This window comes from Canis lupus, chromosome 21, assembly GCF_003254725.2.
Source record: "Canis lupus dingo isolate Sandy chromosome 21, ASM325472v2, whole genome shotgun sequence".
Taxonomy (NCBI): domain Eukaryota; kingdom Metazoa; phylum Chordata; class Mammalia; order Carnivora; family Canidae; genus Canis; species Canis lupus.
In genome coordinates this window covers 48686731-48830909 of record NC_064263.1, presented here as the reverse complement: position 1 = coordinate 48830909, position 144179 = coordinate 48686731, and the positions used below count along the sequence as shown (strand labels likewise).

Here is a 144179-nt window from a genome sequence, read left to right as displayed (position 1 = left end):
GGGTGCACCTGGTGCTCCTCCCGCCGGGGTGACAGCCCTCCCGGGAGAAGCAGACGTCACAGGGAGTAACGGTGCCCTCACCTGCGGTCCCGGTTACCTTTCTTTTCATCCATGTAGCTTCTCAACCCCACGTCTCATAAATGACTCCTCTGTCCTCCTCCCCACTCCCCATATTGAACCTCGAGCCATTTCAATCGCTTCTGCCCCCAGCATAGAACCCGAAGCTGTAGGCTTCTCGTCATTTCCTTGGCTCCCATGTGACGTTCAGCCTCCACCGGCTCGGGCCTGGACTCTTAAACTAGCCCCTAACTGCTTCCCAAACTATTCTCCACGTAGCAGCTAAAGGGACCTTTTCAAGACGTAAAGCACTAAAGGCGCCTGCCTGCGAGGGCTCCTGGTGCTTGGAACAACCAGCTCGGCTGGCTTCCCCAGCGTGCGCTACGCCGCCTCCCTTCCCGGCCAGGCTGAAGCCACGGGGCCCCTTCTGCCCCAGGAGCCCTAAGCCCACCTCATAGTAGCCCCCCCCCCCCAGGTCCTTGGAGAGCTCAGGCCCTCAGGTCACTCAGACTGCGAGCGCCATGCCTTTTCCCTGGCCCTCCAGGCCAAGGGGGTCCCCACTGCGCCCTCCACACGCCCCGCCGCCTTGTGATCCTAAGACACACCTGGACGTGGTGCCTGCGGCCTCCGAAACAAGGTACGGACACAGCCGCGCTTCGCTGGCATTGCAGGCGTGGCTTCGGACCACGCAACAAAGCGAATATTGTAATAAAATGAGTCAAATGAATTTTTTTGGTTTCCCGGTGCTTATAAAAGTCCTGCTTATACTATACTGTCGTCCAGTAAGTGTGCGACAATATGATGTCTAAGGCCACGTACACATCTTAATTTAAAAAGATCCCCCATCGCTCAAACGGGCTAACCGTCACCGGAGCTTTCTGAGGGTCGTGACCTTTATGCGGGTGGAGGGTCTCACCCAGGGGCGACGGCTGCTGGCTGGTCGGGGTGCTGGTGGCTGAGGGTGGCGGGTGCGGAAAATAAGACAAGGGGAAGTTTGCCGCATCGATGGAGTCTCTCACCTGAAGACATAGGAACCGCTGAGGGTCAGGCATTGGCCTAATCCCGGCGTCGCCGTATCTCGGGGAGCAGGGGGCCTGAGGAGAGGGCGCAGTCGGGCCCCGGGCCACATTCATCAGCCCAGCAACGTGGGTGGCGACGAAGGGCACCGCTCACAGATCGCCGCCACAAACACTGTGATCAGCAGAAGTGGGAAATAATGTGACACTCACCACATGTGACACAGAACCCTGAGGTGAGCAAATGCCGTTGGAAACACAGCAACAGAGCCCTTGCCCCGGGCCGTGGCCCAGACCTTCAACTGCGGAGGAAACACGGTATCTGCGATGCGCACAGGCAAAGTGCAGGGAAACCAGGTCCTCCCGGGCCTTCAAATGATAGTTCAAGGCCCTCTGTCATCTAGGCCCACCTGACCTCCTAGTCTTTCTCTCCGAGGACTAATTTCCGTTCCCACCAACACACACACACACACTCACACACACACGATTATTCATCCTTCCTAAATTCCTTCTAGCCTTTGCTCACGTCGTCGTCTCAGGATGAGCGTCCCTGACCCACTGAAATACTGCTCGTTTCTCAGTCTCATTCTCAGATATCGCCAGTTCCGGGAACACTCTTGTCATTTCCTTCAGCCAAAATAAATAGCTTCCCTGTAACATAGAGACGACGGGGAGACTCCAGACGGATTGGTGGCCTGTCCCCGAGGGGCACCTGAGAAGAATTTTGAAGTTGCGTTCAGGCTGCCAGAGAAGGAGGTGGATCACAGGCCTTGTCTGTCGGGGCCGCGGGGCCAGGAGTGGGAGGTGGACAGATAAGCTCTTGCGCTGTCCAGTAGAACGCTCCACGTCGGGCGGGTTGCTTTCATGCTTTATGTAACAGTTACCAACTCAGGCTCTCCCCTTGCCTTTGAATTACCTCGGAAACTGGCTTAGCCGGGTAGGGCCTGGCGTGGCACTTGCCACGCGATACACGCTCGCTCTGTTCTTCTGGAGTGTAGCGGCCTCCATGCAGACCAGAGGAGACGAGGCCGCCGGAGAGCAAGGGATGAAGGGAGGTGGGAGCTGACTGAAGGCTGAACCTGCCCCTGATCCGGGGCCGACCGTGCAGCGCTGGCCTGCAGCTGGGGGTTTCTAGGAAGAGCAGAGGCTCTAGGATCCGATGACCCTCCGTCCAAATGTGAGGTTTGCCCCTCGCTAGCAGCCGAGACTTGGCCATCTCCTCAATCTCTCCGAACCCTAGTTGCCTCACCTGTAAAGTGGGGGCCGCACCCCCATCTCACAGTATGTAGGATGTGAGAGTGAATATGTGCATCAACGAGCCCGGCGTGTGGTGCCCACTGGCTCCCAAGATCTCTCAGGCTTCCTCCTGTTCTCAGGGCCCAGATGGGCACTTGACGGCTCTCTGACCGAGCATGGAGACACCTGGGACACCTCAGATGGCAGAGGAAGGAAATGAGACCCCCGACAGGAAGGTGCCAACCAAACCCAGACGGCAAGCGAGAGCCTAGACTTTGAGAATCTGGGTTGGACGGGAGAGCATCTCGGTCTCCGGAGGGCACCTGCCACCCCGTCAGCCCATCCACCCCCACAAGGCGGCTCCTCACCGGCCCCTGAGCCGGGCTCCCCTGGGACCCTGGCCAGCGAGGGAGAGGGGACGGGGGAGGAGCGCGTGTACCCGCCCCCTTCCTGCAGCGCACCTGGGCACCGAGAGCACCGTGCGGTAGCCAGAGGCCCGGGCCGCTCGGCCTTCTGATCACAGGCATAAAGCCGTTTCCCATCCCTCTCCGGACCTCTAATGAATACACTTGCAGGCACGCGCACGCATTTTTTTGCCCCAAAACGTTCGTTCTTGAATCGAGTGTTCATCTGTGTCCCTTGCCCCAAACGTAGGCTTGCCCTAGGCCTGCGCATCCGGCTCGCGCACGGGGAGCCAGGGGGGTCCAGGGCTCCCTCGTCCTCCCACCTCATCTTCTGCTGAAAACCGACGCTTAGCATGTCGTCCCCGAAGGGCTTGGGTTTGGTGAGCCCTCGAGTTCCAGACGGGAAAACCGAGCCCTGAGAGGAGAAAGGCTTCCTCCAAGGTGAGACGGCAGGTCCGCGACGCCCCAGCCCCCCGCGTTGCCCGTGCTCTTCTGCTCCAGCATCCGCCGAACCACGTGGCCTGAAGAGCTTCCCCCTTCCACGTGGCGCTACCTGGGGAAGAGCAAACGATCCTTCAATGACACGTGCCCGGGGGCTGACGTTGCCTGAGCACCTGCTGCCTTCCGGCCGACTGCGCCCAGCATCGTGTGAGGCCCTCGCAGCACCCAGCTGCCTCAGCTGCTACCTTCACCTCGGCATGAGGCACGGTAGATCGGGAAGGGCAGGAAAGGCGCCCGCTGTCCCGCGGCTGCAGGAGCAACGTGGGATTCGACGCAGGAAGTTGGACTTCGGAAGTGTCCTCCCAAACCGCCTGGTCCTGTGTCCTCCATCACTGGCGGTGTGGCCCTCGGGACCATCAGACATCCAGCAGCCACCAAAATGGTAGAGCGGAGAACACGTGGTGCTGCAGGCCCAGCCAGTGGCCAAGCAAGGCCGAGGCACCGCCGGGGATTCGAGGAGCTGAGGGGCCCGTCGAGGCTCGGGGCTGCTAGCCCCGGAAGCTGCCGGAAGGCCAGGCCTGTAGGACCAGGCACCTGGCCCATCATCCGATCCACAAAAGCAGACCGCTGACAGCCAGCAGCAGGGCCCATGGGTTCCAGGGCTTTCCCGGTCATCAAGGGTGGCCGCTACGGCTGTGCCGGGGCTGCGAAAACTGCGTTGCTCCAGATGCTGAAGCATCCACTTTCTTTAATTCTGTATATTCTCTCTGAGGAGAGAAACATTTATGGCTCCCACCCTCTCTCCACCCGCCAAGAGACATCATCTTTGCTTCAAGTCCATTTCCCTGCTCTCAGAAAAGAAAGGGATGCTTCTGGATAAAGGCAGAGAGCGGTCGGGGTTGGTCTTGAGAATATGGACCAGTTTTGCTGGTTTTGCTGGTCGGCTCACTGGTGGGAGCCTGTAATCCGACTTCAGTCCTGCCGTGTCCTCCCCTGTCCATCCCTTTATCTCCCCGGCTCTCACCTTTCCCGGGGGTTGAAGGTAAGCGGTAACTCCGGTGACGCTGCACCTCGCGTGAACATGGCCAGCTGTCATGCCTACATCGCTCATGCCCTGGGTTCCGATGGCAGGTGGGGGCAGGCACCCAGGCAGCACGCTGGTGGCGAGGAAGGGAGCTGTGGAGGAAGGGCGCAGACCGCGGGCAGGGCAGCCCTCGGGAAGGACGCGGAACCCGAGAGGGGCTGCAGGGGCCGTGAAGAGTGCAGAGGGCAGCCTCTGGGGCCTCCGCCCTAAGAGATCCGCTCTTTGCTGTGCTTTGGGGAAGGTACGGCCGGGCCTCGAGGGCCTGGGGTTTGTGCTCCATCTATTCCCTGGCATCTTACCTTCCAGTTTCTTCTCTGTGACCCACTGTTCTCAACCATCAGGAGGAACACTTCCACATTGACAGTGCTGAGAAGGATAAGCAGCGAGTTTCAAAGCCTGCCTAGCTAGAAATAAGTAGTTTTGACTTTTGAAACACACACACACACACGTTTGTCATTTTTAATGGTGCCTCAGTAGGAGTAATATCTAATAGCTCCATAGTCTAAAGGGGCCTCTAGGAAACTCCCTAGAGAAATTAGAATCACAGTTCTTCCTGTGGGGGTAGGGAAGCAGATTTGATCACCAAATTACACCTCAAAACTGCCTAAGCAAGCCCAAACCCATAGCAAGAAGGAAAGGTAGAGATAAACATTAGGTCCAGCATTTGGGTCCAAACATTCAATTTCTCCCTACCCAGCACTCTTGCATCCGGTACTAGGAAACAGGATCCGCGGTGTACACTAGCCAGCAGGACCACCCATCAGCTTGGGCTGGGCTAACAGGAGAAGAAGGTTTGTATTCGTGAATTAGTCTGGCTCCAAAGTGTTCAGGGGTGGAATCCTCATCTGCTCCAGAGCAGAGCAGACACGACTTAGGCAGAGCTAAATCCAAAGCCAGCTTCAGCGTACTTACTACCTTGGAGAACTTGGGCAAGGTACATGTCAGCCACTGTTCTTGATCTGTCCCCACATATGCTTCCCTTGACTGGTTGTCATAAGTAATAAAGATAATGTCTGGTTAGACTTCTCAGATTAGGCTGGCAAATTCCTAGGAGTATTTGGCAGTGCACTTGGGAGTATGGGAAGCCATGGCATAAATACAAGGCATGTTCCCAATGTTTCTATTTTACTCAATGGCAACTCACTTACAACCTATTTTTTTTTATGATAAGCCAAACAGGGATCTATTATTGAGTAGGAAGAAAAATCTGCTGCCATCTTAAAGCTCAAAGTGGTAAAGAGCTTTCAAGTACAGACAGCCACTGCGTGGTCCATGGCCCTGGTTCCCTAGGATACACATTCCCTTTCTCTGTCTTCAGGGTACCGCAGCAAAACGTTTGAGAAGCTTTGGTGTACCCAAAATACCTAGCATGGTGTCCCACACATAGTAGGTGGTCAATCATTAATAACGGCCCTGATCCGGAATTTCTGGAAAGGGATAATCCCCTTGGCCCTTGCATTAGCCCCATCACATGTGAGTAGTATGAGGTCCAGTGAGGAGCATCCCTTTTTAAAAGGGACACATCAATCCAGGATGTGTCTAGATCAAAGAGCGAGGGTCAGTCTGGAAACACCTTGATATGAGAGACTGTTGGGACTCCTGGGGGGCTCAGCGGTTGAGCATCTGCCTTGGGCTCAGGGCATGATCCTGGGGTCTAAGGATCGAGTCCCACGTCGGGCTCCCTGTGTGGAGCCTGCTTCTCCCTCTGCCCGTGTCTCTGCCTCTTTCTCTCCCTCTGTCTCTTGTGAATAAATAAATAAAAATCTCTGAAAAAAAATATGAGAGACTGTTTGGGGAACTTGAGTGGCTCAGTCTGTTCCATGTCCAACTCTTGGTTTTGGCTCAGGCCATGATCTCAGGGTCCTGGGATAGAGCCCCCATCTGGTTCCACACTCAGCGCTCAGCAAATACTCTGCTTGAGGATTTTCTCCCTCTCCCTGTGTCCCCCCCACCACTCTAAATAAATAAATAAATAAATAAATAAATAAATAAATAAATAATTTTTTTAAATTATGAGAAAGTTTTTTTTTTTTTTTAATTATGAGAAGTGGGACTCTTCAGGTTAGAGAGGAAAAGAGAGGACAAGAGAGATTCTTAGGCTGTCTGAGGGGCTGGCAGAAGGGTGACAGGAAACATTCTGAGTAAGCAGACTATGGCCAACCAAGGTGGAATAAACAAAGGGCTGATTAAACCTCTATAAAAAGAAACACGCTTTAACATTTGAGTTCTCCAGCAGCGGGAAGCAGAATATAGTGGTTAAGAGCTCAAATTCTGGAATCCAACTCATGGGTTTAAATCATGGCTTTGACCTATAATAGCTTTGGGTAAGTTGGTTGACTGTGTCTGGCTTCCCTTCCTCACTGTGCAATGGGGATAGTAAGACATTCCACATAGGAGTGTGGTGAAGATTAACAGACACATATAAATACCCAGAACAGTGCCTGACGCACAGTAAATACTCAGTACATTATTTCATGCAGAAGTTGCCTGGAAACTACACACAGGAGTGTTCTAGATTTGTGTACCCTCCAGAATTCATATGTTTAAATTCTATCCCTCCTTGTGATGGTAGGAGGGAGTGGGAGATAATTGGGACTAGATGAGGTCCCGAGACTGGAGCCCTCATGAATGAGATTAGTGCTCAAGAGTCATGAACAAGTTTGCTTCCCGTCTCTTCTGTGAAGACACAGGGAGCAGGTAGCCATCTATGAACCAGAAAGCAGGCCTTCAGCAGACACTGAATCTGCAGATGCTTTGATCTTGGACTTCCCAGCCTCTAGAACTGTGAGAATTAAATGCCCATTGTTTAAGCCACGCAGACCACAATATTTCTGTTCTAGCAGCCCAAATCTACTAAGACAGAGAGATACCAGGGCCCAGGGCTTACGTGAAGCCATGGATGTTATAAGATTGTCCTACCAGAGAATATCCAGGGAGGGAGAAAAGAGAATCAAAGCAAACTGAAGCCCTAAAATACTAGGATTTCAGTATTAGGATTGCCGTATTCAGCTGCAAATAGACAAAACTCCAACTAATAGTGGCTTAACTTACTAATAAAGCCATTTAATAACCTTGCAATAACAATAAGAACCACAGAGGGAAGTGGGTCTCAGGTGGGTCCAGAGTTCAGTGATGTCACGAAGGATCCAGGCTTTTTCCATTTTCTGTTATGCCAATTTTTGCATGTTGACTTTCCGTGTTCAGTTTTGTTGCCTCATGGTCTTTTAGATGGTCGCCAAATCCTAAATTCCATGACCTCACTCAACCATGTTCAAGGCAAGAACATGAAGTAGGGACAAAAGGTTTTCATTTTTTAAGATTCTGTCCTCCATATGGAAAAATAATTCTTCTCAGAAGTCCTCCAGCAGATTTGTCCTTATGTTTCATTGTCTATACCTGGCTCGTGATGGAAAATGAGATTGATATTTCATGATGTATACCCCAGCTCCGAGGTAAGAGCCTACTTTCCCTAAACTCAATAGATGTCTGCCTAACAGCTAAATAAAATGTAGGGGCATGACTTCCACTGTCACATTTGGGCAATACCAATATTTAAAGAGTTAGGAGGGGCACTTAGGTAGTTCAGTGGGATAGGAGAAGGAAAGAAGACAGCAAAAGGCATTGAGAAGGAAATACCATAGACGTTGAAGGAAAATGAGGACACATCAAGGAGATGGGGGGGGGAAGTTTTGAGAAAGAGAGAGAGATTATCATGGTCAAATGCTGTAGTATTTAGGTCAATAGAAACTGAGAGGTCCGGTGACTTGGCAACATATAAATTGAGCAAGAGCAATTTCAATGAGGAAAGAGGGGGAAGGAGCTGGGGGGGAAAGGTTACGAGAAGCTGAATAAAGTGAAGGAGTACAACAGGGAATGGAGATCACTCTTCCCAGTTGTCTAACTATAAAGGGAATGACAGATGGATAATTGCTACAGGAGAGCACAGGGTCAGGTGAAGGTTCTTTAAGAGAGGAGACTTCACAGCGCATTTATTCAGGGGAGATAGAGCCAAAATGAAGGACTATATTAAAACATTAGGAAAGGAAGCAAGAAAGAAGATGAAGATAGAACATGCCGGAGAGGATGGCGTTAAGGCCTTGTGTAGAAGTCAAGGATGGAGTTAAGGCCATGTGTGGAGGTCAACCCTGCATACGAAAGGCATTGTTTCCTCTGAGACATCATGGTGGGAAGGGGTTGGGAAATTGGGAGAAGAAGAAGAAGAAGGAAGCAAGGACAGGTACGGATACAGACAAAACTGGTGCTTCAGGCTCAGAAGGTTCTCAGAAGGGCCTGCCGCACCAGCTGCACGGGAAAGGAAGCGGGGAGGGGGTATAGCTGATAAGAGTTTTCCATGAATAGCCTCAGAAAATCTAGTTTTCTGGACGTGGAGAGAGGAAGACAAAAGGCCATCTTTACCTACCTTTCTCAGGAGAGTTTACTATGAGTCCCTCAGGTTCTCAATGAAAATGGGCACCGTAGGGCCAGACAGACACATTGCCAAATCATTTGTCCAGAAAAGGCCTCCATGCCCCAAAAGCATTTCTTCCCATCCAGCGTCAAGGGCAGGACCCATCCTGCTGTGCCCTTCAAGCCCTTGGCATTTCAGCTCGGGGGAGCTTTTGTAGCCCTCATATTAGCAAACGTCCTAAGTGATGGCTTTATTGTTTCTGGTTGGTCAAGCCTCCTGAGTCTTCAATTAAAAGATAGTTTTTCTCTCCACACCAGTCACATTGTAGGGAAAATGCCCAATCCATTGGACCCAGTACTTGCTCATCTTCCTTGGGAGAGATGCCTTCAGCCCAGCGTTCCTATAACACAGCCGTAACTCAGAATAAATACTCCATCAGGGCCCTCAGAACAAACCATTGACAGACTGGAATCAAAATGGCATTGAAAACCAATTTTGTTCAAAATTATCCTTTCTTTTTTTTCACATTTTAGCCTGGTTATCATTTAGAATTGGTGGGAGGTATCAGTCTATAATTTTTATTCCTTTGAAATACAACTTTTAAAGTGAATGAAAATGCATGGGATTGTCTGAGGGATAAAGTCACAGTGATGGCAATAACTTTAAAATACATTTTATGGCGTCTAGAACATTTTGTCATATATTTCATCCTCCCAACAACCCTAAGAGACAGGTGGTCACTGCCTCCCTTTCAAAGACAAGCAGACAAAAATGTAGAGAGGTTAAAAAAAAAATTCTCCCAAAATCTAAGTATCAGAATGAGGATTTGAACCCAGGTGTTCTTACTTATTTCTATGAGCCTGGGTCTCCAAGTCTTAAAAAACGGGAGTGATGGTGATAGCTGCCTCACAAATGTAGATTTAATAAGACGAAGGCTTTAAAAGCAGCCGATTTGGTGGGTTGTTGTTAGAGAAAAGGTTGGAAGAGGTCAACCAGAATACCACTGAGGAACTCGAGCGGGGCGGCAGTAGGCTGCCGTGTAGGGAGGCACATGGGTCAAGATTCTTGACCGCGAAGCATATAAACTGACTGAAGCAGCAAAGAGATTTGTTGGCCAGGCGCAGAGCGGCTCCCAGCATCAGCAGGGAGGCTGAGGAGCCTGGGCTTGGCAAGGGCCAGGAGATAAAGGAAGATGCATGGCCACACTCACAGCCATGGGGCCACCTCAGACACAGCCTCTGCCCCACCGCCTCTGCCACCCCTGGGCCCTGGACGCCCTACTTCAGTCCCTTGAGCAAATCTTAAAGAAGTCCATTCATTACCTAATCAATCTGGTTGGAGTATCCGGTTGCCTACCATGTCGATGCACCAGTCTCCAGAGGTGAGAAGAGCAAGTATCAATCTGGCCTCTTCACTCCACAGACTTGGTGACGGCAACCCCCCCCCCACCTCCAAACACACACACACACACACACACACACACACGCACACACAGTACGGAACGGAGCTTCGGATTGCACACAGTAAACAAAATGCCAAATGCTCACTGCAGGTGGTCCAACTACATTGTGTTCCTCTTGACCTGACTCCCGTTTTCCTATGGAGTTCATCTCCTCGCACTCGCTCATCTGTAACTTGTGGGCTTCTCAGAATGAGGTATTTGCACGTCCTGACGGAGCCTGCCCATTCCCATGTCCATGCTCCCATTGATTCTTCTTTCTCTTTCTGAAAAGGCCTCAGATTCGATCTGTGGTCCCTCCATTCTCCACGCCTGCTTCTTGACTTTGGCCTGGCGTGTTTGCTGAGCACTGACAAATGTGGTTCTATTATCTTTCAAGAACCTTCCCTGATGAAAATCATCCTCGCTGATACCCCAGATCCCCCCGTGTCCCCCTCCCTCAAAAATATATCCTGTATAGTTCACAGAATTCAGTGACTTGACCGCATATATTACCAGGTCATCAACCAACTGATAGGCGTGGTAATTCGGAGAGAGGGCCAGGAATCAGGGTCTGGTCTACCACCAGCTTGGTGTCCTTCCGTGCACGAGTCGCTTCTATTCTAAGCTGCTGCTCTGTAAATGAATGACATAGATGAAATCTGTGGTTTCCAGCTCGCGTCTTCATTAGAATCACCCGGGGGAACCTCAAATCTGAATTTCTAGGATCCAATACAAATCTTCTAAATATAGATCTTCCCTAGTGAGTCCGGAGTAGGGGTTTTTTTGTTTGGTTCCATTTTCTTCACTTTTTGTTTGTTTGTTTGTTTTGCTTTGAGCTCACCAAGCCATTCTGCTAATAAGCCAGGTGTGGGACACTGGCCTAATAGATTTCTTGTCCCTTTAACCCTTAGGGAGGGGTGAGGTAGTAGTGGGTAGTAGTTAAAGATCCCACCTCTGGTATCAGACAGAGCCAGGTTCTGACTCCGGGTCTGTAACTCTCCAGTTCTGAAACTTTGTCAAGTTACTCGGTGTCTCTAAGCATCATTTCCTCATTTGAGGCTGCTGATCGTACCCACCCCAGGGGATTTTTGCGAGGATTAGGCGAGGTAAGGCATCTGACTCTCGGAACCGGCGCCTGGCCCGTGAACAACACTCAGCAATGCTAGCTGGATTATTATGATGGCAAAGGGAGGCGAGCTGAGGCATCCGGCTGTGTTGGGGGAGGCTCGAGGAAAGCTGGTGGAAACATGACTTTCTTTTTTCTGTTTTTGTGCTTGATTTAACTATGTAAAAATATAACTGATGAACTTAAAATGTTCAGGATGTTGGCGTTTTTCCTCCTTTTTTCTGGCTGCAGCTTCTCAGAAGACGCGTTCCCAAAGAGGAACATCTCCGCGGCACCAACCAGTATCTGACTCGCTGCTGTCTTGGCACAGGGCTGAATGTGGTCCATAGTAAGCGGCTTTGCCTTAGTGACTCAGCATAGTAGGCCCTTTTTCATTTCTCTCTCATTCCCCAGCCAAGAAACTCTCCCACCTCTCTCTGCCGTATGCTACTGAGATTGCATTTTGTATCATCTGCTGGGAGAGAACACAGTTAAACTGATGCTCGGAACCTTATAAGGGTATAAACACTTCTCTGCAGGATGGACGTCATAATAGCAAATCGAGGGCGAGTGCCAATAATAGATTTCTTGGGTTTCTTTTTTCCTTTGCACATTCTTCAGGGCTCTCCGAGGGGGGACAGAAATGACATGGGAGCCCCGAAATAGTCCAAGGAATCCGACTGAGGAAGGAGCCTCTTGAGCAGGCAGGCAAACCAAATACAGCCCACACCTTCCCAGCACCAGGGCTGCGTCCCCGCAGAAGCCAAGGTGCCCCTTGGGTGGCAGTTGGTTGGAGCCGTGGGAAGATGACGGCTTTGCCGGTGAACAGGTCTGAGGCTTGGCGTCCTCTGCCTCATACCAGCTGCGTGACTTTGGGCGAGGTGTCTGCTTGCCGAGCCTCCTGTTCCCCGACTCTGTAACGAGCAAGGGTATGCTGATTAAATGAGCTAGCTCCGTGAACCCGCCTGCCGGAGTGGGGCTCAAGCGTGTTTGCTTGTCTCGCATTCTTTCTTTCCTGCAACAGCCCTGCAGAATCAGTCCACTAAAGGTGCAGCTTCCACAACAGGGCGATTCTAGATGGTTCCAACAGGAAAGGATTCACCTCCCCCGTAAAGCCTGCAACGAACTGCCTGGATGGAGTAGTAAAACACACCCAGCTCAGAGTCAGACCCGGACTCGAGTCCTGGTTCATGACTTGCCATCTTTGTGTGACGCCACTAAGTGCGTCTGCATTTGCTGGGGGCTCCCTCGGTGCCAAGGGCTGCACCGACTGCGTACAATGCCGCCTTCTACTCCACCTCGTAGTGACTCCTATGCTATACAGGTAGGAATCAGTAGCCTCCTGTTGTAGAAAAGGGTCTTAAAGGGCGGAGGAATTCAAGAACTTGCCCAAAGTCCCATCGGCCTCAAGGGTGAAGGTTGAATTTGAACCCAGTTCGGTCCTACCCAAGCGTCCTTGTTCCTGACCGCCCTGGGATCTGGCTCCTGCTTACTGTTTCTGCCCCTGTTTTCCCCACACGCAAAACGAAGAGATAATAATCCGTGCCTACCCTCCAGGAATTTCTAGAGAGGAACATATAAGATCATAGACTGAGGAGGCTGTTTATACTAAGAGGACAATGCAATGTACAGAATCATAGTTATTATGACAAAGAGCGCAATGGTCTCCTCGGTCTCAGAAGACAGTCCCTGTTCCCAGAGAAAACCAAAGCCAGAGGGCTGACCGCTCCTGCCTACGCCCAGCAATGTGAGCCTGAGGACAAGGTGGCTTTTGCAGCTACACGATTGTATATTGAGTAGGGTAGAGTACACACTAAATCTGTATTTATACTCGGGAAACCACGCTGTGCTTAAATTAGCACTTGAAGAATAAAAGCTTCTCTAAAGCTGCCCTTCTTAAGTAACACAGACTAACATTTCTATAACTACAGACAACAGTATTTTGAAAGCAGTAGCAAGATGCCTTGAATTCACCCGAAATCCTTAGTCACCCCTCTCCAATCACACCTCCCAACCTCACGGCCCCCGACAACCAGCATCCATCTTAAATCAGAGCGCTTTTCCAGCACTTGAGACCCACGTAAGGTTTGGATAATAAAGACCATTGGAGATTTTTCTGGGATCTCTTGCTTTCTCTGATGGTGTGCTACTCAGGAGTCGCAGCATTCATCACAAAGGGGCCCAGAAGCGTTTAATTAATCAGAGATGCCCAAAGCATCATCATAATAGTATAGGAATCAAATTTCCACATTCATGAAAAACACAAAATAGCATCCAGTCCTTTCCCCTAGCTTTGTGCCAACTCACGAGGGTCACTTCATCTACTGCCCAGTGGCCCCCAAACTCCACCCAGCCTCCTCCTGGGGCTTTTCACACATCAGCATTTGCTCCGTGGAGTTCACTCATGTGCCGGCGTTTTCACCCAGACACACACGCGGATATACTCCCCCCCCCCACACACACACACACGTATGTGTGCATGGAAGCGCGTACACGCACGCACACACACACACACACACACACACACCATGCGCATCACCAATTCCCATGGAAACCAAACAAGGGGGGATGATCCAAAGGCGATACAGAAACTACACAAGAGCTTCCTCCCCAGACCGACCGCTCTGAGGCCGCTCTAAGATTTCTGTGGGAGGGCGAGCGTTCTTTCACCGTTGAATTTACAGATGAAGAGTGATTTCCTTAAGCTAAGAACCAGTAACCGAATAATTGAGCATCACAATGAATAACCAGGAGAGATGCTAATTTTAAAGCAATCATGCAGCCACTGGAACAGACGGAAGCCACTTAGGACTTTTGATCCAAAGTCACCCTTTGCCTAATAAAATATAGGTGTGGGAGGCAAGAAAGAGAGAGAACGGGGAAAGATAGGAGTATTAAATATTTTCCTCACTCCCTGAATAGCTTAAATAGGGACTGAATAAATAACCCCCGGCCATACAAGGGAAACGTGTAGCCTATAAAGAATGAGAGAGAGTTCTAAGTACTGACAGGGAAAGATGTCTAAGTTACAGCGTTATGTAAAAAGAATCGCAGAGCTACATTATTGTATTAACCCACTTAGGTAAAAATGATTACATGTAGAAAAAGTATGTCTTTACTTATATTAGAATACAGCACACGTAGAAAAAATTCCAGAAAAATATAAACTGAAGGAATTCCAGTGGTTGTATCCATGGAGTAAAACTATGAGGAATTCTAATTCCCTAACTCATTCATTCCTGTACAGCTTTTTTTTTTTTAAAGAGTAGGAATCTACTAAACTTATGATAATAATAAAAAAAAGCGATAAAGCCAAGCAAAATTCTTCCTCTGCTCTATAGGGACTGATAACCTTGAGATTTGGGGGACCCCTATCATGACATCTGCACTAGCATGCCCTGGGGCCTTCATTTCCCTGTATAAGCAGCTGTATCTGGAAACCCAGGCATGCCACACTCTAGCCAAATCCCTTTTCTTCTATTTTTGAAAAAACCAAAAAAACCACAGTGACTTATGTTCATCATTTCTGGTCCAGCAGTGGCCAAGTGAGTGGGTGGCTGAGTTCCAGGTCCTGATGGATGACAAGACTTCAGTGGCCAAAATGTTAAAGACCTTTCCTTCTTCTTCTCCTTTTGAGGGTTTTTTTCCCCTTTTATGTTGGCAAAACACATTTACAGAGTTGTTGTAATGACAGGTCATCCATCATTAGTCTGTAACATTGCCAAGGACCAGTCCTCCTGTCCGATGTAGAGTCCAGTCCCTTCTCAAAAGAGAATGACATCTGGAACACATGAAATATTTTGATGGAGAAGAAACATGAGTGGGGCTATTTGGTTTGGGGTTTCCCTCAACCTAATTTCTTGGCAAGACTTCTCATTAGAGATTGGGAGACCCTTCTATCCTTGGACAGCCGAGAAGAGATCATAGGTCTTCAATGTGACTAAAAGTAGCCAAACTTAAGTGTTAAATACTTTTGTTGGGAACGTGTCGTGGCTCTGCAGAACCACATGGGCCCCCTTTCTCCGGAGACCACTGTAAATCTGAGCAGCCGAGTCTGGTCTGTATGACCTTCCCAGAGCCTCCCAATTCCAGTTCCATCCTGGATGAGCACCTGAGTCATAGGGGCCGATGAGATTTCCCTGGGGATTTGTGACTGGAAACCAGATTCATCAATTTTGTTTCTGAGGCTAGAAGGGATAAGTACAAAACCCAGAAGCTGTGGTACATTGTGATCATATACACCAGCAAAGGAAGTCATTCTTCAGAAAAAAATAAGAGCAGAGAAGATGCCCAGAGAGAAGCAGCAATGAGATACCATGGAGCAGCAGACACACACACAGAAGCCGCCTGACTATACCCTTGCACTTAGGTTCACTAGGACCCCTCTGTATACCTAAAATGAGTTCCCCACTTTGTTCATGCCAGTTTGAATGGGTTTCTATTGCTGGACACCAGAAGAATCCTCAATAAGGCAACGTGTCAAAACTGTGACAATAGCCAAACTGTGGAAGGAGCCTCGGTGTCCATCGAAAGATGATAGATAAAGAAGATGTGGTTTATGTATACAATGGAATATTCCTCAGCCATTAGAAACGACAAATACCCACCATTTGCTTCGATGTGGATGGACCTGGAGGGTATGATGCTGAGTGAAGTAAGTCAATCGGAGAAGGACAAACATTGTATGTTCTCATTCACTTGGGGAATATAAATAAGAGTGAAAGGGAATAGAAGGGAAGGGAGAAGAAATGTGTGGGAAATATCAGAAAGGGAGAAAGAACATAAAGACTCCTAACTCTGGGAAACGAACTAGAGGGGGTAGAAGGGGAGGAGGGCGGGGGGTGGGGGTGACTGGGTGGCGGGCACTGAGGGGGGCACTTGACGGGATGAGCACTGGTGTTATTCTGTATGTTGGCAAATTGAACACCAATAAAAAATAAATTTATTATTAAAACAAAACAAAATAAAATTGTGATCTTCAAATGAATTCTGTACACCAAGGTAGATGCCTTCAGGGTTGAGTAACTAAGCAGTTGCTCAAAATTACCGTTGATTAAACCAGTTGGAAACTTCCTTCTGAGAAAGGCTTTCAAAATGAGCCCCTCCATGACTCCTTAATGTTGTCACATGACTTAATCACTGTGTTCATTGGGTGTTTACTGTCAGGCCCTGCAGTGAGAGCTTTATCGACACTATCCCATTCATTCAAACAACTGCCTTTGAAGTAGGTTCTATTATTGTTCCCATTGTACAGAAGACAAAACTGGAGCTCAGTGCTGTAACAACTTGCCAAAGGCCACACAGTGAGTAGGCAATGACAACAGCATTCAGAAATGAGGTCTTTTAGCTGAAAGCATGAACTCTGAATCACTCTGCTGATCCTGCCTGAAACCTGTCGTCATGAGCTTGATTGATTTAATAGACAAGGACTGACCTGATGTCTGGCTGACGTCGAAAATCACATCCATCCTCCAAGGTCTGAGATTTGCTACCCCTGGTACAAAAGATTGTGCCAGTGATGCAGCCACTGTGGAAGATAGTCTTGTGGTTCCTCAAAAAATTGAACATAAAATTATTATACGATCCTGCAATTCTACTTCTGGGTATAGACCCAAAAGAATTGAAATAGGGATTTGAACAGCTGTTTGGACACCACTGTCGATAGCAACATTATTCACAATAGCCAAAAGGTGAGACAACCCAAATGTCCACCAACAGATGAACGGATAAGCAGAATGTGATATAGACACGTACAATGGAATATTAGCCTCAAAAAGAAATGCAATTCTGACACATCTTACAGCATGGATGAACTTTGAAGTCAAACAAACCAGACACAAAAGAACAGATATTGGGACGCCTGGATGGCTCAGCTCGTTAAGCATCTGCCTTCAGCTCAGGTCATGCCCCGGAGTCCTGGGATGGAGCCCCATGTCAGGTTCCCTGCCCAGTGGGGAGGCTGCTTCTCCCTCTGCCTCTGCTCCTCCCCCTGCTCGTGCTCTGGCTCTCTTGCTCTCTTTCTCTATCTTTCTCTCACTCTGTCTCTCAAATAAATAAATAAAATCTTAAAAAAAAAAAAAAAAAGAACAGATACTGCATGATTCCACTTGAATGATGCATCTACGGTACGGTAAACTCATATAGGCAGGAAATAGAGCGTTGATTGTCAGAAAATGGAAGGGAGTAGGGAGGAAGGGGAACTACTATTTAGCGGATACGAAGTGTCAATTTAGGAAGATAAAAAAGTTCTGGAGGTGGTTGGTGGCAATGGCTGCAAGATAACGTAGACGTACTTAATGGCCCTAGACCATACACTGAAAAATGGTGAGGATGGTAAATTCATGTAGTGTATATTTTATCACCATATTAAAAAAAAAAAAAAAAAGAAAAAAGGTGCCTCAACCTCTGGCCAGTATTGGAGTTCTAGACCTGTGGGGTCAGGGAGGCAGCTTTGAACAAAATGCATTCAATTGCCCAGATATTTTCTGAGCGTCTGTTGCATGTCAGGCCTTGTTAGGGGGTTATTTGGAGGATTTAGGGATTGATGAGACTTAGTCCAAGCCTCAAGAAGCTCACATTGTAGAGAGATCTCAGAAAGTCCACAAATACAAGGCGAGGTATGATAAAACTGTAAATGAGGAGCAAATATACCTTGGAAGACTGAGAATTCAGGGAAGAATTAATTGTGTGTTTGACTTACGATGGGCCGTGGGGTATTGACAGCTGTTTTAGACTGAATATTTGTGTCTCCCAACAAATTCATGTATTGCGGTCTAATCTCCACAGTGATGGCATTTCGAGGTGGGGAGTTTCTGAGGTGATTAAGTCGTTAGGGTGGAGCCCTCAGGAATGGAATCAGTGTCCTCGTCAAAGACCGGGAGAGCCCCCCACTCCCTTTTGCCATGTGAGGACGCAGCAAGAGTATGGCTGCCTGTGAACCAGGAAATGGGCTGTCATCTGACCCCAGATCTCCTGGCACCTTAATGTCAGACTTCCCCTCCTCAGGATCTGGGAGAAATAAATATCCGTTGTTTATGAGCTTCCCAGTCCCTGGTATCCTATTCCAGCAGCCGGAGCAGAGGGTGACAGTGGCATTACAACAGGAAGGGGCATCCCAAACAGAGAGAAAACAGACAGAGACCGGCAGCCAATCTGAGGAAGAGCAAGTAGAGGGTGGGATAAAAATAGAGGTGGGAATCATTAATTTGAGATTTACTATCAGCCAGGAGCCATTAACAGTATTTCTCACAAAAAAAAAATTGAGTGGGCAATATCAGAAAGGGAGACAGACCATGAGAGACTCTTAACTCTGGGAAACGAACTAGGGGTGGTGGAAGGGGAGGAGGGCGGGGGGTGGGGGTGACTGGGTGACGGGCACTGAGGGGGGCACTTGATGGGTTGAGTTCTGGGTGTTATGCTATATGTTGGCAAATTGAATACCAATAAAAAATAAATTTATAAAAAATAATAAATAAATAAATAAATAAATAAATAAATAAATAAATAAACAGTATTTCTCACATATCTCATCTAATCTTCACAACTGTCTGGGGTAATATTAGGTAATTCTGTAAAGGGCACTTCTGGTCACCTATCCAGTAGCATCCACCCACCCCCCCCTTCCTTGCCACAGAACTCTGATTCAGTTTTGCAGTTTCCTTCTGGACAGACTTGGGTTGCTGGAAGGTCCTCTCCCCCAGCTCCAGGGGGTGACCGTTCATCAGTGGGAGCCAGCGACAGGGATTCCATTCCTGTAGGTGCAGCCTGTGGAGCCAAGGGCAAGGGGCAGTTGGACTCACGGGGAATAGAGGGACAGACACCTGTCAGGGGACTGGTGGACAGGCTTTGTGCTCGGAGAGGTCGGGGGGTGGGGGGGGGAAGGACTCTCTTCCTCCTGCGGGGCCTGGATCTCAGGCTGCGGAGCCCGGGGCAGTGGTGGCCTTCTTGGGACTGGGATCACCCGACTCCACCAGAAGGCCGACAGATGACAGTAGATGAAGATGGAGGGAAGCTGCGGGCCTTAAACCCTTGGGTCAAACTAACCCTGCACCCACTTCCCTCCCTGTCTCTTATTTAAGATAAAACTCTTTTTTTTTTTTTTTTAAACTTAAGCCACTCTAGGCTGGGTGTTCTATTGACTGCGAATGAAACGTGCCGCGTGGGTCCCTGAGTGGGCAGGAGGTGAAGTCGGCTGTAGGCTGAAGATCAAGGTCATGGGCTAGGGGAACCCTGGGGTGGGGGTGGGGGGTGGGGGCAGCTCCGAGCAGGGGTTTGGAACCTCAGAAGCCTTGGAAAGAAAGCGGAGGGAGAGGGGTGGCCCTCCCCCGATGAGCCCCAGAGCACCGCGGCCCTGTTTTAGACTCACCCCTCACTGTCGAGGCCCTGGGGGAGGGAACGTGGCGGAGTTTCCGTGGTGACTCAGCCCTTCCCCTCAAAAACTCAAGGAACCGTCAAGTGTGTCCTTGCAGGCGACCTTCCCGTGTCACGCCTGGGTTTATATAGGGCCGAGCTCTTCCTCACGCTTGGCTGGCCCCGCGGTTCCCACCTCCCCGCCTCCCCGTGGGCCCGCGTCATGCCAACCCCTCCCGCCCCCCCTCGGCTCGGGGCCCTGCAGCCTCTGAAGCACAACGACCTCCCTCCCCAGGTTCTCACGACCCCTCGAGAGGCAGTGAGAGCTGCTGGATATAAAAATACAAGTCACTGCGCTGGGAGCGGCGGGGCAGGCCCGGCCTGCCTGGCAGAGGCAGGGGACCCAAGTGTGATCCCTGGCCGGGGTCACACACCCTGGACGTGCGCTCCAGCTTGGCCGCCGGGCGCCGCAGGGCCCTGGGTAGGTCCCACAACCCCCGCCACTGGCTGCATCGCCTGAAGAATGGCCAGGCTGCTGTCTGCCTGCCTACCTGTCTGGGGCTCCCGACAGGGCCCAGGAGGACAAACAGACACAGCCACTGAGCCAACCAAAGTGCCAGACCCGGGGCCAGGCCTCAAACAGAAATTTTCATCTAGGACCGAGGGAAAAAGTTCAGAAAGAGGAATTTTGTAGATCTGACTGTTGGGCGGATCCCCTAAAGGAATCTGGGAAACTGGAAAAGTGTATGTTCCCTGGGGGAGAAGGGGAAGGACCCAGGTGCACCCAGGAGGCCCTGGGGGGTTGCACACGCTGCCTCATTCAACCTGCCCGACAGCTTTGTCACGTGGGCATCTCCAGCTTTGTTTTATAAATGCAAAAAAGTCACACTGAGACATAGAAGGTACCAGTTAAAGGTAGACCCTGGCCTCCTCACAGCTCAAGTTATGAAAATCAGGTTTTTTGTTTTTGTTTTTGTTTTTTTTTCCCAGAAGGCTTAAAAACTCTTCCTAAATCCTGTTGGCTCCTTAAGAGGAATGAGAGGAGGCAAACCCTCAAGCAACAATCTAGCAGCATCCTGGGAATTTTCGGGCGCTGTGGTTGCAGCCCTCTCCTGAGCAGGGGCCGCCGCCGTCAGTGGGAACCGCTCTAGAAGGGACTGAAATGCAGTGGTTGCTCCATGACTGAACTGAATAATGAATATAAAAAACCCTCTGCTATAGTCTAACCGACTTTCTGACTATACAGCTTTGGAAAAACAATGGAATCAGGTCTCATTGTTAAGTAGAAAATAAGAGTTAAGGGGCGCCTGGGGGACTCAGTCAGTTAAGCATCTGACTCTTGATTTCAGCCCGGGTCACGAGCTCAGCCCCATGGTGTCTGCTTGAGATTCTCCTTCCTCTGAGCCTCCCCACCCATGTGCTCGCTCTTCCTCTCTCTCTCTCTCAAATAAATAAATAAATAAATAAATAAATAAATAAATAAATTCCTTAAAAAAAAGAAGAAGAAAATGAGAGTTAGGTCCCCCTATGTCTATACAAGGAGTCTCAATTATAACCATAGGATGAGAACGATCGACTTTGATAAGTAAGGGGAAGGGGCAGAGGGGGACGGTGGAGCGAGCACTGACTTGGGGGCAAGAGATCTTGAATCCTCAAGTCTTCTCATTTCTAAAATGGAAGATTACACTAGATCCTCGGTTCTCAGCTTTTTTTTATTTCCTTTTAAAATCGTTGAAAGCTTTTGCTGCCTGAAATCTGACATGGAGCCCCAAACAATTAGGTTACGTGTGCTGAGCAGATTGGGACAGCACAGAGATGCAGGGCCGTTCCCTCATCACCCACCCTTCCTTCCCTGCTGCCAATATGCTGGACGCCACAGTGTCAGTGAGGCCTCCCTAACTTGATTTCTGTGCTAAGTAAAGATCGACCCCCTGGGTGCCTTTACTGAATATTCCAAATGCTTTCTAGACCATAACTCCTTCCTCTCACAACAATCCTATAGAATAGGTATTATTAATCCCATTTTACACGTGAAAAAAAACAGAGGCACAAAGAGCCTGATCAGAGTGTCCACGAATTAAGACTCCTAACAGAGAATGCCTCCTTCCGTCACGGGAAGAGGTTTCATCTCCCCACAGACATCTGGTCTCCTGCCCAAAGGAAACTAAAGCCAAGCTTAGATAGAACCCTGGTTTTAAAAGAAACACCGGTCACAGATGAAATATTATTTTCCAGATAAGCTTTTCCATAACAGTCCCTTTCGAGAGCTGAGCCGAGCTGGCTACACGGGCTTCGTATCTGGGTCGTGGAGGGAGAAGTCTAGAAAAATTCATGATGTCATAGACTTCGAAAGCACCAAATGTGTCAGACCTCCACCATGTGGGCTGACACAGTAGATCTATGTGCGTAAACAGAGACACTCTTTAGGCATTTTGGAGGGAGATGACTTCTCTGGCTCTAATGAGTGTGGACGTGTCAGAAGCTTGGACTGCGCCCCTGCCTTACTGCGTGAGCTTGCACAAATGAGTGCCTGTGCCTCCGAGAAGTGCTGAGAAGAGAAACAAAGCCATTGTCGCACAAATGAACCATCCAAGTTTCTGGTAATGCTATGAAATACACAGAGATTTACTTAAAAAGAGGGGGAAAAAAGGCACATTCGAAGCATAAGGATCCTGGTCTCGGGAGTTGGCCCGCTATCTTTCCATTACACTTTGCATATGCCGTTGGTACGGCTGGGAAAATGAGCGCTCATCCATTCTGGTGCCATTCCCTTGACTGCCTACTATGTGCCAAGCATTTGCTCAAAACTTTTCCAAACAGGCACGGAGATTCTTGGTAGCACTTTCCTATTCAAGAAGTGTGCACTGAATGCCTGTTGTAGGAGAGATACAGTGAGCGTCTTTCCTTCTTTTACCCAGTCAAAGAATATATTTTGAGTTCCTAGGGTGTATACGCCACCTAAATACTCATTCCACACAGACTTATTACATGTCTACTATGGGCAAGATGTTGAGTGAGGGACTGGGGATGCACATGATTCAGATAATGTCCCATTTTTCTGATAACCCCCAACACAGTACCTCTGCTTTCTGTAAATCCCCTCATCCCACGCAATTTCACTCTCAGACCCTAGGCCAATAGCAGCCTACATGCAAAATTTTAACAGCGATATCTTGGATCCTTAGAAAATCTTTCATGCATAAAGACACATCTGTAAAGGTATCACCTTTAAGTGGAAATTAATACAGCACTGGTCCTATGTGCATTAGAAATTTAAAAGCATATCCATCCCAGGAATCCTTGCCCCCAAATTACTTAAAAAAACAACAACAACAACTAAAAATTGGAGAATGGATTGATGTTGCTATGAAAAGCCAAAACAGAGGAAGGAATGAGGAGGAAATGGAAAGGCCACTTGACGTAATTTCTCCATCAATATTCATGGTTAAATTGACCAGATTGCTGTAGCATAATTTTAGGAATTTGCCGTTTGGGGTTTCGTCTGTATGTGTTCAGGGTGTGCAGTTCCAAGAACAACTGTGACTTGACTTCAGAAGTATATATATTTATATATTTCCATCATCATCTTCCCTATCACCATCAAATGTCAGTTCTCTTCCACGAAGGCAGTGGGGCCCACGTGATTTGCTGAGCCCACAGTTATTCATACTTGCTGGTGCCCAAGCCAAGCTTTTGCCAGCCCACATCCAAAGTACCATGCAGCCCGTTTCTAAGGTGGAAGAAGATAGGGTTCGCCAAGGTCAGCTTGGGCCAGGGTCTCTGAGTTGGAGCCACCAAGCAGAAAGGGCATCTACTTCCCTTTCTGAGGGTTCCCCTGATGTCAGGACCTACCATTCATCATTTCCAGTTATGGAAACTTGGCATTTGTTTTAGAAAATGCCACATGTGTTTTCCTTGCTTATCTGGGGCCACATGAGTGGTCTGTCCTTAGATCTCTTTTAGAAAAGGAAAGATGCAAAGAAGCAAGCAGATCTTTCTGCCTCTTGCCTGCTGGGTGATCTTGGATGACTTAACTGTCTGAACATCAGTAAAGTCAACAATGGAAGCATTATACCCACTGAAAAGAATTATTGTGAAGATTAAATACAGCACCTGATGCATAATACGTAACAGTATTATTATGAATACTATTATTCATGTTATTTATTGAGTGCTTACAATGTGACATTTGGTAATAATTGTTATTTTTTTCCTTAAGTTGTCTGAACTGTGTTACTTCTTTAAAATTTACCTTATCCGTACAACAACCCTAATAATATTTTACACATTTGCTTTAAGACAGTGGTTCTCAAACTTGAGTATGCATCAGAATCCCTTGGTAAGCTTCTTAAAACATTGATTGCTGGGCTCCACTGCCACTGTTTCTGATTTAGTGGGCCCAGGTTAGAAACTAGCGATTTGCAATTCTAATAATTTCCCAATTAATACTGATGCTAATGGTCCAGGGCCACTACTTAAAGAATCTAAAGATTAAGTTTATTGAGCATCTATTCAACAGATATTTACTGAGCACCTATTGTGTGCCAGGAACTGTTCTAGGTATAGAAGGAAAAGCAGGAAAGGAGACAAAGTCCCAGTCTTCATGAAGCTCACATTCCAGCATGGGAAATACACAAATAAACCTAGAAATAAAAGTAACATACTCGGACGCCTGGGTGGCTCAGCAGTTGAGCATCTGTCTTCAGCTTAAGGTGTGACCCTGGGGTCCTGGGATCAAGTCCCACATAGGGCTCCCCGCAGGGAGCCTACTTCAACCTCTGCCTGTGTCTCTGCCTCTGTTTCTCATAAATAAATAAATAAATAAATAAATAAATAAATAAATAAATATTTTAAAAATGTAACAACATAAGATACTTTGAAAAAAAGTGAAGTAGGTTAAGGGGATAATGGGTTTCATTGGGAAAGTTTTTTCAGATACAGTAGTCAGGGAAGATATCTCTGAAGAGGTGATATTTGATTTAAAATAATAAGAAGGGAAGAAGATATATTTGATCTAGGAGAACATTCTAATATGAGAGAGCAGCAAGTGCAAAGATCCAAGATCCCAAAGAAGAAATAGATTTGAAGACTTTCGGGGAGAGCCAAATGACCAGAGCACAGTGAGCCAAGAAGGGAGAATGGGAATACAATATCAAAGACACAGACAGTGGTGCAACATCGTGTAGAGCATTCCAGACTGTCTTCAACAGGTTGCATCTTATTTGAAGTGTGATGGAAAGTGCCTGGAGGGTTTTCAGCAGGTGATCTGACTTATAGTTCTCAAAGAGCTCTCTGGCTGCTGAGCAGGACAGGAGTGGAAGCAGGTGCAGTTAGGCAGCTGCTGAGATCCTCCAGAAAAGGGATGGGGTGGAGAGGGGAGGGATTGGTCTAAGGTGGTAGCAGAGGAGGTGCCGAGCAGTAATCAGGGTCACATTATACTTTGGAAGTCAAGCTGACAGGACTTGCTATTGAGTTGGGGGTAGGGCGAGAGAAAGAGGGGAATCATGAATGACTCCTGAGAGTTTTGACCTGGTTTGGTTTAAAAGAAAAAAAAATCTATGAGAAAGTATAGGGCACAAAATAAGGGTTCAAAAGCCATCTATGTATTTGGAGTTGGGATATTTTCAGTTTGGAAATTCTAAAGCTACCGAAAATGACCATGCAGCCTGGACACTGCACGACTAACAACGATAGTGATGCAAATGGAGTTGTGTGAAGTAGTTGCTCTGGGAAAGCTCTGACATTCAGCCCTCCTGCTCTTTGTCAATGCTGTTCCTTCAATTGTTCCATCTTTCTGAAACCAAGTATAACCCCAATAAACTGAATTGAACATCCAGTGTGAAAGCCACTGTACCAGGGGCTGAGCACGTGTCACCTATTCAGGAATATTCTAGAACTCAGGGCTTACCTTTGGAGTATAAACCAGTACCAAGAAAAAGAGTCATCATGTCATTAGTAATCAATATTAATGCTGGAGCCTTCTTTCCTGGCATTTCCCTAAGGTCCCTTGCTCAAGTCCTTTGAGCCACTTGCCTCCCCCCCTTGATTATGGGGGCACCTTAAAGTGCTTGTAATACGTAACCTAGTCAAGGACAGCCAGCCTGGATGCCCACCCCCTCCCTGAGCAGGGCTGGCAAGCGTGCTGCAACACCAGCAGAGACAGAAACGAATGTATTCTGTGGGAGCTATCACGTCTGGACTCTAGATCTCTCCAAATATCATCAAGAAAGAAATATGACTCATTGAAATTCAGTTGTATTTTTTAAGAAGTTTGTTCTCATTGTTTATAGCTTAGGAGATTCAGCTTGTGTTGTTCATGCACCAAGATTGTGAAGAAGGCAACGTTTACCACCATCAGCTTCTGTAGCCTACCTTCTGTACTTGCTTTTGGCATTTACCCCTGGATGCCCAAGATCCTCATAGAGAGCTACATCTGTTTCCCATTCCTCTCCTCCCTGGACTTACTCAGCTGCCCATGGTTCAGACTTGAATTTACCGATACCCGTCAACAGTTATTCATTCGGAAAGCATTCATAGATCATGCTATATGTGGTTTACGAAGCACCCACACTGGGTACGGTTCCTGTTAATAATAGCCAGTATTTGTTGAGTGCTTATCATTTGTCAGGCGCTATGCCAAGTGCTTTCACCAGATCATCCCATTTAATTCTCACGGCAATCCTATGATTTTAGGATCATGATTTTGTTATTCCCGTATACAAATGAGAAACCTGTGAAGAGGTGAAATAAAACCCAGGATCAACCAGGAAGCTTACAGCAGGGTGGGTTGCAAACCCAGTCTTTTTGATTCACAACCCATGCTCTTAACCGTCGCCGTACTGTCTTCCAAGGCAGAAGAGAACTAGTATTTATGGAGCACCTACAGTGTGACATGCCCCTTGCAAATGCCACTTGGCTGGATCCTCACAGCAATTCTTCGGGACAGTATTATTGTCAGCTAGAAGCAAGCAAGAGCCTCAGAAAGGTTAAGAATGTTTTGTAAGACTCACAGTGACTTTAAAAGCGACTGAGCCAGGACTTAAAACCAGATTTCCCGGACACCAATGTACCATGTGCTTTCTGTAGCACCCAACAACCCAATTTAATAATTTCATTGAGGAACTATGGTGTCTGTGGGGTTCTTTCAAGGTGGAACAGGATTTCAGCAGATGGAGATGAGGAAGAGCCTTTGGATGTAAAGAATGGCAGGAGCAAACAAAGCAACCCCAACAGCTAGGAGTACACAGAGGAGCCCTCAATGGCCTGGTTTCCCTAGAGCGCTAAGTCAAGGAACGAACATCTTCGCTTTCTACAATGCTATACGTCTTGTCTCCCCTGTCCCTTTGTTCAAAATCCTGCAATGGCTTTCTGTTGAGCAGTGGCTTACATGATCTGGCTCCTGCCTGCTCTCTCCCGGAGTTCACTCACTCTACGCTAGCCTCACACTCGCCTCTTTCCTAATCTACAAATTTTATCAGCTCTTTTGCACTTTAGAGATTCATGCAGTTGCTCTGGGCTCTAACAGTAACTTTCTTGTACATCATCTTCCCACAACAAAGACCAGTTCAAATGTTACCTCCTCAGAGAAGCCTTCTCTGTCCCCACAGTCATTCCCATTATGACATTTTGCTTAAATAGTTCTTCAATAAATGAGTCCATGCATCCTTAAATGTTTGCAATTCAAGAAAAAAAAAATACAGTGTTTGTTACAGGTCTTTTTCCAAAACTGGCTTGTCTGCAGATATATCAGCCCTACCCAAGAACCAAAATCCGTACCCAGTTGAGTCTCCAGACACTCTCAAAGCAGCTTCTTGGTTTATGAAGTTTGAAACTGCAAGCAGTTTTGATAAAAACTAAAACCCATGTAACTTGCCCCATTAAAAGAAGGCAATTGTGAGAGTTTAGGCTCTTCAAAAACTTGGCTTGATGGATTAGAGAGATAAAATAACTATCTGCTCTTTAACCTAAACTATATTTATCCTGCTGACCTGAAATCATACCCAATAATACCAATGGTTTGGAATACACATCAGTGTTTCCATAAGGACAGACTTCATAGATTATAAAAAAAAATCATTTTAATTCCCAGCATTAATTTCAAATATGGCAAATATTATAGATATGACCTATACAAACAAAAGCTCTTTAAAGGTCATCAGCAATTTTTAAATGTAAGACGATTCTGGAGTCAAAATATTTGTGAACCACTGAGTTAAGCAAACCAATAAATTCGATTTTTTGCAGAGTCTATTTTTTGTTGGGTCTCTGTCACATTCAAATGAAAGAGTCTTGGTAGTGTGTTTCATTTCATAGGAAGATAATATTGCTTTGAGAAGTTGAATATTGCAGTGATTAGCCAATAGTAAGCTTTTTTTGTTTCAAACCAAAAAAAAAAAAAAAAAATCTCTTCTCCCTTCTCCTATAATCCAAATATGAGGAGAAAGTTTATAGTAAATGAAAACCCAAGGAATGTTAGTGTGCTGCAATGGAAACTACATAGAGGAAAGAGGCCCTTCTGTCTCCTAGCAAATAGACCTGTGAAGCATGTACACATATATACAGCAACTGTACTTGCCAAACCAGAGAGACCCAGTTGTACACAGTTATATAACTTTACAAAAGAGTTTTTGAAAAGTTAGTGTGTTTATACCTTTGGAAGTTTTAAAAATGAATTCCTACTTCAGGAAATACATAACACAATACCAATATCGAAAGATATAAAATTACATGAAATGCCAACTCTACTGGAAGATTTGAGATCTATCTAGAGCAGACACATCGATATACTAGCTTCCTCCCAATTAAACCCAGGAAATGTGATTGACTGGGATCTCATGCTTATGAAAGAATTCTCTCCCCCTTATTCAATTCAGCCAGGGGTAGCACTCTTTGATTAACAACGAGAGTGGCTGTCTCTAGAAATTAAACTCAGAAGTAGTAAAGAAAGAATGTCTTGAAAATTTTTAACTAAATCCACATTGGAAATATCACACCTCGGTACTTTAGTCTGCAGTGATTTGCAAAGAGCATGTTTAATTTTAGTTATAATATGAAACTAATATAAAAGGGCAAGATATTTTTTTGGTGTTTTAACCTGGTAGTTTAAGCAGTTTTAGATGGCCAGGAAGTAACCAAGGATGGCTGAAATAGAAGGTCCTCAAAAAAGGGTAGCCCAGAAAATAGAGAAATAAGATTCCAAGCAGTGGGCTGATTGGTTAAGTACTAAGCCTTTATTCTAAAAGCAATGGCAAGTCACTGAGCTATTTTTAAAAACGTGATATGAGTTATGATCATGCAAACCAAGGGTACTATGAAAGCTCATGCCTGTATTTCTAAACTAGGTCAGGAAATCCAAGAAGATCTCACAGAGGAAGTGATGTTGAAGTTGAGAACCAAAGGAGAAGAAGAGCTAACCAGGGAAGAAGAGGATGGGGAGTGTTCTAGGCAAAGAAGATGTAAGAGCCACACATTTAAGGAACTGGACAACATCCAGAAATGGCTGAAGCATGACTGTGGAGGTGTGGGAGGGTGATGTATCTAGAGAAGTAGGCCGTGAGTAGAGCATGAAAGGCTTTGGAAGCAGCTTTCAGAGGTTAGACTTAAGCATAGGAGCTTTGGAAACTCATTGAATGGGACTGCCATGATCAGATTTATGTTTAAAAAAGATTATTCTGGCTGCACCTGGGGGGAAGGGATGACAGCCTCTGGTTGTAGTCCTTATGGCGACAAATATATATCCCTGTGGGCTATTTTATCCCTGCATAAACTTATATCACTGCAAAAGAAATCTTCCTTTGTCCCCCCCTTTTGGTTCCTTGGTTGAAAAAAATGGAACATCGGATTAAAATAACAGGGGTCCCTCAAAACTGCCCAAGAAGGAAACAAGATTGCGTATACTTGGAAGATTTCCTTGTATGACCAGTGCTCGTTAGATCAGAGCAGAGAGAAACAAAATTATCCAAAATTAAAAGGACTCCAGTCAGAGCAAGCATTTGTCTAAATGCAAAAACCGATCTAAAAAAAGAATTGATCATCCTTGTAACCTCAGACAAAGGCAAATAATGAAGGCAAATCTTGGTGTTGTGATTCCAACCACCATCTGAGACAGAGAGACAGAGACAGAGAGAGTCTTGCCCAACGGACGTGGGTAACACGCCACTGCAAAACCATCCTTATTGTGGAGTCAATTATGTGTTGGATCAATGGTCTCAACCCCGACTGACCAAGAGAATCACATGTAGAGTTGTTAAGAAAAAAAATGCAAATGTCTGGCCCTAATTAGGTCTGAGATGGATCCCAAGCTTCTGAAAATTTTGTAAATTCCACTGGTGCCAGAGACATAGCCAGGGTAGAGAATCCCCATTGTGTCGGGTAATGTTAAACCTGACATTGGAATTAGCTTAATCTGCTTTATGGCGATTCCGTGCTCACCCTACAATCTTCTAGCTATAATATGGTTTCCTTGATAGGATTTTGCACAGAGAAAGAATGTACTGATTCTTGCCACACAAGTATTCCAACTCATATGATTATGACATTTTTTTTGTGAATTGATAAACTGACACAGGCAATTTATACGACAATCTTAGGATACCTAGTTAACACAAGATTGTCTTTGAGGGGATGATACCTGGTTCTAGGTAATGACAAATCAGGTTTTAGAGGCTATTAAGTCCTGAAGACCATCTAACTTCACCAAGATAGCGTCATCATTTGAGGCTTTGTAGGGATCAGCTCGCAGGTGTACATGATTTTTTATTAACTTTATGCAAATGGTTTATTCCCCACTCCCCCCAAATTATCAAGTAACAATATTTTAAACTCAAGCGTACATGTTAGTGGTTTAGACGTGAGAATCCAGGTACCAGGACATTGAACAGATTCCTTAATGAGTCCCCTGGTTATACTTAAATTAAAAGCCCCACTTACCTTAAAAAATATTGTTTTCATCATCAAGGGAAAGTGTTCCCTGCAGTGTATTAAGCTGCTCCGGGTGAGAGGGAAAATATTAGAATTTAAACGTGGAAAGGAATATAAAGGATGCATCATAAACTTCACAGACCCAGCAGCAGGTACTAAAAGAGATCTTTATTTTATTAAAATATTAACCGACTATTCAGTTGAGTAAGTGGGACTGAAGCTGAGCCGTAGCACTTATTGTTCTGGCTTTCCAACAGAGTCGCTACCCTTTTTCAAATGTAAATGGAGGGTATCTTTTGTCATCAACAAAAGTTACAAGGAACAATGAAGAATGGAAGAAATGTCATAAAAGCAAATGGAAGAAAGCACAGAGGTGGATAATTCAGCTGCAACATCCTTGAAAACAGGCCAAAAATCCTTATCTACTGAGAGAGCTGCAGTGGGGAATGAGAAATTGCTTCTCCCAGAAAGGAGGGCTCCTTGTTTTCCCGTGGAGGTGGCACTGGGCCAGGGTGGCCATCCAGAGAAAGTGGAAGAATAGGGTTTACTAGAGGGAGGCCCAGGTGAAAGCCACGATTGTGAGTGAAAGGGAAGAAAACAATTACTGGCTGTCTTCCACAGCCTCCTAAGGAAGGACAGCACGAGAGGCCAGCTGAGCCCCTGAGGGTCCCTGGGGCTTTTGAAGGAGACACCCCCAGTAGATAAAGGAAACGCTGACGCCTCTGCCCTGGCTCAGACAGTAACAGGGAGCTGGGCCTCTTGATACTCCAGAGATCCATGCATCCCTACCCCAACCACACAGTCTAGGTCTGAGCAACGAGGGATGTTCATGCTACAGCAATTTTTACGCACCCTCAGTTTAACCTGGTGTTAGCCATATAGCAATGAGGGGCGCCCGGGTGGCTCAGCTGGTTAAGCCTCAAACGGGATTTCAGCTCAGGCCATGATCTCAGGGTTATGAGGTCAAGCCCCATGATGGCTCTGTCCAGCGCAGAGTCTGCTTAAGATTCTCTCTCCCGGGGGCGCCTGTGGGGCTCAGTGGTTGAGCATCTGCCTTCAGGTTGGGCCGTGTCTCCAGGGTCCCAGGATCAAGTCCCCCATCGGGCTCCCCGCATGGAGCCTGCTTCTCCCTCTGCCTGTGTCTCTGCCTCTCTCTGTGTGTCTCTCATGAATAAATAAATAAAATATTTTTAAAAAAGATTTTTTTCCCACTCCTCTGCACCCCCCCAACTCTCTCTAAAATTAATAAATACATAAAAAATAAATAATAATAAATAAATCTTTAAAAATAAAAAAAGAATGAAATGCAGAAATGAGTAAAGGAGAGGACACAGCATTAGGTGCTCAAATTGCATCTCTCTGGGCTGGTGATGGGCGTAGTGAATGAGTGGTGAGGCAAACGGATTTGGGAAGTAGAGAGCCCTGATTCTGTACGCCAGGTCTACCGCTGACTGGTCGCATGATCCTGCACACATCACTTAACCTCTCTGGGTTTCCTTCGCCTCGCCTGGTGAGATAGGCAGTGATACCTCTTCCATGGGTTGCTCTGAAAGCTAAATAGGATGTCTGATTAAACAGGATTAGGGCCAGAGAAAGCTCTGACCTGCTATCGACTGTCTTCCCCACTCCGCTTCCACCTTCTCCTCATTTCATTTCTTCACGCGACCTCTGTGACCCTTCAGCCCTCGCAGCTACCCGGGAGTTAACTTTTGCCTCCAAGAACAGAGTCCGCATAGAACCCAGGAAGAAAAGTGTCAAAGTATTGGTTCTTGAACTTCAAGAACTCTGATACAGATGGAAGCCGGGAAAGATGTATAAGTATAAATGGTCAAGTTTTATTTTTCTCTCTCTAGACCAAGTAAAGATGTCAGGCCTGAGAAGAGAGAGGGACTATTGAACATATGAGGTTAGAACAGAATAGGAAGAAATGGCTGAACCTGGCCGAGTACCGTCGATCCTCAGCCCAAAGGAGCCGCCAGCCACAAACTGGGTTAGTACACACATATGGTTCGCTCCCCACTCCTGTGACCCATGTGCCATCCCTGACCTGAGCAGCTATCGCGGCGGCTTCTCATCTGATGAGGATCACCCAGTGATAGCAGCCAGCGCGTCATCCGATGATCATGCAATGACTGAAAGCGATCCCCATTTTACTCCTTAGGCCTTTGCTCATTCCCATCGAACCCATTTTGCGATGCCCCTTCAAGGACGGGGATAATCCTCAGCCCAGCCGACTTAAAGGGTGATGGTGATTCAATAAGAAAAGTCCTCCATATGTAGCAAAGACATTCCTTGGTAGAACCGGGGGGAAATCTCCCACTGAGCCCGGACGGTGTGCCCTACCTGTGCTTCCCGTGTGACAATAGCTATTGTTGTTTAGTTTCTGCCCGTAAAATCCCCAAACAGATTCTGACCACCCTTCATGCTTAATTTAATCTCAAAAAGCAAAGTAAATCTCAGCGTTCTGTGATTTTAGGGAACTTCTGCTAGCTTAGAAAAATTGTGGTTCTATCTTCTGACCCCTTGAATCACACAACTGGGTAGAAAAAGGCTGATTCAAAGCAGCAAAGTAACCAATGACTGTTCTTAGCTATGCCTAAAATGAGCCTTAAAGGAGCCCTATAGGTTATGTCTACGCCTCTACTTGGCAACTCCAGCAACGGCCTCTTCACACCTAGAAGTGGCTGGAGAACCATCTATAGAGTAAGAAAGGAGAACTGTTGCCTCTAAATAATTTCACTTTTAAATATTGGGAGACGGGCAAGAATTGACCCAAGAATTTTCTATGGGGACATGGAGGATAATTTTCAAAATGCCCAGCTTGCCTGAGAATTCAGGCAGCACGTGACACCTTAGGTTTGCTATACGTGAAACACCGGGTATGTGAACAGACCAGAAAGAGCAGGTGTAAATTTTCCATGCAGAATGAGCCCTAAGAATAATGTTGGGTAAAAAGAGCACTTGTGAGTAGTGCCTGTGTGATAAGCAGCTATCACAGTAGTTTGCCTTTCTTCTATCTGCCCTCCCCTAATGGGGCATTTTAAAGAGAGTCCACGGGGCCAATTTCAGAACAATTTCTGAAGCCTTCCTCCCCAACTCCAGTATTGATGACACTAATGGAGCACAGGGAATGTTAAAACCCTTGTAACACATTATACATTAAAATCTCTATCTTTCCCTTTCCTTAGCCATCCTCTTATCATACCCCTGGATCTTCCCCCACTTTTTCTTCACTCTCCACTTTCAACTGACCATAAAAGAAATGTGAGCTACATTTTAGAGAAAAGGAGAATGCCAATAACCAGTATAAAGTGTGAGTCATGAAAGCAGGACCACGTCTGTCTTGTTCACTGCTAAACCCACTGTGCTAAGCCCAGGGTCTGACTCACGGTAGATCCCTAGGCATGCATTCCGTCAGTCAGTCATTTCACAAGTACTTAGTGAGCACCCACTACGTGTAAGATGCTATTCCAAAAGCTTGTTACACAACAGGGAACAGAATAGAGGAAGTCCCTGCCTTCATTAAGCTTCTATTCTGATGGAGTGATTCAAACAATAACTAAATAAAGATATAAAATGTCAAACGTTGATAAATACGTTAGAGGAAAATAAAGTAGAATAATGTGACTGCAAGTGTCAGGTGGATGGAGGCAGCGAGGATTCGGTATATGCTGTTTGATGGCGGCAAAGACCTCTGTGATAAAATGACGTTTAACCAAAGCACTGAAAGAGTCAGGGAGTGAGCCATGTGGTTGTGCAGAGCCAGAGTGTCCAGGCAAAACACAGCAAGTGCAGAGGCACTGAGGAGAGACTACGCTTGTCTGACTTGACTACTATCAGGAGGCCAATGTAGTGAGGGGGAGAGTGGAAAGAGATACAGTCAGAAAAGTACTAGGAACCTTGAGGAGGAGGAAGAGGATAATGTAGAGTCTCAGAGGCCCTTTAAAGACCAAGTCATACAATTTCTTTAAGAATATGGGCTTTTGTGCCAAATGAGGTTGGAAGCCCCTAGAGAGTTTTGAGCAGAGGGGCAACTTGACCTCACTTCTAGTCTAAAATGACCTAAGTGCTATGCTGAGGGATACTAGAAAACACAACACACCCCTGAAATTGGCCAGGGTGGGAGTAGGTAGGTCAATTAAGAGGTAGATAAAATAACCCAAATGAGAGGTAATAATAGCACGGACCAGGGGAATATGGGAGAGCGGCAGGAAGTTGTTGGATTCTGGTTACATTTCAAAGATAAAGGGCTGATAGGATTTGCTGAAATGGAATGTGAGAGAAGGAAAGGAGTTAGAGATGACATCAAGATTTTTATCCCAAACAACTAGAAAAATAAAGTTGCCATTTACAATGTGGGAAGACCATGGGAAAAGCATATGTTGGCGGCAGGGGCATGAACCTGTAGTTTGGATTGGGGCATGTTAGATTTGAGTCACTTATTAAATGTCAGCATCTATCAAGTAGATAATACAAGTCTAGTGTTAAATGGAATGGTCTGAGATGAAGTATAAATTTAATTTATTTTTTTAAGATTTTATTTATTTCTTTATTCATGAAAGACACAGAGAGAGAGAGAGAGAGAGGCAGAGACATAAGCAGAGGGAGAAGCAGGCTCCATGCAGGGAACCTGATGTGGGACTTGATCCCAGGACTCCGGATCACGCCCTGAGCCGAAGACAGATGCTCAACCTCTAAGCCACCCAAGCATCCCTGGAAGTATAAATTTTAGAGTCAGATTCTACAAAGGGTACTTGAAGTCATGAAGCTTAATAAATTACCTGAAAACTGATCGTAAATAGAGAAATATACCAAGAACTAAAACCAGGGACTGAAACCCCCATGATTTAGAAGTCTGGGGGTTGAGAAACAATCAGCAAAATGAGATCAAGAAGGAGTGGCCAGTGAGATAAAAAAAAAAAGCAATAGAGAGGACTCCAATAATTTGTTTTATTGAAAATGAATGAATGAATGAATGAATGAATGAATGAATGAAATCATGAATTCTGAGGCAAATACCAAGTCTTGGTCATTCTTGCATTCCTACTTACATGTGGTCTTAAAAGGGCAAATACAGTTTTGAAAATAAAATAATCCTAATATTAATATTTCGAAGTGGAACTTCCAGGAAACCCAGAGTACCAGTTGTGGGCTTCAACTTCCCATCTGAGGCTATAAAGCATTTCACCTAAGAATGCAGACGCTGGGGCTGGACTGTGAGAGTTCTCATCCCAGCCTGATTACTTATTAGCTACAGGACTTTGACCAAGTTACTTAGCCTTTCTTTACCTCGGTTTCATCATCTGTAAAATGAGGATCACAACAGTGTCTATCTCATAGGACTGTTGATACAATTAAATGTCAAGACCTATAAACTCTCTGAACAGTTCCTGGCACTTAGGATGTACTGAGGCAGCTATTATTACTACCTGACACATGATAATCAAGGGCTGATCCAAATTAGTTTTAAACCAAGAATTCCCTCAAAAGAGAAACAAACTAGAAAATAAAGACAGTACAATGGGCACCCAAGTTTCCTGCTTAATGACATGCATGTCTTTTTTTTTTTTTTAAACAAGCCATACCGAGGGCCCCTTTGCTAATGCAATCTTTCTCTTTGCGTTGTGTACATACGGTCCCCTTTCTAAAAGTCTCTTATGGGGATGCTAAGGAAAGTCCTTGTGACTTAGTTCATTTGAGCTGCTATAAAGGATAGCATACTGGGTGGCTTATAAACACAGAAATTCATTTGTCATGGTTCTAGAGGCTGAGAAGTCCAAGATCAAGGCTCTGCTATACTTGGTGTCCGGTGTCTTGCTGTATCCTCACAAGAAGGAAAGTTGAGGGAGCTCTCTGGACCCTCTATAACCAGGGTACTAACCCCATTCTGGAGAGCTCCACCCTCATGACCTAATGATTTCCCAAAGGCCTCACCTCCAACTACCAGCTCGTTGCAGATTAGGTATGGATAAAGGGATTTGGGAGGACACAGCATTTAGCCTATAGTAACTTGTTAAAATTGAAATGCCTCACCTCAAAAAAAAATCCTGTGTTTTGTTAATGTATTTTTTTAAGATTTTATTTACTTATTCATGAGAGACACACACACAGAGACAGAGAGAGAGAGAGGCAGAGACACAGGCAGAGGGAGAAGCAGGCTCCATGCAGGAAGCCAGATGTGGGACTCGATCCCGGGTCTCCAGGATCAGGCCCTGGGCTGAAGGTGGTGCTAAACCGCTGAGCCACCCAGCTTGCCCTAAAGAGTGGACTTTCCTAAGAAATTAATCTAATGGGAAGTAGATTTTTTTCCAATCAAGGAAGAAAGGAAAATAAATATGTTTTTCTCTATCAAGTGGAGGGGGAAAGGAATTCATGTAGTAACGTTAGTTTCCATATTTTTTCCTTTCACTCCCACTGAGTGCTTTAATTTTGTTTCTTTACTCTGAATTGTTTTTCTTTAAAAAAAACACTCCTTTCTCCTTGTTTGGCTTCATCTCAGACTCCAGCGCAGGCAATTGAAATTGAGCCCTATATTTTTCTTCTAGGTGTGTGGTACACAAAGAAAATTCAATGCGTAGTTGATCTCATCAAACAGATCAATCAGAGAATGATGATTTGCTTCCAAAGTGATTCTTTGCTTTTCAAAAGAAGGTCCCAATAGGATTTCCTAAAATAGTTTTCATTTGCAGGGCATTGCTACTACAATCCATTGTTGAGAACTTGATTCAGCATATAGTAAATACTTAAGGAATATCTATTTTTGTTGATCCACCTGAAACCATACATATCTGTGTATATATCTGTCCCTCCCCGCGTCAGGATGGCAAATGGATTTTATTGCTTGTTCCAACTCAGATTGATTGGAAAGAGCTGCCTCGAGCACTGCGTTTAAAAGGATTTTGAGATTGAATCCAGGTTCAGAAAGAAAGAGCCCCATGATCGATTGGAAATGTCTGACGTGGGAACAAGAAGGAATACTGGCTGCATGTGTGCTTACCAGCCTGCATGAGCAACGAATATCTTCAGGGAAGGATAGTGCGCACCTTTGAATCACTCAGAGAGCATAGCACAGGTCATAGCCTGTGTGGATGCAATGTGTATTTGTTGAATTCAATTAAATGCAAGGATAGGGCAAAAGTGCTCCTCAAGACTATTTCTAGTAAACCAGGTAACCTCCTTATACATGTCTGGTACTTTGGTCTCCCAAACAACATATTTAATAAGCATCTGTCGGTTGGAAGAAGAAGTCCCTCTATAAATGGGTTGTCCAATCTCTGCTTGGGGAGATCCAAGTGTTCACGCACGCATACACACACACCTTAATCATAAACCCTTGGTAACAGAGTTTTGGGGTTTGCTTTGTTTGCCTGTAGGACCTATGTGTGTCTAGGACTCTGCCTACAGTTACCTCCCCTAGGTTCGTAATCACCCGTGAGCATTGTTGCCTGCTAAAACCATGACAGTGGGCAAATAAAACACAAGTGAACGGGTGGATCTGACCTAGAAGCTGCATAAATACTATGTCACAGCTCTGCCTCCAGTGTTCCAAATAAGAGGGTAAACGTTGGCAATCCTTTCATTAAACCGGATCATAATCGCTGAAAAAGCACATACTCTAAAGTCTTTCTGACATCAATAAAAAAGGTCACAAGATTGGGAGAATTTTGACAAACTATAATAATGACAATAAATGTAAGTGTATAAAGCCACTCTGGCCTTTCAGCAGGAAGCTTCCTGTCCTGGGTGCCATGACTGAGCACTGCATGAAACTCTGCGGCAAGGTCAGTAATCGTGTGGGAAACCTCACGAGTAGCACGTGGCATGCTTCGTATAGCAACTTAAATGTTTTCTCAGTTTTACCTACATAGGCTGTTACAGAGCTGGGTTGCATGGAGGGGTTTCTGTAAGTCTGTAACTACTCTAAAATCCCAAGCAAACTTTGGAAAGGGGGTACATTTTTTCTAAGAGATTCCAAAAAAAAGTACAAAGCTAGTTGAGAAGACCTCCTACAAGGCCTTTACTTTGTAATTCATGACCACTCCCCTTTCCTCTTTTCCATGGCCCATCTCCATTCATCTTGATTCCAGGTATATTTTGTAAAATTGTTAGTTTTTTCCAAGATATATACTATCCACGTCAAGGGAGAAAAGGGTGACAAGGTCATATCGGGCGTAGCAATCTTTTCATCACCCATACAAAGCCAAAGGAAGTACTCAGTAAACATTTAGTGATGGAAGGAATGAACCATCTATTTATAACAGCAGAATCATTGAGCTGTTAAGTAAGATCATTATGGGCCTCTAGTTAGGGTTTGATTTGATGTCATTGTGTTCACAACTTGACTTTTTTAAGAGCTTGAGATAAAGGAAGGAACTCATTTTAATTCTGAATTTAAATATTACAATAGACGGCAATTAGCACAGACATCAAAGGAGTGGAGAAAATTTCATCATTAAGAGGATAAGGATGTTATTATAACCAAAGAAAGATGATCAGATGCCAACCTATTAGAGTAGCTGCTAATAAAATAAATCTTCATAAGATGGGTTAAATTACCTCCTTAATATTAAACAAATGATTTTACAGAGTTGTCTTCCTGGAACTGAATATGAGGGCAGGTCGGGGCATATCGGTTCCCTTGTTTCTGCGTTCCATGATGAAAACAGAAAAATGCAATCGTGATCATAGCAATATCTACAGAGTCATCTCACTTTCGAATACCTTCCACATGTTCTCATTCCTTGATTAGATTGAAAGGTATATCAGGCCAGGTTCAGGGTGTCCCAAGACTCAAATGTAGAACCAACTGGAACCTATGGTTGTTTTATTAACAAGGTAACACCTGTGGCCCCTGGCAATTTTTAGTCAGGTCTGTGCCTCTAAAGGAAGGGGAATTCACATTCTCTTCACATTCCATTCTGCTCCCGTACACACAAGGGTCAATCACTGTGATGGACTTTTCATGTTCCAGTGTCATTCTTCAGCGCTGGAGGAAGAAGAAGGTGGTTCTAAAATAGTTCTGATACAGCATTGGGAACAGCCTTTCATCCATGGGAATTACCTGAAATCATACGATGTCTTAACTGGTCACAATTATTAAACCTCAGCAAAACTACATAGTCCTTCGAAAGGAAGCACACGATGGCTTACAAAGGAGGTGACTTCTCTGCTTAATAGCCAAGGACAGCAGCGCAAAACGATTGGGACGGGAAGCAAAGTCTACCTTGTCCAAATGAAGAGCGCAGGGGAACTCGAAATTGCCAGAATGCAGTTACCCCCGCTGGACCTGGGCAGGCCAGCGTCTGACACTTGCAAGCAATGCCGTAGGCCTATGCAGTGGACACGAAGCCTCCAGCTTGGATTTCACCTCCATTCAAGGTATAAAACCTACACTCTGAGAATATCGAGTACAGAGATGTTAATTAGTTCCCTGCTGTCAGGTTCAGAATTGCCCTCCTTGAGACCAATGCCTTCACCTCACCGAGGAAACTGAGGCCTAGAAGTCACTTTGCTTCTCTGTGCCACTAAATCCACGGTTTCCCCCAATTAAGTTTAACTCAACAACTATTTACTGTCCCCTGCTCTGTGTCAGCTCTTTCCCTGAAGTTCTTGGCATTTAGAGAGAGAGACGGGGACCTTGTTTCTGCATTTAAACACGGCCGCTGTGGGACACAAGTAATTTCTTTTTTTTTTTTTTAATTTTTAATTTATTTTTTATAGGTGTTCAATTTACTAACATACAGAATAACCCCCAGTGCCCGTCACGGACACAAGTAATTTCTATCAGAAGGCAGATGCGCCGTGGGCTAGACTCAAGGACAAATGGGGCCAGGGGTGAGTTCCTTCCAGGGAGGAATCTGGAGAAGTTCCAGAGGAGGCCTGCCGTGCTGTGCTTCCAAAAGCCCCCCGTAACCTCCCCCTGGGTCAGCCCTCCTACTCAGAGTTCCTGCCCTGCCATTTCTCAGGCCCAACTTTTATTCAGAACTTGTCTGGAATTCATGCTCTTGGGCTTTCCTACATTTTGACTTGGGGACGGGGATGGATTCAGGTTCTGTAAGACCTGGAGTGTATACAATCTGGGGGACTCTTTAAGAAAGACCTCAATGTTACAAACACAACCTCAGGTCCAGAAGGAAATGTTTACTTAGAATAAGAAAAAAATATCACAAATAGCGGCAGCTGTGGGAGTGGGTCCTTCTCTTCTTCGGTCTGTCTGTCAACTTGCCAGAAATGCTTACACAGGGATGCTTCCTAATTGCTACCTGGCTTCCGACCGCCACTATCGCACCTCCAGCCTTCTACAGCTCCTGGAAACTCCTGTCTCTCTCCAGGGGTCTGTGCAAGGGAAGTGCTTCGTTAGCTTCACAGTAAGCCTGACTTTGCCTGAGGAAGTGACCACCTCAAGGTCACCTGGCCAATCCAGGACCAGAACCAGGTTGCTTGAGCAGAATGAGCACAGACTTAGAAGTCACACAGACCTGGTCCCAGTCTTGTCTCGGGCACTAAGAGCTGTGTGTCTTTGTGCAAGTCAGTTCTCAGTTTCACCTTTCTCCTCTCTTAGATGGAAATGAGCAGACTAAGCACATGGGGCAGGTAAGTACTCTAATTGCCTAGCACCATTCCTGACTCGAAACAATGCTTGGTAAGTGGTGACTGTTAGGAAGACTCCTTCCAGGATGCCTGGATGGCTCAGTGGTTGAGCATCTGCATTCTGCTCAGGGTGTGATCCTCGATCCCAGGATCGAGTCCCACATCGGGCTCCCTGCATGGAGCCTGCTTCTCCCTCTGCCTGTGTCTCTGCCCCTCTCTCTGTGTGTCTCACGAATAAATAAATAAATAAATAAAATCTTTTAAAAAAAAAGAGTCTCCTTTTCCTTGGAAATGACCTCTTCTCCCATGGTTAGAATTCCTAGATTTTAGCTGGGCACATGGATATCCTGACTCAAGTCTACATCCCCGAGCTTGTGTTATCAGATAGGTTTGGCCATGTGACTAAGTTGTGGCCAGTGGCAAAACCTGTGTCCATCTTCCGGGGAGTGTCCTGAAAACCATCGAGTATGCCCTTCTCCAACCATTTTTTTCTTTCCTGATGGTATGGAAGACAGAAAGAGCCTGGATACCTGGCACCATGCAACACCATATGGCACAGGCTACCTACTTGGACTTTCAAAGGAAGTCAAATTTCTAATATATTTAATCTACCTTTTTAGGGGTCCTGAGCCACTTTCAGCCAAAACTAATTCTAGAACACATCAAATCCCACGCTCTTTACACTTGGCTACATGGCCCCCAGTTTACAATGTCATTGTATACATCAATCTCACCAGGTAAAACTAGAACTTTACAGGATTTCGAGTCCTTAAGCTGATATGTCACAACTGGAAGGCGTCAATGGTGGGACTTGGGTCCTGTGGTAGACCACTGAGAGCTGCTTGTTTAGCAGGCGCATCTCACCCAGCTCCACTGACAGCTATAGGTGGGCCGACCTGGTTTTATCATTACAATCAGCGGCAGCATAGCACGCCTATTGCAGGAATGGTGGTTACCATTTAACATGCTCTCTCTCTGCATTAGCAATATGACGTCCAATTAACACATTAAATTATCTCCAAAGCCCACGCAGCAGGGGCAATTATCCTTATTTCACAGATGAGGAAACCGAGATCAAAGGCGCCAAGTTACTGAAACCAGACAAGTGACCTGTCGATGGCAGAGTTTATCAAGATCCAAACCTGTCTTAAACCAAATCCCTTAAAAATTGCACCTACTCCTTCCCACAAAATGAGACTTGGTAAGAATGGCTTATAGAGAGTTCATACAACAATAAGCACCCGGTAAATCAGTTCAGAATGTTTATTATATTATTATTACAAGCTATTGTTATAAATTGTTATTTATTATTATTGTAACAAGCTACCCCCAGCCTTAATGGTTTACTTACATCAGCAACCAAGTCATATCTGATGGTTTTGTGACATAGGAATTCAAGCAGGGATCGGCTAGGCAATGCTTGCATTCCCCATGGCATTGATCAGGGAATAACCTGATGGCTTTCAGCTGGGGCCGCGCTGACCTGGAGGTTCCAGGACGGCTTCACGCACATGCACAGCATCCTGGCAGGGCAACCCGGAAGGCTGGGCTCAGCTGGGCCCTTTTCCTTCTGCATGTAGTCTCATGGATTCACGCGGTCTCTCCAGCAGGGTAGTGTTGGACCTCTGACATGGTGGGACAGGGCTCCAAGAGCAAGTGTTTCGAGACACAGTCAACTTCAGTTGATTCCAGGACTAAACTTATTGAAGGAAATTTCACAGAAATAGGAAAGCAGGTAAGTTGGCTTTCTGAAATACATATCAGTTTGCTAGAACTACCATAACAAAATTGCATAGACGGGGTGGCTTTAACAACAGGAATTTACTTTCTCACGGTGTTGGAGACTGGAGGTCCAAGATCAAGTTGCCGGCAGGGTTGGTTTCTTCAGAGGCCTCTCTCTTTGCCTTGCAGATGGCCACCCTCCTGCTTTGTCTTCACATGTGCACGTGCATCCTGGAGTCTCTCCCTTCCTACAGTGACACCGGTTATATTGCATCAGAGCCCTACCCATGCATCCTCCTTTTAACTTAGTCACCTCTTTAGAGACCCCTATCTCTAAATATAGTTACATTCTGAGATACTGAAGATCAGGACTTTAATATATGGATTTGGGGGTGGGGGGATACAATTCAGCCCATAACAAATGTCAAATCTAATGACGTTGTATAAGTAGAAAAACTAGGATCCAGAGACAGATTACAATCTGCCCAGGTCAGACAATACAATTAGTAATAGAGTCAGAAGGAGACTTCTTTCCAGTGCAGCCCTTTCCCCAACATGTCAGAGGATTCCAAGACTTCTCTCCTGCCTTACAGAAGGCAGGAAACAGAGAAACCAAGAAAGGCCCAGTGTGGGGGCCAGAGATGTCTCCTTTTCTCTTGAAATTTCAGGCTTTTCACAATTGCCTCTTCTCCAAGTCATTGGGTACAGACCTAGATCTCTGGCCTACTCATTTCTTTTCCCATTTCTTGGCTGATATTTCTGATGTTCAGGTCACTATTTAGATTCTGAATCACAGGAATATTAGAGAATATGATGTCCTTGTTTCTGCCTTAACATAGATCTGTCAAGACTTTGGGAACATCTCCTCAGCGATTTGCAAGCCCAGGCCCATTCTGGAGCTCTGAGTCATAGCATTGGTGCCCCCTCAGCTTCAGTGTCTACCCCATCTTTGATTTGTAGCTCTTGGGTTTCAAGAAGAACCTGCATCTCAGGGAGGACTTGGCCTTTCTGCTGTCTAGGCTTCTTCTGGGACGCACCTGCCACCTGCTAGGATGGAGGTGAAGGAAGGGGAATCTCCTGATGTGGTTTAAGCCTTCCCGGGACATAAGACAATTGGTATTCAATGCTCTTCTTCCAGTCGCACGGTGCATCCCAATCTATATTTCTATGTTGTTATGAGGTTAGAAAACAAGTGTTCCCAGAGAGAAGAGGGGAGGTTTAATTCTAACTCATGTAATGAAATTCTATTAAGCTTCAATTATCTACCAGCCATGGCATGGGGGTGGGGTGGGGACAGAATAGTTCATTGAGACTGGCCTGTCGCAGTACCCTAACACACATTAGGCTGAAAAAAAAAAGATCAATTGTGGATGTATTAAGGGTGGGAGAAGGCCAGGAGGGGTAAATGTAGCCTTGAAAGCATGAGCTTTGGAATCTGAAAATCTTGAGTTTTAATCCCTACCCTACCGCTAACAGGCGGCTTGACTTTGGGAGAAATCAGTTCGCTTCTCCATAACCTGGTTATAATAGTACATCGTCAAGAGGATTAAACAGAAGAAGGAAGGTAACTTCCTGAACACAGCGCCTGGCACATTGTTCGTGCCCAATAGATAGCAGCGGTCATTTTGACCTGTCTCCCGGCGCTGCTGTAAGAATTAAGTGACCTAGACTCTTGACCTTCCCCATCTCTCCCCTACGCTGTACATCTGCTTTTCTTCCAATTTTCTCCAGCCAGTAAATGATTTCTTCAAACGTGCCATTGCTCACGCCAGAACCCTTGGTCACCTCATTCCGCATGACCCCATCACCCAGTCCTTTGATTTTTCCTTCCAAATATATCTCACATCCACTTTTCTAAGTGAAAGCCTTGATCTGTAATAGACTCCTGCCTGGACTCTACACCTAGACCCTTCTCGTCCAGACGTCACAGGGCATCCAGAGTAATCGTTTTAAAATATAAAGTGAATCATGTAACTTCTTCAGTTTAATGGTCTCCCAAAGCACAGAGGATAAAAATCCAAAGCGCCCCAGAGGCCCTGCGTGGTGGAACCACGTGCTCACTTCTAGAGCCTCCTCTTGTCCTCTTCCCTCCCTCCCTCCCTCACTACGCTCCAGCTGCATGGCCCTTCTCGGTACCCAGGTATACAACTTAACATTTCTCCCACCTCTGGTGGCTTTAAAGTACGTTATGCATTTCTTTGACAATCCTCCATTTAACAGGTGAGGTCTGATTTTCTTCTCTTTACACGTAGGCCAGACTTGGTGACTCGCTTGTAACCCATAGAATGTGGCAAAACTGAAGCTCTGTGGTTTCTGAGACGAGGTCATCAGAGGAATGGCTTCTGCCTGGCTTTCTGTTTCTTGGATTCCTTGCTCCAGGGAAGCCACCTGCCATGTTGTAACGACACCCAAGCAGCTTGCGGAGAGGTCCGTGTCGGCGCGGAATCCCACCAACAAACAGCAACAGTTATCCGTGTCCATGAATAGCCTGGAAAGGGATCGTCGCCGGCTCTGTGGAGGCTTTAGATGATGACAGCCCTAGCTGAAATCTCCACGGCAACCTCACAAGAGACCTACCCTGCCCCCCAAGCCAGAGCTTCCCAGCTAAGTATTCCTGACCCGCAGAAAATACGGGTGTAAAGAATGTTTATTTTCGTGTTACACTACCAAGTTTTGGAGTGATTTGTTGCATAGCAGTAACTAAAACATCACCCCGGGAGCTTCTTTCCGGGGCCACTTTCTCTTCTTGCAACACTCATCCCTCCCCTGTTCCTCAGGCTACCGGTTCCTGAGGATGCAGAGGAAGGCGGGGTGGTACGAAAGTGGGGCTAGGCCAGCCCTTGTTGTCCCGATGGAGGGAAAGGTAGCTAGGTAATAACATGCACATGAGCATCACACAGGCCTAAGGAGAAGCCAGAGAGAAACGCCGCCTCCTCCTACCTGCTGCCCTGAATTATTGACCACCACAGCAGCCGGAGACCACTTAGAGCAGTGGACCTAGAACAATTCCTGCCAAGGGCTGTCTAATTGAAAAGACACAGAGCTGAAAATGAATTTTGACAGAAAACTAGAATTCTGAGTTAACCCATGGTATGACTGATATTCTCCAGATAGTTCATGGGGGAATTTTCAAAGTTTCCAGAAAGTGTGTATTTTCTAATACCAAATGGACAAAATTGCATGATTGTCCACTCTAAAAGCTCCATATTTTCCTGCTGTAAAATGAGGGGGTTGACCAGAGTGACCCGCAAGTCCTTCCATCTCTGAGCTTCAGGGGTCAGATGAAGGTGTTAGGATCTCATATGCAAAGTCAGGGACAATGCTTTTTCTATGAATTAAAGAAAAAAAAAAAAAGGAATGTTTTCCAGGAGTGATGAAGAGGGAAAAGTAACTTAACGAAGAGTCCTGCACGTTGTAACTGATTATTTACATTTCTTTGCTGAACGGATGGAAAAAGTACCATCTTGGTGATGAAGAGCAAGCAGAAATGTGATGTTACAGAAGCAGAGTCCTTGAGCCTGGGGAATGTTGGTAAAGTTCACCATGTGCTATGAGTGAGGACTTCTACAGGATTAATAGATGCCTATTTTAAATGTTCTCAATGAAGAGATAGATGAGGTCCCCCTTGTCTCCTCATTTTCCAACTCTCACTTATTTCCTGGTCAAAATCCATTTTTTATCCCTCCTTTTGTGACTAGTGAAATTTTGCCAATAGGAACAGTGCTAACTGAGGGCCTTTAGAAAAGCTAGAGCCATTCTTCTGGCCTTCATTCTGTGCCAGAATCTTTCTACTCTTGTTTCCATAAGGCACTCTTGTCGCATCCTATTACTTCCACTACTTTTAGAATGATATCACCTCAGTGAGGTACCATCTTTTCTCTCCTTACAAAAGAAAACAGACCTAGTTTCTTTAACCTTTCAGCAGAAGCAAATTCCCCAAATCCCTCTGTCATTCTGGTTGCCTTCTGCTATGCCTTCTCTAGTTCCAAAATATCCTATTTATAGAAAGAAACCCAGAATGAGCTCAGGACTTATAATATGACCTAACCAATCCTCTTTACATGACTAGAATAATTTTCCTGACTTCATTTCAGTTTTGCAATGTGCCCAGTATATTCCAAGCCAATTCATTTTCCCCTTATTTCAGTGCATACAAAAAGACAAACATTTAAACTATGGCCAATGTTATTTATTTTGAGAGGTTGATGTTAGTTGTGTTCAGGAACTTTCTAGAATTAATGGGTTCAAGAGCAAGTCAGAGTTTGCGGTTGGCGTAATATTAGGGTTAAAAGACGAGGTCTATTACTTGGATTATTTTTTCATTTTTTGGCATTTGCTTCAGTTAATAAAGCGATTAGCTATTTTTTGACAAAGACTGTAATCCCAGTGATGCCATGGGTTGAAGCAGCACGTGGAAAGTGTGGTCCAGCCCCACCACCCGGAAATTTGTTAAAAATGTGAAATCTCGGTCCTCATGCTAGACTCCAAATCTGCTTTTCAAAAAAAGCTGCCCGGGTAGGGTACCTAGCTGGCTCAGTCAATAGCACATGTGACTCTTAATCTCAAGGTTATGAGTTCAAGCCCCACAATGGGGGTAGAGTTTACTTAAAAACAAAAACACAACTACCCAGGAAATTCATGTGCCCATTAAATCATTTGGAAAAAAAAGTATGGTTTAGCATCTGTGAAAGCTTCCTTCCAGATGTTTTAGGCAGCTTAAATATCAAACACAGCCTGGTAGGCCCCACCACGATATAGACGCTATTGCTTTTACGAGTTTCTGTTTGCCTTTTCATGATCCTAAGTTATGGGACTCCTTGGGGACTTGCTTTCTCATTTTATTCAATTTCTAATATTATCTTACATTTAGCTAAGTATATTTTCTTCCAAGCCCTGACCTGACATGCTCTTGACCTGTCTTAATCTTCTATCAGCTTTTCACATTAACAACGTCACTTCTCCCCGACTTGCCACCCATACTTCCTCTTATTCATCTCTTGTCCGTAGGATGGTTTGGAAAGAGTCATTCGGTTCTTCCTCAAAATCCCATGTGGTCTTGCTTCAGCCTCATTATGTGGCTGTCTGGTTTTCCTGAAATTGAGTTAAGTCATGATCAGATCTTTTGTCTCATGCTTACTTGTCAGGCTCAGGAATGCACCAGGATTATTACAACTAAACCATAACTTTTCCAAGGCTTTCTCTTGTTTGCTTCTTTTCGATGCTCTGCTTGTTTCCTCTCTAACTAAACTAGGTTTGTAACTGGAAGATTCCTTGGGTTCTTTTTAAATATGAGCTCAACATCAGGTTCTTGGCAATCATTGCCTATTCTTGTTTTCAGAAAGCTTTCCAAATTGTGCATCGTGATTCTTTGCCTCTCCTTCTATTGCCTGTGGAGAACCATTAAAAATCAGGAAGTGACTAAGGGAGCCAATCTTTCTTCCTACCTGGTCAGAATCACTTCTCATATCATAAACACAACTCTTTTGCTGTGGTTTTTTTTTTTTTTTTGGTTTTTGTTTTTTTAGCTTCCAAGACAGCAATTATGTCACCATCTGAAGATTCTCTATGAACACTCTCCTTCATGGATTATAACAAGTGAAACTGAGGCAATGACTGCTGACATCTGGGCAATAATTAGCCAAACACTCTTCCACTGTGTCATCTTCCCCTAACTCCCCAACCCTTCATGGATTAGATCTTGGCCTTATTAGACTCCGAGATCTGTTAGGCTTGGGAATTATTAATATAGGGATCACCAACTCCCAAGAAGGGGCAGGCACAGAGTAAGTACTGACGGGCAAGAAGAAGTAGGAGTAAGTGAGAAGAAAGGAACTAATCCACCCAACACGAGGTGGAGCACTTGGCAATTAATTACAATCAAATAGATTTAAAAAGAAAAGTTGGAAAGAAAGAATGGAAGTACTGTCTCATCACTTCTGCCTTGATATGAGGGAAGGGAGTACCCAAACCATTCTTTTTACTGTGACACACCGAATTCCCTTTTAGAAGTCAAGGTTTTGTCCCAAGAGATATCCCAAGCATCTGCTTATTCCCCCAAGAAAAAGTAATACTCTTTCATTTCTGATGGTGTAGACTCCTGTTTTGTTACCTCGCTCCCACTAATTCTGAAAATCTTCACACACCTCCCTAATGATATTCTTGTGCCTCCTAGTCTGGATAAGTCCTTTCTTATTAATTTTTACGCTCATCTTCAGAAAGATACAGTCAGAGACCAGATTTTACAACTATGACTTTGGCAGAACACTGCGTGTGAACGTTAGACAATTCACCTACCAGGGACACAATATTCATGGTTTCGAAGCAAAAATCCTTTCTTCTAGGTTTTGTTAATACGCTTTGCTTTAAATCTGGCTACATTGTTAAGTAGTGATCTTTAAGGAACAAGATTTGTTTACTGTTCAGTTTGAAATGTTCTTACCATTGCTAAAAATGAATGGGGTCAGATGAACCTGGAGAAGTGTGATATTCATATCACAGCTGACTCGGGTTGTGCAGAGAAAATGAGATGACCTCAGGAATAAGTGCTCCCAAGATGAAAACTGTGGCAGGTACAATGCTTGGCATATGTCTTAACAAATGAAATGACTGCAATCTTTGCTTATATTAGACACTGGATTTCTGCAGATGGGAAAAAAGAAAAAGAAAATGTGTAAGTGAGTGGAACGAGGTAAGGTGGAGAGCTGATCATGCACCAAGAGAATTCTCATCGCTGGGAAATGAAGAACAGAAAGAAAAATACTATATGTTAAACACCACCTCTTCACTTCTCTCTCCAACTCTCTATGAGAACTCACCTTAAATAGCAGTTCTTGTCCTTCATCTTGGCCCATGACTTGTAGGTTTTAGTTAATGACTCCAAGGAAGAAAGGCAGCGGTCAAACGTATTCCTTGGAAAACATTTTCGGTACGATTATGTGTTGTCTAAATCATTTCAAACTAAGTAATCACTCATGTTTTGAATCCCCAAGCACCCAAGCTAACAACTCAGGGCACCCTACTATAAAATATGGCGTTAGTTTTCAGAATAAAGATCCCTCAGAGAGAGAAATATCTGATAGTCTCTATACAACCTATAAATTGCTGACAAAGAAGCCAAATAAATATAACACATGGATGACAATGGGAATAATTATGTTCATATAGTGATCGTCTCCCTGTGTTATTTCAAGGTTTCAGATCTGTAATGGAGTCACTGAATAGGCAGGGAAACCTAATTATGGCATTTTGAATCGCATTCTCAGGAAACCAGTCTTGTCCACAAAACCTGTACCCCCAAGACCTCTGAGGATGGTATGTACCAGCTGTCCCAGTCTTAGGGCAGCATCTGCTGGCTAATTCATGGATCGACAAAAAGTGGCAGTTTGTGGACAATCTGAGCAGTCCTCTCAGTTGGAGGGAACTGTTGCCTTGATGATGGGGAGGGTGCCTGGCATCCTTTTATCGTGACCTCCCTCAGGTGTCCAGGAGGAGGACGAGTCTAGAACTATCCCTGAGGAGGTCTAGGAAACATCTGTAACTACCCCTAAGGAGGTGTAGGGAACATCTGTATATTTGTACCTTGGTTGGAGCCTCGGATGAATTGGGTTGGCCCCGGAAGCATCTCTAGGGCGCTATCAACTCAACACTGGACTCACTCATAGTAATAATAACCCGGAGCCAATGGGAATTCCAATGAGCAGACGTCCATGTACGCAATTAGGAATTCAAGCCAGTTTTCCAAGGGGAAGGCATTTCTGAGATGGGGGAGGGGGAGGGGGGCAGATCCTTGAGGCAGCCCCAGAACATCCTGTCGCCTCCGATCAGGTCTTCACACGCGAGGAAGCCACGAATGAATGGCGTTCAGACAGGGCGCTTGCGACTGACCTAAAGGAAGTGGAGGCTGGATAGGGCCGGAGGGCCTGAAACTTCAGAGCCATATCCACCATCTTCTGCAGCATCTCTCTGCCTCATCCCTGCAGTCAATAGCGCCGCGGCCAGGGCCTGCGACGCCGCCGATGGGCTCCCCGGGGTGGGGACCCTGCGTGGAGAGTGAAATGATGGTGCAGTTGGTGCCAAAACGACGCCAGCCCCCACCCCACCCCCCACCCGCACCCGCACGAAACCCTCCTGGGGACTTCCCGGGGCCTCGCGCTCCTCGGGGCGGCCGGCATCTCCATAACAACTGGCGCACGTCCCTCCCCGCGTCCTCGGCTCGGCTCGCGGGCGTCGGCCGGGGGGCTGCAAAGGGCGGCCTGGGCGGAGAGAGGCCTCGGGGTGCGCCCCCCAGGCTGCGGGAGCGTCGCGGGGATGGGCACAGCGCGCGCGGCCCGAGCTCCCCGGGCCCCCTCCCCTCCCCTCCCCTCCCCTCCCCAGGCTTCGGAGGGCGAGGCCCCTCTCCCGGCTCCGGCGCCCGGGGAGGGGGCGCGGGGGCGCTGCGAGCCTCTCCTTGAAGTTCATCCTCCCCTCTGCAAGTTTCTTCCCGCCGGCACGTGACCTCCCCGCGCCCCAGCCTGCGCAGCCACTGGCGAGGACGCGCGTCTCTAAGCCGCGGGGCTTCCTGGGAGAGACCCCTCCCGCCGCGGCGATCCCGGCCCGGCCCCGCGGGCGCGCCCCCGCCGCCCCCCGCAGGCCCCCGGGAGCCCCCAGGCCCGCGCGCAGGCGCCCCCGAGCCGCGCGGCGACCCCCCCCCCCCGCGCCCCTGCCCGCGGCTCCGCGCCCCGCGGCGCTCCAGGCCGCCCCAGCCGCGCGCCGGGGCTCTGACTCCCACCGGAGGAGCCATAACCCATTAGAGCACACGCAGTTAGAACTTCATCCAACTCAGCCGCCCGAGAGCTGGGCTTGCACAGGTTCCCGTGGGCAACTGGTGGCTCGCCCCGGTGCCTCTCGCCTAGTCATCGGTCCCTGGGAGGGAGAGGAAAAGTTGTCGGGCTGATGCGCGCTTCGACGCACGCAGTGGTGCCCAAGGGCGAGTCACTCCCCCACACCCCCCGCCGCCCAGCCCCCAGCACCCCCCCGCCCCGGATCATCACTCACGACCTCATCAGCTGGAGACCCTTAGTCATGATGGGGGAGGGGGGCACGAACTTTTCTGAGAAGTTTCCTTTCTACCGAGGGAGTCACAGCGAGCTGGGCACGTAAACAGCCTGGAGAGTCGAGGCCGCCCCCCCCTCCCCGCCCCCTCCGCTCCCCTCCGCTCCCCTCCGCTCCCCTCCTCCCCTCCCCCCCTGCGCTCTTCTGCTATTATTATTAAAGCGGTAGCTTGCTGGCGCTGATAAGCAACAAGTTCCCCAGCGGTCTTCCCGCCCTAGCCTGACACGGCGAAGGGTTTCTTACCTGGCGACGGGGAAATCTCCCGAGCCGAGCTCAGCTCTGCCAGAGCCCCAGGTGTGACCTGGGCAGTGGACAAGGGAGCGGTGTGCAGGCTGCACTATTTTTATGAGGGTACCCTTGAAACTCCTCACTTTCCCCGGGAACTTTCTGTGCCAGGACCCAGTGACGGGCGGTTGGGAGGCAGCCCCAGGAACCACCCGCTATTTAGCAGGGCAGTTGGGCAGTCCTCGGTAACCTCGCTCATTCATTAGAATCACGTTAGAACTCCAGAGAAAGCGTGTCTCTCTCGGAGTGAGGGCGTTTGCGTAAATCTATAGGTTTTTCAACACCGATGCCAGTTGCTTTGTCTTCTGTAGTCGCCAAGGTGGTTGAGAGTTTAAGCTTGCGGATATTGCAAAGGGTTATTAGATTCATAAGTCACACCAAGTGGTGGGCGATCCACTGAGCAAAGCCGAACTTCTCACATGATGACTTCAAACAAGACACATTACCTTCCAGCATCTGTTGGGGAGACGGGATTTTAAGACACTTGAGTCTCCAGGACAGCAAAGGCACAATGGTGAGTAGCAATAAACCCTGCATTATAATTGAAAAATCTTGACATGTTGCTTAACAACGGGCATATCACAGCTCTTCCTGGCACTTCACACGCCAAAGAACAGCAGCTACTCAGGCCAGGAGAATCGGGTTTTTACATAGTGCAACTTTAATTGGAATCATTTGAGATTTAACACAGCAATGTGGAACTGCGTGGAACAAACTTGGAGCTGGAGGGGGGGTGTGTGTGTGTGTGTTATATTGGCTGTTCAAGGCTGATGCTTCTCTCCCAGCCTTCTTGCATTCCATCCTTTTCCTCTATGTGTGTGGTGTATGAGCATATTCTATGATTTATATGTGGGCATGTAATTGACATTCGCAAGGGGGTTAATTTCCATCTGAAACCAATAATGCTATTAGAGGTTGGGGTTAGGGGGTGGAGGGGGGCAAGGATGGGGTAGAGAATGGGAGTTTGGGTGCGGATGGGGGTGGGGTTGGTGGGGGGAGAAATAAGTCAGAAGTGCATATCACCGGGAATGAAATGGGTAATCCTCTCCTAGAAGAAAAGGGTCTCATCAACATGTGATCAACTATTAACAGGATGGCTTTGGCAAAGCCATCCACACGTGACAAAACGTAAGGAAGTGGAAGAAACCGTCTAGAGCAATATCAAGTATCACTGAATTAGAGATTTTTTAGCCTTTTCCTCCCGCTGCGCCGGGTGTGTAATTGGGCGAGCGGAGTCCATTCAGCACCTTGGACAGAGCCAACGGATTTGTCCGAGGTGGTGGTACCCTAGGTGGCCTCTCGGCCCCGCAGTGAAGCCAGCTCCGTGTCGCCCTTAAGAAGCGTCTTTTCTGAGGTTCGGCTCACACCGAGATCGGGCTGGAGAGAGTCAGATTTTGGAGCGGAGCGTTTGGAAAGCGAGCCCCAGTTTGGTCCCCTCATTGAGCTCGCTGAAGTTGGCTTCCTAGCGGTGTAGGCTGGAATAGACTCTTGGCAAGCTCCGGGTTGGTATACTGGGTTAACTTTGGGAAATGCAAGTGTTTATCTCCAGGATCTAGCCACCGGGGTGGTGTAAGCCGCAAAGAAGGTAAGCATCGGGGCGGGGACCCCCTGCAACCCCAATTCTTGAGCTATTTTGATACTCAGTCTTCCCGAGAGGACTTGTGGTGAAGGGGAGGAGGTGGAAGGAGAGCATGAGAGGGGGGTTGTTTCCTGGTATTTGCCCAGTTTGGATTGCCCTAGGTGAGAGCCTTGGGGTAAAGCGAGAAGGGGGGTGGGGGGGGGGGAAACAGAAATAAAGGGGGAAAAAATGCTCAGTCTTCCTGCGGATATAATGAGTTTAGTTAACTTGGACCTGCATATGTCTGATTCAAATGTAAGATTTCTCTTTTTCTCCCCTTCACCTCCTTCTTTTCCGTTCTTTGCCGGTGTGTGTGTGTGTGTGTGTGTGTACAGTAGATTCATTACTAATTATGAAGCTTTTACACAACATTCGATCCCCTAAATTTTGACTTTGTGCCATTTAGAATCAGGCGGTGGAGGTGGTGTACGGCGAGGGAAGGGGAGGTGGAGGCTGGGGAGGAGGTAGGAGGTAGCGTTAAATCTCCAACACAAAATGAATCAAGGTAATTTCAGCTCTTCTAGTGAGAAGGATTCATTCTCTATGTATCTCTCCCCCCTCCCTTCCTCTCTCTCCCCCTCCCTGCCTCCCTCCCTCCTTCCCGCCCCCCCTCCTTGTACCCCGCCCCCTCCTCCTGCCTCCATCCCTCCATCCCTCCATCCCTCCCTCATTCTATCGCTTCCCCTCCGTCGCCCTCGCTGGATGTTTCTTTCTGGTGGTTCTTTTTTTTTTTTTTTTTCTTCTTTTTTTTTTTTTCCTCCCTCCCCACGAGTTTCGGGCGCTGGCTTGGAGGGCTCCCGCTTTCTCAAGGGAAGGGGAGCCGCCGAGACCGCGCTCCGCTCCCCCGCCGGGCCGGATGCCTCACTGAGCCCAGGTCCGAGTCAGTCGGGGTAACTAAGGAGAGGGGGGGCCTCCCCTCGGTGGAAGAAGGTCCCTTCCGGGCCGGGGGAGGGGGCCTGGGCGGCGGCGAGGAGCGCTCGCAGGCCCGCCCGGAGGATGCTCAGGCCGCCCGGCCCCGGCGAGGGGCGCCCCGGGGGCGCGGGGAGCACCTGCGCCGCTGAGCGCCCCCCCCGCCCCACCCCGCCCCCGCCCCGGGGGGCGCCCCGCGATGCCCCAGCCTGCGGCGCGCGGTGCTCGGCCTCTCCCGCGGGAGCCCGGGGCCGCCGCCCTCCCCGCCCCCGCGACCTGCGCCCGCCCCCGGGCCGGACCCTTTGTTCCGGCGGCCGAGCCCGGCTCGGGGCTGGGGCGTCCCGGGCTCCTCCCCCCCGGCTCAGCCCTGCAGTCAGGAGCCGAGGGGGGGGCGGGGAGCGCCGCGACCCCGGCAGTGCCCGGAGGCGGGGGCGGGCCCGGGGGCGCGGGGCCGGGGGCGCGGGGCCGGGCGCGCAGCAGCCGAGGCGGCTCGGAGGCTCCGGGTGCAGCCGCGCTCCCCGCGCGAGCCCCGCGGAGGGAGCAGGAGGGAGGAGGGAGGAGGGAGGACGCCGGGAGGATGGAGGGAGGGCGGGGCGGGGCGGGGCGGGGCGGGGCGGGGCGTGGGGGCGGGGGGATTTCTGATCCGTCTGATGCAATTCCAAGCGTGCTGCAAAGGAACTCCAAGGAGTCCGCATCACCACCGCCACCCACCCTTCCCAGATGGTGCTGTTTTAAATACGGATCTGCAGGGCTGAACGCAGAACTGGGAGATTTATTGCAAAATCCCGAGAAGGGCGGGAGGGGTGCGGAGGGGAGGGAGGGGAGGGGAGGGGAGGGGAGGGGAGGGGAGGGGGAGCGGGTGGACCGGGAACGGATCGGCAGGATTTAAAGGTGCAACGCTTGCTTTTTCCTTTTTCCCCAATCAAGCGGCAACCGGTCGCAATTTTTTTTTTTTTTTTTTTTTTTTTTTTTTTTACCCTGCCTGGATTCTAATTCACCAAGGAAGAGGTGTAAATATTGTGACATTTTGAGGCGGCTTGATGGATGAGAAAAGAATCATCTGTCACTCTAAATTGCAGAGTTCCCTCTCGGCGAGGTGTCTTGCTCGCGAGTACTCCCCGCTGCCTAATACAGTTGCTAGGGCTTCCGAGGGAGGCATCGCTAAGGGAATATTAGCCTTTTAGTCGACTTGCCAATTTATCTGACAGGCGACCCGAGAAAATTGTAGATTCCGCGTCTCTGGGAGACCAGGAGGGGGAAATGCTTAACAGCCTCATGCTTGTAACCTCGAGATCATTAAGCACTTAAACCTGCAAAGTGTCACGTCATCCTCTGTCACAGACACACACGTCCTCGACTTAAGAGGTAAAATGGTTTCGCCTAGGGCGCCGCGGAGACGAAGGTCCCTTTAAGGATGGTGCACCTGCTAGTCACTGTTGATGTGTATTTACATAGAGCGTCTCAGCAGGAAGGCAAGAAATTTCAATTGTCCGGTTTGCAATCAGAAGGAAGATTAGAAGGTGATACAGAGAGAGAGAGAGAGCAAGGAAGGGGGGGGGGCTCTTTTTAACCCTAAAAACCAGCAACCTTCTAGCCTACTTTTGGACCCCTGGTCTTGCATATTAATATTTCCGTGTGTGAGATGTTCGCTTGGTCTAGCTCCCCCAATGGAATATATCAGTATTGATTCAGATGAAAATATATTCATCCTGCCTGTAGCTTTTTCAGTGTCATTGATAGTAAGACCTACAACACAGCAATTTTTGCAGGATAGGAAGAAAAAAAAATGTCTGAAAGGGTTTTGCAAACTGGGAAGCAGACGCTCTCCGCAAATGGGAGCTGTCACTATTTTACATTCTCTTTACGTACAGCACTTTCATTGAATGGAATCAGGGTGCTAATTATTTTTAGATGATGGAAAATTTGTATGGTTAAGGCAGGAATAGGGATTGTACAAGCAAGATTTTTGCTGGCTTACAAAACAGTATTTGTTAATTGCCTACCAGTGTGAGTCGGAAAGAAGGCCTTGAAAAGATACCAAAATCAACGTACGTAAACTTCGTTTATTTGCCAGCCTCTTTTCCTATCAAGTCGCTAATCTAAATTTTTAAAAGAGGAGAAGCTGGTGAATCTAGTTTCTTTTCTTTTCCTGGCCTGTCCTCTAGGGGAAGCGTTAGTAAGAAACAAAATCCCCAAATCAGTCAATGTGCGAGGCAAGGCCTGGATGATGACCACTAAATAGATAATCGGCCACAAAAACCAGCACATGGAAATGAAGAAAAGCCAGCATGGAGGCATTGCCGGAAAAGAATTTTTATTTTTAATTCTATGATTTGGGGACCAGGCTCCAACTTGCTCAAATAGCATTCACCAGATCAAATTGCTTACAATCTGTCAGTTAAAATGATGTCTCACTGAACATATTTTTTATTCAATATACTTCTACCAAAGGCCAGCAAAGCTATTCTTTGCTTTTGATTAGGGCAAACTATTTAAATGATTCTAATGAATACCAACTGATATCATCTGGTTTTAAAATTCTGCTTAAAACTAAATTTTTTTTTCTGAAAAGCACTGACTTGCCAGAAAAATATCTATTTTGGTAGCTTTCTTTTCACTCTATGGATAATTTAATGAGTTGCCTATTTTAATTTTACAACTGCTACCTCAGAAGTAACTCAAATTATCTTTCTTTGGCTCGTGTCTTTCCCTGCTGATCTGCTACTGCTGTGTGTGCGTGCGTGTGTGCGTGTGCGTGTGTAGGGGCATGTTTGTCTCTGTGTCTTTGCTGGTGTCATTAACAAGCGGGGCTCTCTTGAGTTGACACGACACAATCCACATAAAGAACAGAGTGTGGTACTTAATAAAGATAAATAGTAACACCTAGTGAGAGCATACCACTATTGAATCCTATGGAAATGGGGAGGGGGGGTTGCCTGTAAAGGCAGAAAGACTGAATTCTTCAACAATAAAAAGAAAATTTCCTTCCCCCTTTGACTTAAGAGTGATCATACTTTCAACAATTTGAAATCTCTCTCTTTCTTTTCTTTTACTTTGGAAGTTAAAGCTACTGCTTTAACAAGTGTGTCTTGAGGAAGATACACATGTTCCCTGAAGACTAATACCCCAAAACAGCATGATGCAAAGGTCAGAATGTTAAATTCTTTGTCCCTGCCTCCATTTTCATTTGGCAATTTGGGGAGTGTTCATTCTGAGTTTTTAAAAATGTAGGCAGACTTTCTTACTTTTTTTTCTTTTTTCCTAACATTCTAAAGGAGTCCTAGAAAGAATTCTGCTATAATGCAGACTTTATTTGTATTTCCTGATAATAGTATTTTGTAGGCATGTAGTGCTTTGATAGCTTTTTACCTTATTCCTTATTTGATCTCTTTGGCATTTGTGTCGGGTAGGAATTAGCAGTCACCTTTTTACAGATGAGGAAATTCAGATTCAGAGTTGTCCAGGACCACGCTGCTGGTAAGAGGTGAAGACTGACTCAGTCTATTTCTTCAAATTTCACGGATCATGCTTGTTCCTCTCCAGACGGTGCCACCTCAAATCCCACTTAGGTATCTGAGGGAACTGTATGTGTTATCTTTCTCCTATTTTGATTTCTTTGATAAAAAAAAAAAAACTATTTACAAACAGTTCACCGAATTCTATGACCTTGCCTTTCTAAGCCACTTCAATCTCCTGCAATTGGAGACTCAAAGGAAGGAATCTTCCTGTACCTGACATACCATCTAAGGCACAGTCTCTAAGTCCCCAAAAAAACAACACAGAAAATAGGAAGAGCCAAAGCCAAGAATCATTTTGCTTTTCTAGTGAGTCATAGAATCCAAGGGCTGGGAAGGTTCTCAGAGGTCACTTATCCCAACCCATATCTGATGCTTGAATTCATACTGACTTGTTTTCTTCCAAGCCTCTGGAATTTCATCCCAGCTTTCAATTCCTGGGATCTTGCTTGTCTTGGTAGATACCCTGATACTTACGGGATCATGAACTTGACCGGCCGCTTCCTACTTTGCCCAAAAGGTATACTTTCTAGATGCTAAGATTCATATTTCTATGCAATAAGCATTAACTTACAAGCTGAAGATTCAGCAATAAGGAAGACTAAATGGCACCTATCTTGGTGGAGCTTATAGGTTAGAGACATGACTCGTCCTTTAATTTCCTCCAATCTCCAGAAGGGGACAAACTGCTGGAATCTTACCTTTTTCAAGAGAACACAGTGAACCAAATTAAAAGTCTGAGTTCAAGCTTCCCTCCCAACTAGTTGTCAGGAGCTGAAAAAAAATCCATTAGTCCCTCAGCATCTCTATTTCCTCACACATAAGACAAGGAAGATGTTCTCAAGATAAACTCTCAATTCCATGTTAGCTCCAAGTTTGAGTGATACAACAGATAACTCCTCCTTGGCGGAAGGTAGGGCCTAAGTCACCCTAACCTTTGATGATTTATAATTTGGGGTGCCACCAGGTTTTTAACTTGTTTGTTAGGAAGCACGTTATGAGAAGTCAAGGCAACTTATTTAAACCCCATATAGAAGGAATCTAGATGTTGAACCTGTGGTTTTCTAAGAAATGACGACTGGGAGAGTTTTAATTTGAACAATGATCCCAAACTCCTGCAGATTATTTTTCAAATGTATGGGATGATGAGAGAGACTCACTATCAAATTAATTGCTCATCTTCTTTGTGCAAGCATAAGTTCTAATTTTTCAGGTCATTTCCTTTTGAAATCAGAGATATTACATCCTGAAATTGTCTGGGCCTCATGAATAATGCATTATATATACATGATAATAGATAATTAGATGGACCAACCAGGAAAAACATGAAAGGGAGCTGGAAGCTCAAGGATTGCAGAAGGTGTGTGGGCATTTTGACATCCAGGAAATGCTATAGATCTGTCCTTAGCTAACTCAGCCTGGTGGAGATAATTAAGAAAAAATGTGGGTGTAGAAAGGCTGCAAGCCATTCCCTGGGATTGGCTAGCTTGCTGCAGTAGTTCAAAAACAATTGGCACAGCCACCCACACTGGACATGATTGCCCTTTGATGAGGCAGCTATTGACTTTTATAAAGATGCCATATTTAAAATAACTTCTGATGCACTACGGATGACAGATATCATTCTTGAATTCTATTTTGGACAAATGGCAAAATATATTCCAAAGTATTAATTTAAAAATTAAAAAAAAAAAAACCTTTAAAATCTCGTTTCTAAAAACCAGCAGTTTAGCAACATGTGACCTCTGAATTTAGCAGTAAAGTCTGAAGCTAGGAGAAACATGCGGTCTATGTGAGACATTTTGACCAGTTGCAAGCATTTTCTGGACCACCACAGGAATTTAAAAGTACTTTGCCGATGTTTTTAACCCTTGAGTAAAGGTTAAATGCACCAAAATACTCCTCACGCCGAGAAAGAGAAATCCAATCAATTGCCCTCAACAGCAGAAGAAAATAATCTGCGATCTTTGTGCTCGGAGGACATCGAAGGGCATGTTATAATGTTAGGGAATCTAGAAATTCCTTCAGAATCTGCAGGGTCCCACACTTATCAGCACTAGAAGAAGTTGCAATTGAGTTTATCTTATCTCCAGCTTCAAGGAAAATACCAACTACCCACTCCCTAGGTAATAAGGCGACCTGTGGGAAGAAATACTCAAATTGGGTGATTATGGAAAGGTTCCATACATACCTAAAGCCTTTCCAATGGGACACTGCAGGGTGAGTGACTAGAAAGGAGAAACGTGAACATGAAGAAAATTGAGCAGAAAAAAATAAAAAGCCAAAGTAGGATCACTATTAAAAGAGAGATTCTAGAAGTAACCCCTCTGCGTATCCCCTAAAGCCATTTGTTGAGATTGGTCTGCACCATCCATGCTCCTTATTCTGGTTACTTTGGTGGGAAACCCATTTCTTCTGCTTTTACCAGATTCCTTCACTAAGGGCTACTTTCTTCCCAGCAACTTCCATAATCAATAGTTGAAAATGGGCTTGTTGTTTCTCCTTGGAGTATGTTGGATTAGCATGAGCTCTGTAACCACTCTTGGCCCATGGACTCCACTCTTGGCAGTCTGGTCAAGCCTATCAACCCTTCTCAAAATAATGGTTCTAAGTAAATAAAGAACTATAAGATTGCAAAGGAAGCCAATTATATTTAATAGTCATGAAAATATTAAAAAAAAACAGTATATTGTGTGATATGGTAACGTGTGCTTTTTTAATGCACGAAATAAGATCTAACAGTATGTCAACACTGACGTTTTGCAGTGGTGATTAAGCATCAACGTCTTTTGAGATGTCTGTAACAAGTGACAAGCGATAGGAAGGTGTCTGTGATTTCTATTGGTGGCCAAGTCTGCAAATACTACTCTGTAGCATTTCACAAAGCTATTTGACAACACGACACTTGTTGGCGGGTGCTTATGAACATAGTGTAGACTCAGAAATGCTAATCTAGCCTCTTGCTGTCTGCCAGTATTAGCCATTGAGTTTTCCTCCCTGGCAGAAGGAAACTGGCATTTGGGGAAAACTTTTAAAATATACTTTTACCATTCAACAAGTTGCCAAGTGGAGAAGGAACCAAGTGATGGCGTGGCTAGGGGTATGGTGACGTGTTTCTATTGATTGAGCTTGCTGTCATTCTAATGTTTATCCTTAGTACCACCAGCACTACCCCCACTGCCCTAGAAATCCACTACTGTATTGAAAAGTTCACACTCTGGTCACTAACTCAATGCACATTGCCTTGGACACCTTGTGTGACTTCACTAACCTCAACAAACTGTAGACTTCATTTTGTCACTACCGTCCTCTGGGAACTATATGCACATTATGATGGGATGAGATAACATTTATTTTGCATTTATTCAGTGCTAAATTCTTTGCTTTGCATTTGAATATACTGTTTAACCCTCAAAGCGACTCTCTGAGATGGATTATATTCTAATGGTACAAATAAGGAAAGTGGAGCTCAGAGAGTTTCAGTGATTTACCCAAAATTACACAGCCAATCTTAAGTGGAAAAGCTAAAATTAAAACCTAAAGGTTTTCTGGTTCCAAAGTCCATTGTAAAATCATGTCTCCCTATCTCATAGCTACCACCCAGATTTGATATGCGTCTCGCATTTTCGGGTTTGCACATACATTTCATCAAGAGATCTTGCCAAACCCTTTGAGATGGCTGAGAATCTCAAAACTGGTTGCCGCAAATGCTGGTCCAGAATTATATTGAATCTCTGCCAACGAATGAAAGACTTTCAAACTACTCATTGTCACCTATCCTCTTTGGAGTCCCATTCTCGCAGTCACAAAATGGAGACAGGGACAATACTTAGGGTTTTGAGCGGATCCAACCAATTAGCAATAACATCGAAATTTCTTGAGTTCCCTGTGGTGAGCATTCTACATTTCCACAGTTAACTGAATCCTCACAACCATTTTAGGATTATTCCGATTTTAAAGATAAGGAAACTGAGGCATCCATTAATTAAAGAACTATCCAAAATTTGCATAGCCACTAAGTGGCAAAGCTCGGCTCAAACCCAGGTCAGCCTCATCCCAAAGCCTTTTCTTTTACTTGGTAAACTAATCTGTAAATCCTTTAGCTGTTATTATCACAATTGTTGTCATGTTTAAAACACTAGCAAGAAAGAGAATTTCCAGAAATAAGTATATCATCACTGAAGAGAGAGATGAGTATCTGGAACTCTTCACCTGCCTGTTCTTCCTTCCACTTACTTTAGTTTATTAACCCAATGGATGATGTCTAATTCCTTTCTTAACTTGTTCAGGGCAGCTCCAACTTAGCTGGCTTCTGAGAGTTATTGAGTAAGAAACGTTGTAAATTGTTTAGATTAGGACTTAGTGTGTTTAGAAGCCATTTCATAAATTTGCCTTTTCAAACTGTTAGTGGCTCTCGCGCTGCAGATGCTGTGAGAGGCACACCCTCTCCAACAACACAGTGGATGACAAACCTCCAAAGCTAACATGTTGTTTACAGATACGGAGAAGAGAAGGATGGACAAGCACAATCCTGAATGTAATTACAAGGCTTACAGCCCCTGTTAGGGACTAAAATGTTTATTGGCTTTCCTTGTGCAATTCAATGTTCTTCCTCCAAAGGCTCCAGTCCAAACTTGGAATTTCTCTGGGAATCGCATCTCATTTGGGAGAATGCCAAAACTTGGTGTTTGGGTCCGTTGTGTCTTTGCGCCAACTCAGAACTCGAGCATCAGCTCTAGAAATAAGCTGGGAGATGGTCCAGGTAAGGGAGTCATACCTGGACTTGGGCATCTTCCTGACAAAACTCATCCATCTCCCTCCTGAAAAGCAACTCCTAGAAAGATGTGGCTTTCAGTGAGGGCCCGGAGGCAGACTGGTAAGTCTTGGTAGCACGAGTCAGTGGTGTTTGCAGAGCTGCCGAAGTTATGTAGGGAATCAAAGATGGGGAGACCCCCTCCTGCCTCCGCTCAGATGTGTGCAAGACAGGATGGCCTGAACGCCTAACGTGTTTGTTATGTCCTGGAGCTCAGAAACCATTCCGGCAGGAAAGGATGATCTTAAAGAACACGTTAACCTATGAAAACATCCACCGAAAGCCTTGTCAGAGGTAACTGCGTGCTATAAAGGATAGAAGACTGTGAACTCTAACCTTGGCTCAGGGCTCTAACTTTAGGGGAAATAATGATCCGAGTTTCAAGCTTAGTTTACCAAATGATATACAGTTCCTGGAAGGAGTCTAAATGTAGGGGGAAGGAAGTATCTTAACGATGATTTAGGTCACAGGTACCTCCAGTGCACTGAAGTCACCTGAATCATTTGTTCTTTCTGGGCTACCGTCTGAATGCGCTGCCCGCAGGCCTTAAAATTGCCTGTGACAATGATAGTTCTATTTTCCAAGAATAAAAACATAAGAAAACAATGGATAGCCTAAGTTTATATATAGCTTAATTACTAAAATAGAAACACGATTAACAAGATGTTGACAGCCTGCCAATAAGACATTAGTAATTTTAAATCGATAGGACAAAACTAATTACATTTACATTTTTTTTCAACACTCCACAGTTACTTTACAATGATTGAGACACTAGCTAAGGCAAGATGAATTGAAACCTCAAGTTTTCATTGATTCCTATATTTCTTATCTGAGATTTGACAAAACAGCTTTCTTTGGTTTCCAGTGACAATCTTTGTAGCTTCCTCCCCACTCTGCCTACGAAAACAAAACAAAACAAAAAATTGATTATTTCCCTTAAAATGATCAAAATAGAGGGGAATTCTAATATTAAATTTATTTATTAAAATCCCTAGTCTTAAAAATGATAGGAAATGTTTGCTAATTTAAACTTTATATTTTTTAACCCACATCATTTTCCAAAGAAATATTCTTTTTTTTTTCTTTTTCTTTTTCTTTCTTTTTTCTTTTTCTTTTTCTTTTTTTTTTTTTTTTTTGGTAAGCTCTACACCCAACATGGGTCTTAAACTCATGACTGCAAGATCAAGAGTTGCATGTTCCACTAAGCCAGCCAGGTGCTCCTCAAAGAAATACTCTTTAAAGCTGTTTCTTTATTCTTCATATAACATCCACACACATAATCCCAGTTTTGTGATTAGTTTCTATTATTAAGTACTCTGAAGTTGTGCTCTTATAGAGACCAAGTAATTGAAGGGTAAATTAGATATTTATAAGTTGTTCCTAAAAATGACAAATGCAATTATATAAACAAATATCAACAATATGAGTTCTCAAAAACACAATAACAAAAAGTAATATTAAACATGTCAATTAGCCAAGCAAATAGTCAAGAATATGTCAAACTTCTATATATTTTTTGAGACAAATTGGCATCATGTAGGTTAGCACGATTCTTTTTTATGGAATTCAACTTATTTTTACTCACTTTAATTAGTTTTTGTGTGCAGATAAAATGGAAGGCAATGGAAATTTGGCTTGCAAAGTAGTTCTAAGATGATCTACATCCACAATCTGGTTGTAATGCCATAAGAATATGTTTATTATGTGAGAATGGTAATTCAAATTAGCATTCAGTATAGACATAAAGCAATGAGCAATGCAAGCTAACTTGAGTTATTTATCCTGGGAACTTTTTCTTTTTTTAAATTAAAAAGGTCAGAATATATAATAGTATTGGCTCATTCTTCCCAAGTACTCCAGGAAAACATGTCTATGGAAATAAAAGATCCTCAATGCTAAACATTTTCCTGCATTTGGGAGAGGCATGAAATTTGGTACCAAAGTGTTGGGTCTTCATTTTTCTAATTCAGCATCGAGGCTGTCTCGAGGAAAGCTGACTGTGGTCTGAATTTGCATCCCAGAAATATATTTAATTTGTATCATGGAATCAACGTCTGACTTCCAAAATTGGATACCTAGCCATGTATCCCCCTACCTCACACACATCACCCACCTTTCCCAGGTCATAACCACTGCCCAAGCAGAGAAAAATAGGTATATATAGCAATGACTAGAGGAAGAAAAATCAAGTAAAGAGTCTTGGAATTTAAACGTGTAGCTCTGCTTTCCCCCATTCGTTCCCCATTCTATCCCATCTCTCTGTCCTCGACTTTCATGAAACATTGTATTTGTCCTGTCCATCTGCATCAGCATCACCCTCTCTTAGATCCAACTAGACTTACCACTCATGGGGCCCTGCACTGATGGACTGAGGTTTCAGAAGTGCCTACTTACCGCAAACACTCCTAGTAGTCTTCGTTAGGTCACAGAGTCCCTGGGCAACTTCTCGAAATTATATTATGAAGGGGAAATAAGTGCCCTCCTTTCCTATTCAGTTTCTTTTTAGTGTTGATTTCATTCCATGGCTGGCCTCATTTCTCAGGACTAGTAAGTTGAGTTTGTAGTCACCACAGAATGCCCTAAATATGCCCTAAAGAGACAACCATGAGTAGTGGGAACGGTATTTCCGCTGATCCCATGCTCTTCATCTGGGCTATAAAGAATGAAGAGGCCCCAAATATTTGATTGTGAGGTCATAACAGACATATAAATGACAAGAGAAGTGATCATTTAAATGTGATTCTGGGAATCATGTAGATTAGCATGATGCTTTTGTATGGACTTCAATTTAGTTTTACTCTCTTCTAACGAGGCTTTATACGCAGACAAAATGAAAAGATATGGTTCAAATTAGGAGAAAGTTGAAGCTTTAAAAGTAGTGCAGTGTTTTGTAGTCCTTACCTTCTGAGAGAAATTACATCAAAATAAACCCCTGAGAATATGTAAGCACAATCCCACTTGAACAGATAAAGGTTCACAACTTGGGATATTAAGCGGAGTATAGAAAAATCACTTGTTCTTAAACAATTTTTTTTTTTGAGAAGAAAAGAAATAAAAGCTAAATGTCCTGTTCAAGGCCTATCTCTTTTGCAAAGTGCTTTGTCTAAAAACTAAGGACAGAAGACACAGCTCTGGCATGAAGGCTCATCTTTTTTATGAAACAAACCACTTCTGTCTCTAAGTTGCGAGGGAAGGATTTGTCAATCTGATTGAATCTCCCCTTTAGTTTTTCCCAACAGCTGTGTTCAGATAATTCATGACTCCCATGTTTCCTGAGCCCTGGATAATTTCACACACATGTCTAGTACGGGGCTCTACATTTTCAGAAGAATATGGAGATCTTGGAGGAGTTCCAGAGTAGACCCAGGGAAATGATTAATGGGTTGGAAGTTGGAGTTTATGAAGAAAGGTTGTGAGATCTGATTTCTTGCTATGAGAAAAGTCCGAGTGGTGACTTAATAACACAAGGAAGTTAGTGAGCAGCTGTTCTCCATCTTCACTAAGGTTAGATGAAGTAAAATGAGATATAAATTGCAACAAGAACAAAATTGTGTTGTAAGTTGGAACTTCCAAGCCCTAGAATTGCTGGATCCTTAGGAAGGTCTTCAGAAGAAGGATGTGGAATCTTCTTCAGTGGTCTGCAATGATAGGCCTAGGAGTGGTGAGGAAGACGAGATAATCTCTTACGATCTCTTCTGGATCCATCGTTTTATAAATCTACCTAATCACTCAGAAAAATGATCTGCCTGGACAATGCCTCATTTCCTTCCTGTCACTACTCGCATCGGTTATCCCTTATCATTTGTCTACCTTCTGTAAAATGCCGTTAACCAAGGGTAACTAGGGCTCTGATCGATCATGATGGGCCCTCCCCGGCTGCTAGGTGCCCTTCCAGCTTTGGGAACAGGTTTCTTGTCCATCACTACTATCCCCTGGCCACTGCCAGCATGCTGGAAGGTCAGTCTTCCCACACACCCATCCTATGACAAGGGAAGACAAAACCCGACATAATTTCCCACCTTTCACTCATTCACAAGTGACCTAGCGGATTAAAAGACAAATCTTATGCTCAAGAATTTGAGTGCCGAAAGACCTGAAATATGTCTTATTCATCTGCCTATAACATACTCCGTAGAGTTGGGGCACACGGTTGGCTCAGTCGGTGGAGTGTGTGACTCTTGAATTCAGGGTTGTGAGTTCGAGCCCTACACTGGATGCAGAGATTACTTTTAAAAATAAAATCTTAAAACAAAACATAGTCTGTAGAGCAATGTGTGGCAGTAGGTATTCAGCAAGTTTTCATCAGTTGAATGAGGGTAACCATGACATGAGGACGGTAAACTGAAGATTAACTGAAGTTGAGAAAGTCAAGAGTTTCAGATAATTCTGTGTGCTAGACAAATCTAAATCTCAACCCTTGCCGCCACATGTGTAGCATTGAAGGTTTTATTCCTACCATCCCTGTGCTATCTGGAGGACTTGGACCAGCAGCCAGCTGCATGTCCCACGCAGGTCCTTGGTCAAAGAGACCATTCAAGATAGTTTCAGAGTCACATAAAAATAGGCCGAATTCCTAGTGTGATTTTATTTTTAATATGACTTTAGGAAGTTCAATGATTACTTTTTTTCTAAATTCTCTTTTTCTCACGTTTCTAACTTTATCCATGAAGAATATAAAATTTAACGGTAGATAATCTCTCACCACCACCATCAAACAGCCTGTGTAGTTAAGTCTCAAAAATAATGTAATCTGTTCCTTACGGTTTGATCCTGAAACGACCTGAAACCCTTTGGTTTAAACTTGCGAGTTCTTCCAGCTCTTCTCCCAATAAAACCAGCAACATACCATAGGCAGCTATCACTGTCAGTTCTAACTCTTGTCTGTCTACAGTCACGGCCCTTTTGATCACACTTAAAGAAACATTACAATGAGTAAACCAATTTATTCTTTACTATTAATTTTTAAATGTTCTCAGGGAAAACCTGGTAACTCACAGGGTTACAAGTTGATGACTCTCATATGTTTGGGGACTAGTCTCAGTTGTTTTATAATGGTTTTGGCGCGGTTTCTCTCGATCCAACTAAATATTATTCCCAGATGGGACTGGTTTTTGACCTCTTTGTTCTATTCTCCTAACTTTGGCCCTTCTAACATTTTCATACTGTGGCTCTTTTCTTTTGTTTGTTTGCCACTAACGGCCATGCCTGGTTGCATAATTACTGTAACAGGTGTTGACCAATTTGGACACATTTGATTATGGCATAGAGCTGTACTTAGGGTTCGTAAGAAGTTTACAGAGAAGAAACACACCTCATATTAAGGTACCGTCTGATGAACAGGAATATTACTTCTCTTTCAAGATTTTTCTCAAAATAGACCTTACTCAATAATTTGTAGGATTAGAGGGGACATACCTGAATGCTGTATTGGGCCTTTGATGTCACGCAGCATGACACTGAAAATACCTTTGCCACTCCGCTAAGCAGGAGAGTTTTCTGTTTACTTATTATTTCCCCTATGCTAATTACTAAGATTTTCAGCAGTTTTTGAGGTCAATTCATTGGATTCTAGACAACTTATTTATTTATTTTGTTGCAAGGAGGATTTAGGGCAGGAGTAACTAGGAAACCTAAATAAACATAATCAAACATAAAATGCTTACAACGATAGTAGAGTTGACCTCAGCCAATTAAAATTATTAATAGAAAAAATACGTCAATGTCAAATCTGAGTCTACCGCCTCTGTCCCCGCTTGGGTAATGAGGATTAGTTTATGTTTCCTGATAAGAATAGATGGGAGTTTGCATTTCTTCCTGACCTTTGTTCTTCTAGAACATTGGGCTAGAATAGAACTGACCCAAAACCAAAAACAAAGATTTTAGGTAATTCAAAATTAATGGGGAAATAGGGAGCATTTTCTTTTCAAGGAGTCAAATCTTTCCTCCTTTGGGTGATTAAGAAAATGTTCAGATCATGAATCTGGAAACTGTTCCTAACATATCAATCACCCGAGAGACTAATGTTTAGAGAGAATCAGAAAGTTGGCTCTACATCCTCAGCATCACCCTTGATCGTAATAGGAAAATAATCTCGTAAAAAGCTTGATCTGGAACCGTCTCCATACGCTACCCGAACTAAACAAATACAAGAATTATTCAGAATTCCATGCCACACACTAGTACAACCTTGGCTTCTTTTAGCTTCATTGTTTTTGAATGCAAGGTGTACTTTTAAGGCAAATAAGCAAGTATCTTAAGTCTCGTCTTTTATTGTTTTGGTAACAGTGGCATCACAAATCAGAACGTTTCAAAATGCTCAGAAATGTCAAGAGGTCTGATTCATCAAAGGGTTTATCTGAATTGGCATTGGTCTTCTTTTATTTCGAAATAGTCCTGCCATTTCTGACTCCTCTGTCTTTTCCTCAGTAAAACTGCACCACACACTGGAAGGTAGAGATACACACATTTATTTGCATAACGTCAAGGGAGAGTAGGAATAAGAACATTGGCCATAGACCACGATCAGAGTCTCGGAAACGAGAACACTTTTTCCTTCAGCAAAAATGCTGATGTGGCAACGTGGATTGGGCAGGTAGAGGATTCGCCATAACTTCCCAGTGAGCAGCACCGGGAATGCTAAGATTCTTGACTTTGGGTAGGTATTCCTCCCCCCCCCCCCCCCCCCCCCCGCAGGAAGTAAATTACAATTGAGCTTAAAAACCTGAGGAAGTAGCTCATTTTCAAGCAAATTTAAAGTTGGAAAGTAAGCATGGGTTTGAAATTAGCGTAAAGTTATTTTTTCAAAGTTTAGGGTAGGATTCCTGCAGTACTTTAGAAGGCAGTACACGATTTGTGTGTACGCGTGTGTGTTTAATTTACGAATCTAGTCTCTTAAAATGTTTTGCAGAATTAAAAGAAACTGTGTCTGCATTCAGCCTCCACCCCAGGTAATCCATACAGGGGTTCTCTGGGTTGGCCCAGCCCAGCCTCATGCCCCCTGACATTGATTGCTTGTGGCTCGCCTGCCAGTTCCACGCGCATGACACACCTCGCCCTCAACTTCATCATCTGGGGTGCAGGGTACTTGGTTCGGGTCATGTTTCCTGTCAAGTTGATAGAGGTGCAAAGCTAACTGTGTGACACTCGAAGAACGTGCTTTTTTCCCCCTTTTTTAAACAATTTGACTATTCAGTCCAACAATTTGCGGACTCCTCCTGACAGCACTTCCACTAAGGGACAGAGAGCTTTGTCTGTTTTGAGGGACGGGGAGGCGGGGGTATTTCCAGCCAGAGTTCCCGAGTTCATTCAAGCCTTGTCTCTGGCATTTATTTAGCTGTGCGGATTTGGATTTGGGCAAACTGTTTCGTGGCACTGAGCCTCAGGTTCTTCGCTTATAAAATAATAACCGCTTCTGTCACTAGTCTTTGGACGCTCTAAAACAGCTGATGTAAGTGAACTCATTTTGTCAACTGCAAACCCTTAGATATAATATTATTACATACTGGGTTCAACACCGCATTCTTGATGACCACAAGAGGGTCCAGGAAAGGAAACTGTTTATAAATCTTCCCCTTTCCCCAAATTAATGCGAGAGTGTTTAGGGAAATTCTTGCAGCAAGGAGTCTTAGCAATTAGTGGGCCAGATCCCTTTGAGATTAGAGAAGAATGCACAGACTCATAAAGCTGCCTACCAAATGGGGGGGGGGGATTCCTCTGACACCCACTGATTCATCCCTTGAGGGTTTCTCAGAGGGTGACCTCGGGTTTTCTGCATCTGGAATCCCCGAGGTGCTGGTTGCAATGCTCATTCCTAGACCCGGCCCCACCCCTCCTAAAAATCACCAATTTAGGAGGGGAACCAGCGCTTCAGCTGCACCCAGAGGACCTTCGTGAGCCCGCGGGAGGTCCGGGAGGTCCGGGAGGTCCGGGCCCTCCGTCTGTGTTTTGAGGTCCTTCCCAGCAGCTGCCAATCGGCTGAACTGACGGGAGGAGGACTGAGCTTTAGGACGGGAACCGAGGTGGAGGGTTGGCCGCGGTCGTCCCCGGGGGCCTCGCCCGCGAAGTTCTGCGTGCGGGTGCGGCCGCCTGCGCCCCGGGGCTGCCCCGCGCCGGGGGGAGGGGAGGGGAGGGGAGGGGAGGGGAGGGCGCGGGGGGGGGGCGCGGGGGGGGGGCGCGGGGGGGCGCAGGGCGCGCGGGGACGGGGCTGCGCCGCCGGCGTGGCGGCCCGGGATGGGGCAGCGAAGGCGCGGGGCGCGCGCGCGTGCAAGTTTGCTTGGGGGGCGGGGCGCGGACAGCCCTGCAGAGCGGCGCGGTGCCCCGCGACGGACCCTCCTAATAAAAAAAAGATGGATCGCTCTGAACGCGCTCGCTTCTGATTCTGCTAATTCGCGCACCGGCGTGTCTCTTTCGAGGCAGCGCAGGTGTCCTGTGACCCGCGCCAGGCCCGGGCCCGCTCGCGCCCCGACTTCCCCCGGCCGGCGGGCGCGCGGACACCCGGAGACGGGCCGCGGCGGCCGGGACTCGGCGGCCGGGACCCCGCGAGCCGCCGCCTTGATGCCCGCGTGGACGAGCGGCGGCGGCCAAGGTGGGTCCCGCTACCTGCGGCTCCGCGCGCGAACCCGGGCCGCGCCGCCTCCCCGCCTCCCTGCGCGCCGGCGTCGGCGGGTCCGCGGGGCGGGGGCGGGGGCGGGGGCGGGAGGGGCGGGAGGGGCGCGGGGGGCGGGGGCGGGGGCGGGAGGGGCGCGGGGGGCATCTCGCCGCCCACCCGGCTGCGGGGCTGCGAAGGGCCGGGGCGCGCGGCAGGCGGGCACGACCCTGGCCCGGCCCCTCCCCTCCCCTCCCCTCCCCTCCCCGCGGCGGGCGCGGCGTCCCGGGGCGGGGGCGGGGGCGGGGGGCGCGGGAGCCCGGGGCCGAGCCCGCGCGGCGGAAAGGCGCGCCGTCCCCTTTAAGCGTCCGCCCCGCACGGGAGTCGGCGGCGGGGCGGGGCGGGGCGGGGCGGGGCGGGGCGGGGCGGGCGGGCGGGGCGGGGCGGGGCGGGCGGGGCGGGGGCGGCGCCGCTGGACCAATCGGCGCCCGCCCGAGGAGCTAAATCCCGAGCGGCGGAGCGGGCGGCGCAGGCTGGAGCTCCCGGCCCCGCGCCCGCGCCCCGCGTGGATGAGACGCCCGCACGGCGGCTGCGAGCGCTGCTGCGGGGCCGGCGGCCGGCGGGGCCCACGGGGGCCGGGGCTGCGCGCGGGGGCCAGGAGCCGGGCGACGATGTGACCCCGCCGGGGACCCGCGGGCTGCGAGTGGGCCCCGAGGTAGGCGACGGGCGGGCGCCGCGGGCCGCGGGAAAGTTGGCCGGGGGGCCCCCAAGTTGCGGGAGGACGCGGGAGCCGCCTTCGTCGCCGCCGCGGCCGGGACCCCACCCGGAGGCCGCGGAGTGGGGCCGCAGCCCGGCGGGACCCGGAGCCCTGCCCTCCCCTCCCCTCCCCTCCCCTCCCCTCCCCGGGCGCGGGCGCGGGCGGGCGGGCGGGCGGGCGCGGGGGTCCGGGACACCGGTGCCTCCCGGGAGCCGGCCGGGACCCCGCGCCCCCCGAGCCCCCCGCGCCCCCCGCGCCCCGGGGCTGCAGCCGGGCCCCGCGCCACCACCTGCGCCCCACGGGCTGCCCCGCGCGGATCTGGGGGTCCCCCCGCTCCCGCTGCCCCGGGGCTCCGGCCCGGCCGCCCCCTGCGCCCCCCGGGCCGCCCCGCGCGGATCTCGGGGTCCCCGCCCTCCGGGCTGCAGCCGCGCCGCCCCCTGCGCCCCCTGCGCCCCCCGGGCTGCCCCGCGCGGATCTCGGGGTCCCCGCCCCCGCCCCCCGGGGCTCCGGCCCGGCCGCCCCCTGCGCCCCCCGGGCTGCCCCGCGCCGGTCCGTGCCCGTCGGAAAACTTGAGCTCCTCCCGCGGCTGCGGCTGCGCCCGCGCTGCCCCGCCCCGCGCCTCCCGGAGCACCTTGCGGGGCGCGCAGGCCTGGGAACCGGACGGGGCGTCCCGACGGGGTGGGGGGGGCTTCGGGGACGCCCAGGCGGGAGGAGCGGACGGGTGGGCTGTGCCCGGGCGACCGAGCCAGGCCTGGGGGGCGCGGCGGCCGGAGGATGCGCGCGGGGCGGGGGCCGAGGAGGAGGATGCGCGCGGGGCGCGGGGGGCACGGGCGGGGACGGAGGCCTGGGGGGCGGGCCGGGGACCGAGGATGCCCGCGGGCCGCAGGGGGGGCCGGGCCGGGGCAGCGCCGGGGACGGAGGCCTGGGGGGCGGGCCGGGGACCGAGGATGCCGGAGGATGCCGGCGGGGCGCGGGGCGCGGGGCGCGGGGCGGAGGGGGCCGGCGCTCGGGGCTAGGGAAGGCCGGGGGCGCCCTCTGCCGGCCGAGCTCCCCGAGCAGCCGCTGGAGCCGGGGGGCGGGGGGGGGGGGCGGGCTGGCTCTTCGCGACCCCTGCGGGCGCCGGGGGACACCTGTTGAGGATGCTGCTGGCTCCCGACCCGACCCGACCCGACCCGGACGCGCGTGGCTCGTGGCCCCTGTCGGGCGCCCCGCGCGGGGGTCACGAGGGCCGAGGGTGGGCGGCGGGTTAGGGCCCCCAGGGCTCGTTTCGCGGTCCTCAGGGTCCCTGACCCTTACTGCCCGATGTCAGGGGGAGCCAGGGGGCAGTTTTTGGACAAGAATGTAGGAATGTCCGTGGCCAGAAGCAAAGAAAATCCTATTTCTGGATGTTTATTAATGCCCCCAGTGCAATTATGTTTTAAAGCAAACCGGTGTCTAATTGGGAATATTGTTGTTGTTTCTGAAATGCATAAAAACGTGGTAGGCTATTAAGTAAGATCTTCACACTGGCTCTGCTTCCTGGAAAATGCTCCTTCTCTATTTTTACCCAGAGATTTATGAGTCTATGTGTTTATTATAAGGTTAAAAGCCATTTTGGTTCTATACCTTTTTTTTTTTTTTCTTTACAGTTTTACTTACTGGGGTATACTTACAGACTTCATCTGACCATGGGAACCCTCCATGGTTACCTCCTGCAAAACACTATCACTTTCAAGTTGAAGTTTCTGAGATAACGGCTTGCGGTGCTCCATGTTGTTACCCGTAGTAGATCTCATCACACGTTGTCACACGTTGCACCGAGAGTGCAAAGTTTTGGCCCAGGGACCTGCACCCCTTTAAGACACTCCTTAACTCCTGTTCCCTGTTTCTACAAACACCTTATGATTTTTCTCTCGTGAAGTTCACCTCTGGGTTAGCAGCAGAGGTGAGAGAAAGGAAAGAGACACTTGTTGAAACGTAACCGTGACTTTTCCTGGAATTTAAAACATGTTGGTCACCATGACTGGAATTCCAGGGCCATAAGGTCGTTGTCTTTTTTTCTTTGACGTTATTTTGCAAAATGTGATTAAAAAAAAATGTTGGTAAATACAGACTGGTAATGAGTATTTTGATAGGAGAATTGTTATGTAGGTAGTGCTATTTTAAGTTATTACAGAACGTTTTCTATTTATAAATGATATAAGCAGAAAGAAATTATTTCCAGATAAACAAGACTTACGTACATGTTTTGAAGCACTAGAACATTGCATCCACACTTAGACATCACATTTTTTTTTAAAAGCAAAATAACAGCGTGATTTTCCACATGCCTTTGGAGCCATTCATAGCCCATTCAGAACTGAATTAGTAACTGGAAATCATGTTTATTTTAAGGTGATATGTAAGGTTATTTAAGGTATAAAGTAGGTCAACATTTTAAGCATCCACGGAATAAAGCATTAAGGAAATCTCTTTTAGGATGTCTTTTCAATAAGTGTAACTTTTACTTTCGAATGAGAGGAACCAAGAAAATGATCCTTTGCCTAAAAAGCAAATGATTCATTTATACTAAGTGAATGAATTGTCTAAAGCTCCTAATGGCCAGAGTGGTGGGGTGGGGAGGTGCTGGGATATTGCTGGTTCATTGTGATTTACCAGGAGGGGGGGAAATCCTGTAAATGCAAATTTCTAAAATCCTGGCTTCAAGTCTTTTGGTTTCCTGTTAATAGGGGCACCATTAGAATGTAAGCTATTCCCTTCTTCCTGGAATCTTACTTTTCAGTAGTCAAAAATGCAGATGATTGATAATCCCATTTCTTTCAAACATAAATAGCTCTGGCTTGTAGCTCAGCACACACAGCAAGCTGGGCACGCCCACCCGATATAGCAGAGAGCTCTGTTAACATTTTTTTTTTTTTTTTACCTTTGTCTTTAAAATGTTCTGTAACTATCCCCCTGCCCCCAGACCTCCCTTCACACGGCACCCAGAGCTTCATGCTCTATATCCAGGTAGAGTCACGGCCAGCAGCTTTGGGTCTCAGTCACGGGCTTACTCCTCAACCAAGCTTCAGGAATATTGGAGATGTACACAGTGGAAAGGTCATGTGCACGCAGTTCATTAGCATTTTAAGATCTAGGCAGTTAGTCCCAGAGTAGAGAGAACAATTTTCGACTTTGTGAATGAAAGCAGAGAGCATGGAAATTGTATGATTGCTAAACTCTGAGCATCTTTTAGAATGAAAGGCACTCCCATTTCGATGCCTATAATACCAAATTTATTTTAATGGTTGAAACATCCTTTTCAACTGCCATCTCCCAGTATGGAAGATTGCAATTTGTGTGAGGGGGCCAGCTCAGCCAAATGCAAGTGAATATGTCCCTTTAATAGGGTAATTGCTAACTTTTCTCAACTTGTTTTCAAACGATTGTTATGGAGCACTCAGTTTCCACTAATTGCAAAATTGCTGCTTAATTGAAGGACTCTCAGCCATCGAGAGCAGCCATTCAGCCTCTGGCAAGCTCTGTAATCTCAAGCTGTGAATTGCATTTTAAAGAGGAATGGAGAAGAGAATTCAGGGGGAATTCTAGGTTTTACTGCTGGCTGCTCAGTGGAGGAAGAAGGCATTTGAACAAGAATCACATTAAGTTGCGTTGTGATAAATTGTCTTTACTAGGATGAATAACATACCCAGATGGGCTTCAAAAGTGAGTGAGCAAACTTATTGGTTACCCTTCTGCATCCATTTACTCCGTTTAGTATGGAGTAATGTTAAGCAAGAAATGATGTTGGCAAATGAAATCCGTATGTCATTTGTATGTGGGGCTTAACCCTAGGAAACAGAGGAAAATTTTGGTATTTTTAAGCCTAGGCATATGGATCCTCAAAGCCCTCTTCAAGGCATTGAAGGCATAGAATTGTTCAGTCCTAAATAATTTTATACTTAAACGCATCTCTGGCTTTCTAGAACACTTTTACCAAAGCCTTAGGAGAGGCATAGACCCAATTATTAAATATATGGAGTCATTCTTCATGACAGACATGAAACAATGAAGCTCACCAATATATTGATTTCTGAAAAACTTTGGGGGGTGGGGGGTAAGGGAGTGGGAAAACGGTGTGTTCCCCAAGCGCGACAGGAAGGTATTCTCGGCTCAGTAGGAAAACATGCGGTAAGAGGTATGGAAGCTTTCCTTTAGATGCAGGTACTCCTGTTCAAGTTCAAACCCTGGGGCGCTTAGGCTCTTGGTTCACCAAATCTGACCAGATTTGCTAGACGCTAAGAAGCGGTTGATGTCTCGTTGGTACGTTGTCTGAAGTTTGAGGATGGGTTCCATTAAATGAATTGGGGGGGGCCGGGTGCGGGACCCAGGAGAGTGACTGGGGGCGGGGGGCGGGGGGGAAGCAGAGTCAGTTTACAAGCTTCAGGGACAGCCATAATCTAGCAAAAGTTCATTTCCAGAGAGCCCAGAGAGTAACAAATGCTATGCAGTTTTCCCCCAAAGGTTCACTTGAAAGAACTTTTCATTGGTTGTCATGGTAGTAATGTCCTGATTTTGAAAGCTCACAGAACCTAGTAGCTCTTAAATGTGCTTTCATCTTGATTCCTTTGGTCTGACTGAAGCTTTATGACCACCTTCTGTGTTTTTGACGTGCCTCTGCATATTTAGAGGGAAGAGGGCGGGCAAAGGGAGAGTCCTTAATTCTAAGACAATATAACCAAGGACATGTAAAATCGTGATTAAAAAAAAAAAATCATTCAACTTCAAACCGGCTTATTAAAATGAAACTGGAAGACAGTCTGTCATTTAATTTCAACTAGTGTATATAAAATTAAGATTTATACTACGGAAATTCAAAAAAAAAAAAGATAAAGCGGCATTTTCAAGAAATTGAAGCAACGCGTCAAAAGTTGAAGTAATAGTGCCACCTAGAGAACAAAATCACCAGCTTTACCAAGCCAAATGGCTTAATTTGCCATATGAGCCATTTCTTTTCAGGCTACAGTTACTTGTAAGTCTCCCCAGCTACTAGGATTGGCTCGCCACCCTCTTCAGATTTGGCGGGGGGTAGGGGGGCCGCAGGGGGAGAGATTTATTATGCATTTGGGATTGTCCATGAGATATTAAAACTGGCAGATCCACAGCTCAATGGGTACAGCAAGTCATTTTAGCATTTTAATATAGTAGCCAAATGTAGAACAGCCTGCCAGGAATAAAGGCTGGCTTTCAATATTTTTTTGACATTTATTATTTTTAATAATATGTATCGAAGCATCGAGTACAAAGGTTCTGATTTTATTCACTTGCTACAGGCAATTCATTGCACTCTCCGAGACACAGTAACACCAAATAAATTGAGTAGAGAGACCTTAAGAATGTCTTTGATCTAAGATCCAATTTTGACTTTAATGGTTTGAGAAAAATTAAGAATAAAATAAAGGATCAGATATGTAACAAGACTTTAAACACCAAGAAAGTAAAGGGGGGAAAGAGACAAGGAGAAGGAAATTTATAAGAGCTGCCTCAGCCTTGGACTAGATAAAGATAGAATCTGAGCCAGCACCAAGTAATAGTAGTGGAGCCAGGAACCGATAATTATAAATTAGCTTAAAATTCTTTGATGACAAAAATCTCTGTTTAGTTCACTTTCGCGTGCTCCCACAATAGCCTCCAAAGCCGCGCTGGTAGCAGAGGGGGCCCTTTGACAAACGCTGTTGAAAGAACAAATAGGTGGATTAATAGTTGCTTCAGATTCTGACGAGCTGTGTAGACAATGAAGAAACCTCATAATTGCGGGAAAATGTTTACTTGTTTTGCTGGTAGAGAAGTAGAAGTTGGAAGTAGTAAGTGTAGTGCTGCTTTTTTTTGGGGGGGGTACCTATTGTTGATGTCCTTTACTTGGCTTAGTTCTGAAATTTCTTATGCATAATTTTCTTCTTTCATAAAATCAATCACGTTTGGAACATAGGAAATGTTAGAGTTGGTTTAGGCAGTAGCAACTGGAAACTTACTGGTGGGTTTTTGTCTAAATGTTTTCCAAGTTTTGGATGTCAGTGACTGTGTTCCAGGGAGTGGAAACCCGTGCACATGTGCGTGTGTATATTTTTTTTAACAGTATATGTTAAGTAAGTGCTAATTTCTTGCAGTAAGCAGATAACCAAAGTCATATATTTTCTGTATTTTGTGTCATGCAAACGAACGATCGGGTGCAGAAAACTACTTTTCAGGGGGAAAAAAGTACTAAAAAAAGAGGAGGAAGAAAAAGGAAACTCATTGAATAGGATTTTGGGGAGCCCTGGGGGGCTCAGTGGTGGAGCGGCTGCCTTTGGCTCAGGTCATGACCCCAGGGTGTTGGGATCAAGTCTCTCTCTCATGGGGCTTCCTGCATGGAGCCTGCTTCTCCCTCTGCCTGTGTCTCTGCCTCTCTCTGTGTGTCTCTCATGAATAAATAAATAAAATCTTTAAAAAATACAACTTTTGCCACACGAGATTGTGTCCAATCAGTCTTGGTCTTGGAGCTGCTGGCATCAGCATTTGCTGCATTTTCCGATGCTCTTTCTGCCTTCCTCTGTTTTTGAAAACTGAGACTCTGCCCAAATCAGACAAGTTTCTCTTATCTGTTCACGTGTTTGTTTATTTCTTGAATTACGGGGAGTGTTTTTCAACACAGATAAATTTCTTTTACATCCTACGGGATCTGGAGGTCAAGGAATTTGCTTCGCGCTGCTGGAAGGGATGCTGGGCAGAGGCCCAGGCCACATTCCTCGACCAAACGTCAAAGGTGCGGGCTCCCACGCCCCACTGGGAAAGCGCATCCGCAGTAACATGTTGGCTGATGACGTCTCTAAGGGCACAGACGCTCCGCTTACCACATGGAAACACAGAGCCAGAAGACACTGTTGAATCATAGACTTTGCATCGTTTACATTTACTTGGATGTAAAATAGTATGATTCGGTTAAAATCCATCCTATGACCATAGGCTAGAATAGGGAGTTGGGCAAAGGTTTGGGGGGACGACTGTAGAAAGGCAACCTAGGTGTGCTGACGTACCCGCAGGTGCGTGTGACCGGCGGGGTGGCCCCGGGCAGGAGCACAGCCGCTCCCGCGTGGGTCTGCACCCCCGCAAGCGGAGCGCTCACCTGGGGAAGCCAGGGACTCTCCTCCGCTCTCGGATAGACTCTGCGTGGAATGTCATCTTCGAGGGACTCAAGCTGCTTTCCCATACTGAGAGCCCGGGGACACGGAGGCACGGGGCCTCTGAAGTCATTGCATGTGAGGAACGGTGGAGGCGACTTGGAATGCATGGCCAGGAGAGAAAAACTTAGGCTGGAAAGGCCGGTGGGGTTCGGTGTCTCAGCAACCCCATCACATGATCCTGGCCACCTGCAGTGCTGGCTCAGGAAGAGCTCTGAGGCCCCAAGAGAAGGCCCCAAGAGAAAGGATGTTCCTATGGCCCATGGCCCATGCCCCATGCCCGCCGGGGCCTTGGCAGCAGGTTTGGGGACCTCCTTATTTACAGGACGGTCTTCACATGGGGAGGAGGGAGTGGGTTGGTTTCCTGTCACCCCAGAGAGCAGCTCCGGGACTGTGAGATAATGTGGGTGCCCTCCAGTGTCTGCAGGTGTGCTCAGTGCCATTTAATTCGGCAGATGCTGAATGCTTGCTTAGTGCATACAAAGCGCTTCATCAGGCGGATTTATGATCTAACAAAAAAAGAGGCTTTTTAGGGATAGGGGTCAGTTCCAGGTATAGATGCTTAAGCAGGTTGAAAACCTTGTGGGAAAAAAAAAAAAAAGAAAAAAGAAAACCTTGTGGAAAGGGTGCATGCCAGTGTGGAGGTTGGGGTGCGGTATACGGGGCCAGGAGTACCCAAGTTTTCAGACGCACGGACCATATCGGAAAGTGAGCTCCCCGTTTTCACTTAACGTACAATCCCAATGATGACAATTACCTGTCTTTGCTTTTTTAATCCTCTACCTTTGCAGCTTCATGGAGTATCAGAAAGGCTTCTCATATTTTTACAAAATGCTGCACTTTTTCCCTACTTTCGTATGGATTCCAAAAAGTAGTTCTTTTTTCCTCTAGATCAGACTAAACAGAATGTTTCTAAAAAGAGCTGATCAGATTCAGATGCCCAAATTGCTTAACAAATTAACTTTTGACATTTGGATTTTCTAGAGAGTTCAACAGCGGGGCTAAAAAAAACCCTTGAACATTCACCTCCTCCTTCTGGGAACCAAGAGCTCTTCAAATAGGACGGTTTTCCAAAGTTTCTCTCTTTAAATATAATAGGTCAAAGAAGTGGACCCCTTCCTCAACCCCAGGGGAAACCGGGTTTCAACATAAAATTTCTTTTTTATAACTTATTTTGCTCTTGTGTAGACTAGTTGGAGATTAACCAACATGGATATTGTCATTAAAATGCAAGTTTAGACAATGGGGGTGCATGGCCCACTCCCATACTCATGAATATTTATTCTTTATGACCCATCTCTCAGACTCCTTTCAAGTATCCTATAGTCAGCGTGTATGGGTTTACTATTTACGTCCCCTTTAGGACCTCACACATTTTGTAGTTTATGTTGCTGTGTGTATGTTTTCTCCTGTTTCAAAGCATTTCTTTTTAAAAAGTGGGAGTATTCACTTGATGGAATGAGCACTGGGTGTTATTCTATATGTTGGCAAATTGAACACCAATAAAAAATAAATTAAAAAAAAAAAAAGAAAGTAGGAGTATTATCCACAGCGATGACTGTTTGACTCCTGAATTCACCAGGCATTCGCCGAGCACCCAGTGGGTGCCAGACACTGGGCTAGAAGGGGTTTCTCTTCCCTGAACGGATCCATCCGCCCTAGGTGCTTGAGAAATCCATTGATTTTCCCCTATAAAGCTTGGTTACCTCTTCATATACTCACTTCAAGAGAGGCCTGGTCCTTAGACAGAAAAAAATCTGAGCAAATTCTCTGACTTCCTCTCCATGCTGTATTTTTAGCTCTGGGCTGTAACATTTTAAAATGACTTCCTCCTCTTTTAAGAGTTGATCTTTTTTATCACTTGACTTTCGGGTGTCATTTTGTATGCAGGTAGAGACAAAAGTGCTTATTAGTCGTGGTCTTCTCATTTTGCTACTTGAGGGTATTCCGCGAGGAAATCTCTGTGCCAGTTGCTGGTAGAAGCCACAGTAGGACTTCTGCACCAAAGATGCTGGTTCATTTCCACTGACTTTGTGATGGATTTTTTCCCTTACATACAAGGACATGTTTGGGCCTCTTAGTATTCAGGAATGTGTCTTTCATTTGACAGTGTTTATAAATGCTGTATGTATATAAATTTAAATTGTGAGAATGCTTCCATTTACTGGAAGCTGGTTTCATGGTTCTGCTGAATAAGGGAAAGATGGAAAACTCAGCGTAGTGAGTACTATCTTGCCTTTAAAGATTAGTCGGTAACAGGTTTAAATTTAGTAATGTGTCTCTTTAGCGTTTACTGAAAACCACTTTTCAATCCATGGGATCTCCTTTCATGGTGAAGTCAGGAGGTGTTTTTGCTCAAATATGCGGTAGAAGTACGAGTCCATATGTGGTGTTCATGGATCATGTAAATACGCCGATATAACTAAGAGCAGTTTGGCACCATCGGCTCAGAAAGGATTGTTTAACTTCTTGATATATAACAAGGAAGCGGATTTTCATGTAGTTCTGTGAATTTCAGAAAAATCAGGAAGTGGATCGAGAGGGGGGTGATAGGTCCCACTTTCCTTCTCATATGCCAAGCTCACAGCCACGTGCCCAGCCTTCTCCTTCGCTCCTGAGCAGGGCGGCGAGAGTAAGCAGTGAATAAACGGTGCCAGAGAACACCCCATGCTTCGTGTTTTGAGACGGACTCAGACAGAGAGAGACACATGTCCACTAACCTCAAAATCAGTGATATAAATATTAATAAGTAAATTGTAGAACTGGCTTTTTCCCCCCTTACAAAACCACATCTAGGAATCGGCATCTGTAAGACAACAGTAAGCAGAGCTGTTCTAATTGAACTGCAGGTGAGAACATCAGTGTCCTGCCCCTTTGACCTCAATTTTGTCCCTTGCAAGAGACCCCTTGACACTCTGCTCTGCAAAACCCAGATGGGAAATGAGTTTTCCAGGTAAAAGTCAGCACATAGAAATCCCAAAGTCCTAAATCTTCCTTCTTTTTTTTCCATGAAAAGGACTATCCTCCTGCCCATTCCTTAGCCATTCATTCTCTTGCATTGAGAGTTGTATTCATCTGCTTGTTCGGAGCATTCCTTAATCAAGGAGATACTTGTACATGACATTTTCCCCATTGCATAGTTTTTAGAAATAATCATAGATGTATAATGGCTGAAAAGCAATGAGGGATGACCTTAAGGATTTTATTGATCATTAAAATTGGTCATTAACAAAATTCATTTTAAAATGCTTTTCCTAAAATATCAGTGTGTTTTTCTAGTTCTCACGTTCTTGACAATGACTTTCTTAAAAGTTGGAAGCCTTTATCATCCTAGAGCCTCTGATTGTTCTTTAGAGTCATTCGCATGTAAAAATCTAGGGGAACTCGCACCATCGCTATTCCAAGCACCATAAGAGGATGTGAAAACTCGCCCTAATGCAGTAAGCATCAGTATTAGACCAAAATTCAGTTAACGTTCCTACATGGTTTTCTTGGCTTATGTCATATGTAGACAAGACTGCACACAGTAATAATCGTGTCCAAAATCTTGTTTCATATTTTAAAAACACATTCCCATGTCTCATTTCCTTTGATCCTACAAATAACCCTTTGAAAATGATTGAGCGGACATTATTCCCATATAACAGATGGGGAAACTGAAGCTCAGAGTAGTGAAATAATTTGATCCAAGAGCCGGGATTACAACTCAGTGACTGCTCCTGACCTAGTCCTCTTCCATCATGTCTGTCCACCACCATAACCCATGGTATTCAGGTAAGAAACCATATTTCACCCTTAGCACATCAATGTGAGTGTCTGGCACAGGTGTAGGCCAATCGCGTCGCCTTGGCCTAGTGTCCATGCTGTAGAGCAGAGATTGGCGACCTTCTGCATGCCAAGGAGGAAAATGATGATGGGAAGATTTTAAAAGATTGTTTTAAAGAGTTTTTAATTTTAGTTTCCTTTTTTATTTTTTAAGAAGAAAACTCTTGAAGAGAGAAACAGAATAAGTGATTTTTTAAAAAATATTTTATTTATTTATTCATATGAGAGAGAGAGGCAGAGACACAGGCAGAGGGAGAAGCAGGCTCCATGCAGGGAGCCTAATGTGGGACTCGATCCCGGATCTCCAGGATCGCGCCCTGGGCCAAGGACGGTGCTAAACCACTGAGCTACCCGGGCTGCCCTAAATGAATTTTTTGAGCTTGAGCTTCTTCATTAAAATTTTACTTAAAGCCGAGGATCCGGGTAAGTGAACCATTGGAGAACATACCAGAGCGGGATCCTCACACCTGATGATCATCAGAATTACTTTTGAAACTGTAAAAAAAAAACCACCCAATACAGAGATATCAGGTACTAGTCCTTGAGATCCATCGGTTTGGGACAGAGCCCGGACATATGGTTAGAAACTTCCACATGCAGGAAAGCTTAAGAATTGCTGAACGAAAAGCCAAATAAATTGAATATCCTGTCTTTAGAGAGACTTATCATTTACTTCATTGCTCAAATACGTGGATTAGCACATGGTTAGAAGGGATTTGTGGCCTTGTAAATAATCAGGAGTTTAGAGGCTTTGAGATGGGAGGTCTGCTGAAGACAGTCTCTGACTCCAGAGATATTTCCCCTGAGACTTCGTTGAGAGCAGACGCGCTGGGACACTCTTCCCCAGCTCAGTGATCAAGTTGGAGTCCAGGCCCACCACTTCCTACAGGTGTGACCGCGTGCCTGTCGCGTACACTGTGCCTCAGCCTCTCCGCGGGGTGGTGGTAAGGATTCAGTGCTTTAAAACGCGTAAAGTGCTCGCGGTGGTGCTTGGCGTAGGGAGGGCTTCATGAGTCCTTCAGTCACTGTTGTTGCTGTTGGCACTTTCCAGGCCTACGTAGCACCATTTGTGACTGATTATCAAGACAATTAAAAACTTTATTAACACGCCTCATGCCTACATTTGCTTCACTTGGTACCGAAGTTGACGAGAGAGACCAAGACTCTTTTGCTGTACTCTTTGGAGTCTAGTTTGTTTATTAACGACTTTCTCCCCCCCCCCACCCCCGCCCCATCCATCTAAATCCTGCTCATTCTTGAAGACCCAGCTGGAGTGATGGAGCTGGATTCCAGGTCTGCCCCTCACTAGAGCTGCGATCTTGGGCAAGTTGCCTAAATTCTCCATGCCTTGAGTAATGTTGAGGGAAATACTCCCCCCTCCCCATCCTGTGCTTCTACAAGGGCACTTGCCCTTGTCAATGTGTAAAATGCACACAAGAGAAGGGTCGGATCAGAGAAGCATGCTGGGTCTGCTCTCATCCCCATTACTTGCTCCTTTCTGTGAGAAGTGGTGAATAATCTGGTCAGGGGGCCCTTCCTGAATCTCTCCTCTCCTGGAGTGTATACTCTATGTACATCAAAGCAACGGACCTTCTGTGCTGAAATCGAGCCCACCGCTCTCCTGCTCTGTGGGACCACCACATCCAAATGTGTAGGTTCTTGCCGGTCCAGCCATTATGCAGTAAGCAGTAAGTGCAGGGCAGGCTTCTTCGGGCCCTGCCAAGACCTGTGCCCACCGTGTTTCCCAGCCCAGCTTTGCTAACATGAGGTTGACTCTGTATTTTTGATTCCCTCTTGGCAATTTGCTTCTGTTCTGTTCTCAATTCAGAATCCTGAAGCGAGGAGGTATGGTGACCCTATATACGTACTAATAAGTAGGAAGTTGAATAAACAATAATTTTTTTTTTCAAAGTTGAATGAGTTAGGGTCCTTCTCCCAAAACAGCTGAGTTACCAGTTAGCTTTTGTCTCCCCATGTATTTCAGTCTTTCTACGTTTTATTTTAATTCCAATTAGTTAACATACGGTGTTACCTACAGTTACAGGCATAATACAGTGGTTCAGCAACATTGTCCATTTTAGTCTTAATTCTACAACTAAAATTGTAAGCCCTTTGAAAGCAAAACCTATGTGTCTTGTGTTGTCTTAGTTCCCATAGCACGTAGCTGACAGGTGGGCATATACATAGTAGGTGGTGCCAGAGGTACTTGCTAAATAAATCAGCATTTCCTTCACGTGTGGGAAAGACCAGCGTTGTCATGTTCAGCTAGGCAAGCACGTGAATGGAGGTGCCCATAAACGAGTCTTGATTTCCAGCTTCCATGTCCCAGGAGCTCACCAACATTGAACTCTCCATGGGCACTTCTCTTTATGGCTTCTAGGTGCTAAGAGGTTAAACAGATCAGATAAAGTCGCCTTCTGCTCTACAGAATATGATTTATACTGAACATAAACCTAAGTCAACAGCCTCCTTCTCTGTCACCCCTCCTCCCTCTCCCTCCCTCTTTTGGAGCTGCCCTTGGGCACGTGTCCATGACAGCGTGTTCTACAGTCAACTGTAGTTGTTGGTTTGTTCTGTGTCCAACCAGTTCCCCATCCCTTCTCTCTAACAGCGAAGTCCCCAGAGGCAGGGACCCTGCCTCACTCATCGGGGCGTCCCTGGCATCTGCTTAGAGATTGTTAAGGAGCAAAAGGTTAAAAAGCAAATGTTAGGAGAAGGCTAAGTCACAGTCCTCTTAAGCTGTAAGTTTGACGCCTCGACCCCAATGAAAGGCTTTAGAGGATAACCTAGCCACAGAAGGATGGATGATGACCTTTGTGTCCCTGAAAGGAGAAGAGGCGGAAATGGAGCTTTAAAAATACTTGTGGGATTTTCTTTCCTCATGGAATAATGGTGGTCTGCCGCTGAGCTTCTTCACGAGAGAGGATGGCAGAAACACAGCTGGTTATGACCTTCCACTTGAGCGATACGACCGGAGCTCTGCTGGTGGGACACGAGTCTGAATCCCCGACCCCGATGTCCACCATGGAGGTGTTACCTCATTGGCCCTATGTTCCCATAAACATCTTTAAAGAACTGTTTTTTGATCTTGTGAACCTCTAATTGATAAACTGTGTGAAACTGACCATTTGGGGTGACACGGAAACACTTCCTTGAAAGCTACTGACAGCTGGGAAGTGTTCCCACCTCCGTAGGTCTCAGATTCTCTAGTTATTCTTAAAAGTCAGTGACAGTTTAAACTCAGGGCTTACTCTCTTGAAGACTTTATTGAGTTTACCCAGTCAAGGGGCACCTGGCTGGCCCAGTGAGTAGAGTATTTGACACTTGATCTTGGGGTTGTGTGTTCAAGCTCTATGTTGGGCGTAGAGCTTACTTTAAAAAAAAAGTTTGTCAAATTGATTATTCCCACTTTACATAAAGCAGCCTTGAAAATTACCTCTCTTAAGCAACATACATCCAAACTCGGTAAGTTTTTAATAACCTTTGCTGAATAAATAAACGAATCGTTAACTAACATGTATGTAATGTGTCATTAATAAGAGATAGCTTATGGCTCTTAGGCAAGAAGAGAGTCCAACTTGAAACACTATAGGTTAGTAAACCTCCTAGGGAAATTTCTGTAAGGGAACACGGTCTGCTGTGAAACATGAAGCTGGCGGTGAGGACATTGCATTTGGCCCAAAGAGGCATTGGTACTTCTCAGAATGGCCTAGAGTCAAGATTCATTTCATTAAGAGGTGATCCCAGAATGCACGGCACCATGTAGACTACTTAAGACTCAGCTGGAACCAGGCACCTTGCACAGGGCCTTCTTTAACCAAAAAGAAAGATGTTCTTTTCTTACTTTTTCTGAACCTTCTGGTTTCTCCCCAGGTGTCTAGGGGCCAGTACCGAGTAGAGCACCTCCAGTGAACTTCTTCCTGTGGTTATTCCCTGCCTCTATGAATGTACCTCAGGAGGCTGTGGAATGCCAGTCTTGGATTTTCATAATTAATTTAACATCGTGGTGTGGCCTTGACCATCCATTTAATGGGAAATCTGCTTTCCAGATGACAATAAATATGAAGATGAGAAGATGGTTGTGTTTTTTTGGTTTTAGGGGAGTTTTTTGGGTCTTTTTTTTTTTTTTTTAAAGCATGGTTTTTCATTCAGTCTCTAAATTTGGGGTAAAAGTTCCCTTAGGGAGTATTTTCAGACTGTTTGAAGTTTGCATCTAATTTCGGAGGAAGATTGGAGGCCTACCTGTGTGTGACAGGCACCTGTTGCCGACACCTATACTGATCACAAGGGATAGGGCCAGCATCTTGGATCATTCATTTGACATCGATCTTGCATTTGTGTTTTAAACTCCGTGTCCTTAAAGTTTGCTCCTGTATATATCATATCTCCCTAATTTCCCTGTTAGGCTTATGGAATTTGCAGTATATTCATTTGTAGATGAACACGCTTGGAGTCATTTAACCACATGTCTTCCTCTTCACGTCTGTTTTCGTCAGCCCGCTCTTGTTTTCTGTTTACACTTTGAGATTATTTTGGATATTTCCTCTTCTCCACCACCGCCCCGACCATCTCAGTGTCTCCGAGACTTTTGGTCTTGTGCTCCTCCTGTGTTTGGCTTTGGTCACCCCACAGGCTGGTGGTATGTCTAACAACATTTGTTTGCACAGTTGCCCTTTATGGTTTCCAAAGCCCTTTCCCATGTGTTGATGACCATTGGCATGAGGCTGTGAGTCAGGGAAGGTGAGATTTCTTATCCTCCCTTCACAGAGCTGAGGCAGCAGGGTTCCTCCGATTGGCTCACCCATGAATTTGCCCAATTTGTTGGTTAAAAAATGGCCAATTATCAGCCAGTTCATAGGATCAACTTAATAACAAGTGGGAAAGGCATGCCCAGAACTCAGGTCTTCATTGCCCAGTTTCTTCTAGGAAATTTACCAGAAATTGAGATGGCACCCAACAGACTTCTTGATTTTAGTCACTACTGGGATGTAGCAAGTTAACCTTGTTTCTAGGTCCTGAGATCCATCCCAAATCACAGATGAAGCCTTGCTGGGCTTTAGAACCTTCACACCCCAGGGACTGCACTTTTCAGGAATGATTTTGCGCTTTCCTGAAGATGTGTGATTGAATAATCAGTACTTTATAAGATAAATTAAAACTGATGGCGTACAGTGTAAACATCGAACTGTGCCGCAGTATTGCTGCACTTCTCCCGTAAAGTTGCCAGCCAGTTCCCTGCAGCATACAAATAGGGGATCGTGGAAAAACATGGGGTTTAGAGCCCAGATAATATCTCCACATTTTGAAAAGCATACATTTCCGGTCACGTTCACATGACTCTACCAATCTCATTGAAAAGATTGATTCTTAGTCTTACTTTTCTCTACAGACCATGTGCTTTAATTAGGAAAAAAAAAATCCCTTTAGTTTGCCTAGAAAAGTGGCGGAATGGTTCTTTTTCATAGAATTTTTGATGGGGCCTCTTTAGAAGGGAAAGCCACTCCTCGTCCTGGGTGTGGCCTGGCTGACCTGGGGAGTTGCAGCGATGACTGATGGCCCACACAAGGCTTAGGGTGGCCCTCCAGAAGCTTAGCTGACACACCGCTGATAAAGACGCATTTTCTTTTGTTAATACCTGTGAGGGCTTTCACAACAGGCATTTCCAGTTCTATTCTCAGGCTCTTTGCAGCTGCCTCTCTAGAAGTCTGCTGTCATCCACGGGCTGACGGGGGGCCAGAAGTGTGGCATTCTGGTTTTTGTGCCATGATGCGTCCAACCTGCCACACACGTTCAGGATGTCCTCTTCGGTGTATGTGTTGTATCGACTCAGTGTGGCTGGGGGGTCCACTTGGCCTTTGCTGTTCAGCCCACGGGCCTCTGGGCACCCATTTGGAGGCAGGGAACCCATGTAAGGTCTTCACAACCCTTGTTCCTTTGGCTCTTTGGGCTTGATTTCTCTTGTGGGCGCACTCGGAGGGTCCTCTGCTCCATCCGTGTTGGATCATCTGTTCCCCTGTCTTTGTGGTCATAACTAGTTGCATGAACTACTCCTTAATATATTTGAGGTTGTCCTGCCATACTTTTTGTTTCACTTCCGTCTCAGCCTCTCAGCTCTGTTCTTGAAGAATGGGAGTATGACGTGAGTCACAGGTGGGGTGGCCTAGGGAACCAGGCGTCTCGACTTGGAGAGGATTAGGTTGGTACTAAAAGGAAAGATTTTATGTTGTTGTTGTTTCCTTAGGCACCTTGGCACTTGGGTCTTGATTGAAATCATTCTTACTCAGGTGGAGTTGGGGCTATTTGCCAGTTATGGTTAGTGACCTAAAAAGCACGTGGTTCTGTTCCTGGCCCAATGAGATCTTCTAGGAAAATGTTCTGACATTTCAAACAAATTACCTCCGTGCATTGTGTTGACACTATGCCCTATTAAGTAGGCATGTAGGGCTGAGACCTTGACGATTCAATATGGGGAAGAGATAGTAAAACAGGAATATTCGGGTTAGAGTCAACTTTTGTGGAATTAGTGTGTCAATAAACTGCTTATCAGGAATGATCATAGAGGACTTTGCTTAAGTAAATATGAAATTGATGCTTAGGGTTTGAAGGTGTCTCTGCCAAGTAGACCTCCCTCAAAATATAAGATCCCATCCACATCTGACCCCATGTGGAAAGAAGCATGCAAGCTCTGGTTCAAATTCCATTTCTACCGTGTGTCTTTAAGTAATTTATTGAACCTCTCTGAGCCTCAGTTTTCTTTTCTTCTTTTTTTTTTTAAGATTTTATTTATTCCTGAGAGACATAGGCAGAGGGAGAAGCAGGCTCCCTGTGGGGAGCCTGATGCCGGACTTGATCCCGGGACCCTGGGATCATGGCCTGAGCTGAAGGCAGACGCTCAACCACTGAGCCACCCAGGCATCCTGAGCATCAGCTTTCTTTGCTGTAAGCTGTGGATAACTGGGGTATCCATCTTGCAGCTTATAAATGTTAGCTGTTATCTTTAATCATTTTTAATACAGAGAGGTTATTTATCCAGCTGCCCACAACTTCTCCCAAAATCTACAACCCCCCCAACCCGCCACTACCACCAGTGCTATGTTTGCTTACAGACACTATGTAGATAAAAAACACATCCCTCATCCTGTTGCTTAGATTAAATATGTTGGTGTTTGAGTTTGCATGTATTCTGTGGGAATCAATGTTTAGTGAAAAGGGAGGGAGACAAACAGATGTTCTCACAGTCCCGATGCTCATGAAACAGAATCGAGTGTTTCCATAAAGGTACAGTCTATTGGCTTAAGCGATGTGGATATTTTCTGACCAGCCATATGGATCTTTTGTCATCCGAGATGTTAATATTTTCCTTGTATTTTATAGTAGCTCTGGAACATGGCCAGTTTCTGGAACAGGGTCCACATGGCTCATTATGCACAGGGCCCAGAAACTGGCCGGCGTGAGCTGTTCACGTGAGCGGGGACACTGAGAAGAGCTGGGGATGCGGGAGGGCAGTGGGCAGGAGAACCAACTGCATGGTGTTTGCTCCTGCATAAGGCTGCAAAGAACGGGCACATCCCTGTGCTCTTTTAAGTGATTAAAAGAAATTGTAGGGGATCCCTGGGTGGCTCAGCGGTTTAGTGCCGCCCTCAGCCCTGGGATCGAGTCCCACATCAGGCTCCCTGCATGGAGACTGCTTTTCCCTCTGCCTGTGTCTCTGCCTCTCTCTCTCTCTCTCTCTCTCTCTCTCTGTCTGTCTCTCATGAATAAATAAAATCTTTAAAAAAAAAAAAGAAAAAAATTGTAGAGTTAGATGCAAAAATAGCCCGAAGGACAAATGGATGTGTGCAGCAGAGGCACCAGTTTTCCCCACGTGCGCAGGAGGTTAATCCTAGTTAAGGCCTGGAACGTTGAGTTTCTGCAGAAAGGGCTGCACGTCCACACACGTCTTGGCAGCTGCCCACACGCATCCTCATGGCGTGACTGTGCATCCCAGAGGGAGGGCTGCGGCGTGCAGAGTTTAACACACTGATCCCTGAAAATGGTCTCATGAAGGTGAGCAACAGGGAGCTACCGACATCCCCTTGTGGGACGTCTTTCCCTTAGGATTGCCTGGTGGGGCTTTAAAGGGGCTGCCCCTCTCATTCCAGGGGCACCCCCTCTGTCCGGCTTCTTCCCCGACCTGTGTTTCACCCCTTGCTTTGTAGGAACCCGTGTTCTCCGATGCAGTTCAGAGGATAGGGTCTGGTCTAGGGGGAGGTGTCTTCACCAGGTGGGAGTCATGTGTCCCAGGCTCATTCGACCCCTTGGCAGTAGTGCCCCCGAAGGCTTCCAGTTTGGATTGCGATGGCTCTCGTGAGCGGATAGTCTGTGATGGAATGCGCTCAGGTGACTGGCTAGCCGCGGGAGGGAAATCACTGGCTGTGGAGGATTTCAGGCGCTCCATCCGTGGAAACGCTGGGACCGCCAGGCCTTCACCAACAGCTCCGGGCCCACTAAGCCTGTGTTAGTGTGGAGACGTGTCTGCTGGGCGTGGGCTCACAGCTGCCAGAATTGCCGTAGCACCTGCTCGCAGGAATTCGGAGGGGGCCCGGCAACACCTTTCCAGCCACCTGTCAACTGGAAGTTTCCAATTCTGAGCAGAGAGACCGCAGTCGTCTCTCTTGCTTGTTTTTGGTCTTTGTCTGTAATTGTAATTGTTCTGGCTTGTTTGTTCTCCATGTCGGCCTTGTGGCAAACTTTTTTTAAAGGGGGATTCCTCTTATCCTCTGGCTTGAAAGGGTGTCTGTATGTTCTCCCTTGGGGACAAAGCGTGCAGTCACACCCCCCCTCTTGCACCCCCCTTCTTCACTTTCCGTGAAGTACAGAGCATGCTTATTCCTGGATCCCGGAGCTGGGAAGGCCGTGCTCTGCTGTGGGTTCACAGCACCACCTGGTAGTAGGTGCACCCTGTTTGTCATCTGGAGGGGGCAGTCCCTTAGCTGTGCTCACATCTGTACTGTGTGCGGCTCGAGGTGGAAACCAGTAGTACTTAGGACTGCACCTGGGAAAGGGGGTTCTGTGTCCTCTCAGTCCCACCCATTTGCAGGTGATGTAACAGCAACACTATCAGAGTTCCCGAGTGACTCATCTGTATATGTACTGGTGACTCGGTGACTCGGGTGTTTGGGAACTAGCTGTCTTTGCAATCCTTTGAAAAAAAAAAAAAAACCTAAACAGTGAAGCAATCTCCAGTTCTGTTGATGAAACTACCCCCATCAGCTCCCGGATGATATCCCAGTGACTCAAAAATTTTTAGGCTTTTCTTTAGAAAGCTGACTTCCCCTCCCCCCCTTTAACCTCCTCCAGTCTTAAAGGAGATGATCCCAGTTGTCAGAACCCGACTGAGAAATCGGGTTGCCTGCTGTGTACCCTACTGACATAAAGATGAATTGGGGTTGGTTAGAGGATTTGGATGCTTGATCTGTTTCAGGGTTTTGTTGTTGTTGCCACTGCTGCTGTTTTACGAATTTTATTTAGGAGTTAGGTGGTAGGAGTTCGCTAATCGGTTAGTTGTAGGAGAGGCTTAGAAACAAATCTTCATGTGGTGAGTGAGTCAGTTTTCCCTGCCTCTGTCTCTGTTTCACCACCAGAGACATCTGGCTGAAAAGAATATTCATGTGTGTGGAAATCTATCACCTGCTAATGCCGTCGGTGTCATTTCCAGTCTGATTCTGATCGAGGGAATGATGTTAGGCTTTGGAAGTGATCCGGGAAGCCAATTATGCTTGTACTTGCTTTGTAGCGTGGAAATAGAAATTAGTGATTGAGTGGAAGTCCAGATTCAGGTCAGTAATACAATATAAATTCTCATTCAGTCCATCATGTTTATAGGCATCCTGCACTGTATGTGTAAACACAATAGTGGAAAAGACAACAGAGCTAAAGGGAACACAGACTTATTTAGTATCATTACAAAAGGAAAAATATTTTCCTACATAATAAATGTCCCAATAAAATGAGTTGAACCAATGAGGAGAGACGGCAGGTAAGCGCAGAATGTACCAGATACTTAAGTTGAACCCAATTAACCCTTTCATTTCCTTATCTTAAGTAACTTTCCTTCTCTCTGTCATTTACAATCCAGCGTTCCTCAACCTTAATAAGGATACAAATCACCTTGAAGTATATGTGAATCTTGTGGAAGTACAGATTGTTTTAGTGGATAGGGTGGGTGGGATGGAGGAAAGGAAGCTGAGGTTCTTCGTTTCTTATAAGCTCCTAGGTGATGCTATTGCTTCTGGCCCATGGAGCTCACTTTGAGAAGCAAGGTTTCAATTATTTTTTCCAGGTCCTTCCTTACAAACTGGGCCATTGAAACTTAAAGGAACCTTGATCATATGGAAAATCAAGATTTCTGTCTGCCATGTATGGGAATTTGATAATGCATTGTTTTTTTGCAATTTAAAAATTAGAACATTGTTCAAAGAGTGACAAATACCATATGATTTCATTAATATAGGGAATTTTAGAAACAAAAGAAATGAGCAAAGGGGAAAAAAGAGAGAGAGAAACGAATCAAGAAACAGACTCTTCATTACAGAGAACAAACTGATGGTTACCAGATGGAAGAGGTATGGGGGATGGGTTAAACAGGTGATAGGGGTTAAGGTGTGCCCTTGTGATGAGCACCGGGTGATGTATGGAATTGTTGAATCACTATGTTTTACAGTTGAAATTAACATAACGCTGTATGTTAATTAACTATAACTTAGGATAGACTTAAAAAAGTCAAGAAAAATAGTAATAGAATACTGTTAAATCTGAACTTTAGAATTTCAGGTGAGATTTGTTTATAATAAAGATAATGGAATCCTAAATAAAGAGGTCAGGCTTTTTATTAATTGAGTGTTAACTGCCATTTTGTTCTTATGATCTAAAAACCAGCAGTTTAAGAGGCACCTGGCTAGCTCAGCCAGATAAGAGTCTAGCTCAGATCATGATCTCAGGGTCGTGAGATGGAGCCCAGGGTCGTGAGATTGAGCCCAGCATCAGGCTCCACGCTCAGCACGAGTCTGCTTGGCATTCTCTAGCTTCTCCCTTCCCCCTTGACCCTCCCCCTGCCCACGTGAGCTTGCACACTTGCTCTCTCAAAATAAATAAATACATAAATAGAATATTTTTTAATAGGAGTTAAAAATGTATTTTAAAAAACAAAATTTTGAATCCATCTATTCGTTTGATAGGCCAGTGACCTGTGTGTGCTGGAAACTCTATTACAGAGACGTGCATTGTTTGGGTGGGATTGCTCTCTGAAGAGGAGGCGAAGGTGAGGGGCAGGGCTTAGATGAGCTGCCAGCTGTGGGTGGCTCTGGCTTTCAGGGGTTCTTCCTTGGTTACAGTAGAAGAGTAGGTTTCTTGGGGCAGTAGTGTTAGAGGAACTTAGGGACCTTTGGATGGTGACAGCCGTGCCTGGGATTGGAATGACAGGTTGGGTGATCTCTGACCAGACCTGGTCCTTGTGCCAGGCATTTCCTACCCTTATTCCAAAACTTGTTCCATCTCATTTTAAGACTTACCATTCTTACTTTGATTTCACCTCCCTAAATACTACACAAATATTACCAGCGCGAAGGGAAGAGAGTCATTTAGCCTGTGTGGGAACCTACTTTATACAAGGTACTGTACAAATTGTAAATCAGAGAGAAGACCCATCCCCATCCTACTGGAGACTACGGTCCTGCTTTACCCCTGGGTGACTTAGGTCTCTGGCCAGTAGAAAGATTTTTGCTTTTTTCAAGGATGGAATGGAATAAAGGGTGTTAATAGAGCATCAGAGCTATATGCTTGCTATCAAAAGTGGTATGTAATTTATCTATCAAATTAGTAATTCAAGGGGCTATACTTTTTTACATGATAATTATGTGTCTGTATTATTCTGGGTCTGTAAGAACCAGCAGTTTCTCTGGCACTCTGAGTAAGACATTCTGTGTCTACAAATGTCACAACTCCGTGGAGCATACTAGGGGATCAGAGCGTACTCTGGTTTGAGGGACTGTGTTGTGTAGAAAGCATAATTGGTTGCACATGAACGTAAAATACATTATGGTTAAAAATTTCATTTTTAAAGGCACTTCCTCCATAGCTTTGGAACATCTGCATTATCAGATTTCATTTCCTAAAATATTTGTTAGTTTCAATTGGTTGGTCATTCAGGCAAGTAGGTGAGCATCTGTCATGATCATTAGGCCCCCACCGCCGTCTTATTTATGGATGCCAACTGCCAAGTATTTTCTTTGAGGAATATGAAGTTTTCTGTTTTTGAGTTGTTGTCGTTTATATTCTTCTCAGCCAAGCAGTATATACCTAATGGGAAAATAATGCAGAGGGATAAAAGAAACTGGTCTCTGTAGTTGAAGGCCTAGTTTTCCTTTGGAATCTCAGGTTCTGACCTTGTTCTATCAGGGGAACCACAGAGAGTGGATGAGTTGATTAAAAACTCTGGTCCTCTTTCCTCCTGTACAGAAGGGGGATAATTATAGTTACCTGCACCTCTGGGGTCCTATGAGTCTTAATTAGTTAATATTTGCAAAGTGTTTAGAGATCTTTGAATTAAAAGTGCTGAGCAGTAGAATCCAAGTTCAGTGTAATTATAATTGGAATGAGAGTTTCGATTCCCGTCTTCCCTCTGCCTCGCTCCATGGTGTTCTTTCAGCCAACCCAGACCTGGCCCGTGGGTACCACTCATCCCTGCACACTTTTCTCCAACCCCTTCTGCTTTTGCAACTCACTTCAGCCTAACAGTAGAGAATAGAAGATAGAAATAAGTTAAAAGATATACCCAAGCCCAGAACCCCAATCTCACACTGAAGTAACTGTTCACTAATTCATTCTTTCTTTCTTTCTTTCTTTCTTTCTTTCTTTCTTCTTTCTTTCTTTCTTTCTTTCTTTCTTTTTGAGAGCGCATGTGCACACAGGGCTGGGGAAGAGAGAGAGAGAGAATGTTAAGCAGGCTCCATGCCTAGCACAGAGCTGGACATAGGGCTCAACCTCACCACCCAGAGATCATGACCTGAGCCAAAATCAAGAGTCGACTGAGCCACTCAGGTGCCCCTCGCTATTTATTTTTAAAGTTTACTGAGAAGAAAACCAGCCAGTTAACTGGTCTGTCCCACTCTGTTACTCAAGGTCCCCCTACACCTGGTGATAAACTGGCTCTCTGGAAGCATTTTCCTGCTCAGAAACTCTCACTGGCTCTCCCATGCCTGTAAGGCAAGATCCAGACTCGTTAAGCATCACCCTGAGAGCCTTCCAGAATCTGACAGTCACTCTCTGTTATTTCTCGCCATTCTCTTCCAAAGCTCTTCTCTGGGGAAATGTACTCCATGACTCCTAACCAAGCCTCCATCCATCCGTCAGCGTCCTTTCTGGACACGTCTAAATCATCCCCATCCTTTGCCTTCCTCTTCACAAAGCATTCTTCATTCTCTAACTGGAAGTAACCTCTTTCTCTTTATAGAATTTTTTCTTTTTACTTTTCCTGGATCGTGTCTACCTTTCTGTTTTAGTTACTTAAATATATGTCCTACTTCCCTCCTACACTGTAACATTTGGAATTAGATTCCTTGTACGATGATTGAACAAGCAAAGGCTAATCTATGCATGTAGTGAAACTGGATACAAATGAAAGATTTTACATCTTACATTGATCTGCAAGATTGCATTAAGGTGGTCTTTGAATAGGTTTGCGTCATATATGTCAGGAATTAACTATTAATTGATAATTTCTTCAACAGTACCATTATCCTTGTTGCTTATAGGACTACGCTGAGCAGCCATATCTTTAAACTGCTTGCTTTGATAGCATGCTCATAGACAAAACTCTAAGGGACTGGCTTTGTGTTTTTTCTTCTGTGTGCCTGAATTACCCCTGTTGCTTTTGCTTTCCCTTCCTAGCTTTGGCCATGGAAGTGTTGTTCTATCTAACATGCTTAAATTTTTTGCAGAGCTTTCCTTTAGAGGAAGACCATGTTGTCTGAAATCCCATCTCCTGAAATAATCAAGCCTTAAAGTGGAAGGGACTTCTAGGTCACAATTAATCCAATACTACAAAGTAGTATCTCAGAGGTGCTGCCTTTAGAAAGTTGGGCTCCAGGGTACACACACCTGCAGAGAACCGTGGCCACATCTTAAAAGCTCCTCCTCTGACCACTCTTTGTAGCAGAGCCTCTCTTCTCCCTGCGGTTACATATTCTAAACCCGGCAGCGGGTCCTGATGGTGAAAACTTGGACAAAGAGGTAACCTGTTAACCTCTCTGAACCATAATTGTCTCATCTGTATAATGCGGATAATAATACCCTGTCTTACCTCCTTGTCACAATCAAGTTAGATCATACTTGTGAATGTGCTGTAGTCTTTTAGACAAATGTAAGTCGTTGCTACAGCATCCTGTCCTGGATATTCACCTGGTTGAATGTTGAAGACTTTGGAGTCATGCTTAAAACTAAACTTTCCTTCCATTTTGTCGATTTTCTTTTTAGCCCTGTGTACTATATTTAATTTTTTGAGAATAGGGCTAAAAAAAAACAAAAAACAAACCAAAAAACTCCTTCCTAGCATCTTATAGGTATGATGGAGTTGATTGTTGGAAACCTTGGAGCAAAATTAGCACCAGTTGTTTTATTGCATATCAACAGCTGTGTAGACTAACAGTCTCCTTAGCAGCATTACATACCGCCTCTTTATCTCTGGCGTAATGAAGACTCGTCTGAGCGGCTAAAATGTCAGGAATTGTCATGGAAGCTCTTACTTGCTTTTGGGATTCCCTAATACAACATCTAAAATCACTCAATGAAGAGGTTCAAGGCAAAAGAGGCAGTTACAAGACTAAAAAGCCCAAGCTTTGCCATGATCATTGTTATCACTGGCTGCTTTTCCAAGGGCTTCTATTAAAAACAGAGCTACAGAAATAGGGGCAGTTCGTATGATATCATGTCATTTGCTTTTAGAAATTCTTCAAGTAAAGCTTTCCCCTTTGCAGAAGCTAAAGAGATTCCGTGTGGCTGATCGTTGACATCTATCGAGTCCCTTAGGGCCTATAATTTGGGGTTAGCATGACCTGTACGTGGCCAGATAATTCCAGTGGGCTCACTGGTGCTTTCCAAATGGAAAGACTTCCCATGAAAATTGGGTCAAAACTGTCTTTCCTCATGGTTTAGGAAACCCATTAGTAAGTTTTCCCTGAGAACTATGATATTATTCTGTGTTAAGCATTAGTCGGGTCAGGCATGATTCATTCCCTCAGAGAGCTTATCATCTAACTGCAGACCGGCCATGGTTCGCAAACACTGTTAACAATTAACAAGCGAGTAGGGAACCAGGTACGAGGTGAGATGTAGTGTGCAAATTTTAGAAGACAAGGAGGGCAGCGTGTGCGGGGCAATTAGAGAAGGTGGCGCATATGAGCTGAAGCTTGAATGGGCTGTGAAGGATAAACAAGACTTAGTCAGATAGAGAGAAAAGAGTTGGCCCGAAGAATGGGACAAGTCACTTCCAGGCCATAATGTGTACGGGGCTCCAGGGCCTCTGGTCTGATCAGAGCAGAGGTGAGTAAGGTTAAAGCCAGGTTTTGAAGAGTGTGAATGCCCAGCTTGGTAAAAGAGGTTGGGTAGGATCTAGTGGAACAGAAATGCCATTGCAGGTTTTTGTAAGAGAACGACGAGATTAAGAGTGGTGAGTCAGCCAGTGGTCATCATAGTTGGATGGATCAGAAAGGATGTGAGGTACATCGGGGGGCATCGTCATCCCGAAACAAGGGGGTGACAGCTGAGCCAAGAGGGTGGCAGTGGGATGGATGAGAAACGTGTTTGAAAGGAAAAATGAGCAGGACTTCTTCACTGATTGGATTTGAAGACCACACCCAAATCATGTGGTCAGACTTGATTCCAAGATCTCTCACCTTCAGCCTGGACAGCCCAAGCATTCGGAAATCACTGTCAGAAGCAAAAGAGTGAGGAAGGAACGTGGTGGCCCCCACAAAAAAAGGACTGAGTTCGGTGCTGGATACATTACAAGGCCTTGTGGGCGGGTCGGCGGGCAACATCCGGGCAGTGTCCGTCTGGGCAGGGCTGGCCGTGGGGGGGGACTTCAGCACCAGGTCCTTGGTTACTCGTCTGTGCAGATGTCCAGCCTTGAAGGACGCCCCCCTTGGGGCTTCAGGATGAACTTTTTGTTCTTCTGAAATATTTACTTATGGAAGAGCTGAGAAAATGGTATATATACTTTGATAACCAAGAAGTTATTAGTAAAAAGCTGAGACCAGTGAAAAGCAGAGTAAACTTCTTGAAGCCCAGTGTAGGAAAGGTATCATTCAAAGACTCCTTACTGTAGCGGTGGTGATGAGACAGCTGCCCCACTCTGCAGCTGAAGATGCCTGAGTGCTTCGGGTCATTTTAAGGAGCTCGTGTGGGCAGTTAGTAAATATTAATGAAACGTACTCTTTTTCATTAATTCTAAGATGAGCATTTTCTTAATCGTATTTTTAACATCTCTGGAAAGGGTTGTGTCCTACAGTTGATATCATTTTACTGTTCTTGTTGGCCAGGTAGGAATCACAGGTAGGATATCACAGCTGTCATCGCCTTAACCAATATATTTTGCTTAGTTTTCTTTTGTTACATCTGCAGAAAAATTATATGTGATAAAATGTGTCCAAATAAGTCTCAAAGAGCTCCTCAGTAAGTACACGGTAACAGTTCCCAGCGATAAAGAAAGCAATAGTTTAGGGGCGCCCGGGTGGCTCAGCGGTGGAGCATCTGCCTTCGGCCCAGGGCGTGACCCCAGAGTCCCAGGATCGAGTCCCACATCGGGTCCCGGCAGGGAGCCTGCTTCTCCCTCTGCCTGTGTCTCTGCCTCTCTCCCTCTCTCTCTGTGTGTCTCATGAATGAATAAGATAAAATAAAAAAAAAGGAAGCAATAGCTTAATTGACTACATTCTTTATTTCTGGTGGTACATAAAATGGTGTGTCTTATAACGCCAGCATCTTAGATATAATGAAATAAATCATATTAAAAGATAACTGATCGCAGCCAGTCTCTACCAGGGTGATACAGACCGCTGGAGTACGGTACTCTAAATGTGCATTCTTTCCTCGACCTACATTGAGGTGGCCCTTGGGTTGTTTTAATTTGGGCTGGGAACATCAGGAGGAAGGATTTTCATCCAGTGGTGTCAATACCACCTGCCAGGACCAGAAAGCTTCTTTGATGGTGCAGAATCCAGAACGTGCACAAAAAGTTCAGGTGTTCGCGGCATGGGTATCTGTGGCTCATTCAAACCCGTGGGCCCTCCTGCCCCGGGACCCTCAGGTACTCCAGACGGGCCTGGGCGTGCTTGCTGTTGGTGCAAAGTGAGAGTGGATCCACCAGGAAAGTTGTGGGTGTTTGGGGTTGTCTCTTCGTGGTCTCCTGTGAGAGCCGAGAACGGAAACCCTCGTTTGTCGGAACCAGCAGTATGGCCTGTTGCGTGGAGGTAGGTTGGTGCCTTCCATTGGGTAGAAGGAGGCCCGTCCTTTGTCCTGCTGGCTGGCACAGGACGACACCCTGGCACGTTTGTGCCTTGCAAGCGCTTGCTCTGGGCCCGGGAAGCAGGAATAGTTGCGGGGGTGGGGGCTGAGGGTGCCTCTGTGTCTTGCTAAGGGACCTGGTGCTCCAGGTAAGTGCGCTGATGTCCTTCGCCGGGTGACGGTCACCGAGGGGCGGCCTGTAGGTATGTCCGTGTTGGTTGACCCCGTGCCGGCCACTGCCAGGCCTGCCTGTAGACAGACAGACAGCTGGGGTGCAGCAGCCGGCCCATGGGGTGGCCCTCGGGGCTCCCGGGGACCCTGGAGGTGGGGAGGAGGCCCTCACTGCCTCTTGGGGAACGTGCAGGATGCCACCCGGCGCCGGACAGGTGCTCGGACACGTCCCCGCGGGCCCGGCCCGCCGTGGCCAGCGGGTGCAGGTGCAGGTGCAGGTGTCGGTGCAGGTGCGGGCCCCGCGGGAGGGCGGCGTGGCCGGCTCACCCCGGAGCACTCGCGCTGTGTGCATGGCCCCAGCCCCGCGCAGAAAATGATGTGTGTTTGGAAATAAGCAAAGCATCTTCAGTTGTGACCACGCAGGTGCAGCAGGAGAACGCGGCAGCCGAAGTCGGGAGCCCCAAGCCCTCGTGTAAACTTTCTTGGGGCCGGGGAGCGAGTCCTCGGAGGCCTTCGGGCTCCTTATCTGCCACGCTTGCTGGAGTTCTCTTTCTGCTTTGTTCTGATAGATGATCTCTACGGGAGGGGGGAAAAGGCAATGGAAAGAAAGGCCCTTTCCAGCTCCCCGCCTTCTTTCTCCTGGTGCCGCTGGTGCCCGGGCACCACGGAGCCGGAGGCCCCCCAGGCCCCGCGGGCCACTGCCCGTCTGTCACAGGCTCCTGCAGCAGGACCATGTTGCTGACTTGGGGGGAAAATTACTATTGCACTTGCAGTTGTTGCTTAGTAACATTTCTGATTTTGTGTTTCCTGTGACAGCCTGAGCAGAGATCATTAAAAATTAAACTTACAAAGCTGCTAAAGCGGGAGGAAGGAGGAAAACTTGAAGCCACCATTTTTTCGCTCACTCAGAAGCCATCTAAGCTCAGGTTTCAGTGCCACATCTTGCGGCAGACCCTGCACAGTCCCTGGTTTATATTAAACCTATTAAGCCGCGTAGAGCGCGCTGCCGGCGTTAGCTGGTGTCTGGTGCAGCTGGAGTTTGTCACCAGCGCATAAGACCCTTGACCCTGCAGAATGGCCTGGAATAGCAACCACGTGGCCGCACTGCATCCTCGCGAGAGAAAGCCCTAACGAGTTCTGTGTCCTGTTTCTGCTTTTTCCCTACAGTTCCACCAGGTGAGAAGAGTGATGACCATCCTTTTCCTTACTATGGTTATTTCATACTTCGGTTGCATGAAGGCTGCCCCCATGAAAGAAGCGAGCGTCCGAGGACAAGGCAGCTTGGCCTACCCAGGTGTGCGGACCCATGGGACTCTGGAGAGCGTGAGTGGGCCCAAGGCGGGTTCCAGAGGCCTGACGTCGTTGGCCGACACTTTTGAACACGTGATAGAAGAGCTGTTGGACGAGGACCAGAAGGTTCGGCCCAATGAAGAGAACAATAAGGACGCGGACTTGTATACCTCCCGGGTGATGCTCAGCAGTCAAGTGCCTTTGGAGCCTCCTCTTCTCTTTCTGCTTGAGGAATACAAAAATTACCTGGATGCTGCAAACATGTCGATGAGGGTCCGGCGCCACTCCGACCCCGCCCGCCGCGGGGAGCTGAGCGTGTGCGACAGCATTAGCGAGTGGGTGACAGCGGCAGACAAAAAGACTGCAGTGGACATGTCGGGCGGGACGGTCACCGTCCTCGAAAAAGTCCCTGTGTCGAAAGGCCAACTGAAGCAGTACTTCTACGAGACCAAGTGCAATCCCATGGGTTACACGAAGGAGGGCTGCAGGGGCATAGACAAAAGGCATTGGAACTCCCAGTGCCGAACTACCCAGTCGTACGTGCGGGCCCTTACCATGGATAGCAAAAAGAGAATTGGCTGGCGGTTCATAAGGATAGACACTTCCTGTGTGTGTACACTGACCATTAAGAGGGGAAGATAGTGGCTTTATGTTGTATAGATTATATTGAGACAAAAATTATCTATTTGTATATATACATAACAGGGTAAATTATTCAGTTAAGAAAAATAATTTTATGAACTGCATGTATAAATGAAGTTTATACAGTACAGTGGTTCTACAATCTATTTATTGGACATATCCATGACCAGAAGGGAAACAGTCATTTTGCGCACAACTTTAAAAAGTCTGCATTACATTCCTCGATAATATGTTGTGGTTTGTTGCCGTTGCCAAGAATTGAAAACGTAAAAAGTCTAAAAAAATAATAATAATAATGATAATAATAAATTGCATGCTGCTTTAATTGTGAATCGATAATAAACTGTCCTCTTTCAGAAAACAGACAAAAAAAAAAAAAAACCGACAAAAATTTGAACCAAAACATTCCGTTTACATTTTAGACAGTAAGTATCTTCGTTCTTGTTAGTACTATTCTCTGTTTTACTGCTTTTAACTTCTGATAGCGTTGGAATTAAAACAATGTCAAGGTGCTGTTGTCATCGCTTTACTGGCTTAGGGAATGGGGGATGGGGGGTATATTTTTTGTTTGTTTTGTGTTTTTTTTTTGTTTGTTTTGTTGTTTTGTTTTGTTTTTGTTTTTCTTTTTTAGTTCCCATAGGGGGTAGGGATGGGGAAAGAATTCCTTCACTATATATATTCTGGTTGATAAAAGATTTATTTGTATATTGTAAAGATGTTTGCAGTATCAGTCAGATGACTGGAAAATGAATAAAAAATTAAGGCAACCGAACAAAGTTCCCAGCCCACTTCCCATGATGCACCTCCTAGGCTCCCCCGTGCCCTCCCACGTGGTCAGGGGAGGCTGCTTTTGTTGGAAAGAACTACATTTTCTTAGAGCACATTCTTTCCCTCCCGCCCCCTCTGGTCCCCTCTTTGTTTCGTTTTCTCTTAAAGGAAGAAAAATCAGTTGCGCGCCCTGAAATAATTTACCACTGCTGTGAACAAGTGAGCAAATTTTGCCACCGTAGCACTCCTATAAGCATGGAGAACAGTGATTTCTTTTTTTTTTTTCCTTTTCCTTTTTTTTTCTTTTTTTTTTTTTTAAGAGGAGAGAAAGACAACAAAACACAAAAACAGATTCTTTTTTATGAGGGGTAGACATTTGGGTAAATCATTGTAAGGCTTAAGAAAATCATGGGAAGGCTTAAGAGTGGTCTCGCAAGCGGAAGGTGGAGCTCTGTACGGACCCAGAAATGCCTAGATCAGGGCAGGAGTCCACACTGCCGGTGGCAGGAGACTGCGCAGCCGTCTGGAGGCCGCGTGGAGCTGACTCGTCATCTCCGGGCGGTGCAGGAGGAATTTCTGGGGGCCATCCTGAGGTCTAGGTGGGGGTGGGCAACGGTACATTCCGGAAGGGAGGCCTCTGAGGGACTTTGCAGGGGCGGCTCTGCAATGACTGTGTCGCGTTGCTTGGACCTCGCGCTTTAAGTGCCTACATTATCTAACTGTGCTAAGAGGTTCTCGCTGGAGGACCCCACTCGGGCTGACTGAAGCTCTGCGCCCCTGGGTCATTTGTCCTAGAGCTGGATTAGCCTGGAGCAGGTTCAGAGCCGAGTGTGGCACCGTGATCTTGAGACGGATGCAAGGAGGAAGAAGATGCTTGCGGCAGGAACGCTTGCGGCTGGGACAGTAGACTTGAGGAGACCAGGGTTTTGTCTTCTGAGAACTTTTGGTAAGGGGGCAGGGACAGGAACAGGCCCCCAAACTCAGGTTCGGATGACCAAGGCTACCGAGAGAAAATCTTGTCCAGAGACAAGACTTCGGGGAGGTGTCTGCACATCTGGGACACCAAAGGCCTGAAGGTGCCTTGCGCGATGGAAGAGGCCGGGCCGGCGCTGAGCGAGTCACGCCCTGCAGTGACGGCCTCCGCGGCCTCCTGCCCGTCCTGTCTCACCTCTGCCCTCTCGGGGTTGGAGAAGTAAAGTGGGGAGTCTGGAGTAGTGGTCGCGGGAGACACGGATCCCAGGGAGAATTAGTGCTAAACCCACTCACCCACGCAGCCCACTACCCAAGCCTGAAAATGCCCTAGGCCAGAGTCCTTGAACAGCAGAAAGCCTGCAGAGGTTGCTGCATCTTAGCAGGGCGAGGGGTAAGCAAAAGAGGCCTTCCACCGTGACCCAGGGCATGAAGACACCATCGCAAATGATTGCCCTTTGTTCAGTCTTTCGTTTAGAGCGAGCCGAGCCTACCCCTTAGGGAACCACCCGAACACCTGTCTTTAGAAGAGGGAAGACTTTAGTGTAGGTTTGTTTTGTGCTGTTTGAAAATGCTGTCTTTGTAATTATTTTTGACATGTAACGAATATCTGCTGTACGTGAACTTTCGCAGCTTGCTTCTGAGGGACAAAATCCTAAAACGGGGAGTCCCAGCGCCATCTCAAAGTCCTGCACAGGCCAGATCTGTTACGTGGTCGCGTAGGAGACATTCGGCAACTGTGTGGTCACTGGCTCTCTCTTACCCGATAGGATGCGTCACAGTCACACGCTTGGTGGTTCACGTTGACCTAAGATTTATTTTGTTAAAATCTCTCTCTGTTGCTGTTCGTTTTTGTTCTGTTCAGTTTTGTTTTGTTTTTAAAGTCTTGCTGTGGTCTCTTTGTGGCAGAAGTGTTTCATGCATGCCGGCAGGCCTGTTGCTTTTTTATGGTGATTCCCATTGAAAATGTAAGTAAATGTCTGTGGCCTTGTTTTCTCTATGGTAAAGATATTATTCACCATGTAAAAACAAAACAAAAAAAATATTTATTGTATTTTAGTATATTTATATAATTATGTTATTGAAAAAAAAATTGGCATTAAAACTTAACCGCATCAGAAGCCTATTGTAAATACAAGTTCTATTTAAGTGTACTAATTAACATATAATATATGTTTTAAATATAGAATTTTTAATGTTTTTAAATATATTTTCAAAGTACATAAAATCTGGGGGTTCTGGGTTTTTTCTCTTCACTGTAAAACAAACATGAAAACGTGTTTTATTATAAATACGCGTGTTCCTTGCTTTAAGACCAACCTGACTAGTTTTAGCAATTGCACAGCCCCCCAAGAGAGGATGCTTGCTTATTTCAAAGCAGGGGAGGCCAATCCTGCAGTCTGTGAGCTTCCGAGAAGCTCTAGGATTGGGCCTGTCTTCCACAGGGGAAGACGGGAGTGTCATATTCTAGGACACTTGAAAGTTTTCTCCTTTTGAAGTGATATAGTTTCATCAAGTACCAAACCATGTATCCTAGCAACATCAGGATCCATGAATCAGGGCTGGCTGGCTCTATTTGATTATAAAATAACTGTTAAAAAAAAAAATCAAAGTAGGTTTACTTAGGAATAATGGGAATAAATTGGCCCAAATTTAGAAAGTCAATGACTGAAAGAAAACATAGAGATTCAATATTTGGAAGCAGGTCATGTACCCTCATTTTGGAAATGGTACCATTTGCATTATGCATTTGTATCCATTGCACTGATTTAATTTTTGTATGTGGAGCATGCAGATTTTATATCATAGTACCCATGATCTAACAGATTGCTAGGATTTCTAAAAAGATTTGCCTCTGTGATGGCTGCCAAGCCGCTGGGTAATTTAGTTAAAGTGTTTAAAGTTATCACTAAATCTTAGGGAAATAAATGGAAGGATTTTAAATTAGAGAAAGAGCCATTAAGGAAAAAAAGCATCTGTTCCTACTCTTCAGACTCCCCATTTGAACACTGACAAACCCATCCCAGAACGTGGTGAACTATATCTGTGCAGTGTATCATTTCTATTTCAAACACACACACATGGTTTCCTCTTGTATTGTCTTATAAATAAGGATCAAGAAAGTCATAACAAACATTGACTTGTGTTGTGTATATGGAAGAACAGATCGAATGAGATGAATGACTCAATCCTAATCTGTCCAGGGGGCTTTGCAAACAAAGTACTCCAAACTCCAGGAGAAGACCCTGACTGGCAGTGGAGGCCCAAGCCCAGCCGTGGAATTAGAGCTTGGGTGAACGTCAGGCTCCACCGGTTTTCGTAGTCAAGGGACACCAAGGTATTTTTGAAAGGATTGTGTGAGAAGGAGAGAATCCAGTGTGGCCTCCAAATTACGTGAAGTTAAAGGAGCGTGGGGTAAACAGTTACTGGGAGTTTTCATTGAAAGATGAGGTCAGAGGAACAAACCACGTAGGCTCTACCAAATTTACCAACTTAGAGTCAGCAGGGCTAGTTAATTTGTACTCGGCTCACTGGGGACAAGCAGTGAAACCTGTTCAGTCACTGGGATGCCTCGAAGTAACCCAGATCCTTGCTTTCTTGGATCGATTGTTTTCCGCCACATTGGGAGGCTTCCGTGGGGATTGGCGGGGTCTATGACGCTTACTTATTGGCTGTACTAATTCCACGAAGGCGACCCCAGTTGTGACATTCAAAGCACCAGAGAGTGGGTCAGTGCTAACTCTTCTCTTACTCATTTAAGTGATCACTAGCCTCTGGATAAAATGTCCACCCCTCACAAGCCGCAACCAAGGGCTTCCAGCCCGGCCTCCGTGGGGCCAGCAGTGGGGCCGTGTCAGGGCTGAAGCCCGACGCAAACCCTGCCCATCTTCTCCGCGTCCTCTCGTCAAGCCTGTTTCAGACGCCGGTCAAAGTTGAAACGGCTCCACATTTTGGTAAGCTGCTGCTAAGTAAAGGATGCTAATAATTGGCGTAAGAACTAGTATACACGTACACAAATGTAGGCAGATGACGTAGTAAGCATTTCGTAGTCAGCTCAGAGAAACTCATCCCATGGATTTGATCCACCCTCATAATGTTGGACAGCAAAACTAGTGATGGAATCTGGGCCCTTTTTAAAATTTTCTGGTTTCCAGTTTTGGGGTTTTTTAGCGGTGGGTTGGTTTAACTCTCGTTGTAAGGTTAGTGGGTTGACGATTTGAAGGGACGGAGGGTTGGGAATCTAATGTCGGTTACGTTAAGCCAACTGGTGGGTGGTTCTGGGAATCCCCACCTAAGAGCCAAACTGAGTGACTAGAGTAGGTGCAGCCGCTGCAAACCAGCCCGCGTCTACGTGCAGTGCAGCTAACACGTGTCTCCCTCCTCAACCTGCACCTCTGTCCCCGGGCTTGAGCATCCTCAGCGACTCCCCCGATTGTAGCCACCATATTAATTCTTTATAGAAAAGCAAAAAGGCCACCTCTTCATCTTTTGATGAGTGATTAAATGCAGTAAATTGCCTGAAGAATGTTTAAATATTAACAGAAAAAAATGTGATCCTACACATTATTATATTCCTCATTAAGAAAGAGTTCTCTAGGCGGCACGGTCTGTAGGACTTCCAGAGGCCCCTAGCTCAACCCCTCTAGTTATTTGCTAGGCACAGAACACCGGAGCGCAGGCCCCCCGACCTGGCACTGGCTTGTCTGATGATAGCGTACCCTCAGGATCATGGCGTTGTACATGCCGGCCTAGTAATCACTCCTCGCTGTGCGCACACATGCACACACGCACACGTGAACAGACGGGACCTTTGCATTCACTATCTGTGTGAGGCGCTAATCTCTTAAATCTGGCAAAACAATTATTTCTCCCTTTCGAAAAATAAGCCCTTCCTTCTGTACTAAAATACCCCGTACAACACACTGCAGTTTAATGACGGGGCATGTCTTCGGCTTGTAAATGACCCAAAAATGTTGACTGGAAGACTGAGCTTGAAGTGCATGTTCTACATTGAAAAATCATAAGGATGCTTCTGCAGCACGGCACTTTGGGATTGTGTGCTGCTCAGATGGTGCCTTAGAAAGCAGGAGCCGGTCTGCATAGAATGGCTGAACCCAGGGGAAATATTTTTGTCTAGCTTAAGTGCTCACATTTTGGAAAAATCCATATCAAGTATTGCAGTACATACTCAAATTAATTTAGTCGAGCTACATTCTCCACTGAGCCCTAACATCAAAAAAAATTTTTTTTCTGGACTGGAATTTGGTGCATATCAAGCAGGGAAAAGAGGAAAAGACACAGAAGGAAGTAGAAACTCCCTAAACAGGAGACCTTCGATAGGTACCAAACAGCACGTACTTGGGAGTTGGGGTCCCCACGCTCTGGTCTAGCTGGACTACCTGCAGTGGCTCCCAGGGTGCACCCTCCAATCAGCAGCAGCCTCTCCAGGAACTTGTTGGAAATGCAGGTTCTCAGGCCCCACCCCAGACTTGTTGAGTAAAAGCTTTGGAGGTGGAGACAGCAAATCTGTGTTTTCAAAAGGCCCTCCAGGCGATTCTCAGGCCCACACAAGTTGAGGAATCACAGGACGAAGGGAAGGAAGCCACTGGCCCAGCCTGTGCCCTAAATCGCAGGAAGGTGGCACAGCGCGAGAAATTGGAACTGTGAGTTCGAATCCCAGGCAAGCCACTTCCAGGGCCCTGAACACGTTCAGACCATCGAGCTTCTTTTTTCCACTTCCTAGAAGCCACCAGAGCAGAGCAGAGCAGTGGGTGCTCCGGGGGGAGCACTGCTCAGCCGGGACCAAGGCCCTGCTGCTCGAGAAGCCAGCCCAGCCCCTAAATGTGTGCGGGGGACGCTGGCCACAATTTAGAGTCAACAACTTTTTTTTCTTCTCTTTCGAAGCTACAGCAGGCGTGGATTCAGGACCCAGAGCATGTAGTCGTTTGTAACACACTTGGAACGACTGCGAGAAATGAGAAGCAACATGCAGCAAATTAATAAGGAAAAGATTATTCCATCTGGGGAGCTGGGCTCTGCACCTGCCAACACGGCCCTCGCTCCGTGAAACGAGCTATATTGGTCGCAAATTAAATAAGCTTCCTGAGTTAATCAGCTCTGACCGTCCAGCTGAGGAGGCCGAGCTCACCCTGCGGAGTGACCGGCCCCGAGGCGCCGGCGGCTTCTCTGGGGCAAACCTCTGCCCGTTGCAGGAGCCGTTTGCCGGAGCCGGGCCTGGAGAGGGATGGTTCGCCCCCAGCCTCCCCGTGTGTGCGTGTACATGTGCGTGTGTGCATGTGGGTGTGTGCACGTGCGTGTGTGCATGTGTGCGTGTGTGCACGTGTGAATGTGCGTGTGTGTGCACGTGTGTGCGTGCACGTGTGAATGTGCATGTGTGTGCGCACTCTCCTGCACGTCGTGGACACCCAGGCAGCCCCGGAACCTTCCCTGCTTGCGGGCTGGGGTGGAGGCGCCCGAATCCGTCGCCCATCTACGGGCAACGTGGAAACCCGGGTTGGGGCGCACGTGCTGGGACCTGGGGTGCCGGTGGCTCAGGTCGCCCCCGGCCAAGCCGCCCGCGGCTCAGAACCTTCGGGGCCCCCTTGCCCGCCGACCCGAGGGTCCTGCAGGGAGACCCCGGCCCCGCGGGCCTGTCCTCCTGCCCTCCCTACTTCATCCCTTGCGGTGCGCAGGGAGCGCAGAGGTGGGGGCGCGCAGCCCTGGGGACACCCCGACTTCACCCGCGCGCCCGCCGCCCTCGCGCACCTGCCACGCGGTGCAGGAGCCGCCCCGCCCAGGCCGCCTTGGCCGCTCAGCCCCGCTGAGCCCCCGCCCCGCCGAGCCCCTGCCCTGCGGAGACCCTGCCCCGCCCAGCCCCTGCCCTGCAGAGACCCTGCCCCGCCCAGCCCCTGCCCTGCGGAGACCCTGCCCTGCGGAGCCCCTGCCCCGCCAAGCCCCTGCCCTGCGGAGACCCTGCCCTGCGGAGCCCCTGCCCCGCCAAGCCCCTGCCCTGCAGAGACCCTGCCCCGCCGAGCCCCTGCCCTGCGGAGACCCTGCCCTGCGGAGCCCCTGCCCCGCCGAGCCCCCGCCCCGCCGACCCCTGCCCCGCCGACCCCTGCCCTGCGGAGACCCTGCCCTGCGGAGCCCCTGCCCCGCCGAGCCCCCGCCCCGCCGACCCCTGCCCCGCCGACCCCTGCCCTGCGGAGACCCTGCCCCGCCCAGCCCCTGCCCTGCGGAGACCCTGCCCAGCAGAGCCCCTGCCCTGCGGAGCCCGTGCAGGCCCCGGGGCAGTCGTCGGGGATAGGCCCGCGGGGAGGCCCGGCCTTCGCGGCTGCCCGCACTAGGCCCCGTGCGCACCTCCCCCCGCCCGGCAGTGCCCCCCCCGCAGCGCCCTGGCCCCTGCCCCCAGCCCCCGCAGCGCCCCCAGCCCCCGCTCCCCACCCCCCTGCCCCCCCCTCGGCCAGCTCCCTCGCCCCGCCCCGCGCTCCCCCCACCCCCTCCCCCGACCCGGGGAATCGGGCGGGTCCCCCAGCCGGGGGCGGGGCCTGCTCACGCCAGCCCCCAGCTTCGGCTTGTTCGGCGCCCAGGACCCCCTGTGCCACCTGCACGTGCTCTGTGGCTGCGTCGGCTTCGGCTTCGGCTCCCTTCCCGCGGCCGGTGGGCGGGGGTCGCCTCCTCACCTCCCAGCATCCGGGTGGGTAGCAGTGTAGACTCCGCAGCCTGACTGCGGGGGCTGAACCCGGCTCTGCCCCAGGGCTGTGTGGGTGCGGCCTAGTTCCTGACCGCCCCTGTGCCCGGTGTCCTCCTTCTTCTTAAAAGACGAGCAAAAATACTACCACCTGCCTCGGGACTTGGCGACAACCAAGTAAGTGAGTGCACACAGGGCACTGGGAACAGGGATGGAGCAAGGAAACGCCTCAGGAAGGTGCTACAAACCCGTATTCTATTGACCGAGGATGAACTGGGCTCACCTGGCCTGGATGGCAGAGATTCTTCTCCAACATTCTCTGGCTCTCAGAGGGGATCCCATTTCATGTGTGTTTCATTGCGCCCAGGGCACTCTGTGTCTTCTGGAAGACTCCCAGAGGCGGCCCCTGTTGACCCACCGGCCGGCTCTGGCTCTTACCCCGTGGCCAGGACACACACTCAGGCAAATGGAGGAGACGCGCCACAATAAAAGGCATTTTTCTGGGCCATGAGATCCAAACGAAGCCCGTTATCCTTAAGTGTCCGGTGCAGCTGAAGCAGGGCCGCAGCCAGGGCGCAGCACATGAACTCACACAGTGGGAAAGGGAAACCAGGAGCCACAGCCACGGCTCTAAAAATAGCCAGGCCCTCAGGAGGAGGGGGCACCCCTCACCCTTGGGCCCCGCGCACCCCACCACTGCACCCTGAGGATGAGGAGGGCTCGCCCTGGGCCAGCAGGGTTCCACGCACCCCACGCCCATCTAGGTGGCCGTCCCAGTACCCACATGTAGGGGGGAAGGAGGGGCCCAGGGGGGGCCCAGGGGCTGCCCAGAATCCTCACAGTCTGGCCCTGCTGACAGCTGCAGAGGTGAAGAAGTGTGAAGAACATTCGGGAAAAACAGAAACAAAAGAAATGGCAAGCAGCTCCGTGTCTGAGGAGACTTGGGCTTTCACGGAAAAGGGAGAGCGCCAGTGCTGCCCTTACTGTTTGGCTTTGCTCTCTTAAGGGTTAACGCGCACAGAGGCTCATGTTGCAGGGAGGCCCGTCCAAAAGGGGACGCGACACCGCTCTGCGCTAAACAATCCCAGGGCTGGGTTTCTCGACTTTGTGCCAGCTGTTTCCAATACCTGGAAACGGGGCAGCTGTCACCCCCTTCAACCTCGTGGCAGATCAGGAGGGTTTCCTGTGCATTGCCTGGATTGGGCAGACAGAATGTTCTGGAACCACTTGCTAAACTCAGGAATGCCCAATCGCCCCTCCAGGTCAAAAATTTATGAAGTTACTCTGTGTTTGCGATTGCCGGAGGAGAGAGGGCCGGGGCCCAGGCCCCACAGAGGTAGCAGGGGTAGCAGGGGTAGCAGGGGTAGCAGGTGCCACCTCCCGTCCACCCCGCCCCTTCCGAGGATGGCAGGCGTCACTAGTAAGTCCTTGCTGAGCTCGGCTTCAGCCTCAGAATCGTTAGAACTGTGCTTCGTGTCATCACCGCCAGCTGAATGTGACTGACCCAAAGGACGACCTCATCTGCCGCCCTGGTTTCCCCAGGTTCTCAGGAATACATCCCGTCGGTAGGGGAATACACCGGGCAGCAAAGTGCCGAGGCCTGCGTGTGCCCATCAGGTCGGAGCAGGACTGGGGGCCGAGAGGGCGAAGAATGTTCCGCAGACAAGTCTGTAGCCACTGGCACCATCGGCTTTGGACACGTGACCTGGACCTGAGAAGCCCAGTAAGGGGTGATCACGACTCAGGAAGTGGTGGGACGCAAGGAACAGGGTTTGGCGATAGGCAGTAATCTCATAGTCCTGCGGGATGTTGTACGAGGCGCCGAGCTATCTGAAACACGTCAACCACGAGACACGAGTGACTGAGGAGCTAAGGGAACCAACAGCACCCAAGCCTAAATAACTTGCCCGAGGTCACACAGCAATAAATGTGAAATTCAGATCGGAAGCCACATCTGCATGAGCCCAAGGTCCTCAATTTTCAAAAAAAACAGCCTTGTTTTATTTTCTTTCATCGATCACATGCAACCTAAAAATCTTAGTGCATAAAAAAAAAAAAAAACCTTAGTGCATTTACTGCTGCCTCTATGTTAACAACCCCTGGCATTCTCAGCACAACCCTATATTTCCTGGCCTTCTTCGCGCGCGCCCAGCTTTATTGAGGTAGAATTGACCTGTAACATTGTGGAAGCCTGAGAGGTACAGTGTGACGACGCGAGACACAGGTATCGCCAATGATCACCGCTGCCGCCTTAGCCGACGCCCTCCCCTAATTACCGCCTCGTCTTTGTGGTAGGAACAGTGAAGAGCTACCTCTCAGCGACTGTGAGGTGCCCAGCACAGCGTCGCTAACCGCAGCCACCGCGCTGTACATTAGACTTCCCAGGACGTTCTCACCCCCTTGCTGGAAGTTTGTGCTCCTTAACCAACATTTCTGCTCCCCCAGCACCCCCCGCCCCCCGTAGCCACCATCCTAGTCTCTAGTTCCAGGAGTTCAGATTTTTTTAGGTTCCACCTGTAAGTGAGAACATACAGTACATGTGTTTCTCTGTCTGACTTAACTGCACTTAGCAAAATACCCTCAAAGTCACGGCACGAACGCCAAGGCCCCTCATCTGAACCACGAGACCAGTAGCTCTCGGTCTCCATACACCTGAATCACTTAGGGAATTTTTTTAAAAACTGAGCTATGCCAGCCCTTGCCCCGGAGGGGTTAAGTCAGACTCTCTGGGCGTGGGGCCCAGGCACAGGGGTGTCTTAAAGCCCCCTAGTAGTTCCGTTGGGTGGCCAGCGTGGACCCACCGCCCGCACGGGAGAGGTGCCAGCTGCCGCAGGAGGGCTGAGCCCGCGGACCAGGGGTGAGTGGCCCAGGGACGTGGAGGACGGAGCTCACAGGCCGGGAGTCGGGCAGGTTGTTGCCTGTCCCGCGTCCGGGGGGCCTGCCCGAGCCAGCGACAGGCTCCGACACGTCATTTCACTCAAGCTTCGCTTGTCCCGCTGGACTCCAAAGAGCTTCATAAAGTTCGAGCAGAGAAGAAAGCAAGCGGTCCCCGCCGACTGCTTGGACCGCCTTCTGCTTCCACAGGTGGCCGTCGGATTAGCCTTCGGCCTGGCGGTCGGCTGCTTCTGATGCTTTCGCCTCCCCCCACCCGCCGCAAGCTGCCGAGGGGTCCGTTCTGACTGACACCCCGTGGCGGCTTGTCGGTGTCTCGGGCCCCTCCCGGAGGGCTCCCGTCAGCAGCAAGGCAGGACGTGCCCGGCTGGGGCAGGCCGCGGGGCGAATGGGCAAATGGCCCGTGTCGGCGGGCAGCAGGTGCCCCTGCCCGGTCAGCTGCTTGGAGCGCGAGTGGGCGAGTGCCTGGCTTTCCCCCTGGTTTCCAGGCCACGGACCGGAGTCCCAGCAAGCCCCAGGCTGTGGGGCCAGAGGCTATTTCGGGCAGTCCTCTATCCAATGGCAAGTTAGGGGTGATGTCACCCGAAACCGCCAGGGAGCATCCGGTTTCACCCCCATCTAGACACGAACCGTGAGGAAATGGAAGCTAGGGCAGGGAGGCCAAAATGCGGGAGCCACGACGTCCCTGTCTGTATTTCTGTGTCATCTCTTCTCATGCGTTCCTCTCACTTTCAGCTGCGTCCCCACCACTGCAGGTCGGGTCTACACCAGCTCTCACCTGGACTCTCGCCACGCCCCTGGGGGGCTCCCCACCTCCAGTCCGGCCCCCTACCCCCATGTACCCTCCCGGACAGGCTCTGGGTAAATAAGGAGCGTGAAAGTGCTTTGTGCCCAACCATAGGAATCCCCAGGCCCACCCGCACACCCAGGTACCGCCCGGCAGGAACCGGGGTCGCAGCCCTTACTCGGGGTGAAGACTCGGGCCTGCAGCCTGGGCTTCTGCGAAAGGGTGAAGTGGCCACACCGAGAGCAGTGGTTTGGGGCAGCGGCTGGGAAGGTGTGCCCACCGCGCTGGAGCCCCAACAGGTGCCCCGCAGGCCTTCGGGGGCCCTGTGGGGGGTGCCGCACCCTGCCACTACGGCCACCCCGGCGACAGGCAGGGAGGGACCCGGCGGTGCCCATCTCAGAACTGAGGATGAGTGGGGCCGGCCCACTTGCCCAGCTCCCTTGGGTGCACACTGCGGGCCCCTGCTGCACCCCCCGCTGCGCCCTGCTGACACACACGTGGACGGTCCCCGCTGGATGGGCGGCCGCGTGACCGTGTGGAGGGCACCCCCCACCCCGGACACGAGGAAGGGCTCACCACTGCTGCCAGAGCCGAATCCGGTCACGCTGGCCTGTGGGGCCTCCTGGGATGCAGCCTTAGATCATCTTCCTGCTTCAGTGTCCGGACAACTGTCGCCACTCCCCACACGCAGGGCTCGCGGTCCCCTCCTGTTCCCGGGGTACGCCTCGTCCTCGTGCCCCTGCACCCTTATGCTCACGGCAGGCCTGCCTAGCCGCTCGGCTGTAGGGAGGCCACATAGAACCCAGACGCCCGGTGAAATAGGAGTTTCAGGTAACTCCTGAGTGACTGCGTGACACAGATGCGGCCAGACACGACGGGGGACACGCTCACATTAAGAAATGATCTGTGTTCATTTCAATTCAGATTTAACTCTGTTTTGTAGAGTCTATAACTTTAGTCGACAAACCCGACTACGCGTACCCTCTGGGTTTACTCTGCCCGTGTCAAAGCGGGGTTCAGTGCTCCTCCGTGTTTTCTGTACCAAACCGTCGGTAAACAATGGGTACTTCACTGAGGGTTTCTTAGTAAATATGGAAGCTGGGGTTTACATTTCATAATACCTACCATTTTATCTAAAAAAAAAAAAAAAAACAAAAAAAAAAAACAAAACTTACTGAAAATGACCTCACGAGCCTCTGATCTTGGTCAAAAAAGTTCTCAAGTATTCTTTCGACCTCTTTCCTCTGTAGCATTCCGCCCGGTCCCACTCTTTAATGTGCAGAGAAGCTTCCATTTTCCCCACCAGGGCAGCCGGCCCAGGCTCTTCTGCAGGCTACCATGGACCCACCAAAGCAACTTTTTAATTAGCCATGGCCCTCCATACACAGGCATCATCTCCTAAGAAGATTAAAAAATTGTCCCCCCATTTATAGAATCTTCAAGGTTCGATTCCCTTCAAGGTTCAGGGCTTTCCCAGGAGGACGGAGTCGCTCCTTTCCCAGCTGGGAGTCACTTGTGCAGGGGACGAAGCCCCTGGCTTTACCCCACGCCGCGCTAGGACCATGGATGCTCCATTCACGCCCGCGCCCACCACAGCGTGCCTAGCTAAGTCCGCGAGGAGCATCGATTAAATAGAACAACCCAGTGTAACGCCGCATTTTAAATGCATTTAGCTCCACGTGGCTGTAACCAAGTTAGCGGGAGCTCACGGAACCAATCCCGGTGGCCAAGTAGAGCGGCTGGACAGGCCAAGCGAGTGATCCTCCTCCCATCCGCATGCTGGACAGCTGAGGGGTTTCCTTACAAACATCATCATGTCAAGCCACCATCCCCGGTCAAGTGAGTTAGAAGCTTCGGCATTCGGGCACCCACATTGTTTTCAAAGCTCCCAGGTGATTGTACTGAGCAGCAAAATGATGGGTGTTCGCTCGAGAGGTGGCCCTGACGTGCGCCTCTGGTTCTAATGCACGACACAGAAGAGACAAGAGGATGTAATATGGGAGAGTTACGGTTCTCTTTTTCTTCCCCCCCTTTGTGTTTCCTAGTTTCCTAGAGCTTTTACACACGCACGGACACATGCCACACCCGCCAGAGTCTGGCCATCGAGCCTTGGCTGTGTGTTCCCTTTGTGAGCACGAGGTGCGAGGCGGCTACAGAAGTGCAGCTATGGGAACTGCAGTCCTGGATCTGGCTGGGTCGGGCCTCGCTCTACCAGCTGCCGTGGCCAGTGCCACTCTTTCGGGTTCTGGTTTCACCAAGGAGTCAGACACTGTGATACCTTTTGGATTTGAAAGGTCAAGAAAAACCTGCTAACGCAGAATTGGCCAGCCCTCCACACCTCCCTGCCGCCACGCACCGACCTGAACTAAGCAGAGAGAAACCAAGTCAATGGCTTCCTTTTGGTTTGGCCACACTCCACTTGACGCTCTTCCAGGCCTTGCGAAGCAGAATTCCTTTCAGTGCATGGGGCTGTAAAGAGATGGATTCTTGAAATGGACTCTGGAAAGTGGGGATGAGCATGAGCAGAGGGAAAACGTGGGCCCGGGAGTCAGCAGACTGGAATCCCTGGCCTTGCGCTGCCCCTCCTGCTGTGTGACCTGGGTGTCCCCCTTACTTCTTTCAGCCTTGGCCGTGTCCTCTGCAAAAGGAGGACCCTGGATTCAACGATCCTAAGAGCCCTTCCAGGTCGAAGTGCTCCATGGATCCTAAGTCCTGAAGCGGTACGTGAGAGGTCCGTGGAGACTCTGGGAATCACCCTTAGGAAACAAAACTCTTGCCCCAGGTCCTGCCTGCACACGTGCTCTGTGCACTGAAATGTCCACCTTGGACTGGCTCCGTGTTCTTGAGAAAGTTGTTCTTCCTCTCTGGGTCCTATTCTTGTCAGCTGCGATCTGATGTTCAAGCACATTCTATCTACCATCCCTTTCAGCTCTGCCATTTTAGGGACCTTGGGCGCCCTGGTGGCTGAGGGTTTACGTCACCTCGAATGCAGTACTGGAATGTAGGACACCATCTAGAACACGAAGGAGAGACCAGAATCAAAGACCGAGAAGACACCAGTGGTTCAGGAACCTAGCTGCGAACCAAGCTCAAATGCAAGTAGGAGGAAGGAAGGGAAAAAAGAAGGGAAGAAGGAGCCAAAGAATTCACAAATAAAATCTAAAGCCTGGATATATTTTATTCAGTCAGGGAGAGATACCTATAACTGCAGTTCAACTTAGATATGGAAATCACGTCATACCTCAGAAAGAAAGCTCTTCAAATGAACAAGGATGGTGCTTGCAAAATCAGCTCCCTTTGTGGTTAAAAGAAAAGAAAACTTTATTCTGGTAAACTAGAACTTTTTCAGAAAAGAACTAATCAAATATGCCCATGTTTTGCCAATTTTTACTAATAAATAATCACCATGTCTCAAAGGCTTAGGTCTTATTTAAAATTTTTGTTCTTTTTCCATTTGGTCTTTTTATTTTTGTAATTTTTTTTTTAAGATTTTATTTATTTACTCATGAGAGACAGAGAGAGAGAGAGAGAGAGGCAGAGACACGGGCAGAAGGAGAAGCAGGCTCCCTGCGGGAAGCCCGATGGGGGACTCGATCCCGGGACACGGGGTCACGCCCTGGGCCCAAGGCAGATGCTCAGTCGCTGAGCCCCCCAGGGGCCCCAATAAATAAGTCCTTTTAAAAAACTGTAATTCTTTACGGAGCCTAGCACACCGTTGGCACAAAGTAGATGCTCAGGAAATAATCATTTGAAGAAAGTGATCCAATATTTAACTTGAAGAACGTGACCCAGTCAGGTGCACTTTTGCTGTCCTGGGATGAGCTACCTGAACGGCACACTTGTGGTGCGCTGACACGCGCACGTGGCGAGCCTACGCCCTTTCTGCTTTCCCTCCACTGCCTCATGCCTACCAGCTCCGTCGGGAAGCCCGGGAGACGCGGCGCTGGCCCTGGGAGAAGGGACTGCATTGTAAAAATTGTTCTCTTTCCAAGGAAATGTCGATAACACTGAAGACACCAAAATGTTTCCGGGGGAGGATAAAGACATAAAAGAATTACTGTTTCACCGTGTGATCTTAGGAAGGTCATTTCTGGTCTCCCAGGCGTAGTCTTCTCATCGCCCCAGGGGCAGGGCTGAACACAGTTCATGATTCCACGTCCTTAGACGGTTCTTTCTTCCCCGGATACCTCAATATGTGCTGTAAGGAAGCCGGGATGCAGAGATGTAGACCTTATCCCTATATCCCTTATCTCATGTAGATGTATCCCTATATGGGATATATTTTCCAAACGCAAAAAAAAAAAAAAAAAAAAAAAACGAAGTAAAGGCATTTTTCCTTATAGAATTATTATTTCCGTTACGACTCATGAATTTGCGAGGCATTAGCCGCAAGGGCACCCCCTGTGAATGTGATGCCTTTGCGCTCACACGGGGCTTTTTGAGATGTTTCAAAGGTTTTCACCCTCATCGTTAAGGGATCTCCCGACTCCTGAAAAGCATCGCAGCAAGAACAAGAAAGACAGATGCGTAGAAAGCCTGCATCCCATGTGCATCCCGAACATGTATGAGGCACCCATCATTTTTCTAGGTTCGGTAAAGAAACTTAAAACACATGCCCCGGACTGCATCCCCGTGCCCCCTGGGAGAGAAGACGTGCAGACGTACACACAGCCACGCACCAGCAGGACAAACGTCCTGTGCAAAGACTGGTTTGCCTAAAACATCCTGGGGACCAGGCAATGGGCCAAAAGTTCATTCTAGGATTTTTCCGCCTCAATAATAATAATCCTTTCCAAGTGTGTGGTGCCCTAGAGTTTCCAGAACCTTTCACATGCATTTCTTAATTTAATCCTTGGGACAGACTCACGTCACCCCGCCTCCACCTGCGCGGCCGCAGGTCTCTCTCCTCAGCTTACAGACGGAAACTGTAATTCAGAACCAGAGAAGGCTTGCGGAGGGCAAGAAATGAGCATGAGGCTGACACCAGAGTCGGGTCTTCTGACTCCAAATCCTGCTTTCTTGTCACCTTTCAGACTGTTTATCTGAGGTTTCATGGCGATGAGGGGCTGGCTGGAGAAGTCTGGAGGCTTTGGGTACAGTCCCGGAGAGCAAGAACCGATGGCCGGGAGGGGAGAGGCCAGGGGCCTGCAGGAAAGGAAGACGCGCCGAGCCACCCAGCCCAAGCCGGTTGGACTGGGAAAGCGCTTCTATCTCCAGGTACAGGGGAGGGAACTCAGGTGCAGAGTGATTAGTCCAAAACACACAGCCCAGGGGCGCCTGGGGGGCTCGGGGTGGAGCGTCTGCCTTCGGCCCAGGGCGTCACTCTGGGGTCCTGGATCGAGTCCCACGTCGGGCTCCCTGCATGGAGCCCATTTCTCCCTCTGCCTGGGTCTCTGCCTCTCTCTCTCTCTCTCTCTCTCTGTCTCTCATGAATAAATAAATAAAACCTTAAAGGAAAAAAAACCCAAAGCACATAGCTAATGGCAACCTGAAGATTTGAAACTCGGTGGGCCTGACTCTGAAGCACCAGGGAGACGGGGCTGTGGCCCAGGCTGAGATGACGCCCGTGCCAGCTGCGTCCACCTGCGCGCCGGCGGGTGTGTGCAGAGTACCTGGCGCTGCCATTCTGCGCCCTCCCAGACGGGCACGGGTGGGCGCCGCTCGATGGGGCAGGGCCGTGACCCAGCGCGCCAACAAGGTAGGGGCTGCGGTGCTGCGGGGCCCTGTCTGCGGGCCGCCTCCCCCGCAGGGGCGCAGGTGATGGACACGGGGGTCAGCGCGCAGGTGGGCCTGGCACGGAGGGGCGTGGGTGATGGACACGGGGGTCAGCGCGCAGGTGGGCCGGGCACAGAGGGGCGTGGGTGATGGACACGGGGGTCAGGCTCAGGTGGGTCGGGCACGGAGGGGCACAGGTGATGGATACTGGGTCAGCGGACAGGTGGGCCAGGCCCGGAGGGGCGCGGGTGACGGATACGGGAGTCAGGGCGCAGGTGGGCCTGGCACGGAGGGGCGCGGGTGATGGACACGGGGGTCAGCGCGCAGGTGGGCTTGGCACGGAGGGGTGCGGGTGATGGACACGGGGGTCAGGCTCAGGTGGGTCGGGCACAGAGGGGCACAGGTAATGGATACCAGGTCAGCGGGCAGGTGGGGCCAGGCCCGGAGGGGCGCGGGTGACGGATACGGGAGTCAGGGCGCAGGTGGGCTGGGCACGGAGGGGCGCGGGTGATGGACACGGGGGTCAGCGGGCAGGTGGGCCTGGCACGGAGGGGTGCGGGTGATGGACATGGGGGTCAGCGGGCAGGTGGGCCGGGCATGGAGGGGCGCGGGTAACGAATACGGGGTCAGGGTGCAGGTGGGCCAGGCACGGAGGGGCGCAGGTGATGGACACGGGGGTCAGCGCAGCTCACGGTGCCAACAGCCGGGTGTCCTGCGCGCCCGGGGAAGGAGCTGGGCAGTGCTGCGCACACACCTGGCGGGGTCGGGAGACAGGTGCGCCCCTGCTTCCTCGCCAGCACCGCGTCCCTGTGCCCCCCCACCCCGCTGCACACACGGGGGGGGGGGTTCCCGAGGCCCCGGAGCCCAGGTGGTGCAGGACCCCAAAGGGCCGCACATCCTTGGACCCTCGGGGCGGCTTCTGCAGGGACGAGGGACGAGGCCCCCGAGAGAAGCAGGCGAGGGCGGGACCCCAGCCTTCCCCTCTCCTCAGGAAACAGGTGCGAAGGGTCCAAGAATCTTTGGTTTCCCCCTAAAGAGAAGGCTCTCCTGAGGGAGAGGAGACGGTGAGCCTCGGGTTGTTCCTTGGGGTCCCTAGAGGGGGGTTGGTTTCCCACCTGGGGTCCGGGGGGCCCGGCAGTCCCCGGGGAGGACACCTCCTCAGCGCCCATCTCCTGCGTCGGGCCTCGGGTGCTGAGAGCGCCCAGCCCGGGACATCCGGCCCGCTGAGGAGGGGCCGCAGGGCCTGGGGCTCTCCTGGGTGGCCCATCGGGCGCGGGGACATGGTCCTCTAGGCCAGCAGGCTGAGGGATGCTCTCCCAAGCTGCCGGGGATGGATGCACTTTGACATCATCTCCTGCGCGGCCCAAGCGCAAACGCGAAACAGCATCTTGGGAGGCAGGTGGAGGAGGAGATGTCCGAGAGAGAAAGAGAGAGAGAGAGAGAGAGAGAGAGACGGCCGCAAACAAATGCGGACGGAGGTCCCTTGAGAGGCACTGGCGTCAGAGAAGGGAACACATCACAGTGAGGTTGTGGCCCGGGTGGATTAAGAAGCTATCAAATTCACGAAGAACATGATAGTCAAACGAATCCTGGCCCAGCCGAGAGAGAACACTTCCAAGGACTTTATCTTCACTAATCAGATAATTTTAAAATCATCTTTGGCTGGCACTGCAGGCGCAATGGAAAGGGAGGATCCCCATGTGTCAGACGCCTACTGGATTCCGCGCGTGATGGTCACACGTATCTGTAGCTGTGGCACGAGGCGCAGGGCACTGAACCACCCCGAGACTCGATTTGCATCCCTAACATGAGAATGGTGATGTGCGCGTCTTGTAGGATTATTACAGGAAATAAAGCCAAGTATACGAAAGCCCCTGCTACTGGGCCGGGGACACATTAAGTAGTCGATAAGTCATCGCCATCAATCAATCAATCAATCAATCATCGCCATCCTTATCTTATTATCTCCGATTCCTCCTAACAGCCCAGGGCTATTATCTACTTCCTTAAGTGCACAGAGGTTACTAGTCCAAATTGCTTGCCTAAATTCTTCCAGCTAATAAGAAATTCCAGTTTAGGTTTATTTTCAAATTTTTTTTTCCTACAAAGTTTTTTTTTCTGATTTAGTGACACGAGCACGTTGATTTTCTAAATTTTTCTAACCAGAGCTTTTTTTCTTTTTTTTTTTTTTTTAATTTCTTGAACCAAAATTGAACGAGGCGATGGTTTTATACCCCACAAAACCTTCCCAAGGCCCTCGGTTCATTGCCAGTGCTTTCCTCTATCACCCCAAACAGTTCCGTGATCTGACACCTGGGACCAAGCCCTCTCCTGTCGGTGGCCCCTCTGCTCGGGATCTTGGTTTTGGGGTGTCTGTTCCAGGCCAAGTCGCTCACACACCATTTAGCGGCCGTCGGACACATGATGCCTTCCTAGCTGGGTCTGCACCCTGCACTGGGTTCCTCCTACTTTTTTGCTACTCTCACTCCTTTCCTGAAACTCTGTCCCCTGTTTGTCCGTTGTGTTTCTGACATCCCACATCCTGACATCTGATGATGTTTTGACCTCTGATTTGGCTTCTCCGACCTCTGTTCAGTGTGGCTTTAACGTAGCTCTTAGGTCCCTTTCTTTTTTTCTTTCTTTTTTTTTTTTTTCCCTTGGGTCCCTTTCTTGAAACCAGCTTGTGGAAACCAACTCACGAGAGCAGGCCAGGGCCCACAGGGCAGGAAGCGGAGAACTATGCTGCTGTTTGCAAATAAGCCTGAGTGTTTAATACCCATTAATTACCTGGTCAACCCAGTCAATTCACTTCTAGGCATCAATGATAAAAAAAAATAGTAAATTGAACACCAATAAAAAAATAAATTAAAAAAAAATAAAAAAATAAAAAAAATGATAAAAAAAATAATAGAAAGGCACGCATATATGTAAACAGTATTACAAGCATTGCTTGTAATAGCACAACAATGGAGTTTGAGGACCCATCGATGGAGCAATACCCAATGTCATCGAATAAAATAAAGTTAATCTAGAAAGATAGTCAAGCTGCAGTAAGTGAAAAACGAAGTTGCAGCTGCATGTGTAAAGTCTAATCCCCTTTTGGTTTAAAAAGCCACAGCTTATATGTACATAGATATTTGACTTTGTCAGCAAAAGAAAATTCTGAGAAGAAACTCTCCAAGCAGCAACAGTGTGTTGCGGCTTAATTTTTAGAATATTAACTTTCATTTATCCTCCCCATGTTTCTTCCTTTCCTCCACTGTAAGCAGATGGTCAGGGCTTTTGGGGGCCTCTTGCCACCAGGAAATTTTTGTTACAGGGCCAGAAACCAAAGTTGTCTGTAAGACACGTCTGATCCTGGTTCTGGAATTTTATAAAACCCAAACCCATGGAAGAGACTCTATTTGGTATCTTGGAGGAGGAGGAGAGGAAAGGGAAGGCCTTTGAAATGGAAATGGATAGAGGTCTGTGATCCTGGAGTACTCCCAGGAAGAGGAAGACCTCAGATGAACTGGCCTAGGGAGCTCAGAAATCTAAAGTCTCACGAAAGATTTTTCCTGGCTTAAAAGGAGGCCTTGGAGGAGCCAGAACTGGAAGAGATCATGTGGTTTGAGACCGTGAACGCCTCAGCAGTAAACACAGTCTACATCCAATGGTCGAGGGGTCCCCAGGACTTGGTACTACATAGAACCCTGGGACCTTTGCCCAACACCGAGGGTGGCAATAATGGTCGAGACTGAATTTCCAACAACCTGATAGGATGAGGGTGGCTCTAGACTGAGAACTGGATTTAATTTGTGTAAAATAAATAACGTGCTATTTCTTGCAAATCTGAGTTTATAAAATAAGATTCGTGTTCCCTACACATAATGGGACTGGAGAGTCAGGGGGCAACTTCACTTCTTGTGTGAATCTTATAATTTCCAAGTGGTAGGATTATGGATAGCTTTTCTCTTTCTTTTATTGCTGCCCCCTTCCTGTACTTTTCAAATACACCCGTTTCTAATGTTTATTAAGTCGCCCCACCCTCTCAGTCCGGTGGCAATCTCTGCAGAAGGACAGTCAATTGCACAACCATCATTCCTGGCCCTTAGACATAGGTCCTCTGTATTCACTTAAACATCACCTGAGGAGCACCGGGGTGGCCCGGTGGGTCAAGCATCGGACTCTCAATTCCAGCTCAGGCCCTGATCTCAGGGTCCTGAGCTAGAGCCCCTCGTCGGGCTCCACACTCAGGGTGGTCCGCTTGGGAATCCTTTCTCCTTCCCTGCTCTCGTCCTGCCCCTCCCCGCTGCTCTTTCTCTCCTTCGAAAATAGCTAAAGAAACCTTTTTATAAAAAATCACATGAAAGATCCACCTGGTCAAATGGTCTGTGACACTCGCTGAAAGGGGAATGCTCCCTCCCTTGGGTGCTGAAGGCCTGCTTCTCTTGGACCCTGCATTCCTCTATTCTCGCAGAAATGAACCCCCATCTGCCACCTCTCCAACCATCTCCCGCCGCTGCGAGCTTTCCCCAAAACGTTTGTCACATTGTGCACTTACCTTCACACTCCCTTTATTCTCCAGAGCTCCCTGATGAGCTTGTTTTACAATTTCTTTGGAGGGCTTCCCTCTTAGGAAGGGAAACCGCCTCCAGGGGTGAGTCGGTGGGAGAGATGATGGCTGGGGACGGCCTCCGGGTCTGAAGCGCTCTCTGCTGTCACTGCTGCAGAGACATAACTGAAAGACGCAGTAGGGCCAGCTAAGCCCCCTCCACGGAAGAAACAGCAAGAGGCGCTTTTGTCCCCATCAGTCCTCGGGTCCCATTAATCCCTCCGGTCAGAACCCGTCGCTCTCCAACATCCAGCCTCCCAGCTAGCAGGCCCAACTCTGCGTTGATCCCCGCAAGGCCCATCTCCAGACCTTTGTAGAAGCTGGTTGCCTTTCGTGACAAACCACCTGCATCACGGTTCTGCCACCTTAATCCTGTCTCCTACTATGAAGCTCCCCCTACTTCCTCCTGGCAACGGTCACCTTCTCTGAACGCGGATGTCTCAGGAACACACCTGTATTAGTCAGGGTTCTCCAGAGGAGCACAACCGTATATATAAGTGTATGTGCAGGTATATATTGTAAGGCAAGCTTGCATGTTGTGACTTCAATCTTGGGGCCCAAATCCACATCTTAAAACATACCTTTACAGCAGAATGTGGACTGGTATTGGGTCAAGCGACTGCGCACCAAAGCCTGGACAAATCGACACCTACTATTAACCATTACCATCTCTTCACTGTTACTCTATGTATTTAAACTGTGTCTCCACAGTAGGATTTTAAGCTATTGGAGAGCAGGGAACAGAATGGTGTCATGAGTTCAGGAAGGGAGGTGTCAACTGAAAGCCTCATATAGTAACCAGAATTGGAAATACTGAATCTCAGTCTTCCTTCTGAATGTCAGAATCTCAAATACATTTCCTGTGCCTGTGAACTCAACCATTCAGGGATAGAAGATGTGAATTCTCATTCTTTCTGCTACAGACGTCTGGATGCTTGCTGTGGAAACGGGGTTTCCACAGGAGTTTGGCTCTACGTGAAGAAAGGAAGCAGCTCTCAGCTAAGCCCAGACTTAGCAACTGTCGTAAAGGGTCAGTGGGGGTAGATTGTTGGAAGTTGTCACTGCATTGAAATCCATAATTATCCTTGGATTGCTTTAAGCCATGCTAGCCACGATGGAGAACACGCAGGGGCTGAACTGGTCGACAGTAGGTCAAACATTAATTGGGTCGTTCTCGCTTTCTTGTCCTTCACTTCTCAATACACACACATACAGGCACACGCACACTCACTCACTGATCTGACTGAATTTTTGCCTAAATTAACTGAAGGTTGACCAATTAATTACAAGGTAAGTCTGAGAATCAATCTTTATGGAAGATTGGGAACTGAGTCAGAGAAAAGAATACCCAAAGGGGAAGAAGAAGGGCAAACTTATCTGCCTCATGGCCGTTTCTGCTACCCTCCAGAATGAATCACAAATAATTTCAAAAAAGATCCCGACTGCAGTTGACGGTGTTCATACATACAACCCCATTTACAGAATGTGTCTGGTGTGGTAGGGTTGAAATCTTACTGTTCTTATCCTTTCCCTGCAACCTGTCAATCCTAGAGGGATGGGGTATATAAAATTATATTTTAATATTTAATATAAAACACATACAAGTAGTACTTCATCTGCCTGTATCATGTTCCTAGAAGTATATTTAGAATTTTAAGCTGTTCCAACTATTACACATTTTGCCAAATTTCAGTTGTTGAGGGAGTTGTGTTTAAACATCTGTTGACTGCAGATGTTAAGCAGTGTGAAATAGACTTTTAAGATGCCAAAATGCAATTAAAATCATAATATTTTTCCTAGTAACATATCATGCTACACCAATGGAAATTCAAAAAGCTCACACTCCATGAACAATGGTAATAATTCTCTAAACAAATCGGCTGTGGCTCACGGCAGGGGAGAATTAACTTTTAACTAAATTATGTTACATTAGCAATGCCAGTTTGCCCAGTTCTTGAAGAGTTTTGTTTTTTGTTTTTTTTTTCTTTCTCCAAACCAGGCAGTGGTCAGTAAAATGCAAGGAAAGACATCTTTTTTGGCTTGAAGGATAAAGATAATTGGAAGATGAACTTTTCCCTTACTTTTAGCCGGACCACTGAGCCAGTAGATGTCAGTACTTAAAACACAGAAAGGCCAGCTCTTCTAATGTGGGGGTGCCTGACTTCTACGTGGGCTAAGATTCAGAGGAAGATACGTGGAGCGTGGAACCTGGGTGTGCCTCAACCTGGGTGTTAAGCTCCACCTCCAATTGTGGAAGAAACACATCCACAACATAAGCAGAGAGGATTATTCTTCTGTGCTTCCCACCACCTGAAGCTGCCTTGTTTTGGTTGCTAGGTGGGAGTAGGAGCATTACTGGAGCTTCTAGAAGGGAAGAGAGACACATCTCTTTAGTATGAGTTAAGCACCAACCGGCCAACAGGCTTCACTTTCCAAAATAGCTCCCTCTCCTGCCTGAAATTCTACTGCTAGAGTTTTCTTTAGGTTCAAAATCTTAAAAGCTCTATAATGTTCCTGAGTAGAACAACAGAGCCATTAGCAGTCAATGTCTCTCTTAAGTTCTCTCTCTCTTTTTTTTTTTTTTTCTATTTCAGTTTCAGGTCTAATTCTATCTGCATCCTAAAAATATGTTTCATATTTTCATGAGGACTGGACCTCCAGATATAATTGGTTCAACCACCTTAATTTGTCGACTAAATCGTTCAGAAATTGTTTTCTGAACAAAAGTGAATTCATCAAATTTGGTGACTCACTGTTTCTTATCTCAATCATTGATTGATTGAGCATCTGTTATGTGCCAAGCCTTAGGGGCAATAGGGATAAAGATTCATAATCCCTCTTTCTGGCACCCTGTCAGTCTGATGAGGACACGAGCGCATAACCAGACCATTACTATGTGGTGTGGTAAGTGATAGAGGAAGTAGGCATAGGGTGCTTTCGAGCACAGAGCCACAGCCAGCCTCATCCTGGCAGTGTATTGATGATAACATCCTTGGGTTTCCAAATACAGTATGTTGAAAAGTATAATGAGGAGGTGATAAATTAGTACAGCGTATTCATGTAAAGTTCTACTATGACTCTACACCTATGCCAAGTGTTTGGTTTGGGAATGAGTATTGGAGAAGAATAGAAGTTAGGAAGGAAGAAGACATCATCTCCTCCATCAGAGCGTTCACAATTTAATTGTAGGAAATAAGGTGGAACTATTAGGGATTTTTAAAAATCAAGGCAATCTACAAATTCACAAAGCATAAGCATCAGTTGGTGTGGCAAACAATAAGTGATACAGGTAATGAGGAAAGTAAAGACATGATATATTTATAGGATGGTATGATCTCAGAAAGGTCCTCCCAGGAGGAGATGGACATAAGTTGATACAGAGGGGTTGATCCAATTGATGTTGTTAAAGTGAGGGGCCCAAGCTGTCTATACAGTGGGAGCAGCGGGGGCAGATGTCCACAGCTGGCAACGAGGGGGGACATTTTGTTGTGATATGGGTGTTACAAGGGTGGAAATAAGAGATTATGCAATAAGGATCTGAAATTTCGTGCAGGGTCTTTTACTCACTCAATATTGAGGGTCATGCACTGGGCTATATACTGCAGACACAGGTATTAATAAATTCCTGCCATCTTGAATCTTATAATCTAATCCTAGAAAGACATTTAGATTTCTTGGCGTCTCACTGTATTAGAGCCTATGCCCCTTTCATGACACCCTTCAAATGTGATCCACTCAATGAAAGCTCCCCAATCTGTTCAGCTGACATACTTTGTAATGACAATGATACTAGCTAACATTATTAAGTACCTCCTGGATCACCGTACTGTACTAAACATGTTGCATGGCTTATTCACAACAGTAGTTATCATCTAAGTGTTTCGATGTGCCAGGCATATTTCTTGCAAAGATTACATGATTCAATCCTTACATCAAACTTTAGAAGTACGATCTAGGATTATCCCCATTATCTATACAAGAAAAGTGAAACTCTGCAGGGTTAAATAATTTGCCCAAGGTCACCCTTAGCTTTTCGAGAGAGAGGATGCTTAGAGAATGAAATGGCCAACACTGTGGACCTCCCGATATGATAGAATGTGTGGCTCATGGCACCACTTATGAAGTATGTTTGCCAAAAAAATTTGAATGTAGATCCAGTTAGTTCTTTAGATCTCACTTTCAGTTTATTGAAAACAGAAGGATGAAGAATCAAGATGAAAGACACCATAAAGAAGTGAAAGAAAAACTTAGGATTTAAGAATGTAGGACTGACTGCAGGTCAGTCAACTACACGCTAGATGATAGATATGATAGATGATAGATAGATAGATAGATAGATAGATAGATAGATAGATAGATAGACAGTAGAACTTGGTTTGGGTTGAGTTAATTTAATTTTTAAACTTTGGTTCCTGATTTGAGCAAGTTGATTTTAAAAAGACATTTTTAATAAGTGGGAAATTTGAATGTGAATGTGTGTGACTGCCTATTGGAAGATACTAAGCAAATATTCTTTTTTTTAAAGAGTTATTTCTTTGAGAGAGAGAAAGAGTAAGGGGAGGGGCATGGGGAGAGGGAGAGGGAGAGAAGCAGACTCCCTGCTGAGTATGGGGCTCACAGCAGGGCTCCACCTGGGCTTGATGGGGCTCGACCTCACGACCCTGAGATAACCTGAGTGGATATCAAGAGTCGGACACTCAACAGACTGAGCCCCCCAGGCACCCTGTTAGGGTACCAAGCAAATATTCTTAATTTTCTTGGGTGTGATCATGGCACTGAGGGTATGGAAGAAAACACTATTTTTTTTTTTTTTTGAGATGTGCACAAGTGAATTAGGAAATGATAGGAGATCTGGGATTTGCTTAAAAATATTTAGCAACGGGCAGCCTGGGTGGCTCAGTGGTTTAGCGCCACCTTCAGCCCAGGCCGTGATCCTGGAGACCCGGGATCAAGTCCCACGACAGGCTCCCTGCATGGAGCCTGCTTCTCCCTCTGCCTGTGTCTCTGCCTCTCTCTCTCTCTCTCTCTCTCTCTCTGTCTCTCATGAATAAAAATTTTTAAAAATCTTAAAAAAATATTTAGCAACAATGAGGACAATAGAAAGGGATAAATGATGCCATCATGGCAAATATTGGCTGATTGTGGAAGCTGGTTGATTGTTATATAGGGAACCGTTATATTAGTCTCAATTTTATTCTGTGTTTGAAATTTTTTAATATAAAAATTCATTTAAAACAATACATAGCTTAGGGATGCCTGGCTGGCTCAGTCGGTAGAGCAGACTTTTGATCTCAGGGTTGAGATTTCAAGCTGTATGTTGGGTGTAGAGATTACCCGAATAAAATTTTTAAAAAGTCAAAAAATGCATGGCTTAAATAATCAACTAGGCTGAAAACGGAGGCTCCCGTACCACTGGGCCCAGTTCTGCCTGTAGTAGGTGCTCAGTAAGTACATGGAGTTATTGGAATTGGAGCATGGAAAACAGCTACGGTATGGACGGGAAATGCCTTTGCACTCTTCAATACAGTCACAGCAGTTGTGTGCCAAACAAGAAACCTCTCTTCTCTTTCTTCTCCAGAATGCTGCCTGTTGCTTTTTAACTGAAATATCCTCCTTTTCTCTTTGCCTTCAGGACTGCCCTTCATGTTCATTTGGATCAAAATTCACATGGATGAAATTTTAAATGTGGGCCTTGGCAGGGTGTTCACCTTGTGAGTCCGGCTTGCCTGATTACAGAAAGCTTTGCCTGCAGGCTGGGACTCTGGCCTCATCTCTGAAATTGCAAACAGCAGCCACAACTTCTACATGCACATGATGAAATCAGTGCTTTAAGAAGATCAGTTTCCAGCTCCTCTTCCCAGGGCACCTCCAGGTCTGTCCTCCACGGCGTCGTTTCTCTTGTGGTGAGGTAAAAGCACTCCTAAATCGTGACTGTAGAGGAGTGGGGGCTGCAACAGGCAGAAAGACACTGCCCGTGCTAACCTCCTATTTTGAACATGACCAGACTATTTTTTTCCATATCAAAGCTGCGGGGAATAACAAAAATGACGTCAGCAAATACTTTTCCGGAAAATGATTTCTTAGACCAAATATGAAATTACTGCTACTTTTCCAAGGGGGAAATAAGACAGAGAACTCTGCATGTTAGCGTGGTTATAATAAGATATTTGTTTCTCAATTCTAGAAGCTGGCGATTGAACTCCCAGAAACGAACTGGCACCAATTCCCATGAATGAAATGACTATGAATCATTTCATTCTTGAAAATTAAACAAAGATGTGACTTAACAGGTGATGAGTTGGGTGGACGTGCAATATTTCCACAAACACTCAGCCACAATAGGTGCTCATATTATCGGTATGAACCAGAACTCTAAATGTTCCTGCATCTGAGCCTCGTGAGAGAAAAAAACCTGAGTGTGTCTGTTCGAACATGCTCCACAAATTATTTTTGTGGAGGTTCGTCTTTCAGTGTTTCGGATGAGGTGAGACATAAATTTTGTAGTATGGAATGTCCCATGTAGCCTGGTCATCCTATTAGAAAAAGGTTTCTGCTTTTGAATAGTTCCCTCACCTAACTGAGAGATAAAGGGAAAGAAGACCAGAATTAACAGTCACTTCTTGATGCTTCTTCTACAATCCAGAATTCCACTCATCCATCACTTCGAGCAAGCACTCCCGTACTGTGAAATACTATAACCACCAGCCACACGTGACTATTTAAATCAAAATTAATTAAAATTAAAGATTCAGCTTCTTTTTGCACCAGCCACATCTCAAGTACTCAATAGCCACCCATGGCTAGCGCTACCATACTGAAGAGCCAAGATTCGGAACATTTCCATTGTTGCAAAGAGAGTGAGGGGGCATTGACATGATTCCCATTTCCCTATTTTTTTCAAGTTAGAAGAGCAGCATTTGTCCCTGTAGCCCTCATAGAAGGATATCGTAGGATCAATAAGAAAATACCTGAAATTAGTTTCTCCAAAATCCTTTCTAAAACTGAAGACTCGGTTGAAATAGTATAAGATTTTGACTAAATGGGTCCTGAAATATTCAATAAGAATGACCAAATTGAAAAATTTTGGAGTCTACTGGAATAGTTCACTGGACTTTTGATATGTGATAAAAAAAAAATAGCATTTTGTTAGAGCTCATTTGAAACTAAGGGAATGGCCCCATTTACCTAGATGCCTATATTTATATGTATCTATATGCCACTGACTGGAAAAACCCTCACATAAAGAAGATGTGCTTAGGCTCATAAATCTAAGGAAATTATTTGGATGTATGGCTTGACCCAAAGTTAAAACCAATGTTAGATTAAGTAGTGTCTGTCGGCCAATGAAGATTAGTGGAAAAAAAAAAAAAAAAGCATCACTGTGGGGGAAAAGCATTCATTCAGCAAAAAATGGAACATACCAGTACCAGTCATTGTCTAGGTGCTTAGAGTATTTTAGGAGAAATAGCATTAAAAAGATAACCAAATTAATAATTAATTATAACTGAAATAAGTGTCAAAAAAGAAGAGTAAAAGTCCTATAAAATCACGTAACAGGAGGACCAAATCTACTACTGCGAGTCAGAGATTTTCTTAAAGCCATGATATACAAGGAGACACTTGAAGGATGAGTAGGATTTATCGAGGTCAAGAGGTGGGGAAAGAACGTTTTGGGAGGAGAATATGTGCATTAAAATTGGAAACAGCATTGAACATTTGTTGTGTGGCAAGGTGTGGCAAGCAACAGATAGGAAGGTGTAACACAAGGCTGGTCCTACAAGGCTCATGCAGGACCTTATACACCATGATCAGTAAATAAACTAATCAATGAAATATACACTTGTAGAACTGCCGCTGTTGTTTGTATTCTAATGAACAGTTATAATATATAGTAAAAGGCATAGTTATGCAGAGGCACATAGTTTCGAATGTTACTTAGTTACCCAGATCTATGAAAAGGATTTTCAGATGGAGGGAAACGGTGTTTTCAAATTTGTGGAGGTAAGAATACAGCATTTTCTGGAAATAATTAAGGGCAAGGGCAAGAGAAAAAGTTAAATTGTAGACGAGGCCAGGTTGTTGACATTTTTAAATGACAGGATAAGGTGAATGAGCTTTATCTGTTATGCAGCAGAGAACCCTTGAAGATTTTCATTAGGGAAGGAGCAAAATGAGAACTTTATTTAGGATGATCAATCAAGTGAGAGTGAACAGTTAGGGAGAGAAAAATTTAAATGGATATTAGGGTTTGAATTTGATGTTGTGGCCACAGGCAGGTTCTGTTAGAGTCTTGATGTGAGGAGAAAAACTTAAATTAAAAAAATCATTTAGTAGGTCGAAGAAAGGTGTTGGAACAATGAGGTAAGGAAGGGTTAAGAATGAGTGTGTTGGGGGAAGGGTTGGTTAAGGGGGGTGTATGAAGAGTCAGACTCTGAAAGCCGAGACAGAAGAGGACAAGCTCTTGATGCTTTTCCAGACTCCACTTCCCTCTTCTCTCTTCAACAGCATCGACATTTTCCTTCCGACAACGGCCCACACCTCAGCTTCAAGAAGCATCCAGCTCCTGGTTTTAGTAATTGGCTCAGGCCAAACAGGTGACCCTGTTTGGGCCAATAAGAGACAAGGAGGCTTTTGCTGGGGCTTCTCTGGGAAAGAAGCTTCTTCATAGTTCTCTAAGAGGTAATAGTCTTCCTCCCCCTGAAGAGAGTAAGAAAGGATGTGGAGCCGAAGACAGCTGCAGCCTTTTTATACGAGGATAGGGAACCAGGAGGAGAATGAGCCTGTCGGAGGCAGGGGAGCAGAGGCAAATGAGTCACCGAGAAGTGGGTCAGGACCTGATGACACTGAGAACCTCAACACTCCAGTTACAGGAGCTAATAATTTTACTCCCCCCCCCTCCTTTTTTATATGCTAGTTTGTGCCGGGATTTCTGTAGCTTGACACCACCCAAATGAGGCTAAACGATAAGGGAAACAAAAATGTGTTCTTTTTTTTTTTTTTCATTTTTTAAAAATAGAGAATCTGTGAGAAATTATCACCAGGAAAGATTAATTTTATCTCAGCTATATGATGAGAACTGGCTTTATAATCAAAAGGATAGATTATAACCTATAAGTGATATAGTAGCACAGGGCATTAAAACCAAAGATCCCATTTATAGCCATGTGCTGCTGCTTAATTTTTTTTTTCCAGAATTGTTGGTTGCAATAAAGAACCATGACTAATAAGTGAAATTCAAAAATTTAAAGAATATAAAAAAAATCACTGCTCTTAAATTCCCAGTCATTTTTGCACATTCACAAATTTATTTTCACAAAAATGAGATCCTACGGCATGTACCGTATTATAACCTGAGTTTTGCACATGACAATCTGTGATAGACAATGTCCATGTCAATAAATGAAGATTTATGCCATCATCTTTTTTTTTTTTTTAAGATTTTATTTGAGAGAGAGTGAGCACAAGCCGGGGGAGTGGGGGGCAGAAGCAGAGGGAGAAGCAGACTCCTTGCTGAGCAGGGAGCCCAACGCAGGGCTCCATCCCAGGACTCCATGAGCTGAAGGCAGGTGCGTAACTGACTGAGCCCCCAGGTGCCCCAATTCACATTATCATCTTACTAGCAGTTTCACATACTTGTTTCTACAAAGCATATTTTCTGAAGGTAAAGAGAAAAGATTCCAAGCCAAAGTGTGTGCTCAGAGCCTGCCTCTGCCCCTTACATCTCAAAGACTCTCTGGTTCCTCATTTCTCTTTTGCAGTTTAAATGAAATGCTGCCTCCATGGTCCTTAGGACAATGCCTGGCACAGGGTAACACTTGGTAATGAGAGTTACTATCATCATTTTTAATATACTGTGGCTGCAGGGGCCAAGGTGAGGACATACATATGAGATGTAAATACAAAATAGAACTGAGGCCCTATTCGTACATGACAGAAATGAATCAATAAGAGAAGTAATAAGAAATAACCAAAATTATCATATTCCTTCATTACTAATTTCAAGGTCAAGCCATATTTACAGCACGCTCAATACAAAATTTGAGCAATGGGATTGTTGAAACAACGAACCCTTGAGCCCTTTATCTGATGCCTTCCCACTTTCTGCAAATTAGGATGAACAGAAACAAAGAGTGGAGTTTATGGTCTTTATGAAAAAGTGCTTTTCTCTGTGTCCTTAGGCAAAATGCCTTCAATTGACACAGGCTCCATCTGCACTCCAGGCAAAACTGCACGTTCTTCTTTTTTTAAATGTGTGTCTTTAAAATACCATTTGGCACCCACCCTACAAAGCTTAAAAATTAGCTTTTGGGAAAAAAAATCACCCAAAATGTTGCCTCGCGTGTAGAAGCAAGCAAATTGAATTCATGTAAATGATCCTTAAGAAATGTCTTTAAGTCTGTATTCCAACAACTGCATTTTTAAAAATACACATTGGTTTGCTTTTAAAATTCTCATCTCCTTATATTTTTCTTCCTCTTTTAGGAAAGAACCTGAATTATGCAAATATAGCTTGCATTAAAAACCCTAGTAAGTGGAAACCCCTATTTGCATCATGGAAAAATTAGGGAGTCATTATTTACTCTTCAGAATGATTTCCGAAAATAATTCAAAGTAAAATCCTTTTATTTAGAAAACTTACCAATAAAAAAATATATACAAAAAAAAAAAAAAAAAAAGGAAAACTTACCAAGGAAATTTAAAACATGATTTAAATATGATACAACTTTTCTGGAATTATTACTAGGTACAGGTACAGCAACACAATAATGCACATGAAAAAAGTTAATATATCGTTCATTATACCCTCAGCAGTATATGTCAGTCTGTAAATATTTGGAATGAAGATAAGATTGCAGTGTCTCTAGCACAAATGACCCTAGTGGTACAAGAAATTGCTCTTACCCAATAGATGCTGGCAAATGGTAATAGTAGGAGTCATTTTTCATTTGGCTGAAGATCTTTCAAGGCAGAGACTATGTCTTACTCATATTTGTATTAGAGTTCTTTTCCCTGTAATACGTTGAGTATTTGCATTCTAAAACTGCCATCTTGTGACCTAGTCAGTAAATAATTGGATTAACTAGCTGACTTTAGAAAAAATAAAGTAGGATCCCTACCACACTCTTTAATATTTAAAAACGAATTCCACATGGATCAAAGATTTAAACACAAAAAACCGTAGGCTTCTCTTTCAGCAACATGAGAGACTAGTCCTTGCAGACTTTTTCATGGTACAGAACATCTAAAAGTTTGAATTAAATTGTTAAAATATATTTTAATGCGTGGATGAGCTGTCAGGAAGTTAAAGGGAATTTTCAAAATCCTCGAGGCCAGAATCAACAGTACAAAGAAATAATCTAGTACAAAAATTACTTATTCCTGGAAGCCCAAAGCCGTGGTTTTATTGGGCCAGACCTTAGATGCAAAGTTGGAAGTCATCAAAGCAGGATGAGAAAGGAAAGCAAAAATTCCAAAGAAGGAACCTCATGTTCGAAAGGTGATGTCCTCATTAGATGAGAAATAAACTTGCAGCAAGAAGAAAGTGTTGGTCTATCTCAGACTTGACTCTAAATGAAGTTGGGAAGGAGAGAGTGTGGGAGGGAGGGACACCCCGCCCCAAGTTCCTAACCACAGCTGCCCACTCACACTATTTGTGGGGAAGAATTAACAGTATATGTGGATGCTCTCAACAACACAAAAAATAACTGTAGTTATTTCAAAATGTAGTTCAAAGTGATAAAATGTAGTTATTGGACGACTTAATGACATTTTGCTTAAGTAAGGATTGGGAGACTACTAGTGAAATTGTATACCTACTTCACACCGTCCACAAAATATCAATTCCTGATGGATCGATGACATTGAGAAGGGCAAAATTTCAAAACCTTTAATAAAAACTATAGAGTATATTTTTCAACTTGAAATTAGGGAGGAGTTCTTAAACAAGGTATACAATGTGGAAGCCAGAAAAGGAAAGATTGATAAATTTGATCACTAAAATTAAGAACTGTTTAATCAAAAAATACCATAAAGAAAGGAAAATGACAACTCCTAAACAAAAATTATGATAAGCTTGGAAGGCAGACTTCCCATAACCACACAAAAGCCCTTTCTTCAGGCCAGTGTGGATCTATCCACCTGTGTTCTTCATTCACTTGGGGACATTCGTTTGGCTATAACGCCACTATCTTCTTACCATCTTATTTAAGATATTGTCATCGGAGTCGCTGTAAGTGGAGCATATCTGGATTTCAAGAAACATTGTTCCGTTCTGGTCTGCCAGAATTCCTCAGGGAATTCTTCTGTGTGTTCATTCAGCTGCTTATTCATTCATTTATTCGTTTATTTTAATTAGCAAACATTCACTGGACTTCTACTTTATGCTTAGCACAGCAGTAAGTCCCGAACATCCTCAAGAAAACTAGACTGGATTTTTTTTTTTTAGACTGGATTTTAAAAACGAATGTATTCATTCACTCAACAGCTATCTATTGAGCAACTATAATATATAGCAGGCACTGTTCTAAGCGTCAAGATGTAGCAGGGGGTGAAATGAAAGAATTTCCTGTCCTTATGGAGTTCACTGTCTATTAATACCGGTTAATAGAATACCGGTTCTCTATTAATACCACATTAACATTAATATCTAAAGCTCTCTTCATCCTGCCTTATCTATTCACCCAAAAATTCCAATCCCTTGCATAACTCCCCCCCACCATCATTGTGTTTCTGATGGTTGCCAACGGGGGGCATCATTCACCCCACAGTTCAGGACAGGCTGTCACTCACTACTGGCCTTTCCTCCACCATTCTGAGCCAACCACCAAGACGGATGGCTTTAATTGGTCCAAGCTCTGTTAATGCTATTATTAGAAACACAAATTTATATAACTCTAGTAGCTATTCGGCACGTGGTAGGCGCTAAGTCCCTAACACGCATCATTTAATTCCATGAGATACTCTGTGTAGTCTTTAGCTTTGAAATATATCAGCACAGATAGTAATGAGTGTGTTTCAATCTACACCTTAGGGTAGTTAATTATCCTAGATAATTACCCTATTTAAAACCACTTTAGGAAGATTAATTAATATTCAAAGGACTCTACTCAGGAAAATACACTCCGAGGATGTCTGGTTAGCCTTTGAAAGACCCTATTGGAATTCCACATTCCAGAGGCAGTTACTACAAAACTACTTTAGTCTTTTAGCTGTCATGATCTCTGGTCAACCCCAAAAATTTATTAATTAGAATTAGCATAATGGATATTAGAAATCATTTTTGTTGGTGAAATGTGGAGTGTTCCAGATGCTGGATTGGCTACTAATATTATACAGGCACTCTCTCTCGCCGTTGCTAAAACAGAATATAAAAATCTAGTCCCTCGGTTGGCTCAGTAGGTTAAGCGTCCGACTCTTGATCTCAGCTCAGGTCTCAATCTCAGGGTCATGAGTTCAAGCCCATGTTGGGCTCCACACTGGGCATGGAGCTTATTTAAAAAAAAAAAATCTAGTCACTCAATAGCTCGATTGCTTCAAAAAGGAATCCCTAGGTTTAGGGTTCTAAAAGAGAGGATGGTGTTACCTGGCTCCTACTAGAAATTTAGACAGAATTATACCCTTAAAAATTGTCACAGTCAAAAAAAAAAATTTGTCACAGTCGCCTAAACAGAAATACAGAGAGCTGAGATTTTGTCACACTTACAAAATCGTTTGTATGACTGGTGCTTCCTTATCTGTGGCAGAATTGGAGAATTTGGCCCGAGACTTGCTTTTATTGCAGTGAAGCACCTGATAGATTTTGGAGAAGGAAACCTACAGCCCTCATCTACCTCCCTCCCGCCCTCCCTCCCTACCATGTAACTATTATAAGCTACTTACTCTTTACCAAAAATAGCCTAATAGTAATAATCCCTGGAGGATCTGATAGTTCTGAGTAAGCAATAGACTTAGGTCCATTTGCCACAGTAGGTATTACCAATCCATTTTAAAGAGGAGGAAACTAATAAGGTTTGAGATGTTGAATCACTTCATCGAGTTCTTGAAATTAGTATGTGAAGGAAGTGGGATTTGAAAGGCAGGTCTGTGGGATTCCACAAGCTTTATACGAACCCCTTAGCAATTATATGACGATGAAACTTTGCCTTACGTTACGGGGCACACAGCCATCTATTACGCTCTAGCCTTTGGAGACAAAGCTTGGTTGTCTACCCATAGGTGAGTTACATGCACAACTATTGCAACATCGGTCATTCGAAAATACATAACCATCCTATTGAGCTTCCTGTCCACATTGCCACTTCTTCAATTTTGGCTTTTTCCTGGCACAATTTTGGGCACACAAGTGGTTCTGGGCCCCAGACACAGAGGTCTTTTTAACTGTGTCTGCCTCAGAAGGGAAGATGCAGGGCATCCTGAAATCCTGCGAGTTCTCTAAGACACTATTCTCTGAAGGATTCTGCATGGAATCTTGCAGAGAAAAGAAATTGTAGGAAGGGGACAGGTTGCTAGTATTCAATTAGTTTGAACTCAGATGTTCGACAGCATATGAATATGCACTGCTCAGGTCACAGCCGTGTAACGCAGTCCACGTAATGTTCTGCCTAAAGCAGAGACGGCTCAGACCCACTCTGACAGTGGCTCAGGCTGAGGGGCTTCCAGTAAAAGCAGTGAGATGCCCAGACCAGTGGGACTCTGAGGCTTCACCCCTGTTGGGTAGGGCGGCTAGCTTCTCCCCATGTGTTGATATCCTGTGCATGGCTATAGCCGTGCCAGGACTTGCATTAGCCATAGTGCTGCAGAGCTGACTTACGTTCTATTGTCCACCTGTAAGCCTTTGAAGTCACCTGTACAAATGGCCCCAAACCTCCCTGGATGGTGCCTGGTATTGAGAGGAAGGACTCAGTTACTTCGGTAATATAATAATAATAATAATAATAATAATAATAATAATAGTAATAATAATATTGGAATCATTTTTAATGTTTATTATATGCCAGGTACTAAGGTAAGTGCTTTCCATATATTATTCTAGAAGAGCTCACAACAGCCCTCTATCTGGGTATTATTATTATTATCACTGTTGTCTCTCTTTTTACAAATAAGGAGACTGAGGCTCAAAGTTTAAATGATTTGGAGCCAGAAATTAATGTGAGTCTGCTTGATACATATTGAGTCTTCTCTTAACTGCTTTTCTTGCAGGCAATCAACTCATGGCCTATGAGACTCCTTTGGATTACAGTAACTCAGATTTAATGCGTTTGATATCTCTCTTGAAGAAATAGTGATTTACCTCAACATGGTAAAGAGAGCATAGTATTTGGAATCAAGGGATCTGGAATCAATCCTGGCTCTATTATTGGCAAACCATCTGATCTTGAACACATTAATTTCCCATAGTCTGCTCTTCTTATCTGTAAGATGGAAAGGATACAAACATCACCCGGTTATTATGTGAATTACGTAAGTCTCACTGCTCTTTGCTTTTTAGTTGACCAAGCACTTTTTTGACTTTCCATTTATTGCAATATTCTGGGCCGATATCTTTGTCTCTTGTCCCATTTGAGATGTTGGAGAAAGCTTAAGCTGAAAGGCTACCAGTAAGTAAAGAAGCAGGAGGAAAACTATAAAATACAGACACAAGATACAATACACAGAAGTTATTTAGCACTGGGGCAAATATCCTAAGAGCCTTTAAAAGTGTCCCTACTTGAGCACATCCAACTAATTATGTTTGTTTAAAAAATGCAGATAATAGTGTAATAGGCTTTAGAAAGCTATCCACTAACCATGCTTAAATTTTAAAATAAAAACATTTACTGTCTAGTAAAATAGACCTGCTACATGGCAATTCAACCAATCAGAAAAATCTTCCGAAGTGTCTCTATCCATTTGTTCAATAATTATGAATACCTCCCAGCTGCCAGACACTGGTCTTGGTGCTAGGAATACAATAGTGAGCAAAATGCACAAAAAGTTCTGCTTTTATGAAGCTCACACTCTTGTGAAGCCTCAAGCAGTGAATAAGTTAAGTAAATATATATATTTATACATTTAGTGTAGTAGAGAGTGACTTTTGAGTAAAGACATAAAGGAAGTGAAGGAGCTAGATCTGTTGATGCTTGGGTAGCTCCATCTTAAGGCAAAAGAAGAGGAAACATCCCCACATGGGAACATATCTAGCTTGTTGAGGACCAGAGAGACTAGCGGAGCAGAATGAGAGAGGGGAACACAGAGTGGTATTGGGGCAGCGGAGAGAGACAGAGTAGTGACAATGCAAGGGTGAGGGAGGAGGCAGTTCAGGTAGGTTGGGTCTGCAGGTCATATTAAGAACTTTGGATTTTACTCTACATTTGACCGTTAAAATTGATACATTTCCAAGATCACTCTGGCTGCTTCTTGAGAATGGACTACCAAGGGGGCCAGGGCCAAAAGCAGAGAGACCAGCTAGGAAGCTATTTCAATAATCTAGGCAAGAGACGACAAGACTTGGACCACAGTGGGGGCAACGGGAATGGTGAGAAGGGGTTGGAAAACAAACAAACACATAAATTGTCTTATTTTGGAACCGACAGGGTTTGACGACAGACTGGATGCGGTCTGAGTGAGAGAGATGAGTCAAGGACAACACCAAAGTGTTTTGCCAAAGCAATGAAAGAATGATGGAATGATACCAAGACAAATCCCAGACTCCATAGTATGGGAGACGGCACCCTTCACAGGCTCCTTCCACTTTGCTCCCACCATTTTCCCTCTGTGCTCTGACCCATTTTCAGTTCTCTGAGATCATCAATGCTCTCTCTTGCCCATTGGCCTCCACACAAGGCATTTCTTTTTCCTATAAAACTTTTAATTCTCTGAATTCCATGAGAGGGGGGCACGTATCTTCAGCATAGGTTGGTAGTGCTAAAGATATAATTGATTAAATATCTAAATACTCCAGGTGACTGGGGCACCTGGCTGGCTCTGTCAGTAGAGCACATCACTCTTTTTTTTTTTTCTTTTTTGCAAAGATTTTATTTATTTATTCATGAGAGACACAGAGAGAAGCAGAGACACAGGCAGAGGGAGAAGCAGGCTCCATGCAGGGAGCCCGATGTGGGACTCGATCCCAGGACCCTGGGGTCACGCCCTGGTCCACAGGCAGATGCTCAACCACTGAGCCACCTAGGTGCCCTGAGCATGCCACTCTTGATCTCAGGGTCACAAGTTCAAGCCCCATGTTGGGTGCATAGCTTATTATTTTTTTTTAAAGTGCGAAATATTCCAGGTAACTGAGGTTTGCCTTGAGGATCCCATGGTGCTAGAAAGAAGTTGGGTCAAGGCTGAGAGGGAAGGCAGGAGCTGAGTCACAAGGAGCTGCCACCGTCACTGAAGGATCAGTGTGTATGGGGGTGGAGTAGAGACTGGGGTGCTTGATCCAGATCCCCTTAGCAGCTCCCTCAGCTATTGGAATCAGTGGCTGAGTTTGTCACTGGAAATTGTCTCAGCCACAGGGACTATGTCACTCAAGTTGATGTTTGCATTCAGGGAGCAGCCTGTGTCCCAGGACAGTTTATGTGAAGACACAATGACTGGCTTCCTTGACTCAAGTGGGGACGACTCTGATGGGATGTCCCAACACTAGGATATCTGATAGGATGGCTGAGGCCTGAGTTGGGGCCGTCTTACAGGTCATCTCCCCTGTTCTGCTCCACCTTACAAGAGTATGTCCTAATAAACCTTCTCCAGCAAGGCCCCTTCCCAAAGTCTGCTTCCATAGACCTCCGTCTAGGACAGCACACATCTTTCCAAGCGACAGCTCCATGGTGGACTTCAGCCAGTGGAATCGCTCGTGTACCTTGGGGCTCAGAGAGCCACAGTGGCTTCAGCAGGTGAGACAGCTGTGAGGCTGAGGCTCTGACAACTGGAAAGGTTCATTAGTGAAACTATGCAGTATAATTTCATAGAAGATTATTCTATCTGGAAGCTAACAGATGGCTCTGAAGCCAAATTCGGGACTCTAATTCAACAGAGAGATCCTGCTGATGTCACCAGCACTTGAGCTGTGTGTTCCAGTGTGGGCTTTTTAAGGGTTTTGGTTGTCTTTTTTTTTTTTTTTCCTCTTCCACAAACAGCCATAGAGCCTCGAGAGTTAATTCAGCCTTGTAGTCACTCCAAGGCCATCTGTTGTTCAAATTAAAATACATATTTTTAACTTTAACCTTTCAATCTCTAAAGTTTTAAACCTTTGCAATAGAAACAGTCACTTTGCAACAGCTTTTCAGCTTCCTGATTCAGTGACATCAATGAAAGGGTAATGTCAGTTTCAGGGACGTCAGTAAGGAACGTTGGCAGGGCTGACATCGGTAGAGGGACATGGAGAATTTACCAGGCTATTTTCTGTTCTTGCATGACATGGTAACGTGCTATGCTCTCATTAGCTGGAGGTAATCGAAACTCTGAATAGATTTCATGAGGGATAATTTAAGAATTCACATTTATTCTGAGACACAAATAAATAAAGAAGGATCTAGAAAAAAAATACAGCAGATTTTAGTTTCCTTTGTTAGTTCTATTAATCTGTTGGCATATTCTAGTGTGGAAGCTAGAATAAAATGTAACCAAAATATTAATGTCTTTGTGAATGATTCGTTTCTATTTAAAAAGCCGTGCGTGCTTATTGTAGAAAATGCAGAAAGCTCCAAAAGATACTCATAATCCTGCTGTCCAGACATAAATCTTTTAACGTCTTGGTGTATTACATTCATATTTTTAAAAGTTTAAATACGTCTTGAATGCGGAG

The 144179-nt window shown here is 46.6% G+C and overlaps 1 protein-coding gene and 1 long non-coding RNA gene across 8 annotated transcripts; one reads left to right on the top strand and one right to left on the bottom strand.

Annotated features, from left to right (window-relative positions):
* Positions 1-42300: 42300 nt before the first annotated feature.
* LOC112667790 (uncharacterized) lies at positions 42301-50859 on the bottom strand. 4 transcript variants are annotated; one of them, XR_003141324.3, is made up of 6 exons: positions 50658-50859; positions 49589-49681; positions 49213-49412; positions 44939-48160; positions 42877-43021; positions 42301-42750 (listed from the first exon to the last, which is right to left on the bottom strand). It is a non-coding gene; the product is annotated as an uncharacterized LOC112667790 (long non-coding RNA). The 4 variants fall into 4 exon arrangements; XR_003141325.3 differs by having other exon boundaries at positions 44939-47864; XR_007404735.1 differs by having other exon boundaries at positions 42301-42745; positions 44939-47864.
* A 1303-nt stretch (positions 50860-52162) lies between these two features.
* BDNF (brain derived neurotrophic factor) lies at positions 52163-104070 on the top strand. 4 transcript variants are annotated; one of them, XM_025459816.3, is made up of 2 exons: positions 52163-52662; positions 102221-104070. In XM_025459816.3, the coding sequence occupies exons 1-2, from the start codon at positions 52660-52662 to the stop codon at positions 102983-102985; spliced, it is 768 nt and encodes a 255-aa protein (XP_025315601.1). In that variant the 5' UTR covers positions 52163-52659; the 3' UTR covers positions 102986-104070. The 4 variants fall into 4 exon arrangements, with proteins under 4 accessions (XP_025315601.1, XP_048954981.1, XP_025315602.1 ...); XM_049099024.1 differs by lacking the exon at positions 52163-52662 and adding an exon at positions 53275-53650; XM_025459817.3 differs by lacking the exon at positions 52163-52662 and adding an exon at positions 53276-53733.
* The last annotated feature ends 40109 nt before the right edge of the window (positions 104071-144179 follow it).